This window comes from Pimephales promelas, chromosome 9 (genome assembly GCF_988280905.1).
Source record: "Pimephales promelas chromosome 9, fPimPro1.hap1.1, whole genome shotgun sequence".
Lineage (NCBI taxonomy): Eukaryota > Metazoa > Chordata > Actinopteri > Cypriniformes > Leuciscidae > Pimephales > Pimephales promelas.
The window spans coordinates 37,133,063-37,261,026 of record NC_142777.1 but is presented as its reverse complement, the minus strand read 5'-3'; the positions used below and the strand labels follow the sequence as shown (position 1 = coordinate 37,261,026).

General features: G+C 36.0%; 6 protein-coding genes across 11 annotated transcripts; 2 read left to right on the top strand and 4 right to left on the bottom strand.

The window, feature by feature from the left end:
- Positions 1 to 11,350: 11,350 nt before the first annotated feature.
- Positions 11,351 to 16,963, bottom strand: il21 (interleukin 21). 2 transcript variants are annotated; one of them, XM_039655042.2, is made up of 7 exons: positions 16,339 to 16,961; positions 16,138 to 16,232; positions 16,005 to 16,052; positions 13,987 to 14,109; positions 13,836 to 13,874; positions 12,890 to 12,967; positions 11,351 to 11,800 (listed from the first exon to the last, which is right to left on the bottom strand). In XM_039655042.2, exons 2-7 carry the CDS (start codon positions 16,192 to 16,194, stop codon positions 11,780 to 11,782), a joined length of 366 nt encoding a protein of 121 aa, XP_039510976.2. In that variant the 5' UTR covers positions 16,195 to 16,232; positions 16,339 to 16,961; the 3' UTR covers positions 11,351 to 11,779. The 2 variants fall into 2 exon arrangements, with proteins under 2 accessions (XP_039510976.2, XP_039510975.2); XM_039655041.2 differs by having other exon boundaries at positions 16,138 to 16,963.
- Positions 16,964 to 30,820: 13,857 nt separating this feature from the next.
- Positions 30,821 to 47,384, top strand: bbs12 (Bardet-Biedl syndrome 12). 3 transcript variants are annotated; one of them, XM_039655038.2, is made up of 3 exons: positions 30,821 to 31,585; positions 33,079 to 33,120; positions 45,531 to 47,384. In XM_039655038.2, the coding sequence occupies exon 3, from the start codon at positions 45,531 to 45,533 to the stop codon at positions 47,163 to 47,165; it is 1,635 nt and encodes a 544-aa protein (XP_039510972.2). In that variant the 5' UTR covers positions 30,821 to 31,585; positions 33,079 to 33,120; the 3' UTR covers positions 47,166 to 47,384. The 3 variants fall into 3 exon arrangements, with proteins under 3 accessions (XP_039510972.2, XP_039510971.2, XP_088991233.1); XM_089135107.1 differs by lacking the exons at positions 30,821 to 31,585; positions 33,079 to 33,120 and adding exons at positions 44,152 to 44,221; positions 44,758 to 44,762; XM_039655037.2 differs by lacking the exons at positions 30,821 to 31,585; positions 33,079 to 33,120 and adding an exon at positions 44,140 to 44,221.
- Positions 39,600 to 44,008, bottom strand: cetn4 (centrin 4). Its single transcript, XM_039655039.2, has 5 exons — positions 43,888 to 44,008; positions 42,541 to 42,696; positions 41,526 to 41,654; positions 40,036 to 40,173; positions 39,600 to 39,861 (listed from the first exon to the last, which is right to left on the bottom strand). Exons 1-5 carry the CDS (start codon positions 43,888 to 43,890, stop codon positions 39,772 to 39,774), a joined length of 516 nt encoding a protein of 171 aa, XP_039510973.1. The 5' UTR covers positions 43,891 to 44,008; the 3' UTR covers positions 39,600 to 39,771.
- A 1,317-nt stretch (positions 47,385 to 48,701) lies between the features above and the next one.
- On the top strand, positions 48,702 to 84,651 carry tbc1d9b (TBC1 domain family member 9b). Of its 2 annotated transcripts, XM_039654999.2 has the most exons (23): positions 48,702 to 48,971; positions 50,613 to 50,723; positions 52,480 to 52,598; positions 55,572 to 55,800; positions 60,414 to 60,672; positions 61,460 to 61,667; positions 61,926 to 62,105; positions 64,619 to 64,771; positions 65,321 to 65,471; positions 66,545 to 66,759; positions 70,176 to 70,293; positions 70,385 to 70,587; positions 71,838 to 71,920; positions 72,290 to 72,419; positions 72,504 to 72,602; positions 72,685 to 72,753; positions 73,986 to 74,226; positions 75,655 to 75,720; positions 77,056 to 77,127; positions 79,278 to 79,328; positions 79,629 to 79,688; positions 79,777 to 79,874; positions 81,664 to 84,651. In XM_039654999.2, the coding sequence occupies exons 1-23, from the start codon at positions 48,854 to 48,856 to the stop codon at positions 82,276 to 82,278; spliced, it is 3,648 nt and encodes a 1,215-aa protein (XP_039510933.1). In that variant the 5' UTR covers positions 48,702 to 48,853; the 3' UTR covers positions 82,279 to 84,651. The 2 variants fall into 2 exon arrangements, with proteins under 2 accessions (XP_039510933.1, XP_039510934.1); XM_039655000.2 differs by lacking the exon at positions 79,278 to 79,328 and having other exon boundaries at positions 48,703 to 48,971.
- Positions 84,652 to 85,394: 743 nt separating this feature from the next.
- On the bottom strand, positions 85,395 to 108,067 carry LOC120465353 (MORC family CW-type zinc finger protein 3). Of its 2 annotated transcripts, none has more exons than XM_039655058.2 (17): positions 107,838 to 108,067; positions 107,664 to 107,736; positions 106,677 to 106,809; positions 105,471 to 105,691; positions 105,189 to 105,336; positions 101,788 to 101,944; positions 100,403 to 100,531; positions 100,145 to 100,264; positions 98,714 to 98,817; positions 97,381 to 97,551; positions 94,571 to 94,690; positions 93,911 to 93,988; positions 91,266 to 91,305; positions 90,488 to 90,642; positions 88,342 to 88,918; positions 87,938 to 88,203; positions 85,395 to 86,863 (listed from the first exon to the last, which is right to left on the bottom strand). In XM_039655058.2, the coding sequence occupies exons 1-17, from the start codon at positions 107,877 to 107,879 to the stop codon at positions 86,713 to 86,715; spliced, it is 2,685 nt and encodes an 894-aa protein (XP_039510992.2). In that variant the 5' UTR covers positions 107,880 to 108,067; the 3' UTR covers positions 85,395 to 86,712. The 2 variants fall into 2 exon arrangements, with proteins under 2 accessions (XP_039510992.2, XP_039510991.2); XM_039655057.2 differs by having other exon boundaries at positions 85,395 to 86,866; positions 107,838 to 108,063.
- A 2,385-nt stretch (positions 108,068 to 110,452) lies between these two features.
- Positions 110,453 to 123,995, bottom strand: pmt (phosphoethanolamine methyltransferase). Its single transcript, XM_089135106.1, has 12 exons — positions 123,701 to 123,995; positions 122,631 to 122,808; positions 120,537 to 120,692; positions 119,062 to 119,198; positions 118,505 to 118,662; positions 118,233 to 118,427; positions 116,435 to 116,524; positions 116,103 to 116,192; positions 114,543 to 114,665; positions 113,351 to 113,482; positions 112,351 to 112,467; positions 110,453 to 110,722 (listed from the first exon to the last, which is right to left on the bottom strand). Exons 1-12 carry the CDS (start codon positions 123,708 to 123,710, stop codon positions 110,612 to 110,614), a joined length of 1,497 nt encoding a protein of 498 aa, XP_088991232.1. The 5' UTR covers positions 123,711 to 123,995; the 3' UTR covers positions 110,453 to 110,611.
- Between the last annotated feature and the right edge of the window lie 3,969 nt (positions 123,996 to 127,964).

Here is a 127,964-nt window from a genome sequence, read left to right as displayed (position 1 = left end):
GGAAAATCAGTTTCACTTAGTTTAACAAGTGTGTGTGTGTCTGTAGATAGATAGATAGATAGATAGATAGATAGACGGATGGATGGTTGGATAGCTAGTTAGAAAGATAGATGGATAGATACAGATGGATGGATGGATGGATGGATAGATGGGCAGATGGATGGATGGATGGATAGATAGATAGATAGATAGATAGATAGATAGATAGATAGATAGATAGATAGATAGATAGATAAATAGATAGATGGATGGATGGTGAGATAGATAGATGATAGATAGATAGATAGATAGATAGATAGATAGATAGATAGATAGATAGATAGATAGATAGATAGATAGATAGATAGATAGATAGATAGATGGATGGATGGTGAGATAGATAGATAGATGATAGATAGATAGATAGATAGATAGATAGATAGATAGATAGATAGATAGATAGATAGATAGATAGATAGATAGATGGATGGATGGTGAGAGATAGATAGATAGATAGATGGATGGATGGATGGTGAGATAGATAGATAGATAGATAGATAGATAGATAGATAGATAGATAGATAGATAGATAGATAGATAGATAGATAGATAGATAGATAGATAGATAGATAGATAAATAGATAGATAGATAGATAGATGGATGGATGGATGGTGAGATAGATAGATAGATGGATGGATGGTGAGATAGATAGATAGATGGATGGATGGTGAGATAGATAGATAGATAGATAGATAGATAGATAGATAGATAGATAGATAGATAGATAGATAGATAGATAGATAGATAGATAGATGGATGGATGGATGGATGGATGGATGGATGGATGGATGGATAGACAGACATTATAGATAGATAGATAGATAGATAGATAGATAGATAGATAGATAGATAGATAGATAGATAGATAGATAGATAGATAGATAGATGGATGGATAGACAGATGGATGGATAGACAGATGGATGGATTAATGGATAGATGGATGAATAGACACAGATTGGCATATAGATAGACAGAATGATAGTTAGTTCACACAGTCAAGTGTCATCAGATTAGCCCAACGTTACCAGTTTAATGGAAGGATTACACCTGTGGAGGGAAAGTGGCCTTGAGAGTGTCTATATCACTCACACTTCTCGCCAGATGACTAATGAACAGTGACCCACTGCATGATGTCATCAGGAAACAGGAAGACCCTGCTAATAGCATGAGTCCGTAGGCATTGCAATGCACAGGAGCCATCTCAAAACAAAAGCAGATGAAGTCATGTGTCTCTACATGTCCAGGCAGCACTTGAAACTGTCCTGAGGATCTGTATGAATTGAAAGACTTTATAAGGACTCGGGTGGTTTGATGTGACCCCGATTGTCTCATATCTGTACTGTGGTATGACTCAGTATCTGCACAAATAAGAGTGTTTGTGAGGATGGGCATATCCCATCTGCCATCGGTCAGAGTGTGATCTGATTGTGCTGTTCGCTGGTTGTTTACATTCTGTGTGTTGACAGTGTATCGAAGAAGTTTTTTTTGTGGCCGTCCATCTGAAATCCCCCGGCTGGAAATCACACACGGCTGTTGTTCAAATGAGCCAAACATTCGTACACCTGCTGAGAGACGCTGTTTGCAGCTTGTGGTGTGGCTAACCACACTTCATGAGTGTGCACTTAAAGAGACACGGGTTATTTTACATTGATTTGTTTGTTTTTGCAAAAGAAGCTTAAAAAATGTACACCTTTCAGGTGTTTGTGACCACAAAAAGATTTTACCCTGCTGTCAGGATCACAGCTGTTAACGGGGGAAATATCTTATATTGTAAGCAGAAAACATCAGTGTCTAGGACTTTTTCTTTTATATAATTACCTTTGCCAATGTCTGACTGTCTTGAATATTTCAATTCAAGTAGTTTGGCCCCAGATGAAGCTTTAACACGACCTACACATGGACCTTTTATGTTCAGAAGACTCTGATGTTTGGAAACATCTTAAGAACTTTTGAAGACTGTTTTAGGGTTGTTTCCAGGAGTAACAGTGCATAAAAGTGTGGTTTATTCATCCGTTTTAATCATGGACTGTAAAAAATATGGACAAAGCGTCTGTGACGTCACCCATATAGACTCTCTGAAGAACGGGTTTGAGGCTGTTTATGGGGGGTATGGGTGGCGCTTTCAATATATCATTTGAAAGCTTAGAATCTCTAGTTTTCATATATGGTGATTGATTTTCAAAATATATTACAGAGGAGCCGTAATTTATCAATTTGCAACAAGAATATTTTCATACTCTAAGGCGTGTTTAGACCTTTATTTTGAAATTGTGATGAACATGAAAAATCATGAAAGAAGGGTAGAAACCTGTTTGTTTTCATGCCAAGAGTTCAAAAGAAAGCCTCCATTCAATTTTTTTATAATTATAATAATTATTATTTCATATGGAAATGGAGGCGCCCTTATATGGGCAGTAATGGAGTCTGGTTGTGCCCTAGTGAAAAAGTTTGGTACTGCGCCCAAACAAAATCTCACTGAAAGCTCATTTTTTGAGATATCAACCTAAAATTTGAAACACAACTTATTCAGATTTTTGGCTTTGATTTTTCTTTTAGCAGTTTTATAGTCGCCAGGTTTTGAAAATATATATTTTATATAAAATATGAATAATTAAATTTTTTATATTGTACATTTTCATAAACTCAAACTTCTATAACTTTTCTTCTGTTTCACATTCTTAATTTATTTCACTTCTACAAAAATCTGCCAAATGTCTTCTTTAAAACGAGACCATTTTTACGTCTATATTCCAAAGCATTCTTGAATTACAACCATTTAAGTGCGAAATGTGCATTTTCATCTTTATAAAAAAAAGGGGGGGGGGGGTGACACTTAAGGGGTTAACCATCATAGTGTGAGAGTTTATCAATTTGCAAGTCCTGTCAGTTTAAACATCAAGTTCAAGAAGACTGGGACTTGCTCGCTGTTTTCTGTCAGTCTTACTAAAGCGCATTTTTGTCCCGCCAAAGCTTGACCGGTGAATGATGTACTGTAGATGTGTGATGCAGATGACGATGAGTGACTTCTGCGCTCGTTTAAGGCCATGTCCACACTAATACGTTTTCAAATGATATATATTCAATACATTTTGATATATATATGATATATACAACATATTTTTCTCTCCGTTTCGGCCTTCCGTCCACACCGAGACGGCGTTTTAAGTCAACAAAAACGTATCGTTTGGAAAACGCTCTCCAAAGTGGCGAAATTTGAAAACGCCGTTTTCGCGTTGTAGTGTGGACAGTGAAACCGGAGGTATTTCAAAACGATGAAGTCAGTTTAGTCATGTGATCCACGTAGTACCAATAGATATTCATGTTTATCGGTATTGTGCCTGTTATGTGTTATTCAATTTTACACTATTGCTAAAATGTGTTACTTTCTATGTTACTTAATATGTGCTATTCTTCATAGCACAGTACTGCAAAGATGACAGATAATGTAGTCTACTCAGATTGCTGTCCTGCGGCAAAACAGGAGAGCAGTTGCGTTTTAGACCAAACATATGGTGACTGAATGCGACCTGGACGCATCAGTGATGGTGAGATATTTTGCTAAATCAAATTATCCTGTTATTGTGCGATGGCATTATTGTTTATTTCCCCATCTGTATCATCTCAGTGAGCTTTTGTGAAGTTTCACGCATGCGCAGTAAAGTGAATTTAGAAGTTTGACGGAGAGCGTTTTTAAACGAAAACCCCGTTTTCAAATGTATCCGGATTAATGTGGACTAGGGTATGGACGGTATGAAAATATCATATCACGATTATAGTGTCCAAAATAATCGTGATTATCAATATTATCACGGTTTTGTTAAAAATGTATGAAAGTGCTCAAAAAGAACTGATGCTCACACTAAAAACATTTCAACAAGTTTTATAATTGAAAATCAACAAACAACAAATAAAACAAGCCTCTCTATGCAGTTTTTTAAGCAAGATTCTATTCTATGCCATTTGCTTCTTTATAATGCCCGTCGTCAATAGCAACGCATTATTACACAGCGCACATCCATATCACAACGGACGCGCGCTCTTGTTTCATTCAAATACAACTTGCCGTCTTGCGTCTCCGGTTTTTGATTGTATTGCAAAAATGAAATCAGAGTTGATTTATTGCTTACAGAGTTTGATAATATTGGTGTGATATATCTTGTCTGGACGATTGTTTTACAAAATGAATTCATAAACAGGTAAGATTTAAAACATTAGCTAATCTCATTATCAATTCAATATGTCCCCGTAATTATGTGGTAAAAATAAAATCGGTTTAATACGTGATGTATCTATACTTTACTATCCCTTAAAATATCACTCTTAATAATAGTCTTGTTTGAAGTTGTTCGTTCGTCTTTGGCTCAAAGCCACTCGCTACGAACTTTTCTTCGCGGAAGCTTCACGTCTATTTCAAGTGAGTGACATAAAATGTTTCAACTCAAAACAACGTTTCGTGCCCAATTGTTTCCCAGACGTAATGTTAGTTTTGGTATTAAGGTCAAAGTTAACTTGCCTTGCGTTCGGGTGATGATCACACAAGACGACTCGGCAGATTTGAAGTGTTTCTATTGTAGTGACTTTTTGTTCGGCAGACAGGGTGACCATCCTCGATCAAGTTTCCCTCAGGACTTTTGTAAAACCCAAAATATGACCACACCTCAGATTTGGTCACTGCCTTCCGCCATTCCTTCTCGAATAGTAATTTAAAAAAAATATTGCGTGCTGCGCGCCTGCGTCAGACTGGCCGACAGGATTCAGTGAGTTATTAAAATCGCGATAATCAAACACGGTTTTAATGATAATTAAATTTTAAACGATAATACTAACCGTCATTACATTTTATCACGGTTTATAGTGAAACCGGTTATCGTCCCATCCCTATATCTAAATATGATCTAAATTAACGAGTTTGAAAAAAATTCACCCCCCTCACAGTTGTCCGGCACGCGGAACATATTGAAGATTACAATAAAAGTCCATGGGACCAAACTGTAAACATGTGAATTTATGCTGTGAAAACGGACATTATAACATGACGTCTGTGGATATTTGCTCCCTTTTGCGTCCGGCCTCTAGCGGATTTGAGATGTATTGCAGTTTATCGCACTTCCGGGTAGGCTTCATCTTTCAGATTAGAATGTTGCCGCTTGGTTTTGTAAAAAGGGCCACGAAGTCGATCCAAATGGCGGGGTTCGATTCGTGGTGAAGGTTTCAAACGTGTTCCGTCTTTTCCATAGCTAAGTGTTTTTTTAATACATCTTATGTATTAACTCGTTTCATCTGACTCCATAAAATGAAAAAGGTTTAGCAATGATCTCTGTTGCTTCGGCTCTCTCCTTTTGAGCTGAATGGTTACAGCTCAAATAAAACAAATAAATAAAATAAATAAATAATGATATCTGCGCATCATTTAATACGTTAAAGCTTGACTATTCCTTTTAACTCTAATGAAAATAAAGTCAAAGTCTGTTACGCCCGTTTCACACATACTCCGTTTGCAGTGCGTCTGCGGTCCGTATTTTTTTTTCCGTACCCATGTTAACAGGTTAGATGCACGCGGATGCAGTCCGTCGATCCGTTCCAGTTGCGGTGCGTATACAGCAGTGCAGAGATCGTTTCCGTACCGAGTCTATTTCTGCTGTGTTGCAAACGCAGAAATAAAGTGACAGCGCACCAGTGGCGTAGCCACGAGGGGGCCTGGGTGGGCCTAGGCCCCCTCATTTACATGTCCGGTCCCCTCAGATTTCTGATTGCTTAAAAAAAAAAAAAAAAGTTGTTTTATTAGGATTGATAGATTGACCAATCAAAATGCTGCGCGGTAAAATGCGGCTTATTTTCAAACTTGATTTGTTTATATAACGTGTTGCGCGTAACGTACGCTGTCATCTTCATCTTTGCGTGAGAGTTAATATGCCGTGACAATGGCAGGCGCTCAAACTCAAAGTACAATATTACACTTTTTTTAAAAAGCACGGAAAGATCGACTTGATATATATATAAATAATGTTGCCCCCTCATTTAAAGACGGGACCCCCCAAAAATAAAATTCTGGCTACGCCCCTGCAGCGCACGGTTCGTGGTCAAAATGAACTCAGATTGACCTCGAAATGTAGTAGTTTCACCATAAATGCATTTAATTCAATAAAATGTAGTAATCTCTCCATAAAGGTATTTAATTGTTTCATATTTTTACTTTAAGACATCTTAATATACAAGTAATGCACGGAATTGTATGCATTCGTTGTTTAAATCGTGTTTAAACGAGCATGCGTCCATTCAAGTTTGTAAAAGAGAATCGCAAAGCCATGGCAAAACTTTTATTTTGAAAAAAGTTACTGCATATGGTGAACATATTTTGATTACCAAAAACCAGGACACATGGCCCAGAAAACAAATGATACTCGAAGTTTACTCAAAGATGCCTTGTTAATTTCAATACAATCAAAATAGGCTATGCCCCCTCTGTGGATAGAAAATTGTTGTATTAAGACACAAAATCAGATAGGCTTCTCAGAGGATACTCAACATGTTTTATTATGACAGGTTGGTTTAAAAAATGAATGAATGAAATAATGATTAAAAAATAATGTCTCTTCTGTATTAGAAAAATAAATATATCAATATTAATTAACTAAAAGAAATACCTTCAAATTGAACAAAAATACCTCTCACAAACGTACAAAAACCATAGTTTCCTTCCTCTTTATCCTGTTCCTCCTCATCCTCCTTGTCTGCTCATCTCCTATATTTTGCTATAAAGCTGATCTTTTCCAGCGTTTTTTTTTTTTCACTTTATAAAAAACGGCCAGGAAGGACGTGAAAACAGGATAACTGGGATAACAGGACTGTTGGTCACTGGTCACGCTATTGCTGCATAACTTCTGATTTTGAAATAAAAATAGCGAGTGTTTGTGGTACAGCTCACGCAATGCAAACGCAGCATATGTGAAAGCACGTTAGCGCGTGCGGCTCCTGTACCGCATACGCACTGCAAACGGAGTATGTGTGAAACGGCGTTAGAATAGCCAAATATAACAATTTATTATGTCAGGTAAATGTATTATTACAGTTCCACAAGATAATCAGAGCAAACCATCAATTTTTTTAAGACAAAGTAACTTTACCCAACATATTAACTACATGAGCTGAGTCTCGAAGACACAGCATCATGGGCTGATCTGATCTAGACCTGATCCAATCATCAAATATACCTGATCTAATCACCAAACTACAATGGACTGAATCCATTTATGTAATAATGTCATGACAATATTAATTGATTAAAGGCTCAATCTCAGAATGACAGTACTGAGTCTAACCACCAGATGACCGCATCACCTCACGTCTGCCATACGCTCAGTTCCTCAACATAAACCCTCTCAGATCAGTTTGACATTTAAAGGTGCTGTATGCGATTTTTAGCGGCCTCTAGCGGTGATGTTTCAGAATGCAACAAGAGTGCTAGTGCTCGTGCTAGATCTCAAGAGCGAGCATTCACTAACTTTCAACGCAACGGCGAAATAATCACACAACATGCTGGAAACTAATGTAAACTCCCACTGCAGGTACATTAATAGCCTACTTTTATCAGCTTGACGTTGAACTATGTTATAAGCCAACTGTTTTCGTGTATCTTTCACAATCAGCAATGTCAACACAGGTGAATGTATAATATATGATAACGAAAACGGTTATTGATCGTAGAACATTACTGTACAGAACGTGTCTGGGAATGTGTATTATAAACAATATGATAGTAGTGGGATGAGTGACGTTAGTCAGTAGATCTAGTAAATAAAATAAGTTGCATCCTAAAGCACAGACTTTTTGTTATCCTGGAACATTCTTTTGTATTCATGTCATGTTTCATGTAGTTTACCTTGCTATTTCACTAGAGTTTACTATGTTGGTCCGCGTTTTCGTCCGGATTCACGTTTTGCCTGACGAGCTTGGGCAGATAACTTTTTTTGTTTTTTATATTTATGTGGAGTTTGTGTTGGAGTCTGTGTTGTGCTGGAGGCAGGACGTTTTGGGCTGTTATCAGACTCCATGTCGTCAGCTGAAGTGCCGTGCCGTTGGTCGCATGGTTGATCGTATACAGACATGGTTGACTGGAAGGATAGAGAGGCTCGGGAGCGCGCATGCACGTCACATCTGATGGATTTCGTAGGACCTCACTTATAAATATGAATATTGGCCTTCAGAGGTAATGGGAAAACTCGAAAAGTGGATCATTGCAATTTGTGAATACAACCCCTTCAAACACAAGCAATACATTTTATAAAAGAACCTTTAAAATACTTTAGTATTTATAATATAGTAAGTCACAACATGAGGATGACCTACTGCAACCCTTGAGACACTGACTGAACTCTAAACCGCACTCAATTTCTGCCATTCAAGAAAGTTGGTAGGCTGGTTTAAGGTGGATGTAACTGGTTTAAGCTGGTCAAGCTGGTTTCCCAGCCTTGCCGTCTAATGAAGTGGTGAACCCCCTCTAAAACCGGCCTGCCAAGCCAGCTATGACTAGATTGAAAGACCACGGCCACGTGTATAAAACGTCTCAAAAAATGCTCTTAAAAATAGGTTTAAGCTTTGACCTAAATGCTTTAAAATACTGTTACCTTAAAGAGCTGTTTTATATTTATTTTGTTGGTATAAATTAATGTATTTGGGTTGATTCAGCGATATTAAATCATATTAATTTAGATGTAATCACCATTTACACCACTCTAAAAAAATGCTTGGTTGTTTTAACCCAACTTTAGGTCAAATATGCACAAACCCAGCCATTGGGTTAGATTTTTAAATTACATTTTTAACTCAATGTTTGAGTTTGTCCATATTTGACCCAAAATTGGGTTAAAACACATCATTTTTTAGATTGTAAAAGTAGGACTTGTTGAAGAGTAGAAGCTAAAAGCGAAGACAGACTTGAGTATATGAATATAAAAAGTATGTCCTATATAGTATGGAAATGAGTAGTTTAATTGAAATCCAGATGTACTACATCCACCATGTTGTCATTATCATGTCCAAATCCTCTCCCGTGGCCTCATGGGATAGTGAAGTGTCCATCATATACACACTTCAGAATCCCACCGGAAGTAGTCGGTCATCCGTGGACTGACGTACTGTGTATTCGTACATACTACTCTGTTGGGCTACTGTTTTTGGCCTACTATATAGTTGGGAAGTGTTGTATTTCGTCGCAGTGAGACTGACAATAATCTCTGTCCTCAAACTCTGAATCAGACAAGCGACTTGCGTTTTGCTGCATGGTTTGATGTTCACTTGTAAAGTCAATGAACTGCCATACAGTAGAGGCCAATAGTGTTGACCGGCCTAGTTGATGTTCACCCTTTATTTAAATATTTATAAAAATGTGTCAATGGAGTGTGTTAGAGTTTTTCTTCCTTCGCACCTGACAATCGTCTACAATCGACGTCCCCGTTCTTTTATATTAATTATACTCTAGCATTTATACTTTTTTCATCAGGATACATAACAGTAAGATCAACGTGACTAAGCTCATGTCACTTTCTTTCAATATGATTGGTTTAATCTGTGCAAGAACAAGCCTATCTTAACCCTAGAAGAAAAAAGGTCAAAAGGTTAGAAGTTCAGTTGATTTACTTAATATGAGACTATTCTAGACAGTATATTTTTTGATATTGTCTGGTCAGCATCTCAGAATTTTCTTTGGATGCCAAAAAATTTTGTGTTCGAATTTTTGGCCTAACGCAGGTTTAGATGTTGTTAGTTTAAAATGCATTTTACTATCTTATCTATTAAAAATACATCACAGGAGTCTAGGATAACCAATGAAATTATGAAAACAGATTATGTTGTAGTCAATGTATGCTTTTTCCTGTGAGCTTTTTATTTTTCTATGCATTTTTAATGCTTTAAAAAACAAACAAAAAATAACCTGTAGCTGCACTTTGGCTTTTTTGCCAAATAATTTTGTCAGATAAATACCTTAACCAAGTTTAGTGCTTAGTTTAGTCTAACAGTGAGTCAATAAACAAAAAAAACCTATCCTAACGAAAAAGAAATGACTTCTCAGCCTCTCAGATGTGGTTCATGTTTCTCCAATAGAGGGCGCTCTCTTCTCTATGAAGATCCTAAATGACTTACATTTCACTGAATGAAGTTGAGGCGGTTCAATGCTTTTATACTATGCTATCAATTGTTCATCTAAAGCAACATTGAACACATCCATCCATCCACGATATTAATTTACTTTTTTAGTTAATATTATTTTATATATATATATATATATCGTTTTTTGCATATCCGCTACATAAACAAAACTTTGTTTAAAATAAAACTGAAATTCTGAAATAGATACAAAATTATCCTGAAATTAAATAAATGATCTGAATGATCTTTAAAGGGGTCAAATAATGGTATGTGCACTTTTTCAAGTTGATTGTACTGAAATGTGTGTTGGAAGAGCCTGTACACACAACCATTATATAATGATAAACCGTGTGACGTCACTAAATTGGAAGCCCCTCCCACGATTGTTGATTGACAGCAGCGTTTAAACACATCCCCGCCCTGAGCGAGCGGTCATCATAGTCCACTATTGTTGATACGCTGAAGCAGAACGGCGTTTAAGCGACTGTGTTGTTCTGTTCTCGGGTGTAATATCGAACGCAGAGTCATTTTGATGTTCCTAAATCCGAACCGCTGAGTTTTTCCCGAATGTTCGTGTTTGCGCGAATCATTTCTCACCATCGAACTTCTTCGGGCCGTCATCTTGTTCCGGTGCGACTCCGGTTCAAATGTGTCCACAGAGACTCTCTCTCCAAAATAAACCCTCAACTGTTGTCAAGGCAACACTCTGCCCCACAGAACAGAGGGGCGGAGTCAACAAAGCTCATTATCATTTAAAGACACATGCACTGAAAAACAGAGCTGTTTTTGACCAGGTAAAATAAGTGTTTTCTTACAATACTAATCAGAATTTTTAATTAAAGTATATTACAAACTTTTCATTTAGACCCTAAAGAATGAAATTAACTTGAATATGAATATGGCATTATATGACCCCTTTAAACCAGGTTTACAAGATAAATGCCTTTTAGATGCAGTTTGTGCTAAATCAAGAGTGCAATTTGAACAGGTTGGTCCTCATGAAACATCTGCTTGTTAGCAAACTTTAACTAGTAGTATATGTCTATTTCACAAAAAACCGGCATGAAATGTTGCTGAGCTTTAGGTTCAGTTTTTCGTTACTAAACACTTTTGAAATAGAGAGAATTCAATAACGATCACAGTCATGATGTAAACATAAAGAAATATTTTAATGTCAAATAAATATCATCCAGAAAATACATGCATCTCATTGTGAGACATAATAAGTGTGAACATGATCTAAACGAGTGGTTTTCCTGACAAAGATTAAGAAGCGTACTTAATAAAGTGAAAGATCGTATCGTTAATCTTCAGCAGGGAAACACCCAACGGCTTCTTTCAGGGAACAGGACAGCAGTGCTGAGATCTCACCACAAAGGTCGCGGTAAAACAAAGACAACATTTTACATTGTAAAAGAATTAAAGTCGATAACGTCAGCCGGCCTGGTCCTAAAACACCCGAACAGTCCTTTCACAGATCTCCCAGCTCAAATAAACTATAAAATGCTCAATAAATAATCAATAAATAGGATAGCAGGAGCAGACTCCTCTCTGCCGTGGGTAGTGTCATTGGCTCTTCACATGTCTCGTCTCTACGCTTGACTGGCATAGATCTAGAAGGAGGAAAGTAGGTCGTTACACAGTGCTCGTTATCTCTGTTTGTGCTTTCTGAGGATCTTTTCCATCCAACCAACAGTTAAAGAGAAGCACAGCTTGGCCAGTGGACCAATCTAACAAAAACTTGCAACTTTTGTTGGTATAAATGAATGTTTTTGTGTCCATTCAGCAATATTAAATAATATTTACACTTTGGGACACTTTACAATAAACTTACAATGTATTTGTTACACTGTAAAAATGAATATGCTTTATCTAATCAATATAATTGTGGCAACAGATTACATGTAATATTATTAATTAAATTTAACAAATTAGAATTGAGTAATACTTAATCAAAGTTAACCTTTAAAAATTAGTATCTCACTAACAGTCAAAGATTAATTAAGAACTCTTTATTTTATATTGGCAACATTGATGTTAATAAGCAGAATTTTAAAACAAACACCGATCATCATAATGGCGACTTCAGTTTATGTTTTTTTGGTTGTTGTTGTAAGTTTAACTTATTTTAAATGGTTAACTTTTAATTATTACTCAATTCTAATTCATAATATTGCTTGTAATCTGTTGCCACAATGTTTTTGATTAGATAAAGCATATTCATTTTTACAGTGTAGAGTACTGATAAATCTTTGTTAATGTTAGTTAATAAAAATCCATTCATTGTTCATGTGGGCATTACCTAATGTTAACAAATACAACCTTTGATTTTAATAACGTATTAGTAAATGTTGAAATTAATATTAGCTAAGATTAATAAATGCTGCTTGTTTATTCTTTAGTTCATGTTAGCTAAGGTAATGAACCATAGTGTAAAGTGTTAGCGTTAACTTAGATGCTAGATCACCATTTTTGTCAGTCTGTACGCTCTAAACAAAGCTGGGTTGTTTCAACCCAAATTTGGGTCAAATATGGACAAACCGAAATGTTGGGTTAAAAGTGTCATAACCCAACTTTAACTTTCACTTTATACATTTTTTAATTACATTTTTAACCCAAACATTTGGGTTTGTCCATATTTGACCCAAATTTGGGTTGAAACAACCCAATAGTGTAATAAAGTGTGATTGTTTTGAACTCACCTTTTGTAGAAGAGTTCGAAAGTTCTGCACAAACGTTTTGCTGTCAACCTCGCTGTACGACGATTCGCACTGAGCTTTCTGAAACAGAACATCACACACGTCAGAACTGCAATCATATTTCACTTTCACCATGTAAACTCTTACAAATAAAGGTTCCTAAAGGGCGTTTAGCTCCGTTTTTGACTCTCCAAAGAACATTTCAGTGAGCAGTTCTTATCACTCTAAAAAGGCTGGGTTGTTTCAACCCAACTTTGGGTCAAATATGGACAAACCCAAACGTTGGGTTAAAAATGTAATTTCAACTTTCGCTTTCAACTTTACATTTTTTAATCACATTTTTAACCCAACATTTGGGTTTGTCCATATTTGACCCAAATTTGGATTGAAACAACCCAGCATTGTTTAGAGTGTGGACACTGTAAAATAAAGTGTTTGAGCATACACACTAAAAAATGCTGGGTTGTTTTAACCCAATATTGGGTCAAATATGGACAAACTCAAACATTGGGTTAAAAATGTAATTTAAAAAATGTCCATATTTGACCCAAATTTGGGTTGAAACAAGAGTGTGGACATTGTAGAATAAAGTGTTTGAGCTTAAACTAAAAAATGCTGGGTAGTTTCAACCCAACCTTGTATCAAATATGGACAAACCCAAACGTTGGGTTAAAAATGTAATTAAAAAATGTGACCCATTGGCTGGGTTTGACCATATTTGACCCAAAGTTGGGCTAAAACAACCCAGTAATTATTTTTAGAGTGTATAGGAAACTATTTTTGTCTTAGTGTGAAGAACATTTTTCCACTGTAAAGAAGCTTTAGTGGAATGGAAAGTTTCCATGGATGTTAACGGTTCTTCACGGAACCATCGACGCCGATTAGAACCTTTATTTTTAAGAGTGTAGGAAATGTTGATTCGCAGCAGTTGTGTTGCTTTGTTTCTCACCTGTGTCTCTTCCTTTCCGCACCTGTGCAACCCGTTCGACTGTGAAAATAAAGACCAATGAATGAATGGATAAATCAGCACTTCTCATTTCTGAGGCGAATGTGTTTAAAACCAGAACAATGAGCAGAACGCGTAATAAACACACACTCACAATGATGTTTTTTCTAAGCTCCCTGGAGATTTTCCCCCCGATCTTTATGAGTTTCGCATCGGTGATCGGCAGCCGGGTCACGTTATGCCTAAAAGACTCCAGTGCAGGTTCAATGCAGCAGTCCTGTCCAAACAAACACACAACCGTTTAACACAAATGCACTTTTACATTTATTTGTATACTTTGAGTTCAGATGGAATGGATTTTTACACTCTAAAAATTGCTAAGGTGTTTTAACCCAACAATTGGGTTAAATTTTTTTATTAAATTTTTAACCCAACATTTGGGTTTGTCCCTAAAACATCCCACCATTTTTAGAGTGTAGGCAAACCCTGTATGAAAGACTCGAGGAATGGGATTGGTTTTCTGAAACTAGCCAACAATGATCTCTCTCTCTCTCTCTCTCTCTCTCTCTCTCTCTCTCTCTCTCTCTCTCTCTCTCTCTCTCTCTCTCTCTCTCTCTCTCTCTCTCTCTCTCTCTCTCTCTCTCTCTCTCTCTCTCTCTCTTCCTGTTGGTATTGCATGCAGACATCTATACATCTTGACTCCAAATTTCCCTTGTGCTCATTAAGCAGTTTTCACAGAAACTACGAGGAAACTCTTTCTTTCCACACTGAACCCAGAACGCTTTCTGCTCGAGAGTGAACAGAAACTGCCACTTTCGTTATTGAGAAGTCATTACAAAACGAATGTTACTGTAAAAAAAAAAATGGAAAAATGCTGGGTTGTTTTAACCCAATTTTGGGTCAAATATGGACATTTTTAAATGACATTTTTAACCCAATGTTTGAGTTTGTCCATATTTGACCCGATATTGGGTTAAAACAACCCAGCATTTTTTAGAGTGCAATAACAATAATAATGAAACGCTTCAGATTTATCATGGGTTCATTTTAATGGATTTGGACTGTTTTATTTTTTATTTTAAGCACATTTCATAAATAAACAGCTCGTTAACATATTTAATCCCGAGGGAAAAAATGAAACAAGCAAAGTATTGTGCAATCACTTTAGAACCCTAGAGTTCTATTCAGAACCCCAATGTGAGACGTGTAGACGGTTTAACTGTGAAACGGACACATCAGGGTTACACTCTAAACAATGCTGGGTTGTTTTAACCCAAAATTGGGTAAAATATGGACAAACCCAAATGCTGGGTTAAAAATGTAATTTAAAATTTTAACCCAACTTCAAGTTTAACTATCAACTGTATATTTTTAATTGCATTTTTAACCCAACTTTTTGGTTTGTCCATATTTGACCCAAATTTGGGTTCAGTGTAGCCTACACTTTATTTTAAGGTGTCATTGTTACAGTGTAATTATATATTTAAGTACTAAGGGTTGGAGTAGGATTAGGATTTGGTTGAGGGTTAGTTGCATGTAATTATGCATAATTTAATGGTAAGTACAAGTACATATGCACTCTAAACAATGCTGGGTTGTTTTAACCCAAAAATTGGGTAAAATATGGACAAACCCAAATGTTGGGTTAAAAATATAATTTCAACTTTCACTTTAAACTGTACATTTTTTAATCCAACATTTGGGTTTGTCCATATTTGACCCAAATTTTGGGTTAAAGCAAGCCACCATGTTTTAGAGTGTGGACACTGTAAAATAAAGTGTTTGAGCATATCATCTCTACTCTCACTGTCATATATTACTCATCAGATTTCTTCTAAATGAAGCACACTTTCTCCTGACCGACTTTAATCTAAAAAAGAAACGATTTCAAATCGAGAGGGTGTTTGCCAAGAAAAGCATGACTAAAAGTTGTTATTTCTGTCTCAGCAAACTGGATTCGTTGAAATGTTGTTCATCAACCCACTCGTTCTGAACGCGTTTGAAAATCAATTAGCCTGGATGGCGTCGAAGTGAAACCCGCTGCGTGTAAGGTGGGCTGTATAATGACAGGAGCGTCTTTATATCGAATCACTGAGTCATGCACAAACCGCCGAGCCTGATTTATGAGCAGGCATAAAAACAGAGCAGGAGACAAGAAAACCATCGTCTTACCTTCAAATCATTGGTGCTGGGTGAGTTGATCAAAGTTGTGCTTTTGCCCTTTTTTTTAGAGAAAAGAAGAAGAAAATCAGACTCAAAAACGTGTAAAAGGATCCCAGCCGTAGATCTTTGGAAATCAACTTACCATTCCTCGGTTAATCTTCTCGAGGTCATTCATAACTTTGCCGAGCGTCAGTACCATCGGCGACTCGTCAGCCTGCGAAACGATCCAACACGCCACTGCGAACAGAACACACACGGACGCTTTCATGTTTAATCTGCGACGCTTCTTCTCTAAAGCTAGTTGGATGGATGTCCTTCATACTGTCTGCAGGTACACAATCACCTTTATATAAGAATCCTTGAGGACCCAGGAAAACCGCTTCTCTGTGGAGATTGGAAAGTCAATTTTTACAATCAGTGATTTAGTTTTTCTTTTCCACTGGCCTTCGTCATGACTGTCAGTTGACAAAGATGTAATCGAGAGGCGCGTGTGCGCGGGGGTGTACAGATGCAGTGTGTGTGTGTATGTGAACCTGACCCAGACTTTCTGCACACTTTGCAGGAAACTACAAAATGCTGTCAGTTCCTCTTCTCATTCTGAATCAGCATCCGAAACGTGTGTGTGTGTGTGTGTGTGTGTGTGTGAGAGAGAGCGGCTATAGGTGCGGCATCATTAAACACAAGTGGATATAACAAAGGTGCTTTTTACTTTGCGGCTTCCCACACAAACCATGTTGATTATAGACAAAAACAGGAAGCTTAATGTATTTTTCTTCATCTTATGAGATAAGAATAACCCTGGAAATGAAATATTTGCACCCAAACCCTGAAGGGGTTAAATTACGTATCGGTAACTAAAATTAAAACCGTAAAAAACAAACAAAAAAAAGTTTTCGTAACTTGAAATCAAATAAATTATATATATATAAATAAAATAAAACATTGCTAATCACTTCTCAGTTTCATTTAGTTGATGTTTTAAGTAGGGCTGTGTCAAACGATTAATCACATTCAAAATAAAAGTTTGTGTTTACATAGTATATGTATATATATATAAATACACACACATGCATGTATATATTTAAGAAATATTTGCATGTATATAATTTATGCAAAATTAATATTATACATAAATATAAATATTTGTTATAATAACACATTTTTCTTAAATATATACATGCAGATGTGTGTATTTTATATAACCAAAATAATTATACACACTACACACACATGTATTATGTAAACACAAACTTTTATTTTGGATGTGATTAATCGCGATTAATCGTTTCACAGCCCTAGTTCTAAGATAATTATTAGTTAAAAATAAAAAAAAAAGACTAAAAATCACACTTTAAGTAAAATAAAAAATATATACAATATGACAATTAAAAAATGTTTTAGTTTAGGGTCCAATTCTCATTAACTAGTTGCTTATTAGCATGCATATTACTATTGACTGTTTATTAATGCCATATTCTGCATGATCATATTCTACATCCCTAAATCCAACTATTAATAAGCAGTAATTAGGAGTTTACTGAGGAGAAAGTCGCAGTTACACTTAAAAAATGCTGGGTTATTTTAACCCAAATGTTGGGTTAAAAAATGCAATTTAAAAAAAAATACATTTTTAACCCAATATTTGGGTTTGTCCATATTTTACCCAAATTTAGGTTAAAACAACCCAGCATTGTTTATAGTGTGATAGTTAATAGTGAGAATTGGACCCATAACTAAAGTGTGACCGAATGGTATTACTTCTTTGTGAAATGTCAAAATTCTGAATTTTTTGTGAAATGTACCAGTGGTGAAGTGAAAATTGTTTTCAGTGTAATCTAATCTCAATGACACTTAAGCGACACGGCTTGTGGCTTCAGTTCCGCCGTGTCACGACACACTTTGAGATACGCGATCACCCAACATCGTAGAACAGGAAATGAGCTCACAGTGGGCCTCTGAAAGAAGCCCTACGCCAGCCAATCACAGGCCTCGCTCGACAGGAAGTGGTGCGTGTCATAGCATAGTGTCACCGCGACAGGGGAAGGCCCTGGTGACCCCCGGACAGGACAGGTTCGCGCTGGGGATTCCTCCCTTCACCAGGATCATGGAAGCAATTTGTGCTCGAGGGTGAAAGCTGCATGATTTGAAACTTTCCTCCGTCAGTCATGTCTAGATCTGAATGGTTTCCCTCGACCTGGAAAGCACAATGAGTGTGTGGGTTTATGTGTGAGTGTGTGGGAGGGGGTCTAGCGGTGGCATCCATATCATGACATACATACAACATGCAAAAGTTCACTGATACAGATCTGTGTTTTTCGATGACGAAAATCCGTCCAAAAGATGTCGAGAGTGAGGCGCGATGGAAAAGCATGAAATATTTTCATGTTTATTTTTTGATCGGAACAGTTTATTAAGCCTCATATATATATATATATATATATGAAGAGTTCAGATGCAAAAGCCTCCAAGTGCCATTTGAAATTTTCTTCTAGAATGGTCATTTTTATCAAGCTTGTATATTTAAGTTCAGTGATTTCACTAAAATTGCAATGATAATTACCTATTAATTGTTATTTAAGAGAAATTACTGAACTTAAATATACAAGCTTGATAAAAATGACCATTCTAGAAGAAAATTTCAAATGGCACTTGGAGGCTTTTGCATCTGAACTCTTCATATATATATATATATATATATGAGGCTTAATAAACTGTTTCGATCAAAAAATAAACATGAAAATATTTCATGCTTTTCCATCGCGCCTCACTCTCGACATCTTTTGGATGGATTTTATATTATATTATATATATTATTATATTATATATATATTTATATATGTATGTTATGAAATATGTATGTATATATGTATGTATGTGTATATATATATATATGTATATATGAAGAGTTCAGATGCAAAAGCCTCTAAATGCCATTTGAAATTTTCTTCTTTAATGATGATTTTGAGTTCAGTAATTTCACTTAAATGGCAATGATAATTACCTATTAATTGTTATTGAAGTGAAATTACTGAACTTAAATATACAAATTTGATAAAAATCATCATTAAAGAAGAAAATTTCAAATGGAATTTAGAGGCTTTTGCATCTGAACTCTTCATATATATGTATGTATATATATGTGTATGTATATATATGTGTATGTATATATATATATATATATATATATCTGGTGGATCTGCTGATATTTCTAAAGACAAAACATTGTAATATGAAATTCTGATGCTTGTTATGCAAATAAATGAGACTTTCATCATCATCATCATCATCAAACTTTTATTACAGACTCAAGGTCCAAATCCTTTCTCACAACTATACATAAATACACATCCACAAATGCACATACCCACACACATACACTCTAAAAATTGCTGGGTTGTTTTAACCCAACTTTGGGTCAAATATGGACAAACCCAGCGATTGGGTTAAATGTTGGGTTAAAAATGTACAGTTGAAAGTGAAAGTTGAAGTTGGGTTAAAATTTGAAATTACATTTTTAACCCAACATTTGGATTTGTTCATATTTGACCCAAAGTTGGGTTAAAACAACCCAGCATTTTTAGAGTGTAACACCACTTAAAATGCATATCTGTTGTCTCGATATCTCTCAATAATGTCTTAGTAAGATGATATTTAAAAGCTTAGTTTTATAATCAAGGCTCTGTAGTTTTATGTTTTGCACTACAACGATGATTACACTCTAAACAATGCTGGGTTGTTTTAGCCCAAATTTGGGTAAATCATGGACGAACCCAAATGTTGGGTTAAAAATGTCATTTAAAAATTTGAACCCAACTTCAACTTTCGCTTTCAACTGTACATTTTTTAAATTACATTTTTAACCCAACATTTGGGTTTGTCCATATTTGACCCAAAGTTGGGTTGAAATAATAGTGTAAGAGATGACCAAAAAAATCTGATGAGCATATTTGATACATGATTTAAAAAAGAAAAAGATAATCGAGTTGCTTCAGTCCAGAAAGTTTTCATCTTGAAATATTATTTTATTATTATTATTATTTATTATTATTTATCTTGAAATAACAATATTAATTTATGCTTATTTACTTAATAAAATCAGTAAAGATTTCACAGATTTGAAGCAGGAGCCGAAGTTGCACATTTGTAGAATTATACTAAAATACTTTCTAAAAACAGTTTTCATCAGATGACTGGACTGTAGGAGATTGTGGTTTATCATGTTGATCATTTAAATAATTTTAGGCTTTATAAAGTTAAACATGTTAAATAGTCCCCAGTAGTCAATAACTGTATCCCTTAAAACTCATCTTTGATCACCAAAATGACTTTTTCCTTATGTATTAAAATATATTGAACGTAACTCGACACCCTCGCCTCATTTAGTATGCACGGTGCTATGAATATGCAAACGAGCCCCGCCTCCTCTCACTCAGCTCAGAAATCCACTCGTTGACGATCACATGTTGATCTGATAGGTAGTTCAGTAATTAATATGATTAGCCTTTTGCTTGACTACGTTATAATAAAAATGTGTTGCTAATGTTACACAAACCATGTGGCATCATAATAAAACACCACAGACACAAAGAAAAGGTCTTTAAATAGAGCGGTGAGGGCAACATGTTTGTGGCAGCATAATCATATTAGCTGTAATATTACATTAAAAAAATCAAATGTAGTATTTTATGAATGAGAGACATTCACGTTGTGTGGATTGTGTAGGCCTGGAAATGAACATAAAATCAAAAGTGACCCAGTTTACGTCTTTAATAACTGTTCCTTTTCATTATCAGTTTTTGTCACCGGTGATTTTAATCACTGCAGAATTTCTGACGGATACGATCAAATCCTGTCCTACTTTCCCTCCCCTTGTTGAATATTCTTTGTCTTGGCACAACGCCACTTTCCAGAAGAGCTTATGAATGTTGTTTGTTTCATGTTGACTTTACAGATGTTGAGATACAGATCAGTGTTATCTGTGGCTGATGTGTAAAACGCAAGAAAATACTGGAGGCATGAGAAGTAATGATTCACAATAAAAATTTTAGATATTATATTATAAGAGTCTGGAATGATGATGTTTATTCATCTGCAGTACCTTTTGTTCTAGAATAAAGGACGCAACATAAAAACTTTGAAGGTTATTTTGAGGGAAAAAGCCAATGAAGCAATATTTATTGGGTTTTAGGTTAGAATAGAATTGGGGACTTTACCTCAGGAGCCGACAGCACAAAATAACAAACTAAAAGAGTAATATATAGAGACCTCTTACTGCCCTAAAATAAAATACAAAATAAAAAGCACAAAATAAAAGGCAAGAAAATACAATTACTTCCCAAACTCCCTAATCCAAAACAGGCAATAAAGATCAACAAAAAAAGCTGGCGTCATATATATATATATATATATATATATATATATATATATATATATATATAATAAAGCAAACAAAACAGTGCAGGGATAATCTGAAATCTTAGTCATTAAACTGTTTTACAAACAGATTGATTTTTCTTAGGTATATCAACACATTCACATTTGTCTGTTATATATATAAATACACACACAGTATATTAATATCTCAATAACATAACTATTTATATTTTGTTTATTGATTAATATGCATGCAAATCTACAATAACCAGAAAAATGCTATAAAATTAATTAATTTAGGGTCTCATGACACTGTATTTCAGAAATATTTCATGTTAACTGGTGATAGATAGATAGATAGATAGATAGATAGATAGATAGATAGATAGATAGATAGACAGACAGACAGACAGACAGACAGACAGACAGACAGACAGACAGACAGACAGACAGACAGACAGACAGACAGACAGACAGACAGATAGATAGATAGATAGATAGATAGATAGATAGATAGATGGATGGATGGTGAGATAGATAGATAGATAGATAGATAGATAGATAGATAGATAGATAGATAGATAGATAGATAGATAGATAGATAGATAGATAGATAGATAGATAGATAGATAGATAGATAGATAGATAGATAGATAGATAGATAGATAGATAGATGGATGGATGGATGGATGGTGAGATAGATGGATAGATAGATAGATAGATAGATAGATAGATAGATAGATAGATAGATAGATAGATAGATAGATAGATGGACAGACAGACAGATGATGGATAGATAGATAGATAGATAGATAGATAGATAGATAGATAGATAGATAGATAGATAGATAGATAGATAGATAGATAGATAGAGAGATAGATAGATGATAGATAGATGGATAGATAGATAGACAGACAGAGATGATGGATAGATTGATAGACAGAGAGATAGACAGAGAGATAGATAGAGAGATAGATAGATAGACAGAGAGATGATAGATAGATAGATAGATAGATAGATAGATAGATAGATAGATAGATAGATAGATAGATAGATAGATAGATAGATAGATAGATGGATGGATGGATGGATAGATAGATAGATAGATAGATAGATAGATAGATAGACAGAGAGATAGATAGAGAGATAGATAGATAGACAGAGAGATGATAGATAGATAGAAAGAGAGATAGATAGAGAGATAGATAGATAGACAGAGAGATGATAGATAGATAGACAGATAGATAGACAGAGAGATAGATAGATAGACAGAGAGATGATGGATTGATAAATAGATGGATAGATAGATAGATGTACAGATTTTCATTTTCATTCTGTTTTTGTCTTTGTTTCAGTTTTGTCTCGTTCTTTTTTGCAAAACAAATAGTACATTGTTTTCAATATGCAGACCTTTTCTTTTACTATTCATTTGGGATGACTAACATCACAAAAGTCCCAAATTCATATACAATATTAGCATAAAAAATATTGCGATGAGGTGGAAAAGTGTCTGAGGCAAGATGACAGAAAGGTAATGCTCAATAAGATCCTTAAAAGGTAATGCTCAATATTTCCATACAAGCAAAATGTGCCTTTATGTATTTCGACTTAATCGACCGCAACACAAAATCTGACACAAACTTGACATGCAGGCAAATTGCAAAATGACCTTTTTATTAGTTCCCACAGTAGTTTCAGATTATCAAACTTACAATATCAATTATGGTATAGCAATATCACTTGTATACCTATTTTTTAGTTTGATAGATATCAAACTAAAAAAACGTTGATCAAAGATAAGAGATAGATAGATAGACAGGCAGATGATGGATAGATATATAGAAGATGGGTAGATGGACAGATAGACAGACAGACAGACAGACAGATATAGAGATAGATTATGGATGGATGTACAGATTTTCATTCTGTTTCTTGTCTTGTTTCAGTTCTGTGTTTAACTTCAGTCTCGTTCTTTTTTGCAAAAACAAATGTTCAATGTTTTCAATGTTCAACCTTTTTTTCTTTTACTATTCATTTGGGATGACTACCGTCACAAATGTTCCAAATTCATATACAATATTTGCATACAAAAATATTGCCATGCAGTGGAAAAGTGTCTGAGGCAAGATGACAGAAAGAGATTGAGAGGAGATTTTGTTTTCCTTAAAAGGTAATGCTCAATATTTCCACACAAGGAAAATGCGCCTTTATGTATTTCGACAGTTAATCGACCGCAACACAAAATCTGACACAAACTTGACATGCAGGCAAATTGCAAAATGACCTTTTTATTAGTTCCCACAGTAGTTTCACATTAAAAAGTTGAATTTATAAAATTAAAAAAAGGTGTGATTGCAAAAAAATCAAAAATCTTTGCTTGAATGTGGGAAAGCCCCTAATGTAGATCAAAGATAACCTAACGCTAAAATAGAGAGAATATTTCAAGTTATGAGTCAGTTTCTGTTGCCATATTTCCATCAAAAGATGAGACCAAGCTAAATTCTGCACAGAATTCTTACTCACTGTTTTTCTGTTAAAACAAGGCCGTGAACCACATCGTTTGAATACCAGAGCCTGCATTAAAACAGGCGAAACTAGTCTTTAAGTCAGAGCCAAGTTCCTTAAATCCTCAGGTGTTTTTGTCATATTTGAGTTGTTTGTTGTGTGTAGGAGGTTCACATATGCTGATATTGAGGTGGGTTACAGTGTTAAAATGCCATTCAGCCCACAAAACAAAACAGCTGGTTACAAACAAATTGACTCACGCTTCAATCAGAAATGTTCACAAGACATGTTTTGGAAGTCCAAGTCAAGTCTCAACAGGGGTTATGTCAAGAGTTCAAGTCTCAAGTCTTTGAGTTCTAGTCCAAGTCAAGTCTCAGTTCTTAGAGATAGAGTCCAAGTCAAGTCTCAAGTCTTTGAGTTTGAGTCAAAATCAAGTGTCAAGTCTTTGAGTTTGAGTCCAAGTCAAGTGTCAAGTCTTTGAGTTTTGGTCCAAGTCAAGTCGTAAGTCTTTGAGTTCTAGTCCAAGTCAAGTCTCAAGTCTTTGAGTTTGAGTCGAAGTCAAGTCTCAGGTCTTTGAGTTCTAGTCCAAGTCAAGTCTCAAGTCTTCGAGTTTGGGTCCAAGTCAAGTCTCAAGTCTTTGAGTTTGAGTCCAAGTCAAGTCGTAAGTCTTTGAGTTGTAGTCCAAGTCAAGTCGTAAGTCTTTGAGTTGTAGTCCAAGTCAAGTCGTAAGTCTTTGAGTTGTAGTCCAAGTCAAGTCTCAAGTCTTTGAATTTGAGTCCAAGTCAAGTCTCAAGTCTTAGAGATAGAGTCCAAGTCAAGTCTCAAGTCTTTGAGTTTGAGTCCAAGTCAAGTGTCAAGTCTTTGAGTTTGAGTCCAAGTCAAGTCTCAATTCTTAGAGATAGAGTCCAAGTCAAGTCGTAAGTCTTTGAGTTCTAGTCCAAGTCAAGTCTCAAGTCTTTGAGTTTGAGTCCAAGTCAAGTCTCAAGTCTTTGAATTTCAGTCCAAGTCAAGTCTCAAGTCTATGAATTTGAGTCCAAGTCAAGTCTCAAGTCTTAGAGATAGAGTCAAAATCAAGTGTCAAGTCTTTGAGTTTGAGTCCAAGTCAAGTGTCAAGTCTTTGAGTTTGAGTCCAAGTCAAGTCTCAATTCTTAGAGATAGAGTCCAAGTCAAGTGTCAAGTCTTTGAGTTTGAGTCAAAATCAAGTGTCAAGTCTTTGAGTTTGAGTCCAAGTCAAGTCTCAATTCTTAGAGATAGAGTCCAAGTCAAGTGTCAAGTCTTTGAGTTTGAGTCAAAATCAAGTGTCAAGTCTTTGAGTTTGAGTCCAAGTCAAGTGTCAAGTCTTTGAGTTCTAGTCCAAGTCAAGTCTCAATTCTTAGAGATAGAGTCCAAGTCAAGTGTCAAGTCTTTGAGTTTGAGTCAAAATCAAGTGTCAAGTCTTTGAGTTTGAGTCCAAGTCAAGTGTCAAGTCTTTGAGTTTTGGTCCAAGTCAAGTCGTAAGTCTTTGAGTTCTAGTCCAAGTCAAGTCTCAAGTCTTTGAGTTTGAGTCCAAGTCAAGTCTCAGGTCTTTGAGTTCTAGTCCAAGTCAAGTCTCAAGTCTTCGAGTTTGGGTCCAAGTCAAGTCTCAAGTCTTTGAGTTTGAGTCCAAGTCAAGTCTCAATTCTTAGAGATAGAGTCCAAGTCAAGTCGTAAGTCTTTGAATTTGAGTCCAAGTCAAGTCTCAAGTCTTAGAGATAGAGTCCAAGTCAAGTCTCAAGTCTTTGAGTTTGAGTCCAAGTCAAGTGTCAAGTCTTTGAGTTTGAGTCCAAGTCAAGTCTCAATTCTTAGAGGTAGAGTCCAAGTCAAGTCGTAAGTCTTTGAGTTCTAGTCCAAGTCAAGTCTCAAGTCTTTGAGTTTGAGTCCAAGTCAAGTCTCAAGTCTTTGAATTTCAGTCCAAGTCAAGTCTCAAGTCTATGAATTTGAGTCCAAGTCAAGTCTCAAGTCTTAGAGATAGAGTCAAAATCAAGTGTCAAGTCTTTGAGTTTGAGTCCAAGTCAAGTGTCAAGTCTTTGAGTTTGAGTCCAAGTCAAGTCGTAAGTCTTTGAGTTCTAGTCCAAGTCAAGTCTCAAGTCTTTGAATTTGAGTCCAAGTCAAGTCTCAAGTCTTAGAGATAGAGTCCAAGTCAAGTCTCAAGTCTTTGAGTTTGAGTCCAAGTCAAGTCTCAAGTCTTTGAGTTTGAGTCCAAGTCAAGTCTCAAGCCTTCGAGTTTGGGTCCAAGTCAAGTCGTAAGTCTTTGAGTTCTAGTCCAAGTCAAGTCTCAAGTCTTTAAATTTGAGTCCAAGTCAAGTCTCAAGTCTTTGAGTTTGAGTCCAAGTCAAGTCTCAAGTCTTCGATTTTGGGTCCAAGTCAAGTCTCAAGTCTTTGAGCTTGAGTCCAAGTCAAGTGTCAAGTCTTTGAGTTTGAGTCCAAGTCAAGTCTCAATTCTTTGAGCTCTAGTCCAAGTCTCAGCTCAAGTCCAAGTCAAGTCTGAAGTCTTTGAGCTTGAGTCCAAGTCAATCTCAAGTCTTTGAGCTCGAGTCCAAGTCAAGTCTCAAGTCTTTGAGCTCGAGTCCAAGTCAAGTCTCAAGTCTTTGAGCTTGAGCCCAAGTCAAGTCTCAAGTCTTTGAGTTTGAGTCCAAGTCAAGTCTCAAGCCTTCGAGTTTGGGTCCAAGTCAAGTCGTAAGTCTTTGAGTTCTAGTCCAAGTCAAGTCTCAAGTCTTTGAGTTTGAGTCCAAGTCAAGTCTCAAGTCTTCGAGTTTGGGTCCAAGTCAAGTCGTAAGTCTTTGAGTTCTAGTCCAAGTCAAGTCTCAAGTCTTTGAATTTGAGTCCAAGTCAAGTCTCAAGTCTTTGAGTTTGAGTCCAAGTCAAGTCTCAAGTCTTCGAGTTTGGGTCCAAGTCAAGTCTCAAGTCTTTGAGCTTGAGTCCATGTCAAGTGTCAAGTCTTTGAGTTTGAGTCCAAGTCAAGTCTCAATTCTTTGAGCTCTAGTCCAAGTCTCAGCTCGAGTCCAAGTCAAGTCTGAAGTCTTTGAGCTTGAGTCCAAGTCAATCTCAAGTCTTTGAGCTCGAGTCCAAGTCAAGTCTCAAGTCTTTGAGCTCGAGTCCAAGTCAAGTCTCAAGTCTTTGAGCTTGAGCCCAAGTCAAGTCTCAAGTCTTCGAGTTTGAGTCCAAGTCAAGTCTCAAGTCTTTGAGCTCGAGTCCAAGTCAAGTCTCAAGTCTTTGAGCTCGAGTCCAAGTTAAGTCTCAAGTCTTTGAGTTTGAGTCCCAGTCAAGTCTCATGTCTTTGAGCTTGAGTCCAAGTCAAGTCTCTAGTCATTGAGTTTGAGCCCAAGTCAAGTCTCAAGTCTTTGAGCTTGAGTCCAAGTCAAGTCTCAAGTCTTTGAATTTGAGTCCAAGTCAAGTCTCAAGTCATTGAGTTTGAGCCCAAGTCAAGACTCAAGTCTTCGAGTTTGAGTCCAAGTCAAGTCTCTAGTCTTTGAGTTTGAGCCCAAGTCAAGTCTCAAGTCTTTGAGCTTGAGCCCAAGTCAAGTCTCAAGTCTTCAAGTTTGAGTCCAAGTCAAGTCTCAAGTCTTTGAGCTCGAGCCCAAGTCAAGACTCAAGTCTTCGAGTTTGAGTCCAAGTCAAGTCTCAAGTCTTTGAGTTTGAGCCCAAGTCAAGCATCAAGTCTTTGAGTTTGAGCCCAAGTCAAGTCTCAAGTCTTTGAGCTTGAGCCCAAGTCAAGTCTCAAGTCTTCAAGTTTGAGTCCAAGTCAAGTCTCAAGTCTTTGAGCTCGAGCCCAAGTCAAGACTCAAGTCTTCGAGTTTGAGTCCAAGTCAAGTCTCAAGTCTTTGAATTTGAGTCCAAGTCAAGTCTCAAGTCTTTGAGTTTGAGTCTGAGTCAAGTCTCAAGTCTTTGAGCTCGAGTCCAAGTCAAGTCTCAAGTCTTAGTCTTTAACATCTCTTTCACATTAGCAAGTGACTGACCTATCTGGGTGTGTTTTGAGGTGTCTGAGGAAGTTTGACGTTGTGAATCCGGCATCATTTATCTTGGTGCCACACTCCTTGCATGTTGCTGTTCGCTTTCCACCACTGTTTGTGCACCAAGAATGAAAATAGAAATACATTTACAGTAGATTTAAAAAGCAGTAATTGCATGAAAACAGGTTGACGAGTCTTTAATTTTTGTTATTTTTGGACCAAAATGTATTTTCGATGCTTCAAAACATTGTAACTAACCCACTGATGTCACATGGACTACTTTGATGATGTCTTTATATCCTTTCTGGACGAGGACAGTATACCGTACACACATTTTCAATGGAGGGACAGAAAGCTCTCAGACTAAATCTAAAATATCTTAAACCGTGTCCTGAAGATGAACGGAGGTCTGACGGGCTTGGGACGACATGAGAGAGAGAGTCATTAATGACATTAGCTTCATTTTTGGGTGAACTAACCCTTTAAGTGTGACTCAAGACTCGAGTCCCCATCTCTGCTTAAATGTTTTTGACCGAACAGTTCTGACTTCATGTTCTGAGTCATGTTATGGTTTTAGAAGCTGCTATAAATCAGGAACTTCATGTTTCATCAGTGAGGAACAGAAACTACAACACATAACTGACATACACTACTCAATACCATATATGCATATTTATTAGTGGGTATAGATGGTTATTCAGAACAGGGGAACATTTTTGTACTTTGTTTTTGCATGACAATAATCGACTCATTTGTCACTCTGTTTGTATTCCTTAAATAAACTTAAGCTGAGAACTTCTGAGATATGAATGATCATGTTTTATAAAAATAAACAAAATACACATAATATTCCTCTCTTTAACACACGCACACACACACACACAATCAAAAAGCTCATGATCACATGAAAGAAGAATACATCTACTGTATGAGAAAATCTAATCATCAATGGGCTAAACATGCATTACAGATTCACAATGTATATAGATTGTATATTTCACAAAAGTATTTTATTATTGAATATTTTAAGACAACAGGCCATTCATTTTAACATACTTATCCAGTGTTGCACATCTCTGTAGAAACAGGGTCATAGCGACTTTACTTGAAGGGGTGTGCATACGATACGACTGACATGACACCTTCATAATCATAACATTACATGTCATGAATATGAAGGAGGTTTTATGCATGTTTATGACAACTCTCATTAAGTGTCATTCGCTCAATTATGACATTTTTAATGCAAATATGACATTGTTTGAGATGTCTTTATGACAACTTGACAATCAGCAAACCACATGTCAGTGATTGGCTGGAACAGAGACCACAGAGACGCTGTTTTTTGACGGCCGGATCGTTAGGAAAGATTAGATGAATGTGATCATTTATGTTTGGGCCTGAAATCACTGATGCAAGCTTTAAGAAAGCACTTTATTGCTTTATTGGTTAACATTACATTAAACTGTCAGGTGGTTGGTTTTTTGACATTGGCTGTCATGAGGCCATTATAACATTTTAATGACAAATTCAATGAGCACCACTGTAGTTGAGGTCAAGAAAAATATTCATGATTATAGTTTTTGTTACTGGTGTTTATTTTATGAATAAAATAAATATTAAAATGCATATTTTCATGGAGAAACCGTTTTTATAAAAGCGCTCCTGCTTTAATACGTCACAAAAGCGAAGAAAACACCGACGCAACTTCTGTTTCCAAGATTACCAGGAATTAAACATGAATTAAAAATAAATGATGTGCACGGATAAATCATTTTTAATAGATACTGCAATATTCCATAAAAACAGTTATCAGTTAACATTTAAAAACCACATACTTCGCTACTAGTAGGCAAAAAACAGTGTGTGTGAATTCCCCGGATGGCCGACTACTTCCGGTGGGATTGGCCCTATATGATAGACACTTTACTATCCCATGAGGCCACGGGAGAGGATCTATGAACGACAGTGAAGCGACGCATCTAACGCTGGTAGGTCACATGATAATGACATCATCTAGATTACATTCATACTCATACAGAACATACTTTTTTGTAAATACTCATTCAAAATAGTTGTCATTAAAGGAGTAGTTCACTTTTGAAAAAACTTTTGCTGATAATTTACTCACCCCCATGTCATCCAAGATGTCCATGTCTTTCTTTCCTCAGTCGAAAAGAAATGAAGGTTTTTGATTTTTGGATTTTCTCCATATAATGGACTTCAATGGGGTCCAAACGGTTCAAGGTCCAAATGAGAGTTTCAGGCAGCTTCAAATGTCTTTAAACGACTCCAGACGATGAATAAGGGTCTTATCATGCGAAACGATCGGTTATTTCAAAACTTATTCCAAAAATGTAATTTTTCTAAGGACAAATGCTAGCCTTGCTCTATTCTGTGAGGCGCGTTTGTAACGTCACGTAATACGTAATTACGTTCAAAAGGTCACAGGCGACGTAGCCGGAAGTACAGAGTTGAACGCATAGATTGAACGTGCAAACTAACTCAAATGCTGTTTACAAAAAAAAAAGAATTATAAGGTAAAACAACAATGTCGGACGATTTTTTAATTCTGTTCTTCCGGCTACGTCGCCCGTGACCTTTTGAACGTAATTACGTATTACGTGACGTTACAAACGCGCCTCACAGAATAGAGCAAGGCTAGCATTTGTCCTTAGAAAAGTTACATTTTTGGAATACGTTTTGAAATAACCGATCGTTTCGCATGATAAGACCCTTATTCATCGTCTGGTGTCGTTTAAAGACATTTGAAGCTGCACTGAAACTCTCATTTGGACCTTGAACCGTTTGGTCCCCATTGAAGTCCATTATATGGAGAAAATCCTGGAATGTTTTCATCAAAAACCTTCATTTCTTTTCGACTGAAGAAAGAACGACGTGGACATCTTGGATGACATGTGGGTGAGTAAATTATCAGCAAAAGTTTTTTCAAAAGTGAACTACTCCTTTAAGACAGTTTTAAAGACATACATATTCACAGTTTTTTAATTTATTGTATATTTTCTGCTGTTTTACAGGAATATATTGGTTATTGTTTAGCATAAGACTCAATCGTACAGTTTTTATGTCATCGAATCAGATTCACCAAATTATTGCAAACAATTATGCTAAATACAACTGGAAAAACATAACATGTAGAGTTTTTAAAGTCATGGTCTAGTGTCCCATAGAAGTGCTTTAGATCAACCTTATTTATCAAGCACTTCTGTAATTATTCAACTTAAAAGGTCATTTGGTCCCTCGCCATGTTTAGTTAATGTTTATTCACCGACATTTTCCATTCAAATTCATGCATCCAAACCAGCACATTTTTAGCAATTTCAGTATCTTAAATGGCCTATAGAGAGAGTTAAATGCTCAGATGAGGATGCTAACCGTGTTTACAGAGATTGTGTGTGTATTTCAGAGCATATGCTCATTGCTTGAGAGTTTTCTGATCACGTGAGCCATATTCTGATGTTAGCTCGGTCCGTGGGCCTGTTTTCTGTACATCTTGTGCGCAGAGAGTTGCATTAGCGTGTAGGTTGAGAGTTGACTGTGTATTTTCTCTTTTTCACTTTCTCTCTGGAGCAGCAGACACACTCAGACACTGCTGTATCCAGACTGAAGCCAGCTGAAGGCTTACTCAGACCTGATATTGGGGGCATGAGCGAGGACACGGGTGAATCAGTTTCTCGGCTGATTCAGACTGAGAGCGAGACGTGGATTTTGCGGATATTACGGTAAGAGCACAGGAAGATTGGGTGATGTGGGCGGGGGACGGCCGACCGGGCCGTGTGTGTGTGTGTGTGTGTGTGTGTACGCTGGGAAGAGAGACACTGTGTGTTGTACGGATGCCACACGCTCCTTCTGTCCTACTTCTCAGTCTGGAGAATTAGATGCCATGAAGATTAATGTTTGTGATGATATTTAAAGCACTGTTGTGAAGGATATCTTTTTGAAGGACTAACTCTCTGACTGACGCCTCTTGACTCTATACTAAAATATCACATACACTAAAGGCCATCCTAATTATATAATTCACAAAAAATTATATATAGTGTATATATGAAGAGTTCAGATGCAAAAGCCTCTAAATGCCATTTGAAATTTTCTTCTTTAATGATGATTTTTTATCAAACTTGTATATTTAAGTTCAGTAATTTCACTTATATGACAATGATAATTACCTATTAATTGTTATTTAAGTGAAATTACTGAACATTAATATACAAGTTTGATAAAAATCATCATTAAAGATGAAAATTTCAAATGGCATTTAGAGGCTTTTGCATCTGAATTCTTCATATAAATATAAATATATAAATATTTGTTTAATATATATATGTATGTGTGTGTGTGTGTGTGTGTTTATAAAAATCTACATTTAGCCTGTTGTAATATTTGTAGATATTAATTAAAAAAATAATTAATTAAATCTATAAAAAAAAAAATTAAAAAAATATATACATATATTAAAAATGTGTAGGCCTGTTATATATATATATATATATATATATATATATATATATATATATATATTATTTCTTATATGTTTATATTAATTAAAAAGGAAAAATATATACACTTCATTTAATAATATACACATTTAAAAATAAATGTATATGTTTTTTTTTTTAAATTTACATATATATTATTTATTATGTTATTTGTATATATTAATAAAAAAAATAAAAACAAATCTATATTAAAAAATAATATATATTAAAATATATACATATTTTTTTAAATATATTAAATTTATATTGTTGATATGTATATATATATATTAAAATATATTATTATTATATTGTACTGTATGTATATATTCATTAAAAATAAAATAAATCCATACATTTATTAATATATACATTTTAAATCAATATATATTTATATTGTGTTTTTATTTATTTATAAAAATATCCATCTATGCCTTTAATAATAATAATAACAAAGAAAGATTTTACAAACCAAAATATTATTGCTTTTATATTTTAATTAAAGTCCAAATTACAATGAAAGGGCTTGGATGTGAACTATGAAATGAATATAAACAATTAAATGAATCAACAATTTACAATAACATGTGAATAAATATCAGTATGGAGCTTTATGTCAGAATAATGTAAATCATTAACAGCCGTTACACACCATAAAACTTTTCCTGCCTTAATATCGTAATGAAATGTGTTGTGTGAGATAAGCAGAAACGTGCTCTCTTCTTTTGTGTGTGCAGGTGTTGCATGTCTACAGGTGACGTAGACGTCGCTTCGCTCAGGTAACACTTTCAGAGTCAGTCACGCCCTTTCTGTGCAACAATACCCGTGTGTGTAACGCACTGCAGGAACATATCGCTGTGTATACACACACTATATCACAGTACATTCATTTAAGTGTCGACACAGTAAACCTATGCTATTTCAACACAACAATTCCCATGCCAAAAGCAAGAAGTATTGAGATGTACATACCAGTCCATGCTGTCAGCCTCAGCTCTCTCTGCTCTCTGACTGAAAACTAAAGGGGTCTCGCACTCAATTAACACTTTATTATCATATCTGAAACAGTGACATTTCCTTGGCATTTAGGGGTTAACAGATCGCCGCTTCTGAAAACAGTGTTGTTACGTAAACGCAGAGATTTAGTGGAAACAAGACACAAGTTTCTGTCCAGAGGCCCATATGTGGGAGTATTATTTGTGACTTCAAAGCTAATTTTCCTATAAGAGCGGGGCATAAGATCACGCAGGGTACGCTAGCACCGTTACATGGGAAATTCTGCCTTCGCTTCGTGTTTTTAAAGGTTATTTGCTAGTTAATTAGTTAACTTTCAGGGGGGACGTGGGTCAGTGCACTTATAAAGTTATAAAAAAGCACAATTTATATCTAGGAGCATCATGTAAATAGCTTTGTTTATGAATACTCCCGTCATTTTACCATATTACGTTTCATATTCCATTAAACTGCAATAAAAACAACACTTTTACGAGGGTGCACTGTGGAAAATGTCTACCCTCAATTTTTAAGTACAATCAACTTGGATGTTTGAGTCATTGCAACTTAAATTACATTAAATCGTAAGTTTTTACATTGCATTAACAACTTTTTTTATAAGTTAAGTCATTTTAATGTAATTTAAGTTGCAATGACTCAAACATCCAAGTTGATTGTACTTAAATTACATCTTAACATATATATATAAAAAGTTGAAAATGTTAAAGCAATGTAAAAACTTTCAAACACCATGATTTTTATTCATTGTAAAAAATTGGTGTGGTGGTGCAATATATATTTTTTTTTTACAATTAAAATTAACTTATAATGAACTATACATGTGATATTGTATCTTTATAAATTTAGTTAATAAAAACAACTGGTCATCGTCACTTTATATTAGCTGTTACTTTATGTTGATTTTAATTATGTATTAGTAAAGGTTAAAGGTGCAATGTGTAACAAAGTTGAGTATCTATTAACAGAAATGCAATATGACATCCATAACTATGTTTTCAGTGGTGTATAAAGAACTTACTTAATTAACCGTAATGTTTTTATTACCTTAGAATGAGACATTAATAGCTCCATAACCGAGGGAATCCCCTTCTATGAAGGTCGCCATGTTGTGACGTCATATTTCTACCGTAGCCGAACGCGAACAAACAGCGCTACAGAACGCGTTTCATCACTACCTTGAAAGAGAAGTAGCGGAAAGCTGGAAGCTAGCCTTACACTCCGTGAGTAGTGACTTTTCCCTTGTGAGTGGTGTAAAATATGTAGTTGGGATTGTTTCATGTAACTTAGTTCTCCCTCGCTGTGTTATGGGTTTGTTATGTTGGGGATAGATGTGCTGTTACGTTCGTGAGACAGCTGATGATTAGTATTCATGTCATTGACCATAAAACAGTACGTTACAGGAATCACTAACCCGTCGATAGAGACTTTTACTAAAGTCTTTTATCACTAAAGTCGATCGCGAAGAATTTTAAAAATCAGAGAAAAAAAGCCTATTGTGTGTAGTAAATAGTATCTATGGGATGCGGAGATGACATGATTGTAACAGCGCGCGCACTTCCGACCTTTGGACTCATGCGGACGCGTCCCAGCTCAGCCACAGTAACAGCTCATATTAGCCAGCTAAACTATTACAACCCTGTTAGAAAAAATATATAGCTGCTCCCTCGCTGTATTATGGGTTTGCTACAGTATGTGGGGAGAAATGTGCTGCTGGTTACGTTTGTGAGACAATCAGCTGATTATTATTTTATTAAATTATATATTAAAACCCTTGATCCTCACCTGACTATGGCTTTGTAAACAGACAGTATTCATGATGTGGTTTATAATGGACTGTGGTACAGAAACAGTGACAATGTTACACACTCTTGGCTTACTCTGGCTATTCTCTGCTGTCTCAGCCGACAAGATGTTTGTCCCGTTTTAGCAACCGTAGCTTCTTCGAAAGGGAGGGGTGAGCAGTGGGCTGAGCCCTTAGTGCAAACCTGGTGCAAACTCGCAACCGAACCACTAGATGTCGCTAAAAGTCACACATTGCTCCTTTAAAATTAACATTAACTGTGATTAGTAAAAAATTAAGAAATATTTTTTTCGTATAGTTCATGTTGACTAACTAAAGTGGAACCTCGTTGTAAACCGTTTTGTTGGAAAATGAGTTTAAAACAAATTATTTTTTCTTGATAATATAAAGCAAATAAGACTTGAAGTCATTTATAATTTATAACATTTATAACTTCACTGTAAAAAAAATATTGTTGGTTTAACTTAAAAAATGACGTAACCTGGTTTCCTAAAGTTCATTGAAATGGAAAAAATTGAGTTAATACAATGAAAGAGATTGATTTAATCGTCAGAAACTCAAAATATTATGTTATCTGAACCACATACGACTAAAATGTAGTACTATACGCTGTAAATACAGTTGCTGCCTTAAAATTTTAAGTTCAACTTTGAGCCGTAAGTCATCTCAACTCAAATTACATTAAACTGACTTAAAAAAATGAGTTGAACCTTTTATATAAAAATAACTAATATTGTCAAAACTAATTGATCATATAATTTTCAAAAAGTACATCACAAAACAAGCCACTACTGTATCAAGATCCTGAACGTTTGCTACTTTCTGTAAATGTATGAATAGACTGTCTAGGTTTTGTTTGAAAGTTATGATGATTCATTCAGACGATTCGACAATAACAGACGGCGAGACTGTTTCACAATTTTGGGAAAATACACATTTTTGAGACGCCGGATGTGTTTCAACGTTTAAGCCTGCACTAAAAAAACAACAACCTGGTTGCACTAAAACATGAAGGATGTTATAAAGATATAATGAAAAACCCATCAGGCGAGCGATCCGACCTTCAGATACGGAGCCAGCCGTGAAATATTGACGCCTTGACGCCATTTCCTACTTTCCATTTAGAAATTATAGTGTCTGAAACTTGTAAACAAACTTTCACCTTGATGCAAGCGGATCCACCACCGCCTCTGTAGTTCGCAGAGGGCTTGGAAAAATAGCAGTGACTAAAATCCTGTTTATCACACACTGTTTACCTGTGGAAAACACACTGTATGAGGGTTCGGCGGCCGGCCTGCATTAAGGGTCTGGTGTTTGCGGCTTCGCTTTTAGACATAAACAGCAAAATCACTTTTACTGATGCCTTAGTCATTAGAGTTCACGTTCAGTCATTTCATTAAGCCATCATTCATTTCTCTGGCATTGATTGAGTCATCCATGTTTGTGCTCTCACAGGCCTTCAGACGCATCATAGATGCACTTTGCTACTTATATTATAATACTGAACTAGAATTTGCATTTTAAGACACATTATTACACTATCAATAAGTATAACATGTTTTTACATTGCTTTAACTCATCAAAACAAGCAATTTTCAACTTTTTTTACAAGTTATACAAGATTTACTCATTTTCTTTAAGTCGGTTTAACTTCACGAAGCCCTTTAAACTGCTTTCATCCAACGAAACGCTTTACAATGAGGTTTAACATTAATTAATTGATATGAAAAATAATTTACTATGTTAATTTTAACCTTTACTATTATGTAATTAAAATCAAAAGTTGTTCCTGTTAATATTATTTAGTGGACTAGCTAACATGAAGTGACATTAATTTATGTTAAAAATAATACTAAATGTATAGTTCATTATTAGTTCATGTTAATTAAGTAATATGACAATAATATATATATATATATATATATATATATATATATATATATATATCATTACAACTTTTTACATTGCTTTAACTTTTACATTGTTTTCAACTTTTTAAAATAAGTTATACAAGATAAACAAAGAGTTTATATAGTCAGTTTAATGCAATTTAAGTTGAAATGACTTAAACATCTAACTTTATTGTACTCAAACATTTAAGCCAGCATAGGCGACAGTGTAGGGGTTTTTGCGTAACTTTTAACATTGCTTTAACATTTGATTTTACCTTAAATATTAAAGCACATTAAAGCAAAATTTGTGGAGGATACTTCAAATGATGAGGCTTGTTGGGAAAAAGCGGCCATACTTATAAGTACTAATCAGAACAACATTGAAACCATAAACTTTTCAGGAAACTTGTCTGGTTAATTTTTGCATTTTCTTTTTATTTATTTATTGGAAGTTAACAAAACATTATAATTTAAACAAAAATAAGAGATCAGTGAATTATGTATACATACAAAAGAGAGAAAGACGTACATGGAGCACATATAAGGTGGGCAGAACAAAAATAAGCAAAAAAAGAAAAGAAAAACAAAGACAAAAACATGTATGGAAGTACATTGGTATGTTTTAAGCAGTGGGATATTTTAGAGATTTAGATAGAAGCAATGTTGAGATATTCTTGGTAGTTGTGATAGTAGAAGTAGAGGCATTATAACAAAGATAAGAATAGTAGCGAATTTTTACATTTTCTGATTGATTTTTATGTTTATAAATGAAGCTAAATATATAGGCTATATATTATTATTTTCAATTTTTACAGTAAAAAACTTCTTAGGTTTTACTTTATTTGTGGGACAGTTGTGTAATCGGGTGATTCTCACTCTCACTCTTGACCTTTGACTCATCTTGGACTTGAAATGGTAATCAACAACTTGTGTTTGGTGTTTAACAAATGTTGTGATCTGTTGTTATTGAATGTTGTTCATTGCTGGCTGAAAATCCCACAACATGTGGTTCTGGAGGAACTTTTTTTTTCTTTTTTTTTCGCCTTGCTCAAGACTAAGAAGAAGGCGGCAAATAAATGTGACTTGAAGTGAAATTTCCTAAACTCGTTTTCATGATTAATATTAGCAGTTTCATAGATACCAACAGATTTCCTGAGTTGAGATGTGTCTGTCCAGTTCCAGAAATGATCTAATGTTGCTGTGTTTGTTTAATCCCTTAAAGTCCCCTGTAGTTAATCAGTATCCCTTAATCTCTGATCACTAAAATTACACATTTAAATGTTAAAATGCTTGAATGCAACTACGACCATGCTTAATTTAATATACGCGGATCTATGAATATGCTAATTAGCCCGCCTCCACCCATTCGCAGCGGCTCAACTTAACGTTACTGAGGTAAACTCTGCACAATGGTCTCGCGCTTTACAACGTCAGACACATAGCGTAATAAATATGATTAGCCTTTAGTTTGACTATATTATTAAACGTCTAATAATGTGTCGCTAATGTTACACAACCATGTTCCCGTCCGCCTCTCAGAGTCAGACACCTGCCGTCTAACAATCACCAGAAACACTTTGAACAACCCAGAACGTCATATAGTTCATCATAACATCGAAATATACATCATACACCCGCTTTATTGCTAAATCTACCTGATATTGGATATCAGCAGAACAATATACCGGGATAAGCTTCTCTCGAGACTCCCCTGCTAGTTCGCTGTTAATGATATGCTAAAGCCCGCCGGCACGTTGATCTGATTGGTTACAAGGTAGTGTGTGACGTCAGAAACACCCGTGTTTTTGAGACTGTCTTTTGTTCACTAAATATTCAGCACTGTTGTTGATTAATTAAAAACACCACATTGACATATATAAACAACATTAAAAGCTGGATTCTCACTACAGGAGGAATATATATATATATATATTGTTTCAAAGAAAAAGTAGAGGAAGTTTTTATGCCAAACCACCCACATTTGGTTATGAAAGGGATTTCCACTATAAGATGCACCAGGATTTAAAACTGTAGACTTTGGACAAAATGCTGTCTCAAAAGGACATGTTTCCTGTATCTGTATCCATATATATATATATATATATATATATATATTAGGGCTGTCAAACGTTTAATCGCATCCAAAATAAAAGTTTGTGTTTACATAATATATGTGGGTGCACTGTGTATAATTATTTTATATATATATATATATATATATATATATATATACACACACATGCATGTATATTTTTAAGAAAAAAATATTATTTATATCTAAAATATTTATATATAATATAAATTATATATAAATCTATATACAGTATATACATGAAAATATTTCTTAAATATATACAAGCATGTGTGTGTATTTATATATATATAAAATAATTATACACAGTGCACCCACATATAATATGTAAACACAAACATTTATTTTGGATGCGATTAATCGCGATTAATCGTTTGACAGCCCTAATATATAAATATATATATGCATTTTTCACTTTTGGGCTTGGTCATTACATAGAGACACTGTGCAGACACTGACTGACAGGACAGATGCAAATAAATTTTTATTTAATAGTTTAAAAAATATGTATAGATTAAAATATTTTTACAACCTTGTAAAAAAAAAAAAAAAAGAAAGCGACACAAAACAACACTTTAATTCCCTTAAGAGGCCTATAGATATAATAGCTTCAGTGGCGGCTACGAGGGATTCAGTACAGACTGGTCTTTTTCATGATCCGTAGAAACTCCTGCTCATTAATCTCTCCGTCACCGTCTCTGTCGGCCTCGTCGATCATTTCCTGTTTAAAAAAAAAATCACACAATCTTCAAAAACATGTTGTGTTTCCTAAAGATGTCAGCTGTTCCTCCATGATGAGGGATCTTATCTGATCTTATGTCATTCACTACCCACTGACTAACCCGCCAGTTTCTCAGGAGAGACATCGATCTGTCACACACACACACACACACACCTGTAACTCCTCGTCTGTGAGGTTCTCCCCGAGCTCTTTGGCCACTCGCTTCAGATTTTTGAAAGAGATTTTGCCTGTGCAGTCGTCGTCGAAAAGCCTGAAAGCCTTCAGGATCTCTTCTTTTGAGTCCTTCTCACTCTGTTGTGGAGGATAAACGCACACAGATCAATAGTGTAGTGTAGTGTATATCCATTTTTTGTTCAAAATGAGTCAATACATCATCATTCCTTCTTCCAAAGCATGTTTTTTCACTATGATAAACATTTTTATATAATACAGAGTTATTATTGTAAACTAAAACATTTCTGTTCATTGAAATAAAGTATTAATAAATATTAGGGGTGCAACAATATATCGCAATACAAAATGAATCAATACGTGTCGTGGATAGTGACAATATATAGTGCGATTTAGTATAAAATGAGATTTAGTGTCAGTACTACATCCAACTACTATATATAATGTTGATTATGATGTATAATAATGCAATGGAGGAATATTTGTGGGTCCTAATGCCAATATATTTAAATATATCTAGTCAGTGACAGAGAACAGTATTTTCATCTAAAATAATTCTTCAGAGTCATGAATATGTTTATTCTGGTGTCTCTATTGTCCTGTGCTTTGGGTTATCAGGACCAAAGCTTATTCATTTACACCCCTATGTAATATCATATTTAGCATTTTAATCAACAGTCCATTTTTTGTTAATCTTTTATCATATGTCTCGAAGTATCGCAATAATATCGTATCGTGAGTTCAGTACCGTGATATGTATCGAATCATGACATGAGGGCAACGTTACACCCATAATATTATAAATGTTATAAATGAAAATTAGAAATGTGGCAATAAACTGAAATGAGTGTAAGTTAAAGCACTAAATTTAATAACTGGAAATACAGAAAAAAAGAACTAAAACTGAAATAAAAATAAACTAAACCTAAAAAGCAATATTTAACAAATAAAGTGACAAAAAAAACTAAAATTATAAAAATAAAAGCTAATTCAAAAACCGAAAAATTTATAAAATTATAGTTAAACAAAAATAACACTGAAATAATACAAATTACATAACCATGTTAAAGCCTATTTGGATAATCTATTAAATGAAATACTACTTTACATACTAATTTCATTTAAGTTGCGAACTTAATGTATAGAAACCAAAATATCAAATTATGCTTTTTTTATTATTATTTTTTTTTTTAGAAATCAATGCAAAAACAGTGATAAAATAACATTATAAAATGGCTAGTTTCAGTTCAATCCACTCGGATGAGCCACTTCTGTAAAAACAACCGTAAGTTCTTCATCGGCTTGTTCTGAACTCGTGTGAAAAACAGTCCTGCACACCGAACATATATTCCACAGTGGTGTAACACCAGTTCCAGATTGGTAAGTCTGATGGGTTCACTTCACATTAATGAGAAATACTGACATCATCATCTGAGGTGTAACGTTACAGGGGTTATTAGCTCAGGACTTACCATTTTCTGTGTCATCATCGAAAGGAAATCATTGAAGTCGATAACGCCAGATCCTTCTTTATCAATATCAGCGATCATCTTTTTTATCTCTTCTTTCTTTGGCTCAAACCCCAGAGCTCGCATAGCAACCTATGGGAACAAGTCAAACAGCCTGTTAGTGGTACAGCTGAAAAGTTCATTTATTTCAGTAATTCATCCTGAAAGGTCAAACTAATATATTATATAGACTCATTACATGCAAAGTGAGATATTTGATGTGTTATATAATTTTGATGATTATGGATTACAACTAATGTCAACAAAATGAAACAAGAATCTTGAACCTGGTTTTATCCACGTTTATCTTGGCATTGTGATTTATGCAAATTGTGCACATTCAATTACACAACCTCTCATTTAAACATAACTTATTTACAAAAAAAAATAAATTTTGTAATATCTAATGTAATCAATCAACTGGGGAAGAATTGCAATATCTATTAGTTAATTGTTTTACTGTAATAACCTGTAGTGTCTTAAAGGGACAGTTCACCCTGAAATGAAAACTGTCCTCATTTACTCGTCTAATGCCGTATCCTGTTCTTTCCTTTTCAAGCCTCAAAAGACTTAAACTTAGACTTAAAAGACGCAAAAGTATCACAGAATGATCTGATGTTACACGTGTTGTATATTTCAAGTGTTATACGATACGGTTTTGGGGAAAATAAACCGGAATTGAATGTATAATTTCACGAAGTTTGTCCGTTGACCTTCTGTGCTCGACTGCGTGTTCATTAGACTCTATTAGCACCGCAGTCACTCCGATTCACACAGAAAAACACTCAAGTTATTAGAAATCAAGTTTAATAATAACACAAGATGAAATACAACGCCTAGAAATCCCGAAAAAGGAGTTAAATATCAAAACAGTTCACTTTTTGTTACGATGAACACAACGATTTACTCAGTTCAGATGCGGTCTCGTTCTCCCCGTCTATAACTAACGTGAGAGATACAGGTCTCAAGCCCTGTCTACCTTCAGTTCCTTCACATCTATGCTTCCAGACCCGTCTGTGTCGAACAGGTCGAACGCCTCTTTAATCTCCTGCCGTTGTTCCTCGGTCAGCTCTGGTTTGGGACCTGCTCTCTTCCGCTGGTTCGCTGTGGCGCTGGGTTTCCTGAAGCTGGACGCCTTGTAAAACATGAAGACAGAGATAGATTCAGCCATGCTTCCACCAGAGGGCGTTATCATGCTGTTTTAGTGAGTTTTGTTTGAAATGATCATAAAATAACCATAGAATCAGACTATAAAATTAACTAAACACAGTATAAACTTTTTGTATATACTGTATTTCTGCATGTTTTATGACTTCCTTTATTAATCCAAGAGGGGAAATTAAGGTGTTACAGCACCTTAATCTCACAAATCCTGAATATCTATTAATTACAAATAGATCTGGTTTACCATACAACGACCACATTACAAATTTAAAAACACCTCCAATTCCCTTACCCACACACACACACTCGTCTCGAACATATTAAAATAGTAAATATACTAAATAACTTCCATTCGTGCATCTACATGAGTACATAATACACTAATACACAAACCCGTGTACATCCCTAATGCATACATACATATCTAAATTAATATACCCATATACAGATATACCTATAATGCACGCAAATACACACATACAGACATATTCATATAAATGCATATACTATATAGACTATTCTAAGCAATTTTGGGATATTCACAGTTCACACATTTCACAGACATGTGCATCCATCCATCCATCTATCTATCTGTGTGTGTGTGCGTAATGCATGTGGGTTTGCATACACACACACACACACACACACACACATATATATATATATATATATGTACTTAATAAAGCAGATATTTTATATTATGTTTATTGCAATAAAGCATATATTTAATGGATGTGTGTGTATATATATATATATATATATTCTTTTCTTTCCTTGCAGGGATAAAGAAAGGTTAATTAATTAAATCGCGTTTAGATAAGTTCTGTTACTTGGTAATCTGTATTTGGTGGAGGCTGTAAAAACTGGATTAGTTTTTCATTATCACACATTTAATTAATTAGATTCAAGCAAACACACTTTGCTTGTAAGTTACAGTTTGGAGTATGCGTGCCTCAATAAATGTGTATACATCATAATATTAAATAAATCGCCTTGTTTTCGCCATTTATCTCAACAAATGAAGTGAGCGACAGTCAGTGTTGGTTTCCATAAGAACGTCAACAAGCTAACAGGCTAACAAACAGCGTATTAACATTTTAACTAGTTTATGCTGACGTGAATTCATTCACAAAGTTTTAAAAGTAACCTAAACTATACTTACCATCTCGAAAGTATCAGCAGAGCCAAACCACAGCTTTACAACTTGCTGTTGGTAAACAAGAGAAGGAAATGCTGTCGTTGGTTTCCTTGAGCGCGTTTGGATGGGCGTGGCGTCTGTGTAAGTGACAGCAGATTGATCCAATAGGATATGTAGCTACTCTTTGAATTACGTATGCCACCAATCAAACTTGAGCAGGCGGGGTTTGTTAGATGTAATTGACAGTTTGGTTCGTTTAGCGTTCGTCTCTTAGCAACGAGCCTACAGCAAGCGTAGTAGCGCATGCGCATTTCAGAATATGGACACGGTTGTAAACAATACAGCTCTGCGTTAAAAGGTTTGTATTTTTGGTCTGATTAGAGCATTATATACGATAGCGTTAGTTTATATGACTCGAATTTGATCCCCAGATAGTTTAAATGCTTTGTTTTGCATGCATAATATAGAACGGAAGCTAATTTGCTAAGAAGACATTTCTGGATACAAAACCCTCGTCTCTGCTGTACAGAAAGAGTCTATTTACTAATTTTACCTAATATATAACAGCATTTTCTGTCTTTATCTGGATATGTTATCTAGTTGCAGTCATCTTTGTGAAAAGTTGCTTTATTAAATATAAAATGGGGTCTTGAACACTATATTCATAAAATATGATCGATACGACTGTACTTATTCTATCGGCCGAGAACATAAAAATGACTTTTATAATAACACTGTCTTCTGTTGAGCTGCTGTTTAAGTTGTTTTGCAACATTAACAGTGTAATTTCCTGTTACAAACAATCAGTTTAAAGTGTTAATGTACGTCACTGTCATAAAAGTGTCAAAAATCAGTGTTTTTCAACAGGAAAAATCAGTAGGCAATAATTCATAGTTTCAGTAGCCAATAATTCATCACTTTGAATTTGATTGGAAGATATTGCAAGCATCGTCTGGTTCCCTTTAGAAGTTGATATGTATTGAGCTAAAAATATGTATATAGCCTAAGTTACATTTTTGTTTTCCCACTATCCACAGCCTTATTTATATGCAATTTAATTATATTAAATTGGTAAAAATGCGCAATAACAATAACATTACGTGTGCTGATATATGAATATTTACGATATATTTCATGACCTGAATTGTTGAAGTTAACATAGAAAATATTTTATTTTAATTTGATGTTTTTTATACAAGCAAATACATGCAAATTATCCATTTACAAATGATTAAGTCTAATAAAGGGTTACAAAAATACCTCAAAAAGAAGTGAAAGACTAAATTATTCAATTTTGGATCATTTATTTTTATGTATATGGTTAGTTGCATTTGATCATTTACAGAATTAGCCCAAAACACTGCAAACGTTTGGTAAAAACAGGCTTTAATAATAACATTACGTGTGCTGTTAGAAATATTTCCGTTATTTTTCATGTTGAAAAAGATGTTGAATTTGACAAAAGATTTTGTTTTATTGAATGTTTTTTTTTCACACAAAAAATACATGCAAATTATAAATGCACAAATTATTAAGTCTAATAAAGGATTACAAAAAAGACTACATTTGCATGTAGCATAGTGTATCGGTTGCATTTTATTATTTACATTTGGCATTGTTTTATCCTTCTTCTCACAATGATTAAATTACAAACATGTCTTCCACAGATGTCTGGAAGTGTCGCTGAGCGCCGCCATATTGGACTCCAGCATTTAGAGGCCATATCAGCCTCCACACACACCTTCCTCGGCCCCAATAAACTCCTGAAGTGGATCCGGGATGAAGACGCCGGGGCTTCGGTGTTGGTCAGCACCTGTCCTCGTCTGCTTCAGCGCCTCGAGTTGGACTGCTCGGCCGGACAGCTCCTGCATGAGACGGTCCAGGCCCAGCAGAAGCTCTTCCACTCCGGGACGGGCGCGCTGGTGTTTCTAACTGGAGCCTGGAGCAGAGTTGCCCTGGAGTGTCTCAACAGAGGGACAAGTGTGTTGGACATCAAAACAGCCATGAGAAAAGCCCTGGAGGTGAGTCTGCAGGTGTGCCAACAATCGGCTGTAAGTGTGCGAGAAGTTTCCCGCAGGAGACTTAAACCTGAGCTTCAGGACACAGAGGTGCAATGCATGGATGTTGAACACCCTCATGATCTCAGGCGGACACTCAAACACAGCAGACACTTTGGTTCACACGAAAACGCTGCGAACGACACGAGCAGCATCGCGGAGGCCGTCAGCCACGGATGCGAATCCTCAATGCGTTTAGTTTTAAAAGCTTGCAAGTTGCAATCCACGCAAGATTTGGATATCCAAAAACTGGTCACGTGCTGCATCCCGGGCCCGTCCGAGGAGCGTTCATGCGCGTTACACGGCTACGTCACGCTGCTCTCGGTCCAGCAGGCCTCAGTGGTTCAGAGCCTACAGGGTCAGAGGTTAAATATCGCTTTAGTGAGCGGCGATTTGCATGAGACGTATCGTCACGTGGGCTTCAACAGGCCTGCGAACATCACGCGCATCGCGGACCGCGCGTCAAGCGCGAGTGTGGAAGAGCGCTGGATTGAGACTGCGTTGAGGATCGTGCACGCGTCGGGCGTAGGTGTTGTGCTCGCACACGGCGCGGTCGATGACAAACTCAAAGATCGCTGTTCAAGCGTCCTGTTTATCGAAGGCGTTAAAAGCGGCGTTTTGAAGGACTTCAGCACACGCTCCGGTGCCGTCCCGGTGTCCTACATCACTCAGCTGGACGAGCGCTGCGTGGGCCGGGGAGTGACGCTCAGTCGATGCGAGGGACATGAATCCGCCTGGATCGTGAGCGCGAACTCGTCTCTGGTCACTGCGGTTATAACCAGCTCTGTTCCCGCTAAACTGCAGATCCTGGAGGACGAGTTCTGGAGCTGCGCTCACCGACTGCACCAAGCGCTCAACGATGGGAAGCTCCTGCGTGGATCGGGAGTCACCGAGATCCTCTGCATCCACAAACTACGCCAATACCAGTCGGAAAACCCGCTGGAAAAGCTGGTGCTGGAGCTCATGGCCGACGCCTGGATGGACTACGTCTCCACTTTGATGCTGAACAGCGGGTCTGTGGCGTCGAAAGCCGAGGCTTGGACAGCGATCGCACGTCAGAGGAGACGTTGTGAGGATGGGGAACCCGTGTTAGGGGATTTTGGTGTGTATGATAACATGACGGTGAAGACTGAAGCCTGGAGAAGAGCTCTTGATCTGGTGCTTCTCGTGCTTCAGTCCGACACTGAGATCATTACTGGTGGCAGAGAAGGAGAAGATCTTTACAATGAGCTCATGTGTCTTTGACATCTGACACTTGATTAATAGCTCTTTGTCGGCATAATAATAATTATTATTATTTATAAATTAGGATGGAGTTGAAAACAAACAACCTTTTTTTCATGCACTCCTCAGTCTGAAGATACCGCAGGCCTTTCCCAAGAACCTTCTTTTGTAAAAATGTGCTGCAATAATGACAGTATGTGTACTGATCTAATGTAAAAATAAAATAGAATTGAACATGGATGTTTTTGTTTTTTATTCGTTTTTTTTGTCTGATTCTTTTCATGCCAAAAATATTAACCCATATAAGTTAGAAATGAATCTATCTATCTATCTATCTATCTATCTATCTATCTATCTATCTATCTATCTATCTATCTATCTATCTATCTATCTATCTATCTATCTATCTATCTATCTATCTATCTATCTATCTATCTATCTATATATATATGTAGGTCTATCTATATATATATGTAGGTCTATCTATATATATATGTAGGTCTATCTATCTATCTATCTATCTATCTATCTATCTATCTATCTATCATCTATCTAGGTATATCTATATATATATAGGTATATCTATCTATCGATCTATGTAGATCTATCTATCTATGTAGGTATATCTATCTATCTATCCATCTATCTATCTATGTATGTAGGTATCTATATTCCTATATAGGCCTATGTAGGTATCTATATATCTATATATGTATATCTATGTATGTATGTAGGTCTCTCTATATATGTAGATCTATCTATCTATGTAGGTATCTATATTCCTATAGGTATATCTATATATGTATATCTATCTATATATGTAGGTCTCTCTAGATATGTAGATCTATCTATCTAGCTATCTATGTAGGTATCTATATTCCTATATATGTAGGTATATCTATCCATCTATCTATCTATCTATCTATCTATCTATCTATCTATCTATCTATCTATCTATCTATCTATCTATCTATCTATCTATCTATATATTATGTATGTATATCTATCTATATATGTAGGTCTCTCTATGTAGATCTATCTATCTATCTATATATCTATATCTATCTATATATGTAGGTCTCTCTATATATGTAGATCTATCTATCTATATATATATATATCTATATCTATCTATATATGTAGGTCTCTCTATATATGTAGATCTATCTATCTATCTATCTATCTATCTATCTATCTATCTATCTATCTATCTATCTATCTATCTATCTATCTATCTATCTATCTATCTATCTATCTATCTATCTATCTATCTATCTATCTATCTATCGCTTTAACCACTTATTCTAGGGTGCAACACTGCCGCCACCTGGACATAAATGTGCATTGCAACTCAACGCTTAACACTAAATTTACAACTCAACTCTACATGAATAGAATAGACTAAATTATGTTTTCAAAATATTGTAGTCAAGGAATAAATAAAAAGGAATATATATTTTTTTTATTTGTTTGTATAGCACTTATCATCACAATAAATATGATTTATATTTACTATCCACAGTACTACGGACTTTTATTTTGAAGTGTGATAAACTCCAGCGGCTCGCTGTGGCAGGTTTCGCTCGCGGTCGCGGTGAGTTGGGCGGCTCATGCAGACAAACAAACATCAGCTGAGTCCCCCGTCGATTCTGGCATGATTAAATCTCACACATTTACCCCAGCTAGAGAGTAAAAGAGCCCGTGAAGCCATGTGGATTACCCCGGAGGAGGTGTTACTGGCCAACGCGCTGTGGGTGAGCGAGCGGGCCAATCCGTATTTCATCCTGCAGAGAAGGAAGGGACACGGCCGCGGAGGAGGCATCACGGGTACGACACAAATATATACCATTGCTGCCGTTTGCATGACAGATTACTCGTGAATCATGAAGTATAGTGTACTGGGAGATATATGCGTGCTCCTGGTTCACTGGGACATTTGGGAACATCTGTTAGTGGGGTTGTTTAGGGTGCATCTCTTCATTGATGCTGAGTTTGTTTGCGTCATCTGTTTATTTATTTATACATGACATTACGTGTAACCGTTATAATTGTTAGTGCATGGTTTAACGCTGTGTTTTTTTTTTCGTTATTGTTCTAGTAACACATAATAAATAATATATGGTTGTAATGATAAGTTTAACATTTCAAAACTAGGTGCCTCGTTTTATAACACACAACTTGCTTTATTTATTTATTTTTTACCTCAGTTGCAACCCTTCAGATATGATGATCCTTTGGTATTTAACATTCTCCTTAAAGATTACATGACACACACACACACACGCATATATATGCATGCATGCATATATACATGCACAGACACACACACATATATATACACATACATACATATATAGACTTATGCACACACACAGTATAAATGTATGTATATATTTGAGCTTAATTGCAGAAAAATCTCTCATCACAAATGGTTTGGGTGTCATGAGAATATATTGACTTGTTTTCCCTCCTGAGAAAGACATTCATATGTGTCTCCCTGGCTCCTAAAACCAAACAGAGAGAAACAGACTCATCCATCACATGACAGCAGAATGACTCATTCACCTCTGAACCCGACTATAAACTCAATTGCATTAGGTAGACCTCAGCATTAACCTGTTGTTGTCTGGAAGTTGCGTCATACGGGTGAGATTGTTATGAGTTTGTGTAATGTTCATTGCTTAATAGATCACAGTTTTGCCTTTGAAGAAGCCTCAGTGTTTATCTCTCCGTTAGCATCACACACGAACTGATTACGTGACCGTCGTAAGAGGAAGTCGAGACGTTTGTGTGTGTGACGAATGTCTTAAATTCCTCTGAAGCTCTCTCTCACGCTCACGAGTGTTTATCTATCTGAATGTGTGTGTGAGTGTGTCAGCAATGGGAACTGAAGAAAACCACTGGTTGTTATTGATGTTTTTCGCTCCACACAGCACGAGGACGCGACGACATGTTAAAGTCAGGGTTTGCAGTTTATTTCTAAAACACTTTTCCCCAAATATGTTTAAAATGTCTTTAAATACCAATTGATATCTAAAATGTAAGTACTCTGAAAAGGAGTGTGTCTGTAGTCCGCTCAGGGATCGAATGCACTGATTGGCTGAGTGACTGTCACTCTCCCTCGCTACCATGACAACCAAACCCCTGCTGCTATTGGAGCCGCCCACATGAGTGTACCTCAAAATGAACATTTCCTGATAATTTACTCACCCCAGTGCCATCCAAGATGTTCATGTGTTTCTTCAGTGGAAAAGAAATGACGTTTTTAGGAATTGGCCGCTGGTTTCGCTAGATAAGATCCTGTTCCTCAGCTGGGCCCTTTGAAACTGCATTGATTTGGACTTCAACATGTTGGTTGCAATTGATGTCCATCATGTGGAGAAAAATCCTGAAATGTTTTCCTAAAAATTTTTTTATTTTCCACTGAAGAAAGAAAGACATCCTTTAACCCTTCTCTGTCTCTCTCAGGCTTGCTGGTGGGTACGTTGGACGTGGTGTTGGACTCGAGTGCTCGTGTGGCGCCGTACAGGATCCTGCACCAGACGGGAGAGTCTCAGATCTTCTGGAACATTGCTTGTGGTCTGTACTTAACCTCGGCATGAAACTGAAGTTGAACTAGTCTTTTCTGTCCTATTGTGTGACCTATATACCAAAGGCCTAAAATTAGCACTCGCCAAGCGCCAAACGAGAGTATGAAACTCACCAGTTGGCTGGTAACATTTTAATGAATTCTAACAATGCAATGCTGTGAGAACATGAACGTAAACAAACGAGGGACGGTTGATGGGCCAGCGCTGCATCATCAAACATCTCGGCAATATAAATATTAAAGCGCAAGAAGACACGAAAGGAGCTCATTTAGTTATTTGTGCTCTGTGTGGAGATTTGAAAGCCATGATTCAGTCAGCGCGGATACAAAACTGAGCCTTCCGATTGAACGGACAAATTACACAAGATTTTGACAAAAAATACTGGTAACACACATAAAAAAATACTAGTAGACACAAATTACACACAATTTTGTCTAAAAATACTTGTAAACTCATAAAACAAATACCAGTAAAGAAAAAACTAGTAAACACAAATTACATTAAAATTTGTCTAAAAATACTAGTAAACATAAAACAAAATCTAGTAAACAAAAATATTAGTAGACAAATTACACAATTTTGTCAAAAAATACTAGTAAACAAAATACTAGTAGACACAAATTACACAAAATTTTGTCAAAAAATACTAGCAAACAAAAAAATACTTGTAAACAAAAATACTAGTAGACACAAAGTACACAAAATTTTAAATTACACAAAATTGTCAAAAAAATACTAGTAAACAAAAAATACTAGTAAAAACAAAATACTACTAGACACAAATTACACAAAATTTTTTCAAAATACTAGTAAACAAAAAATACTAGTAAACACGAAATACTAGTAGACACAAATTACACTAAATTTTGTCAAAAAATACTAGTAAACACAAAATACTAGTAGACACAAAAATTACACATTTTTTTCCAAAAAATACTAGTAAACACACAAAAATACTAGTAGACACAAATTACAGACATTTTTTCTAAAAATACTAGTAAACGCATAAAAAAATACTAGTAAACGCAAAAATAATATATACTATTATATTTTTACTATTACTATTTATACTATTATAATATTTTGAGTTCGATTTTATTTTTTATGTTTTCTGTCATTTAGTAAAAGATTGTTTTTCTCATTTTTATTCGTTTTTTTATTTTAAATAATTTATTTTTAATACTTTAACTTAAGCACTTCAGCAAAAATGAAGTTGTTTAACTGGAATAATTTTTTTTGTTTTGTTGTTAACTTAAACTTTGATAAAGTTTCATTTTATTTCAAGTAATGGCGTATATTTTTTTAATGGTTTTAGTTGACGATAATAACCCTGGACGGGATCCACCCGGAGTACTCAAATGATTAATCCATCAAAAGAAGCACATCTGTTAACTAGATAACCGTTGATTTGTCTAGACGTGTTTAGTCAGGTGACACATGGGTTAGATAGTCTGGTAACAAAGGAAACAGGCTGTTTTCCTAAATAGTCACTCTTTGGCTTTACAAGTCGTCGTTGTTTTACCCAGGGCCATTTTGTTCCGACATCTCGCCGTCGAGTGCAGTGATGAAAATCTGGAGAGAGAGTGTGTTGTTGAGTCACATGGCCCACATTAACATTCACCGTATCTCGCCTGACCTTTAAACTACAGCCCTGAATCTGAGTGACATATTAAAGGCTGTGCCACAGTAAACACCACTGCTCTGATGGATCTGTGTGTGTGTGTGTGTGTGTGTGTGTGGCGCAGGCTCGTCTCGTAAGGAGATCACTGAACACTGGGAGTGGCTCGAGGCAAACCTACTCCAGACTCTGTCCATCTTTGACAATGACGATGACATCACCACCTTCGTCAAGGGCAAAATACAGGTGGGATTTGTTTCATTCGTCAAAGTTAAGAAATAATATTGGAGCTGTTAGATTACGGTCAACTAGATGGTCTAAATGAACACCATCTAAAACTCACTTGCACTTTTTGTTTGTTGCTAGTTGCTATTTTTTTATGAAAAAATGTTTTCAATGTATTTTTATTAGGGATGTTAAACGATTAATCGTGATTAATCGCATCCAAAATAAAAGTTTGTGTTTACATAATATATGTGGGTACAGTATATAAATTAAAATATTTCTTAAATATATACAAGCGTGTGTGTATTTATATATATATATAAAATAATTATACACAGTGCACCCACATTTATTATGTAAACACAAACTTTTATTTTGGATGCGATTAATCTTTTGACAGCCCTAATTTTTATTCAAATTCATGTAATATATTTAATCTGGTCATTTTCAAACAAAAGTGACAGACATTTTTGTTACTACTTAAGATTTCTATTTCTTTTGAACTTTCTATTCCTCAAAGAATCCTGAAAAACATTTACACTGCTTACATAAAAATATGAACTGTTTTCAACATTGATAATTATGTTAATAAATATTTCCCGTGCATCAAATCAGTATATTAGAATGATTTCTGAAGGATCACGTGACACAAAATTCACATAGAAAACGGTTCTTTAAAATCGTAATAATATTTCATAATATTACTATTTTAACTGTATTTTTGATCAAATAAATGCAGCTTTGGTGTGCAGAAAAGACTATCCGAATGTGATTCTTAAAACACACTCGGGCAGTCACTTTTTTGACACGATTTTTGAGATATAAGTGTTCTTTGAATCGATTGTAAAATGTTTAAAGACGTTCCCATTTTCAACACTAAATATAGGCAAATCCACGGACACCTAACAGGCATTATTAGCACTAGCGTAAAGAGGGCGCTTGAGACTCACAAGTCAGCAATATTACTGAGGATTTATTGGCGTGTAGTTTCTGCACAACGACAAACAGGAGCGCAGCATTCAGGGATTAAAATGAACACCCTCCGACCCGCCAAACGCGGGTAAAAATGAACGGTGGCGGGAAACGCTGTCAAATCACGAGTCGAGTGCTGAAGTTATAGACGAATCCGGCGAAACTACCGGAAGTAAGCGGGCGCCATTACTGAGCTGTTGCTGGGTAGCGTTGCGCCATTGCCTCCTATTGTTTTAGTTGCAACTTGCGTCCACTGGAATAAACAGCCCGCGATTTACGACTGTCACTAACGTTACAACGTTATCCCTTGTATAATGTCGAGTGGGTAAACAGTTTCCGTTATAAATTGTTTCAATGGTGGCAGTAAAATTTCAATTTCGAAGAGAAAACACTGTGAATACCCCGGGTTGACTGCCCCTGTCTGGTGCCGTACGGTTTGCAGATTTCCTGGGCGAGTACAAGACGTGGACATTCGCGTATAATAACAATTATTTAATGACATAAGTAAAAAAAATATAATAAATATGTGATATAGTGATCAGCAAAATCTCCTCTTGCTATTTTTTCTATTAAATTAACATGCTATGGTCATTAAATGGTTTTCCTGAGCTAAATGTAACGTTATGTTACATAATTGTTTTCCTGCTGTTATATTGACCTCTTTCCATGGTTTAAAAACACTAATTGGTCGATATTATGTATACTTTCTAGCTGTAACGTTACCTTACCCTTGCCTGTTGCAATGTGAAAATGAGATAAATAATGGACACAAATGAAAAACATGAATTTGTTTATTTGATTTCATTCATTTATTTATTTATTGTTGCCAAATGGACAGATCTTTTTATAGTTTCCTCGTTAGCAAACGTTAGCCTAGCTAGCTTGCCAAGCTATTTTCATAAATAACGGTAATCTGTAAGATCATTTGTACCTTCATCTGTGACTGGAGGCCACTGCAGTCACAGATCAAACCAACAAGTCATTCTGCCTGGCTGTAGCTGTCATCGAGGGTGAGTTCGCCTTATCACCGAGGTTTGTTTACATACCGGTGCATATGTCTATATGCCTGTGTAACAGCTCAGTAATGGCGTCGCCACAAGATGGCAGCCTACACAGAACGCTCGTCGGATTCGTCTATACCGTCACTTTGTAGGCCAAAACGGGGACGCTAGTTAGCATTTTAGCACTCACGCTCTAAAGTCTATGGATTTTTTTAACGGGTTTTTGCTAAATCGTCTGAAATAAGGTCTGTGGTGAACAAAGCCTCTAAATATATTCACGTTTTGATCTGTGACATAAAACACAGTTATAAGTTAACCTACTTGTGTTTTTTAAACTTTATTGTGTCTGCTTGTGTTTTATATAGGCTAACTTGTAAAGATTATCTTGATAGACAAAACGTGTAAAGGTCACAACTCTTTGATGAACACAGATCTTATTTTTTGCGATTTTTCCAAAAGTCAATGGGGAAAATGTATGGCTTTTCGATCGAGGCGGCGTCGCTTTTTTCACGCGCGGCGTCGCTAGCTTCCGAGTTGTCCTACAAAGTGACGTCATAACTTCGGCGCTCTATTTGGTGTGTTTCTATGTTTACTCACTTTGCTGGGGAAGTTCTTGTAAGCCAAATCTGTGTGGATTTAGCGCAAATGCGCAACTCGTGAGTCCTCATGATATATTAAATACAGCGTATAACACAGAATCTGCGCATTTCTGGCTTACTTGAACACACACACGTCACTACGCAACAAATAATGGCGTGCTTGTTCACTTGCATTGAAATGCTAGCTAATATTAAAAAGCATTTGGTGAACAGAAAAGAAAGTTATTTTCCATTTTCTGTGTGCTGCATTGATCTGTCCACCTAAAACACATTTTTGGTTTAAAAAAGGCTGTTAAAATCGATTCCCTATTTTCATTTTCGAAACTTGTGTTGATTGGTCCAATCCATCGTGCAATGGAGTCCCGTAAAGTGACAGCCCTAAAACACCCGTCATATCATGTGAAGATTGTTCTTCTTTGTAGGGCATCATCGCTGAAGAGAATAAAAGCGGCAAACCTCAGGAAGACGAGGATCCTGGGAAGTTTCGGGAAGCCGAGCTGAAGATGCGGAAGTTGTTCGGCATGCCGGAGGAAGAGAAGCTGGTGAACTATTACCCCTGCAGTTACTGGAAGGGCAGAGTCCCACGGCAGGGCTGGATCTACCTCTCCGTCAACCACCTCTGCTTCTACTCATTCCTGCTGGGAAAAGAGGGTGAGTTAGAAAGCATACTTCCAAATGTGCAATCAAACTGAGATTTATAGGACAACGTGAGCCAAAGCAAACATGATTTTACAGGAGCAAACCGAGATATATAATGTTTTCTCGAGTTGGGATAATTCCATTGTTACTTAAAGGGGGGGTTGACTGCTTTTTTTTCTTTGCATGATTGTGTTTATGGGGTGCAATATAACATGTATTCGTGGTTTTTCTTTTTTTAAAAGTCTTATTTTTCATAAACTTCACATTTATTGTCAGCCGCGCTCTCCTCTGTCCTCGAACGAGCGGTTGACTTCCCGATTCTATGAAAACACTCCCTCAGAAACACGTCGTGGGCTCAGATTGGTTAGTTTGGGCTCTTCTTTTCTGGTCGTGTAATGTGTCGTAAATCCGAGTGAACCAAGAAGAACACAAACATGTGGGCGGGGCTTGATTTTGCCTGTGGGGGTGATTTGCTATTGGCTGATCTCATGTGAGTGACAGGTTGCCCCGCCCACATCATCAGAGGAGAGAAGGCATCACAGTTTCCACAAAATTATTAAGCAGCTGTTTTTAACAACTGTATTTAGTATACCATAAAAAATAAGAATTGCCAATTCTTCAATCTTTTTATTCTGTGCAAAGAAAGAGAGTGTGCGGGATTCAGGAGATATTATAGTAGCATGTGAGGTCTTGCTGTTAGTGGTCATTATACAAAAGTATTCGACCACAGAAATACCTAGACTGAACAATCAGACTTCAGTGTTCTGGAGTGATGTCATTTGAGTCCTTTGAACACTTTGTGAAACGGGCTGATTCATATTGAATTAAATGTTCTTTATTTAGTGTGAAATTGTGTTAAGTGCATGATGCTTTTCTTATACTATGCTTAAAGGAGTAGTTCACCCAAAAATTTAAATTAGCCCATGATTTACTCACCCTCAAGTCATCCTAGGTGTAAATACATTCTTCTATCAGATGAACAGTTTTTTTTAGTTTAGTTTTTTTTAGTTTGAACTAAAGCTTTATTAATCAGAGTTGTATTAAAAAAATGTCATGTCTCCTCCAAGCTTTATAATAGGAGTGAATGTTTAGAAGTCTTTAAGTGCATCTGTCCATCATAAAAGTGCATCATTATGGATAGATGCACTTTTATGATGATAGAGATGCACTTTTATGATGGACAGATGCACTTTTATGATGGACAGATGCACTTTTATGATGATAGATGCACTTTTATGATGGACGAATGCACTTTTATGATGGATGGATGCACTTTTATGATGGACAGATCCACTTTTATGATGATAGATGCACTTTTATGATGTACAGATGCACTTTTATGATGTACAGATGCACTTTTATGATGTACAGATGCACTTTTATGATGTACAGATGCACTTTTATGATGTACAGATGCACTTTTATGATGGACAGATGCACTTTTATGATGGACAGATGCACTTTTATGATGACAGATGCACTTTTATGATGGACAGATGCACTTTTATGATGTACAGATGCACTTTTATGATGTACAGATGCACTTTTATGATGGACAGATGCACTTTTATGATGGACAGATGCACTTTTATGATGATAGATGCACTTTTATGATGGACGGATGCACTTTTATGATGGATGGATGCACTTTTATGATGGACACATGCACTTTTATGATGATAGATGCACTTTTATGATGGACAGATGCACTTTTATGATGATAGATGCACTTTTATGATGTACAGATGCACTTTTATGATGGACAGATGCACTTCTATGATGATAGATGCACTTTTATGATGGATAGATGCACTTTTATGATGATAGATGCACTTTTATGATGGACAGATGCACTTTTATGATGGACAGATGCACTTTTATGATGGATAGATGCACTTTTATGATGTACAGATGCACTTTTATGATGTACAGATGCACTTTTATGATGGACAGATGCACTTCTATGATGATAGATGCACTTTTATGATGTACAGATGCACTTTTATGATGGACAGATGCACTTTTATGATGGACAGATGCACTTTTATGATGGATAGATGCACTTTTATGATGTACAGATGCACTTTTATGATGGATAGATGCACTTTTATGATGGACAGATGCACTTTTATGATGGATAGATGCACTTTTATGATGGACAGATGCACTTTTATGATGATAGATGCACTTTTATGATGGACAGATGCACATTTATGATGGACAGATGCACTTTTATGATGGACAGATGCACTTTTATGATGATAGATGCACTTTTATGATGGACAGATGCACTTTTATGATGTACAGATGCACTTTTATGATGTACAGATGCACTTTTATGATGGACAGATGCACTTTTATGATGGACAGATGCACTTTTATGATGATAGATGCACTTTTATGATGGACGGATGCACTTTTATGATGGATGGATGCACTTTTATGATGGACACATGCACTTTTATGATGATAGATGCACTTTTATGATGGACAGATGCACTTTTATGATGATAGATGCACTTTTATGATGTACAGATGCACTTTTATGATGGACAGATGCACTTCTATGATGATAGATGCACTTTTATGATGGATAGATGCACTTTTATGATGATAGATGCACTTTTATGATGGACAGATGCACTTTTATGATGGACAGATGCACTTTTATGATGGATAGATGCACTTTTATGATGGATAGATGCACTTTTATGATGTACAGATGCACTTTTATGATGTACAGATGCACTTTTATGATGGACAGATGCACTTCTATGATGATAGATGCACTTTTATGATGTACAGATGCACTTTTATGATGGACAGATGCACTTTTATGATGGACAGATGCACTTTTATGATGGATAGATGCACTTTTATGATGTACAGATGCACTTTTATGATGGATAGATGCACTTTTATGATGGACAGATGCACTTTTATGATGATAGATGCACTTTTATGATGGACAGATGCACATTTATGATGGATAGATGCACTTTTATGATGTACAGATGCACTTTTATGATGTACAAATGCACTTTTATGATGGACAGATGCACTTCTATGATGATAGATGCACTTTTATGATGTACAGATGCACTTTTATGATGGACAGATGCACTTTTATGATGGACAGATGCACTTTTATGATGGATAGATGCACTTTTATGATGTACAGATGCACTTTTATGATGGATAGATGCACTTTTATGATGGACAGATGCACTTTTATGATGGATAGATGCACTTTTATGATGGACAGATGCACTTTTATGATGATAGATGCACTTTTATGATGGACAGATGCACATTTATGATGGACAGATGCACTTTTATGATGGACAGATGCACTTTTATGATGATAGATGCACTTTTATGATGGACAGATGCACTTTTATGATGTACAGATGCACTTTTATGATGTACAGATGCACTTTTATGATGGACAGATGCACTTTTATGATGGACAGATGCACTTTTATGATGATAGATGCACTTTTATGATGGACGGATGCACTTTTATGATGGATGGATGCACTTTTATGATGGACACATGCACTTTTATGATGATAGATGCACTTTTATGATGGACAGATGCACTTTTATGATGATAGATGCACTTTTATGATGTACAGATGCACTTTTATGATGGACAGATGCACTTCTATGATGATAGATGCACTTTTATGATGGATAGATGCACTTTTATGATGATAGATGCACTTTTATGATGGACAGATGCACTTTTATGATGGACAGATGCACTTTTATGATGGATAGATGCACTTTTATGATGGATAGATGCACTTTTATGATGTACAGATGCACTTTTATGATGTACAGATGCACTTTTATGATGGACAGATGCACTTCTATGATGATAGACGCACTTTTATGATGTACAGATGCACTTTTATGATGGACAGATGCACTTTTATGATGGACAGATGCACTTTTATGATGGATAGATGCACTTTTATGATGTACAGATGCACTTTTATGATGGATAGATGCACTTTTATGATGGACAGATGCACTTTTATGATGATAGATGCACTTTTATGATGGACAGATGCACATTTATGATGGATAGATGCACTTTTATGATGTACAGATGCACTTTTATGATGTACAAATGCACTTTTATGATGGACAGATGCACTTCTATGATGATAGATGCACTTTTATGATGTACAGATGCACTTTTATGATGGACAGATGCACTTTTATGATGGACAGATGCACTTTTATGATGGATAGATGCACTTTTATGATGTACAGATGCACTTTTATGATGGATAGATGCACTTTTATGATGGATAGATGCACTTTTATGATGATAGATGCACTTTTATGATGGACAGATGCACTTTTATGATGATAGATGCACTTTTATGATGGACAGATGCACTTTTATGATGGACAGATGCACTTTTATGATGATAGATGCACTTTTATGATGGACAGATGCACTTTTATGATGGATACATACACTTTTATGATGGACAGATAAAGTAAATCATGGGCTGATTTAAATTTTTGGGAGAATTACTCTTTTAATAAAATCAGTTTGTCCTCATTCTTGTTTTTCATTTGGACATGTCTTCCTCCTCTGGCTGTAGTGTCGCTGGTGGTGCAGTGGACGGACGTCACGCAGTTGGACAAGAACGCCACGCTGGTTTTCCCGGAGAGCATCCGCGTGAGCACTCGTGGCACCGAACACTTCTTCTCCATGTTCCTGAACATCAACGAGACCTTCAAACTGATGGAGCAGCTGGCCACCATCGCCATGAGACAGTTACTGGACAACGAGAGCTTCTCCGCCGATCGCTTCCTCCCCAAACCCTGCAAGACCCTGAAAAACGTCTCCGCACTGAAGAGGTCAGCAACCTGCTTCAGATGACATATATATATATATAAGTATAAAGTATATTACTATATATTAGTGCTGTGAATAGATAAAAAAAGAATGAATTACACATTAATCACACCTAACTTTGAAGTTGTTTAGATCTTTTTATATTGTACAAATTTCACATTTAATCTCTTAATTAATATAGAAACTACAAAGACCGTTGCCTACATGTTAAATATTTGTTTAATGGCGTCTTTTTAAGGCCAGTATGTTACCAGTACTGCTACTTCCCATAAACTATAGCCATTCAAGATTACAATAAAATTTATTTTTAACAATAATTTTTATCTTTTTAATTTTTTTTTAACAGCTTTTAGGGAACTTAAAACTCTCTGTACATCAGGGCTAAATTTTTTCTATTGACCCAGTCAGACCAATCATTGTTTTTTTCCCTTGTGAACTGCTTTAAGATTTTCAGGTCAGTCTAACAGGTAATTTTGAAGGATATCATAAAGAATTTATAAAATAACACTTAGTTGAAAAAAATGAAGGTTTTTGATGAAAACATTCCAGGATTTTCTCCATATAATGGACTTCAATGGGGTCCAAACGGTTCAAGGTCCAAATGAGAGTTTCAGTGCAGCTTCAAAGGGCTTTAAACGACACCAGACGATGAATAAGGGTCTTATCAAGCGAAACGAGCGCTCATTTAAAAAATAAATAACAAAGTTTAAGTTTTATAAGCACAAATGCACACCTTGCTCTTATCTTGATTTAACTACTTGAAATAAAGCTTCCTCTCACATGTTTCAGGGACTTGGATGCGCGTGCAAAGAACGAGCGGTACCGGGCTCTTTTCCGGCTCACGCAGGACGAGCGTTTGGATGGACACACCGACTGTACGCTCTGGACGCCGTTCACGAAGATGCATGTCGTCGGTCAAATGTTTGTTTCTAACAACTACATCTGCTTTGCCAGTAGAGAGGAAGATCTGTGTCAACTTATCATTCCGCTGAGAGAGGTAAACACACACACACACACACACACACTGAGTTTTAGATCAGTAAGATTTTTCATGTTTTTAAATTCAGTGTCTTCTGCTCACCAAGGCTGCTTTATTTGATGAAAAAAAAAATGAAAAAAACAGTAATATTGTGAAATATTATGACAATTTAAAATGATTGTTTTCTATTTTAATATATTTCAAAATTTAATTTGACAGGCATGTACACACACACACACAGACTCAGCAGGACACTCTCTCTCTCTGTTCCTCTAGGTGACCATAGTGGAGAAGGCCGACAGCAGCAGTGTTCTGCCGAGTCCGCTGTCCATCAGCACTAAAAACAAGATGACCTTCCTGTTTGCTAACCTCAAAGACCGTGACTTCCTGGTTCAGCGGATCTCTGACTTCCTGCAGCGCACGCCTGACAGGCCGTGTGGCCTCAATGCTCAATCCGTGAGTCACGTCATCAGAACCAATGATACTTTAACCAGGTTTATATTCACCCGCAAAGTATTTAATTTGATATACTGTGTCTTTCAAACGTTTTAGGTCGGGTAGATAAATACTTTTTTCTGCTGCATATTTTTGATAAAAAATATAAAGTAAAAACATGTTTCAATTCTACATCACTCACCGATCAAAAACGGCTTCTGCGGGACAAATTTGCTTTGGCGACTGATGAAAAGCAGATTATCTGACAGGTTTTAGAAGATTAAATACTAGCTGAAACTAAAAAACAAGCTTTTATTTACCCAAACCTGCAGTCACACCAGACTCGTTATTTGGGACTCGGCTATTATTTGAAGTTTTAGATCAGTAAAATTTTTGATGTTTTTAACCCCTTAACTGTCACCGTCCCGGTACCGGGACGCCTAACTTTACTTCACTATATTTCTATTAAATCCTAATCTAATTATGACAAATTATATATTTTTGGAAAGGTCTAAGACTTCTAATTAAATATTCGACCCCTGTTTTGTGTTAAAAATTATGTAGGAAGAGTAATTAATGAATTTATGACAAGAGTGCACCTAAAAAAATCTGCATCATAACAGGAGGTCTGACCTTTGTCACGAAAAGTTGATGCACCCACTTTTAATCATTGAAACTTCTGTTTTTATGCTAAAAGTTCATAATAAAACATATAATCTAGTATATTTCAATAAAAAATAAAAAGTATAGTATAACATTATCCTCTAAAAATTATAATATATATGTATATATTATCCTCTAAAATATAATAATATTTTTATCGCCTTTTTTATTATATCACATATTTTAGTAGTTATCATAAATTAGGTATCATTTGAAAGCTTATAAACTCAGAATTCATCCTGTGAAAACCATTTTATAATTGAATGTTGTGTTACCATAGAAACGGTACTTATTTTATGAGGCTCCTCCCCTTTTGGACATCCTTATATTTCATAATTTATGATCAAAACCTTTTCTAATCTTGACAAAACACATATTGTCAGAAAGGTCTCAAGTTTCCAAATTTTGTGACAAAATTGATATTTGGACAGAAATGTATTAATTTGTTAAGGCAGAATGTACACAACTAAATTCAATGGAATTCAATGGCACCCGGTGGCTATTTTTGGTACTACGCCTAAACAAAATCTCATGGGAACTTCAATTTTTGTGATATCAACTTCAAATTTGGAACATAACTTGGTTAGATTTATGGCTTTGATTTTATAGTAATTTTATAGTAAAAATTTTTTGTAAAATATATATTTTATATAAAAATAAAAAATATATAGTACAGTATATTTGATTTACTGTGAATTAAAACTTCCATAACTTTTTCATACTTTCATTTTTTGAAGTGTTTTCACTTCAGCAATAATCTGCTGAGTGTTTTCTTTAAAACAAGACCAAACTTGGGTATATATTCCAAGGCATTCTTGAATTACAACCATTTAAGTGTGAATAGTGCATTTAACCCCCATTCTCAAAAAGGGGGTGACAGTTAAGGGGTTAAATGTCTCTTCTGCTCACCAAGGCTGCTTTATTTGATGAAAAAAAAAAATGACAAACAATAATATTGTGAAATATTATGAAAATTTAAAACGACTGTTTTCTATTTTAATATATTTTAAAATGTAATTTGAAAGCTGAATCTTCAACATCATTAGTGTTGCTGATTACACATCAGTTTTCAGTGTCACATGATCCTTCAGAAATCATTCTAATATGCTGATTTTATGCTCAAAAAACAAACATGTTGAAAACAGTTGTGTACCATTTTTCCCCCCAAAATTCTCTGAATAGAAAGTTCAAAAGAACAGCATTTATTTCAAATATAATCTTTTCTAACATTATAAATGTCTTTACTGTAACTTTTGATCAATTGAACTCATCCTTGATGAATAAAAGTATTTTCTCATTTCTTTCCCCCAAAAATAAAAAAATAAATTGTTACTGACCCCAAACTTGTGAATGGCAGTGTTTAATGTTACAAAAGATTTCCATTTCAGATCAATTCTGTTCTTTTGAACTTTCTATTCATCAAAGAATCCTGAAATCAAGATGTAAAAAACTGTTTTCAACATGGATAATAATCATAAATGTTTAATAATTTCTCTAGAATCATGTGACACTGAAGACTGGGGTAATGATGCTGTAAATTCAGCTTTTAATCACAGGAATAAATAACACTTCACTATATATTCACATAGAAAACCGCTGTTTTAAATTGTAATAATATTTCACAATATTACTGTTTTTTTTTTGTATTTTTTATCAAATAATTGCAGCCTTGGTGAGTAGAAGAGACTTCTTTTAAAAACAAAAAGATCTTACCGATCTAAAACTTTTGACCGGTAGTGTATATTAGTGATGAAATACGGGACAAAACATGATTTCTTTTTTTCATAATGCGGGACAAAAAAAATTAGAGTTGAAATACGGGACTCATTTCTAGCGTCTGTTGTAAACCTGTCATGTGACTGCGCCTCCAGGAGAACCCCAGCCCGAGTACGCCCCCGTCCCCTGAGCTGGGGCATGGAGAGATGCCCCAAAACCAGCACTACAGTCCCAGTTTGCCCACTGCCAAGCAAGGCCTTCTGCGCATCTACCAGCAGGACGTCCCGGAGGAGCTGGGGCCCAAAGTGGTGAGACACACCCCTCATGTGATCTGGTTCAAACAATCATACACACTGTAAACGGCTTTTAAAGTCAAGCCTCTTTCTTTCAAGAGTTTATTATAGATAATAGAGGAGTGTTAGTGATATGTAAGGCTCAGTGCATTTATTTGATCAGAAATACAGTAAAAATGATTCAAAATAATTGTTTTCTATGCAAATATACAGTACTTACTCATTACTCCAGTCTTCAGTGTCACATGATCCTTCAGAAATCACTCTAATATGATGATTTCATGCTCAAGAATCATGATTATTATCAATGTTGAAAACAGTTTTGACTTTTGATCAATGCTTCCTTGATGAATGAAAGGCTTAATTTCTCTCTCTCAAAAAAACACACTTTTTGAACAGATGTGGAACTGGAAACAGACATAAAATATTGATTTGAGTTCAAATTATTATATATATTTATCATTATATATTTATTATATTATTCTATATATTTATCAAATTATATATTATTTTGATGTGAGAAGAATGACATCATTTGCCTGGTGTGTTTTTCTGTTCATCCAGACGAGAGAGAAGATGAAAGAGGAATCGTGGAACATCCATTTCTTCGAGTACGGCCGCGGAGTGTGTATGTACCGCACGTCGAAGACGAGAGAGCTGGTCCTGAACGGGATACCTGAGAGTCTGAGAGGAGAGCTGTGGCTGCTGTTCTCAGGTGAGCAACACCAGGAGGCGCTGTTCACCCAGAGCAGGCAATAAAAGACGAGTCAAAATATTCAGAAATAATATAATAATATATAAAATAACACTGTATTGCACAAATAAAATATATAAAGTTTATGTATAATTATATAAAAATATTTTTTAATATTTTAAACAATGCTATTTACACTAATATTCACATAGGCTACTTCTTTCTTATTCCATCCCTTGCATAATGTCATCTTTGTATAGCATATTTGAATATGCATATTTTGTCTGTACATTATACAGGTGAAACTCAAAAAATTTGAATATGGTGCAAAAGTTCATTTATTTCAGTAATTCAACTTAAAAGGTGAAACTAATATATTTTATAGACTCATTACATGCAAAGTGAGATATCTCAAGCCTTTATTTGTTATCATTTTGATGATTATGGATTACAGACATGAAAATCTTTTCACAATATTCTGATTTTGAATTTGGGGTTCATAAACTGTAAGCCATAATCATCACACAATCATATATTAGTTTCACCTTTTGAGTTGAATTACTGAAATAAATGAACTTCTAATTTTTCAAGTTTCACCTGTATAATGTACAGACAAAATATGCATATTCAAATATGCTAAATAAAGATGACATTATGCAAGGGATGTATTAAGAAAGAAGTAGCCTTTGTAAATATTAGTGTAAATAGTCAATTAAGTATTGTAATTTTTAATCAGTTTTAGTCATTTTATGTGCTTTATAAAAAACATATTTATATTTTGTATGTATTTTACTCTTCAAAAGGGTAAACAAAAATTAAAGATGTTGCCTTGGCAACTATCTGAAAAAGATTTTTGCTTTGTTCCAATTAAAGAAAATTAAAATAGTTTGAGTTAACAGTAACGACTGTAATTGTGTTGTGATATGATTACTTTGCTTTTTGAATCAGAATAAAATATTGCAATTTTACATTTTTAATCCAGTTTCGCAAGAAATCATTTTACATTAGAAATGGAAGATCAAATCGAGCACTTTGCATTATGGGATGCACTATTTAGTTTTGTGTGTGCTGTTTATATCCTCATGACTTTCCAGGTGCTCAGAACGAGATGAACACACACCCGGGTTACTACGGCAGTTTGGTGGAGCAGGCGATGGGTAAGTGCACTCTGGCGACGGAGGAGATCGAGAGAGACCTGCACCGCTCCATGCCGGAGCATCACGCCTTCCAGAACGAGATGGGCATCGCCGCGCTGAGGCGAGTGCTGACGGCCTACGCCTACAGGAACCCCGGCATCGGATACTGCCAGGTACACACTCGCACATATGGAATGCCAAAGCTGACTTAATTAAAAATAAATAAATACATAAATAAATATACGAAGAAATGTAAAAAAGCAAAAATACAAAAATAAATATGTAAATAAATATACAAAGAATTGTTAAAAAGTACAAATAAATGAGTATTTATACTTTTATTCCCATATTTATGTATAATTGTATTTTTTCAGACATTTATTTATACATTTATTCATTTATTTATATCCACATTCATTTATTTTTTTATTTTTTTATTTCCACGTTTAATTATTTCCACATTCATTTATGTATATGTTTTTATGTCTGCATTTATTTATTTTCACATTTATTCATGTATTTATGTTTTTATGTCTACATTTATTTATTTTCACATTTATTTATTTCCACATTTAATTATTTCCACAGTCATTTATGTATATGTTTTTGTCTACATTTATTTATTTATTTCCACAGTCATTTATGTATATGTTTTTATGTCTGCATTTATTTATTTTCACTTTTATTTATTTCCACATTCATTTATGCATGTATGTTTTATGTCTACATTTATTTATTTATTCATTTATTTATTTTCACATTCTTTTATGTATTTATGTTTTTATGTCTACATTTATTTATTTCCACATTTATTCATTCCAACATTTCTTTCTCCGTATGCTAATGAGGGGGGCGTGTTTTAGACATCAGCAATCAAGCTCAGAGTGGCAGTGCTGAAGCTTTGAGGCCACAGTGACACCTTGTGGTGTGTGTGACCAAACGAAACTCAAGAGCTGTGCAGGCAATATCACATTTTAAGTCATGTGTATCACCCTAACTGTAGCCTATGTAGGGTAGGCTATATAGGGTTAACACACATGAACAGAAACTGCACTTCAACGGGTCTGATAGCAGACACTTGGACATGAAAGCGCATGAAAGTATCCACTATTAATAACAATGTAAACGCGGTGGATAGGGCTGATAGCTTGCGTTTGGTTTGCGTTTATTGTCGACACCAGCGCAGAACGTGGAGAGAAACCAGCGCACAGTTCACCGACTCCCACGCAAGCATATCGATCAATGAGTTTGAAACCTGACTCAATACGCCGTTTATATTCGCGTTTCCTCATTTCGTTTTCAATTCATATGCTTTATTTGATGGTTTGCAGAATCTTTTTAATTGTTTTGATGAGAGTGTTTCTGTGCAGACTTTTATCAGTCCCTCCAGAAAAACGCGATTATGCGATCGCTGAATTCAATGCAAAATCAGCCAAAGTCCGCAGATTTATGCGAGGGCCGCATTTTTTCAAATACGCCGCACTTTCGCCGCATAAATTGCCGATTTCCGTGCAGAATATGCGGGGTTTGCATAATTTCATAATCCTCGCATTTTCGTTGCAAAAAAGTCACATGTATCTTAGCAGAAAGTTGAAAAATGTTGCGTTTGCTTCACACGAGCCGCCATTTCCTCCTGTTTCCATGGGAACGTTATGAAGTGACGCAATTATGCGACGCCAGACAGACTCACGGAGGCGATTGACTACCGTCACATCGTTACTTAATAAACAACATAAGATAAAATAAGTATCATCAAACAGAAATTACCCGCACACATGGGGTGTTCGATGCGCACATATAACACTGCAGAGAGTTCAACAGGAGCGCGCAGCTCTTAAAGGGGCCACACCTTATTTACACTCGTTACAGTCTGAAATAAAACAAGATGAGAAATTAAATATTCCCAGCACTTTCTATGATGTAGTATGCTTGCTTATCAAAGGAAGTAATAAATGACTCTTACATTAGCCGAGTGAGAACAGGGTGTTGAGGGAATCACTTTTTTTTCTCTTTTTCATCAAACCGCAATTTTTGCAAGTTCCCTCAATTTTTGCAAATTCCTGCAATTTCATCGCATAAAATTGCATAAATTTACGGTATGATGCTGGCAACCACAGCTGCCAGTAGTTTACCGCGTAATCAATCAATTTTTGCCCGCAACAATCACAAAAAAACTCTGCGTTTTTCTGGAAGGACTGAATACTATTATGGTAAATGTTATATATGAATCGCAAATTTTTGGAAATTACCACCACAAAATCAGTCATTTTGATCGCAAAAATCACACAAAAAAATCGTGAAATCCTGGAGGGACTGTTTTATTTTGGGCTTTAAATATGTTCAAAAGTGAAGGAATGAGTGAATTTTATTTTGGGTAAAGCCAAAGTGGCCATCTATATTAGTAGAAGAGTGATTATAATGTTGAAAGGGTGTTCGCAGCTATGATCAAATCAGGGCTTGTAATTGATTTTTGTTTTTTACAAAGCTATGGATTCCCTTAATCAGTCCTTCCAGAAAAACGCGGAGTTTTTTTGTGATTGTTGCGGGCAAAAATCCTTGATTACGCGGCCCGTTTTCTTTAAAAATGCGATGGAATATGCGGGATATTTATGCAATTTTATGCGATGAAATTGCGGGAACTTGCAAAAATTGCGGGAACTTGCAAAAATTGCGGTTTGATGAAAAAGAGAAAAAAAGTGATTCCCCCAACACCCTGTTCTCACTAGGCTACTACCTTAATGTAAAGAGTCATTTCTTATTACTTTCTATGATGTAGCAAGCATACTACATCATAGAAAGTGCTGGGAATATTTAATTTCTCATCTTGTTTTATTTTTATTAAATTTTCAAAATCACAGAGTTTGACATCAAGTTCTTGACATTTCTTTTACACATTTTCTGATAAGTAAATTTTTAAATTAAAGTTTAATTTAAAAATATTATATTTTAATTTTTAAAATAAAGTTTAAATTTTCTGAATTATAACATCTGAGAAGTAGCCTAAAACATGAAACAAAAAAAAAAAAAGAAAAAAATAAAGAAAAAAAAATAAAGATAGAGGGCATCACAGACATATTAAATTCCTTTAGCAGAGATACAGATCTTTTGGGCTTTTTTTTTTTTTAATTTTAAGGACTCAAAATACATTTTAAAGGCTGTTTTGAAATGAGCAAAGTTGGGTTTTGAGTTACTCCACTTAGTTTGATGAATATGAAATTTTCCTAATAATAGAAAAAAATCGATAACATACATTTTTCTTATAGGAAAGTCAAAATCATTTGTATGAAGATGACAAATTTAAGACAAGGTTGCAATTCATTTTAAAACCTAGAAATTGAGACATCTCATTCCAAAAGATTGAAGAATAGGGACATTCAAACAATAAGTGCACAATAGACTCTTTCACAAGGAATATGGTGTCACAGAAGAGCGTTGTGTTCTGTCAATGATCATGAACTGCATTTTGCACTTTTAAAAAAAAAAAATAAATAAATAAAAAGTAATACCTTACATATTGTTTTATGTGAGGAATCTTTTTGATAAATAAAGATGATTGAAATAAAAAAAAATCTCTCTCTCTCTCCCCCAGGCGATGAACATCGTGACGTCGGTGCTGTTGCTGTACTGCACTGAAGAGCAGGCGTTCTGGCTGCTCGTGGCTCTGTGTGAGCGGATGCTGCCCGACTATTACAACACTCGAGTTGTCGGTCAGTCACACACATTTAAACGCACGATGACAGCTGCGACTCTTTGCGCGTGTGTGTGTGTGTGTTTCTCAGCAGTGTTTGTCTGTGACAGGAGCGCTGGTGGACCAGGGAGTGTTCGAGGAGCTGACTCACGAGTGTTTGCCGCTGCTGTACGAGCGCATGCAGGAGTTGGGCGTCATCTCCACCATCTCTCTGTCCTGGTTCCTCACACTCTTCCTGTCCGTCATGCCTTTCGACAGTGCCGTGCTGCTGGTCGACTGCTTCTTCTACGAGGGCATTAAAGTCATTTTCCAGGTTCCAGTCATTTTTCATCACACAGAACAGAAACTTCATTATCAAAGATGGGCAACTATTAATCACATCCAAAATTATTATTATTATTATTTTGCCTCAACTAGCCTTCCATGGCATCTAACATCCATTACATTTACTTTCAGAATTTATAATTTATTCTCGGTCATGTACTGTTCTGATTGATTAATAGCCAGCTGATAGCCTATATCCATAGTCATAGTTAATATTATTAGGAATTTTAATTTTTTTAATTTTTTTTTTATATATTTAGTTATGTGTATGCATGTTTTTAGTATTATTATTATTATTTTAATTTATATTGTGAGTTATAGATGTGGAAATCTGTTGTCTAAGCTACTGGATGCCTTAAATTTCCCTTGGGATAAATAAAGTATCAAACAACAACAACAAACAAAATAAAAGTTTGTGTTTACATAATATATGTGTGTGTGGACTGTGTATAATTATTTTGAATATATAAATTCACACACATGCATGTATATATTTAAGAAATATTTGCATATATGTACTGTATATAATTTATTTTATATATAAATATATAATTATTTTATATATAAATAACACATTTTTCTTGTGTGTGAACATACATGTGTGTATTTATTTAATTTATATTTATATATATAAAATAATTATACACAGCATACACGCATATATTATGTAAACACAAACTTTTATTTCTGATTCAATTAATCGCGATTAATATTTTCACAGCCCTAATTTGATTTTATTTATATATAATATAAATTATGTGTAAATATATACATTAAAATGAAAGTGAATGAATGAAAACATTCCAGGATTTTCTCCATATAATGGACTTCAATGGGGTCCAAACGAGAGTTTCAGTGCAGCTTCAATCGGCCATTTCAAAAATAAATAACAAAGTTTAAGTTTTATAAGCTCAATTTGTGCTTTTTTATTTATTTTTGAAATCGTTGCCAATCGTTTTGCTTGAAAAGACCCTTATTCATCGTCTGGTGTCGTTTAAAGCCCTTTTAAAGCTGCACTGAAACTCTCATTTGGACCTTGAACTGTTTGGACCCCATTGAAGTCCATTATATGGAGAAAATTCCTGGAATGTTTTCATCAAAAACCTTCATTTCTTAATAATAAATTATCAGCAAAAGTTTTTTTAAGTAAAGTAAATGTACAAGTAAATGTACTCCATTACTGTCCGGCTCTGAGTATAAATAAGGGGTAACACGTGTGTGTGTGTGACTCTTGTCCAGGTGTCATTAGCTGTGCTACATGCAAACATGGATCAACTGCTGTCCTGTTCAGATGAAGGAGAGGCCATGACCATTCTGGGCAGGTGAACATCACATCATTCTTAATCACGGGTGTAACGGTATATCATGTCACAATACATCGCAATAGGATATTAACACCTAAAAATGTACATATTAGCGCCTAAAATGGACAAAAGTTTACCTTTTGAAAAGGTCCAGCCCGAGTGACGGCTTTTGTACCTTTTTTCTGAGAGTGTATATCATACTATATGAGACATAAAGGCTTGATGTATCAAATGCATGTTTACAAACTATTTGGATACTGAACAAAAACACTTATTTTATAATAATAATTTCTCTAAAGGTTCAAAATTTTTGTTCCATTTACAAAAAAAATGTTTTGTGAACATGTTTTAATAACGTGTGTGCGCTCATATTTCCCTGTCCTGCAGATATTTGGATAATGTGGTGAATAAGCAGACTGTTTCTCCGCCCATTCCTCACCTTCATGCTCTGTTGACCAGTGGCAACAACCCTCCACCTGAGATCGACGCCTTTGAGCTCATCAAAGCGTCCTATGAGGTGAGGGGGCGGGGCTTAGCGCTTCGTTTTCCTGACCAATGACCAATGCGACTCTTTTGAACCGTCGTTTTTGTCTAATTGCAGAAGTTTGGTAGCTTGCGTGCCGACGTCATCGAGCAGATGAGGTTCAAACAAAGGTTAAAGGTCATACAGTCACTTGAAGACACGGCCAAGAGGAGTGTGGTAAGTGTGTGTGTGTGTGTGTCGAGAGGACATATTTCACAATCTTAGACATTACATGTGATCCTGTGTTTGTGATGTTCAGGTGAGAGCGATCATGACAGATTCTGCTTTCACTATTGAGGAGTTGGAAGAACTCTACGTTCTGTTTAAGGTGAATTTATTTAGTTTTTATTAATTATTTTTAGTAATTATGCTTATTATTATTATAACTTAATTTATATAGATAATGTTTGCATAGAGAGATATGTTTTGCATTTAAAAAATATATATTTTTGTCTTGTATTTAGCTTAAATCAAAAGTCTTTTGATTTATTTATTTTTTTTGGTTGATACCTCAAAAAAATGAGTTTTCTGTGAGAGTGTGTTTGGGCGCAGTACCGAGCGCTTCCACTAGGGCACAACCAGACTCCATTACTGTCCATATAAGGGCACCCTTCGAGTGATATGAACCATCATTTCCACAATTTTCATACAATTTATGAAGTAGAGATCCAATTCAGAAGTGAAATGAGAAGTTTGGCAGATTTTGATATGAATTTAACCACTAAGAAACGCATAAAAAGAACACGCATGTGCGTTATAGCTTCCTGCCACATCACAAATGGTGAATCTAATTTTTTTTTTGATTTAAAAAAAAAATTTCAGACCGTTTTTTCAAAAATAATTGAATAGATGCTATCTTTTGATAACAAACCGAGGTTTCTACCCTTTTTTCGTGTTTTTTCATGTACACCTATATTTCAAAATAAAGGTCTCATCACGCCTTAGGAGTATGAAAATATTCTTGTTGCAAATTGATAAATTACGGCTCCTCTGTAATTTATGTGGAAACTAATATATAAAATATGGAAACTAGAGATTGTAAGCTTTCAAATGATATAGAGTTGGTCAAGATTAGGGCTGGGCAACGATTAATCGTGATTAATCGCATCCAAAATAAAAGTTTGTTTACATAATATATGTGTGTTGTGTGTATAATTAATTTGTATATATAAATACCCACACATGCATGTAAATATTTAAGAAAATGTGTTAATATATTTATATTTAAAATATTAAATGTGAATAAATATATATAAAATATATACATGCACATATTTCTTAAATATATACATGCATGTGTGGGTATTTATATATACAAATTAATTATTCACACCACACACACATATATTATGTAAACACAAACTTTTATTTTGGATGCGATTAATCGTTGCCCATCCCTAGTCAAGATTAGTTTAGGTTTAGTATAGGATATGTAAAAATGTAATGGATTTGGGCCTGCCGGTGATGACACTTTTATATACATGCATGCGTGTGTGTTTATAAAGGCAAAATAATACATATATTGTGTAAACAAACTTTTATTTTGGATGCACTTGTCAGGCGAAGCACATCATGAGCTGTTACTGGGGTTCGAGCAGCACCGCAGCGGAGCGTCACGACCCCAGTCTGCCGTATCTGGAGCAGTATCGCATCGACTGCGGGCAGTTCGTTCAGCTGTTCTCCGCTCTGGCGCCCTGGAGCTGTGGCCTTCACACACACACACTCTCCAGCCGACTCTTCCGCCTGCTCGACCAAAACAAGGACTCGCTCATCAACTTTAAAGAGTTTGTCACCGGACTCAGTGAGTACACAGAGCTTTTAGATCAGGTTTGATTTCAAATCTTTTCCTCCCTGAATTGATTGGATGGTGGTGCTTTATGATTGGCTGATCTCATGTGAGTGACAGGTTGCTCCGCCCACATCATCAGAGAAGAGACGCTGCGAGAGGAAGATGAAATCATGACTTTAAAACGATAATGATGTGCACAGATAAATATTTTTAATAAATACTGCAATAAAAATTTTTTAAAAAAAAGTATTTATTAAAAATATTTATCTGTGCACATCATTATCGTTTTAAATTCATGATTACTACTTTCATGTTATCACTGTGAAGCTGCTTTGAGACAATCTGTATTGTGAAAAGCGCTATATAAATAAAATAAAAAATAAATAATAATCGCCAATTTTAAATTTCATGGTGACTTTAATGGGAAAACCACTTCGGATCAACAAGATCCTGATCTGAGACCTCAAAAGCCCCCTCACAGGGTTAAATGTAACCATTGAAACGTCTCATCTGGGATAATAAGATATATTTTTCACTTCATACACTCAATATATACGGAATGGGTTAAAGTTCAGCAATGATGTCACACACATAAGAATACAGAGTTAAACACAAACACCGGAGGCTAAAAAAAGCCACATTTGTAAAAAAAAATCATTAATGGACCACTAATGGCCAGATAAATAATAATTATAAAAAAAACAAACAGTAAAGTTATTTAGAATTAGGTATTTTTTGTTGTTTGCATTATTGGACTACTTTCATATTTAGTCTCTTGCAACTTTGCGACAATGAAAGTATGAAGTGAAATTTTTTGATAGCCTTTATAAGTGAAGCATCGATAGCTAAACAACTTTGATTTATTTTCATGCACCGGGTGAAAGTGAATTGATTCAAACTCATGATTCAGTGATTCGTTTGCAGCTCATGAGTTCAAGATTGTTTGAAGGAATCTCTTCTGCTCAGCAAGTCTGAAAAATACAGTAAAAACAGTAATGTTGTGAAATAAATGTTTTCTATTTGACAGGCATGCACATATTTCCAGGATTCTTCGATTCATAAGAACAGCATTTATTTGAAATTGAATCTTTTCTAACATTATAAATGTCAATTTTGATTAATTTAATGCATCCTTCCTGAAAAAAGTATTTTAACTCATACCAACCCCGAAGTTTTAAACAATATTGTATAAAATGTTTTGGTAAATGTAATTATTGCTATTCATTACAATGCTTTATTGTTAAATGAAAATGATTAAACATGGTTCTCGTCATGTAATGATAAACAGTGAACGTTTTACTTCTGTTTAAACCATTAAACATTTTCAAACAGTTCGGTTTTATATTAAAGTGCATATTAAATAATTAGTCAACAACAACTTCAATCAAAGACTAAAGACTTGTGTGTGTGTGTGTGTGTGTGTGTGTGTGTGTGTCTCAGGTGGAATGTATCACGGTGATATGACGGAAAAGCTCAAACTCCTCTACAAGCTCCACATGCCTCCGGGTACGTTCAGTCACATGACTCTTTCACTAGACGGGCCACAGAGAGAGTGTGACGGTGTAAGCTAAACGAGAAACACCAAAGATATTTTTGACAAACAGCGTTAGTGTTTTTATTAGTATGATGTACAGAGAAACTGTGTGAATGACACCAGCAAACATTACAGCAAACATCAGCACAGTGTGAGGAAACCAGATCGATGATATCAGCAAACACTCTGTGTGTGTGTGTGTGAGTAAGTGTGTTTTAGGTTCATTTAAGTGAGAAAGCAAGCGCGTATGTAGGTTTTTGGACTGAAAAGTAGATTTAACCCTTGTGCATCCTTATGGACATTTTTGTCCTTTTCAGTTTTGTTTTTTTGATCACTTTGCCTGTGTTAAAGCTAACTGCAAAAAAACTTGGCACAGGTGTGTATTTTTATTGGAATTTTACTATTTCACCGTCATTTTCATAAACAAATATTTTTTGTATTTGGTATAAAAAATACTCCCTCTCAAAAATGTCCCCATTAAAACTGTAATTTTTAATCCCCGGTTCAGTTAACTATAAAATTATGCAATCTTTGTTAAGAGGCTTTCATTCTGATGGCAAGGCTTCAAAATTTTATTTTTTACTATTTTTTATCAGATGGTGCCATTTTTTTTTAAGTTTGGCCTATAAAACAAATATCGCTTCATTCCTGTTTTCTGGTTCGGCATATTATAGAGCCAACTGGATAAATTATGCAACAATATTTGTGTGGGTGTGTTGGTATGGATGTTAGGGTGTGGTTAGTATGTGTGTTATAAAAAAAATATGTGTGTGTGTGTGCGCATGTGTGTGTTTGTAATACTGCAAATTCAAATCCAATCACTGTGAGCTCCAGTGGGGTTTTGCTGCCACCCAATGGGGAAAATATGTTACTACGCCCAAACAAACTGTTACCGAAAAGCTCATTTTTTGAGAGATCATCCTCAAATTTGGAACACAACCTATTTAGATTTATGGCTTTGATTTTATTGCAGTTTTGAGTTCATCCTGATTTATAAAATATATATTTTATATAAAATATGTTTTATAAATAATTTTCATAAACGTATACCTATATAACTTTTTTTTGGATTTACTTATTATTATTATTATTATTTTACTTCAGCAATAATCTGCAAAGGGTCTTCTTTAAAATGATACTAAATTTAAGTCTGTGTTTCGAAGCGTCACATTTTTATGACAGTTTTTTGACATGGACATTTTTGTCCTCTTTTTACCCATGTGTAACTTTTTTTAATTGATGCACAAGGGTTAAAGAAAAGATAAGATAGTTTGTGTGTACATGCTGACCTCTCTCTCTCTCTGAAGCGTTGTGTCCAGAGGAAGCGGAGTCGGCACTGGAGGCCACACAGTTCTTCACTGACGACGACACACCACAGGGTACAAACACTGACACGCGTTCACCCCCTAAACACCAGTCTAAGTCAACATTAAAGAAATGCTCCTGGTTCAGTTCAAGTCAAGCTCCACAGAATGACATATTTAGAGATATTTAAATCATGGTTATAGTGATGAGCTTACAATGGAATAGGATCTTAAAGGATTAGTTCACTTTTAAAAAAACTTTTCTCCATAAATGTTTTAAATATTGTTTTATTAATACGATGGATTTGTAGTTTGCACAAGACAATCATTACAACAAAGATAAAAATAAACAGGAACATCCAAGGCACTCTCTTTAGAAAAGTTAAAAAGCCTTTATTACCATGGCTTGGTCATAATCAACACTAAAAACATTTCGGCATACAAGCCTTCGTCCGGGAGTCACTACATTTCAAAACAGGAAGAGCCTTATAAGGTCTCAAACCACCAAGATGTCAGTGCAACATAGATGTCTGATATATGAATGTCATTTTCTGTAGTCTAATTCAAGAGGTGTCATGTGCAAATCAGTTTTAAATCTTATTTACTGTTCTATTTTGCACAGATTTTATATTAAAGCGATGGATTTATAGTATGCACAAGACAACAAATTCAATGTATATAAAATTAATTTTATTTTGAATTTATTTTGGTTAATTGCATTTTGAAAAAAAAAAACATAATGGATTTATTGCATTTTGGGGAGAAAAAAAATCTGTTTATATAATAAATCTTTGAAAATCCAAACCTGGATTTAATTTTGATATTGTCATTATAACCTACAAATTCTATGTGAAAATTTGAAACACAAAATAGTGGTTTTCATCTTCCCACAAACACAGTTTCAGTCAAATTCATCAAAATGGATTTATTGCGTTTTTGAACCAAACTCTTCACATATACTCTACTGTTAAAATTCTATCTATAATGAATGTATAATATAAAATATATAAAATAAAAAATTGGTCAGATTAATTATTACATATATTATCCATCACATTCAGATCTGCCTGATCAACAACCGCTAAAAATAAATCAAACCCGTCCTTGATTTTTGTTTTTTGATAGTATTTTCTCTGAATAATATCATGAATATACAGTACAGTAGTAGAGTAGGTCTCCACTTCCATTTCATGCCACCTTTTAAAGGACAAAAATGTCAATTTCTGTTTAGAGGTGATTTTGTGTTTCTTATTTTTGACTTTAAAAAAAAACAAAAATGTCACATTTTTTAAAACCGTATTCTGGACAAATGTGGGCAAAGTAGTTTTGATTTTATTTAAAAAAAAAAAAAATACTTCCCTTGATCTGAGCGGTACAAGACTTGGCTACTTTTCCTAAGTTTGCCTCCTGAACACACACAATTTTTTGACCCAATTCTACAATGTTAAGTGGGTGAAAAAAAACCCCTTAATCTTGTATTTGGGTCAAAAATGGGCACCCATAGAAATGAATGGGAAAAACTGTCATTTAGAGCATTATAAAATAAGCCAAAAGTCACTTCATCTTTAGGTTTTAGCTCGAAGAACTTATTGGAATGATATTTTAATGTAGTTAAAAAAAAATTTAAAAATAAAACATAAAAGTAAGCATAATTTACATAGAAAAATATGGTATTTTTTGAAGTAAATAAATTTTAAAATACCCCCAAAATTTAAAAAAACACCATAAATGGATAGACAAAACTTTATCGAAGTAATAAATAAAAATTAGGATCACACCTGAGTCATCTGTGCCCACATTTGTCCACAATTACAGGATTAAGGGCTTGATTTTTCTTATTTCATTTATTTCGTTGCATCATCTGTGTGCACACTATCGATCATGTCCAAGTGTGTCTGTAAATACACGTTTATCTGAACTAAAATGCGTCTGTGGAGCGTCACTTGCACTGAGCTTACATTTCTCCTTTAACACGACCCGAGAGAATATTACATTTATTCCAAACAAATGTGGATAAATAGTTGCATGAGTAATATGATTTGTAATGAGCATGTTTTGTCTGTTCTGTCCCGCATGAGTCTGTGGATGGATCGCTCCAGGTTTACTGACAGATAAAGAATTATTAACCTTCTGCACTTTCATTTTCCTCATTTCCTTATCTCCCCCTCTCTTTTAAACTCTTTCTTTCTTTCTCTCTCTCTCTCTCTCTCATCTGATCACTCCAGATCCTCCCTTCCTGTCTCATTTGGACTTCCTGGCACAGGAAGTGACCTCAGGTTTGTGTCTGTCTATCATCTCGAGTGTGTTTTCTCTCTCTCTCTGATGGTGTTTTTGGGCGTCAGTACAGATTATTTATTTTACGAACTGCCTCATCTGTCGGTTTTGGTGTTTTCCAGTCTGCATTTCACCCTCTCACTTTCACATGACATTATCTTACCTTTGTGGTTTTCCTTTTTCTTTTTTTAAGCCGTGGGTTTTCTCTCATGAAACCGTTCTGGTGGGCATTTGTAAGTGGTTAATGGCTAAATGTCATTTTCATGTTTGTGTTTATTAATGCAGCATTAATGTCTTAACAGGAGAAGATCTGAAAGAGGCGGGAGACGCATCAACATCAGGAGACACCGATGACAGGAAAGGTGCTCGACCTGATCACACTCGGCTTTTCGTCACTCCGCTTGTTGTTTTAATGGCAGCGTCTCATTGCAGCTCATGTGTGTTTTTCAGAGGAGAAGCCAAAGGACTATAAGTACTATCTGAGAATGTGGGCCAAAGAAAACGAGCCGAAGAAGGAGAGCATCAAAGATCTGCCCCGGATGAATCAGGTGATTCAACACACACAGTCTCGCTTGTTTGGGAGAAACATTAAGTCTACATGGTTTACACTAGAGCCAGGCCGATATTTGGCATTTTCTAAAATATCGGTATCGGCACTTATAATGGCCGATAAATGAATATTTCAAAAATAAAATAAAAACGGACGAATCACGCTTCAACCATGTCATGAGTGTTGGAGTTGTATAGTTTGTCCACCAGAGGGCGCTCTACACCATCTGTTAATATTCTGTTGCGCGTTTCTGAAATAAAAAAATAATATCCGCCGATATATCGGATTTTAAAACCAACAAATATTTGTATCGGCATCGGCCTTCAATAAAATCCTTTATCGGTCGGGCTCTAGTTTACACTGCGGCTGAATGTGAATGTGGTCCAAAGCAACGTTTTCCCCCTTACAATTAAGCGTAAATAAATCAGGTGCGTATCTGATGAAAGACTAAATTTGAATCTGATCTTTTTAAGCTTTTGCAGTAATTTCAATGTGAAGAATCAGATCTGATCTTTTTTTTTTAGTATTGCTTGTCGCTTCATTCTTTCGGGACACAAAAACTACATTTATCTGCACTTTGATACTTTGCAGACCTTTTACATTCTCAAATAGCCTACAACATTGCAAGAACAAAATAGACATCCAATGTAAATTGCATGTAGAACATTTTCTCAAAAATACCTTGGACAAATAAGGCCATAGGTAATTAACGTGTAAGGGTCACAACTCTTTAATGAACACGGGTCTTATTTTTATTTTTATTATTATTATTTTTTTTAATTTAATTTTTTTTAATTTTATTTGATTTTTTATTTTTTTTTTCCAAAGTCTATGGGAAAAATGCATAGCTTTTCGATCGATGGAACCCATGCGCCGCTAGCGTCCGAGTTGTCCTACAAAGTGACGTCATCACTTCGCCACTCTGTTAACCCTCTGGGGTTTTTCGTTTCAGAGTCACACTCGGGGTGTTCGGGTCCAAATGGACCCAAAGGCTGGGATTCATATTTTAAAAAAAAAATCATGACTTTTTTTTTTTTTACTCGTTTTTATAATATGTTTTCTTTTCGTTTTTGGTGTTTTGAGAATTTCAAAAATAAAAAAAAATGTATAATTAGTATTAATGCAATAATTATGACAAAATTTAACATCATAGAAAAAATATTTAAAAAAAAATATATATATTTTTTTAAAGCTGTATTTCATTTTACAGTCAAGCCTAGGCCTCAAAAAAGCAATTTTTGAAATGAGATGGATGCCATCTGGTGGACAAACTGAGCATTTTAAAAATGCAAAACACATGTATAATCTGAATTTTTTGGTGTGTTTGTGTATAAAAGTGTGTTTGTGTGTGTGTGGATGTGTCTGTTTTGCACTCTTGATGTTTTATAGAATCACCCCTTCACTGTTGTGTGCTTTTTTTCAAGATCGTGGCTGATTTGTAGATTGTACGCACAAAAAAACCTCAGTATTTTTGCCAATTTCCCATTCATTTTCCATGCGGGTCCATTTAGACCCGAACACCCCAAGTGTGACTTTTTTTTTTACAACCACTTAGACTATTCACATCATGTCCCCAATTTTTTTGGGTGTTCAAATACCAAATACCAACAAAGTCACCAAATTTCGGACCATTTTGAGGAAGCTGTGATTTAAAAAAAAAAATATTTAAATTCTTCGGGTCCATTTGGGCCGAACAACCCCAGAGGGTTAAACCAAAGTAGCAACCTTACACTGCAGTGTTTGGCCAATTAAAATAGCCGCATTTTCATGTGTTCCTACATTTGCAGGAGCAGTTCATTGAGATGTGTAAGACTCTCTACAACATGTTCAGCGAAGATCCCATGGAGCAGGAGCTTTATCACGGCATCGCCACGGTGGCGAGTCTCCTGCTGCGCATCGGAGAAGTGGGCAAGAAGTTCAGCAACAACGGGGGAAAGAAGCCCGAGGCCGACGCCCTTCAGCCCGACAGAGAGGACTCGTCCGGGGAGGGAGGATCAGGACAGTCCCTGGTCTCGAAGGCCCTCGCGGAGGCCCAGCTGGAGACCCCTCCCCCGACAGCGTCCGGCTCTGACGAAGAGGCCAAAGACGACACGTCCGTTTCCTCGTACTCCGTGGTGAGCGCCGGTTCGCTGCAGTGCGAGGACATCGCCGACGACACGGTTCTGATTGGCTGCGTGGGCGGAGACGGGGCGGATCGGAGGCGGGGCAGCGCGCCGGATGCCGATTGGTCGATCACATTCGAGCAGGTTCTAGCCTCGTTCCTCACGGAGACGTCGCTGGTTGACTACTTCGAGAAGAAACACGACATCCAGAGCAAAATAAAGGCGTGTAAGTCGCTGAGAGCGGTCGAAAGACAGATCAGTACGTCGAGCGATCTCGATTTCTCTCTGACCACGCAATGAGTACGCTCACACGAACACATAAACACACACGTACAGATTTCCAGACGCTGTCTGTAGGAGTTTTACAAATCACATTGAAAAAGACCACGCTCAATCCTAGTGTCCGGGTCAACTAGCAGGTCTGGAATGGAGGATTATGGGAAACGGCCCATACAAATCTAAATATATCTACAGGAACTGCATATATTACTCATGAAACGTCACACTAAATATTTGATTTGCACACTCGTGCGATTATCTCGCACTAAAAGAGAACGTCACTAATGCTTTCTTGCACGTGTGTCCTTTCGGTGATGAAGCGTCGACGTTTAACTTTGACCCCTCAGATGGAAACACTTTGCACACAGCTTCGGTTCAAAGACATGTTTCTGTGTGTTAAATCTGCGTCATTGCCTTGCTTTAATGATCAGACTCTCGCGCACGGGTTTGTCGTGGAGTTGAGAGGACGGCGTCATCGTTACAGTACGTTTATTGTCAGATGTGTGTTTGCCAGAAGCTACGCAAACGTTGCCACGCTGGCTTGTCTTAGTCGTCCGAACGGTAACGAGAAAATGTAGCCGATTGTTTGAGCACTATAATGGCCTTTAATCTCGTTTATTCGCCACTGTTTTCAGTTGCCAGGCCAAAGCAAGTACAATCATTGGGCTTCGTTCTTTCAAATCAAGCAGAGCGAATTTGTGCAAAACATTTTTATGCAAATTTTATGCAACATTGAAATGAATCAGGCCTTCGTAAATTAGTAGAAAACATGTATGCAACCATATCTGAGTAAACTGTTACATTGATGCACCTTTAGCTAAATTAAAATGATGTATTAGATCAGGTTTTTTTGGCAACCCGTATGAAGGACTAAAAGTGACAAAAGGAAAAATAAATAACTAAAAATAGAAATAAACAAATGCAGAAATATAGTGAAAATGAATACATTTTTGGTAATATAAATGGCTGTTTTTGTATTTTAAAATGTATTTATTTATGCATTTATATATGTATTTATACATTTGTTTGTACATTTATATATTTATTTAATTTTACGTTTATTTATTTATGTATTTCCACATTTATACATTTGTGGAAAGCAGGCTGCATTCTACATCGGACTGATGTTGGCACCCCCCCCACTCAATTAAATGTGGAAATAAATAAATATATAAATACATAAATGTATAAATACATAAATAAATACATATAAAAATACAGAAATAGCCATTTATATTACCAAAATGCATTTATTTTCACTATATTTCTGCATGTATTTATTTATTCTTTTTATTTATTTATTTATTTATTTTTACTTTTGTCATTTTTAGTCCTTCATATCCCGTGTTAAAAAAATCAGTATTCATATTAAATTATATTTACATAAATTGATACATTAGCCATTTTTACATAAATCATTGCATTAAATTAAAAAAATTAATTCTCTGTATTGAACATTCCGTAAAAAATCTTTTTACACAAATTAGTTCTGCTTGTGTTTTATAAATTAAGCCCTGTTACGTTTATGTTGGAAAATGCAATAAAAGTTGCAAACTATATTTCCGTTTCTTGATCGCTATGCGTCTTTTTGCATCAAATTTAGAAGTCTGTATCCTTCGGCCTGGACGTTTCTTGAGCCATAATGACATTATGTTCTAGAAGGTTCATGATTAAAACGATCTAGAACCTGTTGTTTAAAAGCAGACTTGATCTTTAACCGCATGACTGAAAGAGTCTGGGCGCTTGCATTTAATGAGACGTAGTCGAGCTTCTTAAAACTGTAAATAGTTGCATATCACATTCTAATATCAGAATTTTTAACGTCAAATCGTCGTTTGTTTTCCGTCATGTATCGCTTTGCTTTTGTTGGTCCCGTTTCTATTCTAAATTTTTTGTTTTTAACAATGCTTTTGTACTAAAGTAGCTTTAAATTAAGCCTGTTCGACTCGGAATGGCTTCAGTATTATTATTTTCAGATATGTTTAAAGAGCTTAAAAATATGAACATGATTTAAATGGGGATGAAGACAACATTTACATTTTAAGTCGATAATGAAGCATTAAAATATATAAAAATGTTTTTAAAATGTGATTATAGCTGCAGAAGAAGCTCGGCTCAGCTCCACATCTCCGCTATGAATCTGAATGTGAACGACTCTCCGTGACCTCTATCTAACTGTGGCTTCACTTCACTGTGTTTCTAATTAACTGTGTTAATTAATGCACAAACTAACACTGTTTCCACATTCCTCATGCGTTTTGTAAAAGGAGTTTGTGGCGAGTTTCTCCTTCTGTAGGCTTTCTGTCCGTTATTACCTGATGTCCACTGTTAAAAACCTATTGTCATTAAACCAGTATTGTGTAATATTATGTAATAAAAATCAAGTTCAAGTCAGAGTGTGTTTAGTGTTTTCATGCACATCCACTCATAACTAGGCCTACACTATTGAACTTTTGGCCCACTAGCAGTTAAAAAAACAAAACCACGTCATTTGTGGAAGAACATTGTTTTGGTTGTGCCTTTAGCCCTCGTGATCGTCCGCACTTTCGTGACGTAATGCTCGCGGGAACTGTTGCTGATAATTTACTCACCCCCATGTCATCCAAGATGTCCACGTCTTTCTTTCTTCAGTCGAAAAGAAATTACGGTTTTTTGATGAAAACATTCCAGGATTTTCTCCATATAATGGACTTCAATGGGGTCCAAACGGTTCAAGGTCCAAATGACAGTTTCAGTGCAGCTTCAAAGGGCTTTAAACGACACCAGATGATGAATAAGGGTCTGAAACGAGCGGTCATTTCAAAAATAAATAAAAAAGTTTAAGTTTTATAAGCTCAAATGCTCGCCTTGCTCTTTTCTGTGATGCGCTCGTGACTCTCCTGTTTTGAACTTGTTCATCAAAATGAACGAATCTTTTTCCGAGTCATTTGGTTGATTCAACAAATGAAATGAACAAAATGACTCGAAAAAATATTCGTTCATTTTGATGAACGAGTTCAAACTGGAGAGTCACTAATGAAAAACACCTTTTGGAAGAAGGATTGATGATGTTTACATTTTGTAAAGTAACAGTGTACATTTTATCTTGAGTTGTCCAAAAACAGTCATGATTGAAAATAAATGTGCCAAGAAACCTCTTACAAAAAAACAACACTGATGACTTTTATTATATGATGAACAAAAGATAAATGAAACTTCAAATCAAAGATAAGTATCCGGTTGAAAAATTGGACCATCAGTTGTTACAAAAGTGTAAAAAATATGAATAGAAAAATAATACTAAAATTGCTATGTTGAACTTCATAACTTTCCTGCAAGCGGTTCTATGAGCTGCCATACACTTCCAGAGCGGAAGAACGAATATTAATAATAATAATAACGATTCAACATTGTACTTAGCCCCTAAAAACGTTTGTATTAAAAGCACAGAACGGCAGGTTTAAATATGTACAAGCCTGCATGCAGATGCACGTGTGTGACGGATGATAGAGCAATGCAGCTGATGTGTGTGTGTGTGAAACATGATTGTGAAAGTCTGTTGACTTTGTTGATATGGCAAGCCGTTTTAGCTTTTATTTATTTCCAGGATATGAATTCTTGATATCAACAATTACATTTTTTCATCAAAAAATGGCATTGTTGATATCAAGAATTGAATTGCTGATATCTGTAATTGTATTTTCACCATAGGCTGCCATTCAAAATGAATTGTTGATATTAATAATTGATGTTTTTACTAGTAGAAATATCTTTTTTGATATCAATAATTACATTGTTACTAGTAAAAATGTGAATTCCTCATATCAATAATTAAATTGTCACTAGTTGAAATGGCAACAATTCAATTGCTACTAGTAAAAATTACCATTTTTGATATCTGAACATGTATTTCTGATATCAATATTATTTCAGATATCTAAAATGGCTTGCTTATTAGTAACAATCACATTCATGATATCAGAAATTAACATTGTCACTAGTAAAAATTTAATTATTGATATCAAAAATTAACATTGTTACTAGTAGCAATTCAATTGTGGATATCAAGAATAGACATTTCAACTAGTAACAATTGAATTCTTGATATCAAAAAAAATGTTTTTTACTAGTAATAATTGTATTTATAAATGGTGACATTTCACTAGTGAAAATACAATTGTTGATATCAAGAATGTAATTGTTTATGAATAATTGAATTGTTATCAACAATTGAATTCTTGATATCAAAAATTCATATCCTGGAAATGAATAAAAGCTAAAACGGCTTGCCATATGTTGAGGCATTTTTGCCATATCTATGCATGCAAAATTAGCGGTCATATGCATTAAAGCTCATACACCTGTGCATATTGTAATGAGAAATCATCAGCTTTCAGAATAACTGTATGAAAGTGTTTGTGTGTGAAATGTTGTTTTTAATGCTCGGTCTTGTGATTGGCTGGTCCCGGGTGAAGGTCACAGGTTGTTGGCCTGTATGATCTGCTGAAGGATGCTGTCTACATCAATGTTGTCGTAGCTGACTCCCTGCATGTCCAGGTCTGGCAGGATGGAGGAGAGTAACGCGACCACGTTTCGCCGGATGGATCGCAGCCTCTCCAGAGTCACACTGCTGTCGGGAGGAACAACACAGAGATGCTCATATACAGCTCACATCGCTCAAGGTATCATTTTTATGTGCATATGCTCACGAAGGCTGCATTTATTTGAAAGAAAAATTCAATACAAAATGTGTGCGTCTATATATATATATATATATATTAGGGCTGAGCAAAGATTAATTGTAATTAATCACATCCAAAATGAAAGTTAATGTTTACATATTTGTTTGTACTGTATAATTATTTTGTATATATATAAATACACACACATGCATGTATATATTTAAGAAAAAGTGTTATTCATATACAAAATATTAATATATATATATACACAGTATTTACATGCAAATAATTCTTAAATATATGCATGCATGTGTATTTATATATACAAAATAATTATACACAGCACACACACACACATATATACTGTATATGGGCTGTGCAAATATTAATCGCATCCAAAATAAAAGTTTGTGTTTACATAATATATGTGTGTGTGCTGTGTATAATTATTTTGTATATATAAATACACATGCATGCATATATTTAAGAATTATTTGCACGTAAATACTGTATATATATTATATATATATATTAATAACACATTTTCTTAAATATATACATGCATGTGTGTGTATTTATATATACAAAATAATTATACAGTACTAACACTAACTTTTTATTTTGGATGCGATTAATTTATTGCATGTATACATTTAAGAATTATTTGCACATAAATACTGCATATATATATAAATACATAATCTATATTATATACAAATATTTTATAAATGAATAACACATTTTCTTAAATATATACATGCGTGTGCATTTATATATACAAAATATACACAGCACACACATATATTTTTAATTTAAATTAATTTTTTATGTAATTAAATATATATAATTCAATTCACAGTACTGTAAAATTTATCAATCACATCTAACATAAAAGTTTGTATATATATATATATATATATGCACACACACAGTATAAATACACATGGTGAGAAAAAAATGTAAAATACAAAAAAACTTTTAAAGCAATTTTGTAATGATTGACACACACACACACACACCTGTTGTACGTGAAGTTGGGTGTGTTGGTGCTCTGGTCTCTCCTCTCCAGTGTGTGTCTCTCAGTCTGTGTGATCCGGTTCAGAAGTGTTTGTCTCTCTGTTCTCAGCTGGCTCAGGTCAGAGGTCAGCGACTGGTTCTCGCTCTGGAGTTTGGCTATCGTCTTGCTCCAGTACAGCTCGTCTCTGGGACTCGTCTCTGCCTCCGGCTGGATCGGGGATGAACTGCTCCGCTGCGCTGGAGATCTGTTCGCCTGCTCCTCCGATTTCTGCCGATTACGATAATTGACAAGGTTTGTGCGATTTTGAATTAAACATACACAGTGTCTTACCCTTGAGGTAAGCTAAAACACCCCAAAAAATAATTTCAAAGTGAACTATCCCTTTAAAAGGCATTTTGATATTACCTGACAAGCAGAAAGTTCCTCGGTTGACGTCGCATTTTGATCACATGACACTGAATTCCCATTTTGCGCCGCAAGTCGCTCCTCAATAGCGGTGACATCAGAAGGCCCGCCCCCTTCTGCCTCCGTCACCATGGCGACCTCCGGCTCGCGGATGCCCAGGATCCGCTTTAAGCGCTTGGCTTCCCGCTCCAGCTGAGCGAGTCTCTGAGCGAGAGCGGCGCGATCCGAACCGTCGGCCGGTAACGGGGACACGGGCTGAAACCCGGAGCGGCTGAGCGGAGTGACCACCACCGTCTGCGCCGTGGTCATGGAGGAGTGCGGAGAGAGCGGGTGAAGCGGGACCCTGGGCTGGTCTTTGGGCACCTGTGGCCCCTGAGACGCGTGAGGCTCCGCGGGGTCCTCCTGAGACGTCGAGTCCACCGCTGGAGATGTGTTGGCGTTCGTCTCTGGTTCTGATCCGTCCTGCGTTTTCTCTGTTGTTTCGGGCTCTGCCTCGGACGGGACGTCTGGAGATTCAGCTTGGCTTGGGGATTTATTGTTATTTTCAGTGAGTGAACACGGTTCTTTCCTTCTTTTTCTAAAAAAAAAAAAAGGAAAATTAGTTAAAAGTTAGTTAGAATACTTTCTGATGACATTGAAGCCAAATTATGATGATTCCCCTTTCTGGGATCCACTCAATTATAAAAGAAGCTTTATATTTGCATGAATTAAGACCCGCGTATACTGTAATAAATGAAAAAATATATTATATATCTGCAAAATATTTAGATTTTAAGCGTTTAGTTAATCACTATCTTATATCTTCCTACCGTTATTATTGTTGGTACAATAAAATAAAAAAAAAGACTTTAAAAAGCAGAATGAAAAGTAGTAATGTAAAATCTGGTATATTTTATCTTTCATTTATTTGTATCATTTTGTACATTTTTCTCTTGAATAATAATGTAAAATCATATATATATATATATATATATATATATGTCATTTTACCGATAAAAAGTAACATTGAATTTTTTTTCAATTCTATAATTATTAAATATATATATATATATATTATATATTTTAGAATTTAATTTTTCTAAAGAGTTTTTTAGTTTTAAATATAGTATAATATACATTTTTTATTTTAAATGTTAGATTAAATTTTTTTTATTGAATTGAATTTTTTTTCTATTCTAAAATAATTGAATATGCATATATACATATTTATTCAATTATTTTAGATTTGAAAAAAGTTACTTTTTTAGTATTAAATATAGTATATTAATTACATTTTTTACATTTTTTTTAAATGTTAAATTTAATTTTTATTGAATTATTTTTTTTTCTATTCTAAAATAATTATATATATATATATATATATATATATATATATATGGTACATTTTATTCAATTATTTTAGATTTGAAAAAAAGTTAGTTTTTTTATTTAAATATAGTATAATATTAATTTTACATATTAATACCCTAAATGGTATTATTTTTTATTTTAAATGTTAAATAAATGTTTTTATTGAATTTAATTCATAGAATGAGTACTGAGTACTACATTATGGCTACGTTCCAGTCCAAAAGTATCACGGCCTTCACTCGCTAACTTCCCTCCGTCTCGTTCACTCGCATGTACGTCATTGCTTATGTTGCATGAGTGTCCACTACTGGTGGAAACTGCAATGGCTGAACCTTGATCACTTGGAATCAGCTCTCGAGTCGATTTATTATTTACATGTTTTCCCTTTAAGAATTTGTTTAATGCAGCATCCAAATGTATATAGGTGTGTTTGGGCTGTTTAAAATAAAACAAATATAATTAATATATCATAGAGGTGTTTGTGGTGGTGGTGATTAGACGAGATCTGCGTTAACGTCACAATCGTGTTGCATTCTGGGATATAGTAGACATAGACTACATATATAAACTTCCCTCCTCAACTTCACAAAGTGGAACGCACTTCAGAATGGCATGCTTAGGGAAGTTTGTAAGTGTGTGTCTAAAAGTGGACTGGAACGCCTTTGTCACCGCCACAGTAACATAAGAGAGTGTGTGAAGTATGTTACATTAAATCTAAGTGTGTGATGAGATGAGACGCCTGTAAAAGAGCTTCTCAAACACCACTAGTGCCTGTAAATGTGTGTATCTGCCGGACCTCGGGGAGGGTGAAGACTCTTGGTCTTCTGTGACATCATCCTCATCTGTATCCTGTGCATCTGTCGTCATGGCAACGGTGACCTCATCCTGTTTGCTTACTGATGTAGGTTCAGATAGTCCTCTACAGAGAGTTCGCACTGGGCTTTTAGTCATCTAAAACACACACACACACACATACTTTTTATAGTCTGAAGTGAGAGCAATGTGTCAACCAAAATGAGAAGTGGAGTTTCACATTAGTGTAGATAATTTCTATAAATGTCTCTGCTTGGCCACAAAGAAAGAACTGCAGCTATGAGAACAAACTAATAAAACACCGTTTTGTCACACACGCAATATATACAGTATATATGTGTGTGTGTGTGTGTATGGGTATAAAATAGGGTGGTTTCTAGATGCATTAATAACTATAAATTAAAAAACAGCAAATATAATTCATATATATTTTTATTCAGCCTGACTGCAGTTTAATAAATTATATGTTATGGGTCGCTTGGAAAACTACAGTATCAAAGTACTGCAGTTTCCCCGACATTGATGCATACACACACACACACACACACCTCAATTTATATTTGCATAGGCAAAGCTCTCACATTCTCGTTCGTGTTATTTGTCATATGTGCCATATGCAAAAGAGGATAGCCACACACAGCCTACAGAAAACATTTATATAGACCAAACACACACAACTAAGTCAACAAGCCCACAACGACTGTGATCTGATACTTGTGACAAGTAGAAATAAGTAGTTCCTCATCTGACTCTGTGTTTACCTCCAGAGATCTTCCTCTTCTCTTGACTGAGGCATGATCCCTGCACAGAAGAAAACAGCAGTTTAAAACACTCACTCACTTACACACACACTAACTCAACCCCTAAACCTACCCATCACACACACTAACTCAACCCCTAAACCTACCCATCACACACACTAACTCAACCCCTAAACCTACCCATCACACACACTAACTCAACCCCTAAACCTACCCATCTCACACACTAACCCGACCCCTAAACCTACCAATCACACACACTAACCCGACCCCTAAACCTACCCATCACACACACTAACCCGACCCCTAAACCTACCCATCACACACACTAACTCAACCCCTAAACCTACCCATCACACACACTAACTCAACCCCTAAACCTACCCATCACACACACTAACTCAACCCCTAAACCTACCCATCACACACACTAACTCAACCCCTAAACCTACCCATCACACACACTAACTCAACCCCTAAACCTACCCATCTCACACACTAACTCGACCCCTAAACCTACCAATCACACACACTAACCCGACCCCTAAACCTACCCATCACACACACTAACCCGACCCCTAAACCTACCCATCACACACACTAACCCGACCCCTAAACCTACCCATCACACACACACTAACTCAACCCCTAAACCTACCCATCTCACACACTAACCCGACCCCTAAACCTACCCATCACACACACTAACCCGACCTCTAAACCTACCCATCTCACACACTAACCCGACCCCTAAACCTACCCATCACACACACTAACCCGACCTCTAAACCTACCCATCTCACACACTAACCCGACCCCTAAACCTACCCATCACACACACTAACCCGACCTCTAAACCTACCCATCACACACACTAACCCGACCCCTAAACCTACCCATCACACACACTAACCCGACCTCTAAACCTACCCATCACACACACTAACCCGACCTCTAAACCTACCCATCACACACACTAACCCGACCTCTAAACCTACCCATCACACACACTAACCCGACCTCTAAACCTACCCATCACACACACTAACTCAACCCCTAAACCTACCCATCACACACACTAACCCGACCCCTAAACCTACCCATCACACACACTAACCCGACCTCTAAACCTACCCATCACACACACTAACCCGACCTCTAAACCTACCCATCACACACACTAACCCGACCTCTAAACCTACCCATCACACACACTAACCCGACCTCTAAACCTACCCATCACACACACTAACTCAACCCCTAAACCTACCCATCACACACACTAACCCGACCTCTAAACCTACCCATCACACACACTAACCCAACCCCTAATCCTACCCATCACACACACTAACCCAACCCCTAAACCTACCCATCACACACACTAACCCAACCTCTAAACCTACCCATCACACACACTAACCCGACCCCTAAACCTACCCATCACACACACTAACCCGACCCCTAAACCTACCCATCTCACACACTAACCCGACCCCTAAACCTACCCATCACACACACTAACCCGACCTCTAAACCTACCCATCACACACACTAACCCGACCCCTAAACCTACCCATCACACACACTAACTCAACCCCTAAACCTACCCATCACACACACTAACTCAACCCCTAAACCTACCCATCACACACACTAACCCGACCCCTAAACCTACCCATCTCACACACTAACCCGACCCCTAAACCTACCCATCACACACACTAACCCGACCTCTAAACCTACCCATCACACACACTAACCCAACCTCTAAACCTACCCATCACACACACTAACCCGACCCCTAAACCTACCCATCACACACACTAACCCGACCCCTAAACCTACCCATCACACACACTAACCCGACCCCTAAACCTACCCATCACACACACTAACTCAACCCCTAAACCTACCCATCTCACACACTAACCCGACCCCTAAACCTACCCATCACACACACTAACCCGACCTCTAAACCTACCCATCACACACACTAACCCAACCCCTAAACCTACCCATCACACACACTAACTCAACCCCTAAACCTACCCATCTCACACACTAACCCGACCCCTAAACCTACCCATCACACACACTAACCCGACCTCTAAACCTACCCATCACACACACACACACTAACTCAAACCCTAAACCTACCCATCTCACACACTAACCCAACCCCTAAACCTACCCATCACACACACTAACTCAACCCCTAAACCTACCCATCACACACACTAACTCAACCCCTAAACCTACCCATCACACACACACTAACTCAACCCCTAAACCTACCCATCACACACACTAACCCGACCCCTAAACCTACCCATCACACACACTAACCCGACCCCTAAACCTACCCATCACACACACTAACCCGACCTCTAAACCTACCCATCACACACACACACTAACTCAACCCCTAAACCTACCCATCTCACACACTAACTCAACCCCTAAACCACACACACTCTCACACGCATTCACATGCGTACACACACACTCATGCACATACTCACACTCTCACACGCATACACACACACATACTCACAAACATGCACATACACACACACACACACACACACACACTCACACTACACCACTAGTGTAAAGTATAGAGTCATGTATACTGTCTTAACTGTTTTCTGAGTTTTTTTGCGTAGCTGGGTGTCGGGGCATCAGCATTCTCGTCTGTTTCCTCCGGTAACAAACAGCTCCTAGACAACAGACCCCAGAACAAACCAGACTGTGGTTTAGCGCACGCTCTGCAGTTAACACGACTCTTCACAAGTCTCGGCTCATTCGTTTCTTTTTTTTTAAAGAGAAATGGAAACTTTATCCGGCAAGGATGTGTCAAAGTGATCAAACGTGACAGTAAAGACATTTATTATGTCACAGAAGATTTCAGTTTTCACACCAATTTCCACCAAAATACAAATAATAATCATAATTAATTAATTCAACAAGCCAAGTCCACTTATCTCTGAAACAAATATTATTTTGCTTCTTCTTTTGGTCCTTTCTGTGGTTTTGTCAGTTTAATCAGATCACGATAAGAGATAAAAAAAATGCATATACTAATATTCGCAGTTCTTTTGTCACATGGAAACCCGAGCGCATTGCATTGTGGGATACACGATTTCACTCCCACAGTGTGCTCTGGTTGAACGCAGGGTCATCTGGCTACTTCATGCACTGCATGCATGCTTATTAAAATAGTGAACTTCCAGCATGTGTTGAATAGGCTACTAGTATTGCGTTCTGAATTTCAGAGCTGAATCAGACGGGCACAGACTGACCGTAAGCGTGGTATGGGGTGCATGCAGCATCTGAACGGGTCAGGAACACTTCCAGCGAACAGGTGAGTGGTGATTCCTCTCCATTTCAAACACTCCTCACACTGAATCCACGTCACATCCCTTAGGACAGAAGAAACACGTTAAGACAGCAGTTCTGACGATCTGAGGACATATCTCATCAAATACTGCAGGTTTGTTCATTCGTTGATGTATTTCCAGTTGAAACAGAAAGTTGGGGTTCGTCCCGCCAATAGTTCAACCATGATTTATTGCGTGTCAAAGGCAGGTGGTGTGGAGCTCTGCAGGTATGACACACCTTTATAGGCCAAAACCCAGAAACAAGATGCATTTGAGCACTTCTGGTTCCATCATCTTGAAGTCAAAGTGGTTTTTAGTTTAAAGGGGTGGTTGATTATGACTTCAGCCCCTGTTTACATGAGAACGCTTGCGGATTAAAAAACGTAAAAATATTTTATCAGATGTGTCTTTCGTTTACACGGCGACGGCGTTGTTGGGGCTTAAAAACGCAAAAAAGTGAAGCCACACCCTCCAGAGTGGAAATCTTAAAGGGTGGTATAATGGTAAATACACTTTTCACAAGCTGTCCCCAGAGTGTGTGTGTGTGTGTGTGTGTGTGTGTGTGAAGTTTTAGCTCAAAATAACCCACAGATATTTTTATATAGCATGTTAAAGTTGTCACTTTTTGAGGGTTAGCACAAACTCACGGTTTTGTGTCTGGCCCTTTAAATGCAAATGAGCTGCTGCCTCCGAGACAATAGGTGGAGCTTCAAGAGCTCCTGTTATGCTTAGTTTGACGCTTGACCACTTTGTGTTAATTCGCGAAACTGACGCGCGTAAAATAAAAAGTTTGAAGCGAAATTTTCGCGCGTCAAAACCGAAACCTGTTGACGGCCATCTATGTTTATGTTGATCGAGCAATCATCGAGAGATTCACCGCACTGTATTTGCTCTGGAGAGCTAGAACAGCGGCGTGGGGATCATCGTCGCCGTATTTATGTCCACCGGACCCTTCGTTTGGCGAGTTTCGCCATTTGCTCGCTCCAGGAGCTGCGCTGGATGACGGCCGCTGTCAGCGTTACTTCCGCCTGTCCCGCGCCCAGTTTGATGACCTGTTGTCCCGCATCGGAGCGAGGATCACCCTCGCCCTCATCCATCTAATCTAGCTGTCATTTATTTTAGTTTTGATGATAAATAGAGCCAGCTTACAAAAATTATTAACCTGTCCTGTGATTTTTTTTTTTCTCTCTCTCATGTCCAGACACGAACTTACGCACATATGTTGATTGTCTTTACAACATAATACTATTTAATATAATCTAGATATGGAATGAATAACATTCAATACAAAATGAACATGTCTCATATATAGAAATAAAGTTTTAAGTGATAAAATATTTGCTTTGTTGTGCATTAGAAACACACCAGGCATTTAGTCATATTACAAAATAATTTATTGAAGCATCCAGACACTTCACCATGTGAGCAAGTAGCTAGGCTCCTGATTGGTTAATGCGGCGCGAATTCACGTCAAAGTTCAGATTTTTCAACTCGGGTGGCAGACGCAAAATTCACGTCAAACGCCTGAAAGCACAAATGGCACTAACTAAATCATTTGTGCGTAACGCGCTTAACGCACCAGATACTCAATTCGCACCATTCGCGCGAACGAGACGTATTCGCGTCTTTCGCGCCGCGCTCCACGCCTCATTCGCGCCACAGGAATTTTTTAAGTGCATAATTCGTCTTTGCATTGACTTAACATTGAAATCATTCACGTTATTCGCATCCGGTGTGAACGTAGCATTAGTGTGTGTCTGAGCTGCTAACATACACACACTAAAATGACAGAAACTGGCTTTTATGTTTAAATCGGCTTGAATCGGAGCTGGGGACTATTTTCAGGCGCTGCGCTGCTGCACTCATGGTACGGCAGTGAAGTTTCGTGATTATTACGCAGGAATGAGAGTATAGTTCCTAGCCGTATCAGCCAGAAAATCACAACTTCACTTTCCGTCGGTCTTAGTGCACGATGTAACTACAGAAGAGTCGAGTTTTAAATAGGAAAATTATCGAAACTATTTGGTCTTTTTTTTTGTTTTTTTGTTTTTTAGAAATGCTAATGGTCTTGTCCACTTCAATGATGTATGCTAAGCTATGCTAAAAGTGGTACCGCCAGAATGGATTTAAAAACTGTAAAACTCAACAACTCTGGGGGAGTTGTAAAATGAGCCTATTTCCAATTGCTGATGTTTTGCATGCTGGAACCAGCAAAGGAAACATTACATTTGATTATTTTGCAAACATTATGGCAATGTTGCTTTTGAATGTTCTGTAGTAACAAAAAAAAAACAGTTTGATAAATGATAAACCTTGATGCAAATGTGTGATCAATCAAGCGAGATGCATGGCTTTAGCTGTTGCATGGTTTCCTCACAGACATCACAGATGTATTTCTGTTTTAAACCATGCTAGCGCTTTAGCCGCGTGATTAACAGTTTCTCAGCGCCGCCCACCTGCATTTAACAGCTCAACTCGACCTCTCATCACAAGATGCTTTTTTTTTTGTAAGTGTTTTCTGTGATGCATGTATGTGCAAGGTTTGTGGTCTAACAGACAAATAGTCCGTTTTTAGTGAGCCAAGTTGCACCATCTCTCTTTTTTTACCCACAAACCCACGTTTCAGAGAGGCTGGTGCTATTCTGGCCATCTGACTGACAGATGGTTTACCGGCAGAGCAAAACCAGCATGAGAGAACTTGTGTGAAAATCTTTGGAGGAAAACAATCATACACTTCTTGTTCTTCCTCCTCTTCCTCTTCATCATCCTCTTCCTCGGTTTCCTCAGTATCACCTTCTTTGCTTTTTCTCTCTAAGGCTTGAAACTCTCTCTCTTTTGCTTTCTTTTCCTTCTTTTCACGCCAGTAGTCATTCAGTTTGAGACCAAGAGCAGAGAGTGTAAGTCTATGAGAAAAGCAGGAGAAAATGCTGTTAAAATGGAATTATTAAAATAAAAATGACAAAAATACAATGTGTATTTATTATATATATATATATATATATTGTATGCATGTATATATTAGAGCTGTCAAATAGATTAATCATAATTAATCGTATCTAACAAGTTTTTGTATATGTTTATATACACACAACACAAATCTATATTTATGTGTGTGTGTTTGTGTATATATCACAAACTTTATTTAGTGGAATTAGGGGATTATTTAGTGTTTAGCAATGTTGTTGATCTGTGTTGTGCTACTTTCATGTTATCAGTGTGAAGCTGCTTTGATACAATCTGTATTGTGAAAAGCGCTATATAAATAAATGTGACTTGACTTGACTTATATATACAAATATTTACAAACCCATTTGATATATTTACATACTTTTTTCAGATGTGATTAATCATGATTAATCGATCAGACAGCACTAGTGTATGTCAATAACTATTAATGCACAATTAAATATATTTTATATTAAATATATATTTCTTTATATTTTTATCTTATTTTTAATTTTTATCTTATCTTATTTTTATCTTATTTTTAATACTTTAAATATCAATGTTTTATATTTTACTTCTAATATTTTAAATCTGATCACAAGTTACATATCTGTTGCATACACATTATAAATATTTTATAGAAAATTTATATGAATTTTTTATATATATATATATATATATATATATTAATTTTAATATTCCAAAGTTGATCACAACATATGTTGCATATTATATATATATATATATATATATATACACAATTTAAAAATATTTACATTTTACTTTTTGAAAAGATATACAATTTAAATTATATAATGATTCCTTTTTATATGAAATTATGTAAAATTAAAATTATTAAAATAAATAATAATAATTAAAAGAAATTTCTGACTTATGTAGTTAACTCTGTTTCAGTTTTATATATATATATATATATATATATATATATGCAAAAAATATATGTTTGTATCTTTGCTTTGTATATTAAATACTCGGATGTGTAGTAAGTATTTAAACCCATTGTTTTGAATCTGAATCGACTGAGAATGTCAGTCCGGCATTCAAATGAGGATCTATCCGAGCCGGTGTTAAGGTTAATGGTGAGCTGCTGAAATGCACCTGTACTCTTTGGTGTACTCAAAATCCTGCTTGTTATGAGCGGGCTTGAGGAAGTTACACTCAATCACTCCGATGACCCCGACCCCTGACCTTTGACCTGATGACTTAAAGGAGAGAGAAAGAGAGGAAGTGATGAGTCAAAGACACTAGGCACGTTTCCGATACAGATGTACGCAAAACTTTTGCACATTTTTTTTTCTTCTAAATGTCGGCGTTTCCATTGACCGATTGATATTATGCATATTTTCCTCTCTCAATAATTAATTCCAAAAATCATGGAAACATACATTGGTAGGTTTATGTATATCCCAGCCACTGCAATTTCCATTATCATTAATCGAAGGAGACGTGTGTGTGTGTGTGTGTGTGTGTTGTCCAATCATTAATGGCAATACTTGAGAGCGGCACATGACGTGTTTCTGGGTGTTTCTCCTCATATCTGCTTCGAGATCTTGACTGTGGCATTTCTTTAAGGTTTAGAATCCAGTATTCCTGTAATTCTTTTGTCTTTTATGAATTTAAAGGGATACTTCAGGATTTAGCATTAAGCTTTATATTAGTAGGAAACCTGTAGTATTTTCAAATTATCGTGTTTTCCACCCTTATATCCCTTTGAAACGAGAGATTTATGTATTTTTTTGTCTGTAAAAAATCCTCCGATGACATAAAAATAGTCATTATGCGTCATCAGAGGATGTTTTGTCCAGAGGCTAAAGACTAAAGTCAGTAGTACTGTCCCGCATGTCCTCAACCCGCCCATAGAGGGCGATCTCACTCACAGAATTAACACACAGTTTCGGCCATCTTTGTTTGTAAGCTAAGCTAGCAGGCTCTTGTTCTGTGGAGAAAGCTGAGTAGTCGGGATTACCGTCCTCTTTTTCTCAGAAATGTCCGGCCGTCGATGTCCGGGATTCAGCAGTCGCCATTCATTGTTTACATGCACAGTTTTTGTTTCAATCTAACTGAATTCATTCCGATCGGTGATGCATTTTCTGCCTTTTCTCAGTCTAGAAAGCTCCAAATTCAAAATTAATTTCACATTTCGTCTACATAAATGACCCATTTTAAATAGACATTCATCTTTCCAGAGGTGAAGTATCCCTTTGAAGAACTATTACGTCCAAATACACAATGTCATCTACGTCAGGTGACTGTAAATGCAATTGCAGTTTTGCTAAATATTGATTTTTCGACTTTCCTGTAAATCCACCTCATGCGAGCATAAACTTTTTTTGCGATAAATGGGAGTTTTCGCGAAATTGTCGTATTAAAATTTGCGCAATTTGAAGGGGAATGATCCTTACACCAAATGGCCAGTTATTGTCTTAAAAATCTGTTAAAGCTTTTTTGCACTGATTAGTTTTTTTGCGCAATATCTGTGAAATCTATAATGACATGAAACAGGCATTTTAGCTTTTTTGTGCAGATTACCTTAATTTGGCAGCCAACTTTCTCGTAGGCCTTTATCAGTCTGTTTTTATGGTACATCATAATGCCAAAGTGCTCCTTGTTTTTCAGGTTGAATCCGAAAGTTATTTTCACTCTCTCGTTCTGAGCGGTTGCATTTAAAGGAAACGTACATGAGCTGGACTAGGGAATGATGGGGAAAAGACAGAGAAACCATAACAAATAACCTAACTAAAACAATGCTTTGGATGTAAAACACAGAAACGTGTAATGTAAGGATACAATGAATTGGGGTTTATAGACGTCGTTCTCAATCATTGACAGACTCTTGGCGACCAGCTTAGTCTGAACTTTCTTCTGTCTCAAGATGATCTGAATCCTGGGCTTCAGGTAAAGGATACTGAGATATGCCTGCAGTGACAGAGAGAGGAATTACAGCATATATGGGTTAGTGTTCATGTTTAAAAGCCTGTCCTTGATCTTTTGAGATAAAACACACATTCAAAAGTCTAGAAAAAGAGCATTTATAGAAACTAAACTGCAAAAACGACTCCACGATGAATACGATGATGAAAACATTCCAGGATTTTCTCCATATAATGGACTTCAATGGGGTCCAAATGCTTCAAGATCCAAATGAGAGTTTTAGTGCAGCTTCAAAGGGCTTTAAACAATTTCAGACGATGAATAAGGGTCTTATCTAGGACCCTTCGAGTCATGACTCGAAAAAAGATTCGTTCATTTTGATGAATGAGTTCGAACAGGAGAGTCATGAACGCTCATCACAGAACAGAGCAAGGTGAGCATTTGAGCTTATAAAACTTAAACTTTGTTATTTATTTTTTAAATGAGCGATCGTTTTAGCTTGATAAGACCCTTATTCATCGTCTGGTGTCGTTTAAAGCCCTTTGAAGCTGCACTGAAACTCTCATTTGGACCTTGAACCGTTTGGACCCCATTGAAGTCCATTATATGGAGAAAATCAAGTCAAGTCAAATATATTTATATATAATAGCACTTTTCACAATACAGATTGTATCATCAGTCAAAATAACTTAACAGTATCCTGGAATGTTTTCATCAAAAACCTTAATTTCTTTTCGACTGAAGAAAGAAAGACATGGACATCTTGGATGACTTGGAGAGTAAATTATAAGTGAACTACTCCTTTAACGCGTGTCTGAAATGATATAGATAACATTTAGATGTCAATTACCCACGGAAACATGTAAAAGCCATTAACTTTTGTTGCTCACAGAGATTATTTTCCACTATAATCCAAAAGCCAATGATAAAATCCTATTGGGTTTTTTACTCGGCTTACAAAAATACAAAAAAATACAAATACGCTCTATGAGAAGACTAGGACTCTAAGCTTATTTCACATGTGAGACTGTGTTTACATTCGGGGAATATATTTAGGAAAACTATTAAAAAATTTGAAGATTGTAGCTCTGGCTTTCATATCATCATGATCTCTGCAACACAACTTTCACGAGTTGACACTGTATTAACATCCTCTCAGCTCCACCTAAAATTCACACACACACACACACACACACACACATTTGCATTCACACTGTAAAAGTGTGCCACAGGCCATAAATATCAGGAAGTTTCTCGCTCTGTTGGCCGTCTCTCTCTCTCTCTCTCGTTCTCTCACTCACTCTGAGAGAAAACTCCATCTCAGGAACGTTGTTGCTGTCTCTGCGCTGCCTGTAATCTCTCCTCCATTTTCCCTGCATATCCTCCGTTCGGATCTCCGGCAGCCGGATGTCCTCCGCGTCGGTGTCAAAGTCAAACTCTGGATTTCCATCTTTATTTCTGTGGTACAAAAGTGTTAAAGGTTACATTCTTCATCACGCCAATCCTCAATTGCTCATTTCAAAATATCATTTAAGAGCTAGTAATAAAGGCTTTAGCCATTTATAGCAGAGTAATGCAGTTATTAGAGAGAGAATGTGTGTGAATTACCAGAGTCTGTTCATCTCAACTAATAGTGAAACTGTAAGTTGATCTGCTTCAAGAACAGCGCTGTTATTTCCTCACTAGAGAGAAATGTCGTGGAGCTTTTTCAAAGGGGACATATCATGCAAAATCCACTTTTTTAGCCCTTAAATGCCTTTTGTTGTATATTTGGAGTGTTTATAAGTACAGAAAAGATGAACTTATTCTCTTCAGGTGCTTCGTTTATATCTTTATATTCTGTTTTGGTCATATTTTTCAACCTGTTCAGATTTTTTTGTTTTCTATGACGTTTTTTGAGCTACAGCGTCACCGTATTTGCAGCGGAACTGCCAAATAAGGACATCGACTACCGGCCCAACACTTCGAGCAATCCGCCATTATTATTTCTCGCTCCGATTTTGTAGTCCGAGCTCAATGATACAGAAGTTACGAGAGGGCGAGTCAAAATGTTCGGTTTTTGGATGTACGTTAGTGACCTGAAGCACTTCAAGGATTCCCACTTCAACAACCTCCGCCAGTAACGTTATACAGAACGGTTTGCCGATCGACTTCGTCTGAATGAGAGGTAAATTCCTTCTATCTTTGGTGACGACGAACAGAGCATTTCGATAAGCTGTAAATATCGTTAATAAAAATAAAGTACTTTACTCTCTTAAAACACATGGTGATCATGGTTTAGCAGTAACGTTACCTTTGTCTTTCTTTGTTTTTGTTTTGAAGTAACGTTACACGTCTGCAGTAAATTGTTCTCGAGTTTCATCAATGGTCATTTAGCTGCTTTTCTAAACGTATCATATTATCAATACAGATTGTTTGCGGTAAGATTAGACCGTAGTCAGTTATCTTGTCAGTGTGCTTGTTTTAACAAGAGAAATAGTCGACTTTCACTAATAACACAAAACAGTTAACTCACATACCAATACATCCATATGATGAAGAGGTTATTCTGCAGGTTCGTCGTCGTCTTTATCAACTCGCTCGCTCTGGCTCGAATATGTAAGGCTTGATGGACAAGTCTTCTGTTGTTGACATTTTATTAACGTGTGAATAAAAATGTTCTTTGAAGGTATCGTATATAATCGTATATCTCTAATCAAACTACAATAAGAGTTGAACTGACCGTGAACTCATCGACCTGGAGAGCGGGCGGGGTGTGACGCATTTCCTTTTTATTTAAAGGGGCCGCGTTTGAAACGGGTCGCTCAAAGACGCACATCAGAAAAGCGGTAGAAAAGGGCTGGGCGATATGGCCCAAAAAAATTATCACTATATTTTTTTTATATCAGTCGACATCGATAATTATCACGATATATGTCAAATCTGTATTTTTTTCAAGTTTACTTTAAAGGCAGATTTTTGCAACTAAGTGAAAGTTGTATAAACCAGAATGTTAATTGTGTTTTTAAACTACTATTTATATTTATGTTCATTAACAAAAACAGTAACATCTGTTTTTTTTTCTTATGTAACAACCACATTTTTATTTGGTAAAAAGTAATATTCTGACTGTTTGAGTTGTATTCAAATTAACCATTGGTCATTCAGTATCATGCATTTAGATCATGATAACCACAGATAAAACCAGGTATAGCTTATTAACTTAGCTCCTCACTATTATGGCATAACTTTATGGTTTCTGTATTTTTTGTATGAAAAACAATAGCCCTAAAAGTTGAATACATTATTAAATACTGTACTTATATTCCATTAGTAATAATACATTGTCTACATTAGTAATATTATACAATTCAATATGTATATCCCACATTTCATGGTGCAGTTAATATTACCAGGCTAACCTCACAGTAAATCCATGGTAGGCTAAATGGATTCAGTATCAATTCAGATTCTGACTGTATCGTTGCACGCAGTGTTTCTCCTTTTTGTCAGCGTTGTTTCATCTGCTTTTAAACTGGTTTAAACTTGACATTTATGTTCTTCGCTGAACTCAAGCGCTTCTCACTGGATCTCGTGAGCAAAACGATCGCGTCTGCGTGAGCTCGCGCTCCGCTCAATGCACTGCCATTTGGACTTTGACCCGAGCGGATAAATGCTCCGTGTGGCGCGCGCGGTTTAAATGAGTTTCGTTCCGCTTTTGACGCATAAACATTATCGAACATTTATCGACCTCTTGATATCGTTTTATCGAGGAAAATTATATCGCGATAATTATCGTTATCGTTTTATCGCCCAGCCCTACTTGTGGAGCTATAATAATGAGGAATTCAGACCCAAGCATTGCAGTTATGTTTTATATAGACCACAACGGTATGATTTATATGTAAAAATGAATGATTTAAAAGCATGATATGTACCCTTTAAGTTGCTAAACTATTTTTCTATTTACTACATTTCTGTGTGAGTGTGTGATATGTGTGTGCGTTTGAGAAAGAAAGTATGTGCTTTCTGTGCATAAAAAGTAATTTTGTAGCAAAAAACATGTTTGTTTTTATCCTATATTTACTTGATTGGTCAGTGTCGTTGTGGGTTTTGTCGGCTGTAAAGACCTTGAAGGAACGGAAATCATTCGGCGGAGTGATATGAAACTGTAATGCGGTCAAGACCTGCCGGAACTACTTTAGCCGTGAGTTTCGCTGAAAATAACTGCACACCGCTCATCAACAACCAATCCGATTCAAGCATTCAGCAGCCCTGTAGTATAACTTTGGTTTGACATTTAGGAAACAATCAAAAGTTTTATCCAAACCAATTTACATTGCATTCAAGGTCAGGGTTCATCACACCTTATCAGTTTATCAGATCTCAGTACTTAAGGTAAGGCCTCTAATAAACATTGGTACTTAATAATGCATGTTTTCTGATAAACCTGGCATTATTTTTTGACTAATAGCATTACTAGTTGCTTAAATATGCTTTTTGTTAGAGTTGAGAGAATTTTAAAATAACTTGATTTGTTAAACTAAGCAGTTAGGGTTATATTCAAAACACACACAAATCGAGAGTGTGTTGTCCCGGCGGAGTCCGTCTGTGCAACATTTAAATCACATGCAAATGAATCACGCGACTGGTTGTTCTGTCTGCATTTGCTCAGTGACGACATCTTCATCTTTCACTACGACAAGTACACCGTGCCACAGACCTGCGGATGTTCCAGATGAGGATCTTGGTTCCTTTCTTTCCCTGTATGGAGTCCAGCTGCTCTTGTAGCTCAGACTCGCTCTGGAAGAGAGAATATTTCAGGATGGCTTTCAGACTGGCCTCCGAATCCTCCGTCACCACTAGCGTCTGTGAAAGATGGGGGTTAAGGGCCACGCTTTGACGCTTTGAGTGCAAAACAAATCCATGCATTGATTTTTGCATACAGAAAAATGTGTAATGTTGGGCTGAGAGATCCGCTCTGGGTGTTTGTGCTGAAGGATATTGGTCTGTTGGTTGAAGGGGGCGATGGGTACGATCACGGCCTGAGCTTTGATAGCCTGTAAGAAGGTTTGAGACAGCAAGCCTACGCTCTGACAGCCTCCGTTCTTCGTGAAGATCAGGGCGTCTCGGCCCAGACGCATCGAGCCCGATTTGAATCCGTTTCCGTACACACCGATGGGCTGATGGCTGCTTTTACTAGAGCCTTTCTCTGTGAACCCAAAACTGCGAAGAGATAGAAAGATTAACCTTACATTGTAAAAAAAATATATATATATAACATTGTTTTCTTTTGCCAAATCAACTCAAATAATTTATGTGGTTCAGATAACATAATATTTTGAGTTTCTGATTAAATCAATCTCCTTCATTATATTAAAATGAGTAGTTCACTTTTGATAATTTACTCACCCCCCCCCATGTCATCCAAGATATCCACGTCTTTCTTTCTTCAGTCGAAAAGAAATTAAGGTTTTTGATGAAAACATTCCAGGATTTTTCTCCATATAATGGACTTCAATGGGGTCCAAACGGTTCAAGGTCCAAATGAGAGTTTCAGTGCGGCTTCAAAGGGCTTTAAACGACACCAGACGATGAATAAGGGTCTTATGTAGGACCCTTCGAGTCATGACTCGAAAAAAGATTCGTTCATTTTGAGTTCGAACAGGAGAGTCACGAACGAATGCGCGTCACAGAACAGAGCAACGCGAGCATTCGTGCTTATAAAACTTAAACTTTGTTATTTATTTTTTAAATGAGTGATCGTTTCGCTTGATAAGACCCTTATTCATCGTCTGGTGTCGTTTAAAGCCCTTTGAAGCTGCACTGAAACTCTCATTTGGACCTTGAACCGTTTGGACCCCATTGAAGTCCATTATATGGAGAAAATCCTGGAATGTTTTCATCAAAAACCTTCATTTCTTTTCGACTGAAGAAAGAAAGACGTGGACATCTTGGATGACATGGGGGTGAGTAAATTATCAGCAAATGTTTTTTTAAAAAGTAAACTCCTCCTTTAACTCAATTTTTCAATTTAATGAACTTAAAATTTTAAGGCATTTTTTAAAGTTAAACCAACAATATATTTTTACAGTGTAGAAAAGCTTTCAGAATGAACTCTCTCAACAAGATGCGTGATTTAAGGCGTCATTGGTGTGTGTGTGTGTGTGTGTGTGTGTGTGTGTGTGTGTGTGTGTGTGTTTTCACGCACCTGAGCATTTTGTGCAGTTTGTTGGGCGTCATGCCACTGCCATTGTCCATAAAACTGAGGCACAGCTGTTCTCTGAGCGTCACAACATCTATCCAGATGTTCTTGGCTGTGACGCCCGGGTCAGATGCATTATCTGTCGATTTTTCAAATCATTCGAGAAAAAAATGTGCGGTTGCATTATTATTATTTTTTCATTGGTAATGCAATTTGACATAAAAATCAATTTCCTTTTTTTCCTCTTAAACTGCAAGCGGTTGCGGAAATTGCAGAACTTTAAATATAACCTATAAACTACAAACTAAACCCAGACACACAGGATGTAGAGGGGAAACTGCGAGTAAAGACGGATTTTGTCAAACCTCATATCTTGATTATTAAGCGATTAAAGATAAGCACATTTGGAGATATTTCACCATCATCTCCATGTTTCCTGTCTCTAACCGTACTGAGATCCGATCCTGAAAATGTCACGTATTTCCATCAGCCTTTACCATAAACCATCTATCTTTCATAGCAGAGTAACCACAAGTGTAGTTCATCATTAACTGTCAACATGTTTCACAACACACACACGCTACATCTACAGTTTCAGCTTGTGCATCTCTATCTCTGCATTAATGCATCTGTATGCATTTGACAGGATTACATTTATAAGCAGTAACACGCACTGATGACGTTTTTTGCTTGCCACAGAAATGATTTTGTCATGAACTTAGTGCAATGACACTCAGACACAGATCCACGCAATACATTTGATACTAAGATTTAAAATGCATCGTGTGTTGCGTTTTAACATCGCTCCATTAATTTTAATTAAAGCGTTATATGCACTGTAGTTTGCGCGCAACAGGTGCGCGTTATCGTCTATGAGATTTTGCGGAAGTTTAAAGCGAAAGCATGAGGATTTTATCCTGCGAACACATGAATGCACGAGTGTGTGTGTGTGTGTGTGTGTTTATCCTGTGAATGCATGAGTGTTTCGCTCACCGATGAGTTCCGCGACCGCACTGAAGGGCCATGTGTGACTGGTGGAGTTGCTCTCCAGGTACGACGGGCTCATCTATAAAAACAACATTATTACGCAATATAATACTTGCAAGTAAAGCATATGGTAGTGCGTGAGAAAGACTTTAGTTTAGAGAAGTTAAGAAAGATACACACAGAGCTCAGCCGGATCCCGTGTTCGCTCAGTCTCGCCATCATGAGGGTGAAGAACACACACGTCAGATGAGAAGAGATGCAGATGGTTCATTCTTCCTCCGTGCAGCACGAGCGCTTCCTCCTTCTGTGTGTGTGTGTGTGTGACGTGACGGACACTCCCATCCACAGCACAGGTTTAACTCAGAGGGTTTAACTACAGTTTTTCTTCTTCTTTTGAGTGCTGTCTGCTAGCTAGACCTAGCCCATATATCTTAAAAAAACAAAGGACATGCATATTTTGCACATTTCATTGATGTTTTGTAATTACAATTATATTTGAATGTATATAGAAATGTATGTACAAATTATTTTTGTAATAACCAAACAGTTTTTAAGTAATTATACAGAAATACAATATTTTTTTAATAAAATGCATAATAATACAAATGTGATACTAATATGTGTTATCTAATATATTTTGTAATATATATATATATATATTAAGGCTGTGCAAAAGTTAATTGCGATTAATCGCATCCAAAATAAAAGTCTGTGTTTACATAATATATTTGTGTGTGCTGTATATAATTATTTTGTATAAATACCTATGCATGCATGTATATATTTAAGAATTATTTGCGCTTAAATTCCGTATATATATATTAATACATAATCTATATTATATAAATATAAATATTTTATATATGAGTAACACATTTTCTTAAATATATACATGCATGTGTGTGTATTTATATATACAAAATAATTATATACAGCACATACAAATATATTACGTTAACACAGACTTTTATTTTGGATGCGATTAATCGCAATTAATTTTTGCACAGCCCTAATATATATATATGTGTGTGTGTGTGTGTGCACATATATACACATATACACACACACACACACACACATATTAGTATCACATTATATATAAAAGTATATGTGCATATAGTATAAATGTATATTTATATATATATATATATATATATATATATATATATAATATAATGCGATACTAATATATAATCTGTGTGTGTGTATTATCATATAATATAATGCGATACTAATATATAATCTGTGTGTGTGTATTATCATATATATATATATATATATATATATATATATTAGGGCTGTGCAAAAGTTAATTGCGATTAATCGCATCCAAAATAAAAGTCTGTGTTTACATAATATATTTGTGTGTGCTGTATATAATTATTTTGTATATATAAATACCTATGCATGCATGTATATATTTAAGAATTATTTGCGCTGAAATTCTGTATATATTTATAAATACATAATCTATATTATATAAATATTTTATATATGAATAACACATTTTCTTAAATATATGCATGCATGTGTGTGTATTTATATATACAAAATAATTATATACAGCACACACAAATATATTATGTAAACACAGACTTTTATTTTGGATGCGATTAATCGCAATTAATTTTTGCACAGCCCTAATATATATATATGTGTGTGTGTGTGTGTGCACATATATACACATATACACACACACACACACACACATATTAGTATCACATTATATATAAAAGTATATGTGCATATAGTATAAATGTATATTTATATATATATATATATATATATATATATATATATATATATATAATATAATGCGATACTAATATATAATCTGTGTGTGTGTATTATCATATAATATAATGCGATACTAATATATAATCTGTGTGTGTGTATTATCATATATATATATATATATATATATATATATATTAGGGCTGTGCAAAAGTTAATTGCGATTAATCGCATCCAAAATAAAAGTCTGTGTTTACATAATATATTTGTGTGTGCTGTATATAATTATTTTGTATATATAAATACCTATGCATGCATGTATATATTTAAGAATTATTTGCGCTGAAATTCTGTATATATTTATAAATACATAATCTATATTATATAAATATTTTATATATGAATAACACATTTTCTTAAATATATGCATGCATGTGTGTGTATTTATATATACAAAATAATTATATACAGCACACACAAATATATTATGTAAACACAGACTTTTATTTTGGATGCGATTAATCGCAATTAATTTTTGCACAGCCCTAATATATATATATGTGTGTGTGTGTGTGTGCACATATATACACATATACACACACACACACACACACATATTAGTATCACATTATATATAAAAGTATATGTGCATATAGTATAAATGTATATTTATATATATATATATATATATATATATCTGTGTGTGTGTGCATATATATGTATGTCTCACATTTGCTTTTACATGAGGGGCCATTCTACTGTCTCACACACAGCATACATTCCCCTTTCACATACCTCTACCCACACACACACACACACACTCTCTCCTTTCTACTTCTATTATTTTCTACGCATTCACAGCCTACATTTTGTTCACACCTTTTTTACACGCACATTTATAGATTTTACTTTTTGTGTGTTTATCTGCAGCTCATAAAAAGCTCTGAAGCTCATTGTGTGTTAAAACATTCATAGACATTCACTGCACATCCCATTTTGAGGATTTTATCCAACACTTTAAAAGCACAAGCATATATATTCAAATCAACAAAGAAAAAGAGTAAAGGAAAGTGCTATTTTATTCACTTTATGCTGCATAAGAGTATGTTGATCTTGCAACACTTTTGTGCAATTCACAGAATTAACACACAGTTTAATCTGAAAAATAGTGATTCTGATTTGATCATTAGTTGGATTCCTCCTCTCTCTCTCTCTCTCTCTCATTCTTTGGTGGCATAGAAAAGCCCCCAGCGTTGGTCTCCTGTCTCACAGCGCTGCAGTTTTTCTGTCCATCCCTTTACAATGACATCATAGTCGTCCTTGGAGAACTCCTGTGGAGGAGACGGTGATTAACAGCATGCGTGCATGACATTCCCAACAATATTCAGACAAACTTGCGAAACTCGTTTTTAAAGGGGTCATATAATGCCATTTTCAAGTTAATTTGATTCTTTAGGGTCTAAATGAAAAGTTTGTAATATACTTTAATTAAAAATTCTGATTAGTATTGTAAAAAAATACTTATTTTACCTGGTCAAAAACAGCTCTGTTTTTCAGTGCATGTGTCTTTAAATGATAATGAGCTTTGTTGACTCCGCCCCTCTGTTCTGTGGGGCGGAGTGTTGCCTTGACAACAGTTGAGGGTTTATTTTGGAGAGAGAAAACAACAGAAAACATCTTGTTCTGCACTGGAAAATGAAGACTTGAGGACGTTTCTGAATGTCACTTTGGTCTATCTTTGTATGTACTGGCAGGGTAGAGTAGTGACATACGAACGCTGTGTGTTTACTGATGTATAGGTTAGTCTGTTGACAAATCGATGTTACAGGGTACGCTGCTGTCAATCAACAATTGTAGGAGGGGCGTGCTGAACGGCTCGATTTGAGACGGGAAAACATGAGATTAAAACAAAAACACTGGATGGATTTTTATCATTATAGGATGGTTGTGTACAGGCACTGACAACACACATCTGTACAATTAACTTTAAAAAGTGCACGTACCATTATATGATCCCTTTAATGACTGTATTAAAGGGTTAGTTCACCCAAAAATGAAAACTCTGTCAGTATTTACTCATCCTCATGTTGTTCCAACCCCGTAAGACCTTCGTTCATCTTCGGAACACAAATTAAGATATTTAAGATATTAAGATCACTCCTGCATACTAGTCCATAGGCTTCTTGAGGGAATGACACTTGATGGCATCTAAAAGTCATTAAAGACATCGTTAAAATAGTCCAAGTGACTACAGGGGCTCAATCTTAAGTTTATCAAACAACAAGAACACTTTTTGTGCGCAAAAAACAACAAAAATAACGACTTTATTTCAACTATTCATTTATTTCTCCCTCTGCGCGAGTCAGGTTACTAGTTTAATAGCGTAAGCTTCTGTTATTGTACGTCACACGCATCACACACACATGACCAGCGTCGGCCAATAGTGAGCCTACGTGTGACGTAGTTTTACGCAATCACACTACGTTAACTGACTACAGGCTCATGGAGAAGGAAGTGAATAGTTGAAATAAAGTCGTTATTTTTGTTTGTTTTTGCGCACAAAAAGTGTTCTCGTCGTTTGATAAAGTTAAAATTGAGCTCCTGTAGTCACTTGGACTATTTGAACGATGTCTTTAATGACTTTTCGGGGACAGCAAGAGTCATTCCCACAAGAAGCCTATGGACTAGTATTCAGGAGCGATCTTAATATCTTAAATATCTTAATTTGTGTTGCGAAGATGAACGAAGGTCTTACGGGGTTGGAACAACATGAGGGTGAGTAAATACTGACAGAGTTTTCATTTTTGGGTGAACTAACCCTTTAATGATTAGTGAAATAAAAGGGAAAAGGGGAAATAAAATATTTCCTCCAACCGTGTGCATGCAAATGTGATGTTGTCAATGAAATGCAGATTTTGCATGAGCATAAAAGTGTGTGTGTGTGTGTGTGTTTGTTTACCTGTATAAACTCCTCTTTCATGTCCTCGGCTCTCTGCAGCTCAGTCTTTATCACCTGAATAAATTGCTCTGTCCTGTCCTCGGCACGAACATTACTGAATCCCACCTCGCTCAGGAACTGAAAAACACACAAATACAAAATCATTATTATCATAATCATGGTGCATAAACAAGCTTACGTACAATAAAAGTAACCAGTCCTACTCAATAACTGTATTTAAAGAGGGAAAACGTGGAGGTGTTTGGATCCTAATGAATGAACTGGGCTAAGCTAAGTGCTAACAAAGCAAGACAAAGTGATTGAGTGCACGCACTGAGACGAGAGAGGTGTGTATCAACTTGTCTTAGTTAAGGAAATAACATAGTTTAAAGGGATACTCCACTTTTTTTGGAAATAGGCTCATTTTACAACTCCCCCAGAGTTAAACAGTTGAGTTTCACCGTTTTCAAATCCATTCAGACGATTTTCTGATATTTAGAAGAAAATCAGTAACCAGACAGTGTCTGGTTTCATTGACTTCCATAGTTGGAAAAAAATATACTATGGAAGTCAATGAGACCAGAAATTGTCTGGTTACTGATATTCTTCTAAATATCAGAAAATCAGCTGAACGGATTCGAAAACGGTAAAACCCAAGTGTTTAACTCTGGGGGAGTTGTAAAATGAGCCTATTTCCAAAAAAAGTGGAGTATCCCTTTAATATGAAAAAATGGTGGAGTATCCCTTTAAGGATGCTATCATGCCTTATGAGGCCAGTAGAGGGAGGTTTACTTGCACCTCATCAACCTAAACCTCACTCCCATGCGGGTCATGGCACCAAATATAACCCGTCCAGTTCAACTCGCAACTCGTGCACGCTAATAATGGGCTAGTGCGCCTCTTGAGGTCAAGCTTTTACTAGCTTGCCTTCATTACATCCAGTACTAACAGATATCATCAATGCTACATTATAGATCAATAATAATTCCCAACACTATGATTTTATTAGGTCCTGTCCCACCCGTCCGTATCTCTGAGGTGTGTAGAGAATATATCCCCTCTGGTTGACGTAATCCTGAAACGCTGGAGTCCAGGGCTTCTCTCCACAGCAATAGTCGCTGATCAGCAGCTTACCGCCCGGCTTCAACCATGACTGAAAAACACATGCATACATTATACTTTTGCTGATAATTTATTTTCTTCAGTCGAAAAGAAATTAAGGTTTGTAATGAAAACATTCCAAGATTTTCTCCATATAATGGACTTCAATGGGGTCCAAACGGTTCAAGATCCAAATGAGAGTTTCAGTGCAGCTTCAAAGGGCTTTAAACGACACCAGACGATGAATAAGGGTCTTATCTAGGACCCTTCGAGTCATGACTCGAACAAAGATTTGTTCATTTTGATGAACAAGTTCGAACAGGAGAGTCAGGAACGCGCATCACAGAACAGAGCAAGGCGAGCATTTCTGCTTATTAAACTTAAACTTTATTATTTATTTTTTAAATGAGCGATCATTTCGCTAGATAAGACCCTTATTCATCGTCTGGTGTCGTTTAAAGCCCTTAAAAGCTGCACTGAAACTCTCGTTTGGACCTTGAACCGTTTGGACCCCATTGAAGTCCATTATATGGAGAAAATCCTGGAATGTTTTCATCAAAAACCTTCATTTCTTTTCGACTGAAGAAAGAAAGACATGGACATCTTGGATGACACGGGGGTGAGTAAATTATCAGAAAAAGTTTTTTTTAAAAGTTAACTACTCCTTTAAAGCAATAGTTCGATCTGTTATCATGGACTCCTATGAAAACACATGGTTTGTCCATTAGAGGGCAGACCATTCACATACAGTTCGCCTTTACTCTTATTTTGCATGTCAGCTTTAATTTGCTTATATCAATGCATTTGCCTTTTTGGAGACTATACTACTAGGCTTGTTTTTGTAATATGTCATCTCATTTGAGTCCCCTCAAGGTGATGTTAACTGTTAAAACCACAAACACTGAACACCTACACACTCATATTCACCGGAACACACACACACACACACTCACACCTGCTACCGACAGAGTACATTTACACATGCAGACGATCATTTGCATGTCCTCATACATACACACATGCACACAAACAAATATATGCTATTCTATTACACAAAGTCAAAGGCATGAAAGCATGCACCCAGGCTCCTGTTTACCTGTGTCAACACTCACGTAAAATTTTCTGAAGAGGTCAAGTTTGTCCCTGATGTGCAGAATCGTGTCTCTGCTGTAAACCACATCAAACGTGGCATCAGGAAACCTTCTTTTTGTGGCATCCGACACCTCAAACTGCACCTGCAGAGGAAGGACAAGTTAATCTGCTATCAGGAAGTGCAGAATGGTTTCCAGGGGGTTGCTAGGTTGTTATAGGTGGTTGTTATGGTGTGATTGGTGGTTTCCAAGGTGTTACTATGCAGTTGTTCTGAGTAGTTTGTAGCACTTTGCTATGCAGTTACTAGGATACTCTGGGTGGTTGCTAGGTTGTTATAGCTGATTGCTAGGGTGTTGTGAGTGGTTGCCAGGGAGCAGTTGCAAAGCTGTTCTGAGTAATTTGTTGCCTTTGCTATGCAGTTACTAAGGTGTCCATGTGGTTATCTTGCTTTGCAGTTGCTAAGCTGTTTTGAGTAGTGTGTGTGATTTGCTACAATGTTGCTAGGGTGATTGCCAGAGTGTTGCTATGCAGTAGAGAAGCTGTTTTAAGTAGGTTTTTTTGGCTTAGTTATGTGGTTGCTAGGGTGTTGTGGGTTGTTGCTAGAGAGTCACTATGCAGTTGTGAAGCTGTTCTTGGTAGTTTTTTTTGCCTTTGCTATGTAGTTGCTAGGGTGTTGTGGGTGGTTGCCAGAGTGTTGATATGCAGTTGTAAAGCGGTTCTTGGTAGTTTTTTTGCCTTTGCTATGTGGTTGCTAGGGTGTTGTGGGCGGTTGCCAGAGTGTCGCCATGCAGTTGTAAAGCGGTTCTTGGTAGTTTTTTGCCTTTGCTATGTGGTTGCTAAGGTGTTGTGGGTGGTTGCCAGAGTGTTGATATGCAGTTGTGTAGTGGTTCTTGGTAGTTTTTTGCCTTTGCTATGTGGTTGCTAGGGTGTTGTGGGTGGTTGCCAGAGTGTCACTATGCAGTTGTAAAGCGGTTCTTGGTAGTTTTTTTGCCTTTGCTATGTGGTTGCTAGGGTGTTGTGGGTGGTTGACAGAGTGTCGCCATGCAGTTGTAAAGCGGTTCTTGGTAGTTTTTTGCCTTTGCTATGTGGTTGCTAGGGTGTTGTGGGTGGTTGCCAGAGTGTTGATATGCAGTTGTGTAGTGGTTCTTGGTAGTTTTTTGCCTTTGCTATGTGGTTGCTAGGGTGTTGTGGGTGGTTGCCAGAGTGTTGATATGCAGTTGTAAAGCGGTTCTTGGTAGTTTTTTGCCTTTGCTATGTGGTTGCTAGGGTGTTGTGGGTTGTTGCAAGAGTGTTGATATGCAGTTGTAAAGCGGTTCTTGGTAGTTTTTTTGCCTTTGCTATGTGGTTGCTAGGGTGTTGTGGGTTGTTGCCAGAGTGTTGATATGCAGTTGTAAAGCGGTTCTTGGTAGTTTTTTGCCTTTGCTATGTGGTTGCTAGGGTGTTGTGGGTGGTTGCCAGAGTGTTGATATGCAGTTGTAAAGCGGTTCTTGGTAGTTTTTTTGCCTTTGCTATGTGGTTGCTAGGGTGTTGTGGGTGGTTGCCAGAGTGTTGATTTGTATTGGGTAGAAAACTCAGCTTACTAATGGGAGTTTCTCTGTGACGGCTCTCTCCATGGCGATCTCCACCATGTTTGAGGAAAGGTCCATCCCTAGAACCTCCACTCCAAAGGTCTGTCATTAAAACGGATAGTCATAATTAATCGTGTCAATCAGAAACAGCAGCTGTAAATGATCATGTGCAAGCAGTCAGATTGTAACACCTGTTAAAATATAATGTAGATTAAACTGAATTTATGTTTGATAACAGTCACATTTCTAGACAGTTAAAAGGTCCCGAGGAAAGTGGACTTAAAGAGCGTGAAACATGTTCTGTGACAACACATAAACCCATCATATGTCAACCTTTGGCTCACCTTGGCCATGTAGAAATCTCCCCCTCCAATCCCACAGCCGACATCTAGAACCTTTTGTTCTGCGGTCAAGTTCAGCATATCAACAAACTCCTGATGGGTTACAGATTAATATGTCAAAGAGATAAACAGAAAACAAACCAGTAATTATTCACTAAATGATGAGATAACACTGAGGATGCAGAGAGGAGTAGTTTTCCACTGATATCTAAAGAAAAAAATAGGTTGATATCACTGATCTAGAGTGGATATGAAAGTTTCAGTTACAAAATCATATAGTTGCTCCAGTACGTGTATTTGAGTCAATTAATTCAAACTATGTGTTAAAAAACGCTCATTCATTCATTTGGGAATGAACCAAGTGACTGTATGTATGAACGAGTCCTTGAAACATTTATTTTACAGATTCATTTAAAAAAGCTGATTCATTCAGGAACGAAACAAGTGGCTGTTTTAATGAACAAATCAATGAATCATTCATTTCTCCACAATTTGTTAAAAAACACAAATTAATTTAGAAAGAAAACCAGCATCTACTCTGCTCTGATTGGTCAGATGGCTCAGTCTGTTGTGATTGGTCTACTCTGCTCGGATTGGTCAGATGGCCCAGTCTGTTGTGATTGGTCTACTCTGCTCTGATTGGTCAGATGGCCCAGTCTGTTGTGATTGGTCTACTCTGCTCTGATTGGTCAGATGGCTCAGTCTGTTGTTATTGTTCTACTCCGCTCTGATTGGTCAGATGGCTCAGTCTGTTGTGATTGGTCAGATGGCCCAGTCTGTTGTGATTGGTCTACTCTGATCTGATTGGTCAGATGGCCCAGTCTGATGCAATTGGTCTCCTCTGATCTGATTGGTCAGATGGCCCAGTCTGTTGTGATTGATCTTCTCTGATCTGATTGGTCAGATGGCCCAGTCTGATGTAATTGGTCTCCTCTGATCTGATTGGTCAGATGGCCCAGTCTGTTGTGATTGATCTACTCTGATCTGATTGGTCAGATGGCCCAGTCTGTTGTGATTGATCTTCTCTGATCTAATTGGTCAGATGGCCCAGTCTGTTGTGATTGGTCTACTATGATCTGATTGGTCAGATGGCTCAGTCTGATGCAATTGGTCTACTCTGATCTGATTGGTCAGATGGCCCAGTCTGTTGTGATTGATCTTCTCTGATCTAATTGGTCAGATGGCCCAGTCTGTTGTGATTGGTCTACTATGATCTGATTGGTCAGATGGCTCAGTCTGTTGTGATTGGTCTACTCTGCTCTGATTGGTCAGATGGCCCAGTCTGTTGTGATTGATCTTCTTTGCTCTGATTGGTCAGATGGCTTAGTCTGATGTGATTGATCTTCTTTGCTCTGATTGGTCAGATGGCTTAGTCTGATGTGATTGGTCTACTCTGCTCTGATTGGTCAGATGGCCCAGTGTGTTGTGATTGGTCTACTCTGCTCTGATTGGTCAGATGGCTTAGTCTGATGTGATTGGTCTACTCTGCTCTGATTGGTCAGATGGCCCAGTGTGTTGTGATTGGTCTACTCTGCTCTGATTGGTCAGATGGCCCAGTGTGTTGTGATTGGTCTACTCTGCTCTGATTGGTCAGATGGCCCAGTGTGTTGTGATTGGTCTACTCTGCTCTGTATGTAGGGTTAGGGTATAGTACTGCTGCCTGTCTTGGCCAGGACACTCTTGAAAAAGAGATTTTTTTTTTATCTCTTCCTGGTTAAATAAAAGTTTAATTAATAATTATGTATGAATTTTCTGATCTTCCCATGATGATGTATGACTCTGTGTATTCTGTAGCCCCGACCTTGGTGGTGCTGAGTCCGCCTGTGCTGACGAATCCAGATCCGAACATCTTCTCGTAGCGCAGTATTCCTCTTCTGGTGTACTGCTGGTTATCCAGGAACTGCTGGAATGTGGAGAAGCCGCCCTGATGCTGATCTACCGCACCTCGACAGGCTTTCTGCATGAGCCAGCACAACTGGTTATGGTTCTTCTTCATCTGTGACAAAAACAAGGGAGTTACATTTCAGGCTTTTTTTAAACAGAGTTTTGATTACAGTCGACGGACTGGTTTACCTTCACATAGGTCTGAACCGTTTTATTGAGCACCATGTCAAAGCCGTGGCATTTCTTCTCCGTCTTCTCTGATTCCTCCAGCAGCACTGATGACATCAGATGGTTATAGTGAGCAGGAGTTCTGTAGTGCGTGGGGTCGAAATCTCGCTTGCGGTCACCTGTGAAGGTCAGGACACACATGTACACCTGTAGAAATACTCAAACTTGCCAATAATGAAAGCAATAAAGCGTGATTAATTACTTTTATTTTTCGACTGACATCATAAAGCCATTTTACTTTTTTTAACCATCTATCACAGAGGTACTTTCACCATACAACCAGTTCCCGATTGATAGTCACGTCCTGACCTATATTTACCCCGTTTCAGTCTCCAATAATGATAATATAGTGTTTATATCAATGGTTATATATAAATACGATGGTTTATTTGCGTAACTATAGATTTCAGGAATATAGAGTTCTACCATGCCTATTCAGATTTTTTTTGTCACATTATAATAGAAATTTTACATCATTGCCATATAGTGTCAAACTTACAGGACATTGTTTCTCTAACCTGATTGGTAGAAGCAGGACTCTCTGAAGAACAGGTAACCACCTGGGCGGAGCCACTTGAGAAACTTCTCAACCAATGACTTCAGCTCCTGATCACTCAGATACATCAACAGCCAATTAGAGAACACCAGGTCAAAACTGAAACAGAAAGAGAGAGTGTGTGTGAGAGAGAGAGAGAGAGAGAGAGAGAGAGAGAGAGAGATCAGTGTGTTACAGAAACACCCACTTCACTTTTCTTTAAATCAAATGTACTTTTTATTCCAAAACATATACGCGAACGCACACACACACATGAGAGATGAAGTGATGGATGGATGAATGAAGACATCAGATGAGACCCCATGAAATGAAACGTGGAACTGACCTACAGCAGCGTACAGTTCATATATAAACATTTAAATTTCTCTTTCAGGAAAATGGACTAAAATAACTGATGACTCCTCTCCTCTGGGGTGTATTTAAATGTTTGTCCAATCAATGCTTATTAGAATAAGAATGTCCTTTAACTTCCCCAATTATGCTATTTTAAAGTCCCCGTGAACCGGAAGTTGCAAACGACTTTTCTCCAGTGTTGTGACGTGTTTCCGAGAGAAACAGAATACTAAATGAGGCAAAATAGTGGGCGTGGCTTTTTTTTCCAACTAGCACCTGATTGGATTCTGAAATGGAGGATGACGCAAGTTTACACACGCTGTCAATCAATGCTCGCTCGGCGCTCGCAAACACACAGCAGCTGTCACTTGGAGGGGCGTGGTTATGTTATGTTAAGGAGACACCCAAACCGTAAAGCCTACGTCATTGGGCAAGGTCCTCCAATGCAGAGGGGAGGGGCATTTTCAAAATTTGATTAAAGAAGCCAAAAAAATTTTTTTGTGTGGATTGACTTGCATGTATGAATTGTTCACCACAAAACGATCAATTTAGGCAATGTAAGTATGGTCAATTTTGATTTCATGGGGACTTTAAAGGTTCCTAATGTTGTTTCAGAGTCTCACACAACCGGTTTACATGCATCCAAAGTCAAAAGACACTTTCATTTTCTCTTAATATACATTGCAGCGTCACCTCATTTCTCGGAGATTGAAAACGGTTTGTTCGAAGATTTGGTCTCTCTAAACCCCTCCTTTCCACAATCCTACTCTGCTCTGATTGGTCAGATGGCCCAGTCTGATGTGATTGGTTGGCCGCTTACAGCGCGCATTCTGCAATACTTTTTTCTCTTTCTCTTTTAAAGGTTTAAAAAATTATGGTAAGGTATTTTGGTAAAGTTTAAACCTAAAAAATGACAATAATTCCCTGTCAACAATATTGCAAGTTGATAGTCGTGATTAGTGTTTAATGATGTCGGTGTCGTCTCGTCGTTGTCTCATGTAATGTATTTTTTTTTTTGTCATAGTTTGCGTTAACGAAATGAATATATATATATATAGTTCTCTCTCTCTCTCTCTGTATATATTCATCATGTTTTTCTCTCACCTGTGTTTAGGGAAGTCCAGCTTTGTGACGTCAGCTTGGATGAACTCAGCGTTGCCCAGGTGACCGTTTTCCTCCCTGTTCTTTTCCACAAACTTCTCCATGAAGTCCACAGCGGTCACGTGACGGGCCTTGCCAATGAGGTGGCGTGTGTACCGGCTAAAAAGAGCAAAGGTCATGGTAACAATGGAGCAAATAAAGCGTGCTTTAAAGCTCAGTACTGGCCAAGAAACAGATCGCCACAAGATTTGACCTCACAATTTAAATTTCATTCGATTTTCATCAGATTTCCATCATTCTCATTAGACTGGGAGAATCCCAGTATATTCACTGGCACATACAATTTTATTGCCCCGGCCCTTATAATTGTGCACTGTAAAAATTATTTTACAAGAAAGCACATTTTCAGCTTTTCTACTTCAAAATTTCATGTTTAATTCAACGTGTTTCTTGCTTTTAATTTGTTTGTGAAATTTACTAGTAATTTGTGAGTGAAAATAGTTTTTACACCAATTCTATTACAGTGTGCTTGAATATACAATTAGCTCTGTGACAAACTACTTGTTTGACAATATTGTAAACAATTCCATACATATAATGACCTCAAATAATAAATAAATCATATGAACAAGCCTATTTTGGTTTAAAATTAAATATATTATTAAACCTGACAAGAACATGTCATACATCTTAATATTAAAATAAAATCAATTCTTTTTGTGGGAACGTTATATTGTGAATTTTTAAATTTGCCTCGTTCCTGCAATTGTGTGAAAAATTATGATAAAAATGATATATTGTTTGTAAATACATCTTTGATATGTTGTAAATATTAAGTATAATGGTTAACAACTCATCGTTGTACTGTACTTTTTGTTGAATCTCATTGGAATAACCAATGTATTGAGAATCATTATTTGTTTGGAATATAACTTGTTTGGAAAAATCAAGAAATGTTTCTTGAGCAGCAAATCAGATATTGTAATGATTTCTGAAGGATTATGTGATATATCTTGGATATATTGTATAAGGTATCCATTACATTGTAAAACAAAACATCTGGATAGATCACAGTAATTCCAATTTGTGGAGAATTTGTCATGAAAACATGTTTCATTTTCTTTATGCAAAAGATAAATTCCTTTGCTTTTTATTTCAGGGTGACACATGATCTGTGCATGTTCATCCGGTTCACCCAAATATTACATGTCCAATGGTCTAACCTAATGTGTACGGAGGCGTATTGCATTCACTTGAAGAAAAAAAAATCTGCTCTGTTTTTCTGAATTAACAGAATAAAACAGTAAAATTCCATTAATTTGAATAAAATAATTCTTACTTTTTTTCCATTGAACAATTGAATAAGGATTATTCAAATTTCAATTTGATGGAACTTTACGATACAATTTGTAAATCTTAAAAAAGATACATTTGAGTGTGTAATGGTATTTTAGTTTTATTTCGATTTAGCTGCTCTCTGACTGTAAAACAATGATATGATCAGTAAGTTATGACAACATGTGTTTTTACATATCTTCAACTCATTAAAACAAGTTTTTAACTTTTTTGACATTTTAAATTTTTTTTCTCATGAAAAATTAACTCATTAATTCAGAAAAACAAAGCAAAAACTTTTTTTGTCATGAAAAATTAACTCATTAATTCAGAAAAACAGAGCAAAAACTTTTTTTCTCATGAAAAATTAACTCATTAATTCAGAAAAACAGAGCAAAAAAAATTTTCTCATGAAAAATTAACTCATTAATTCAGAAAAAAAGAGCAAAAACTTTTTTTTGTCATGAAAAATGAACTCATTAATTCAGAAAAACAGAGCAAAATTTTTTTTTCTCATGAAAAATTAACTCGTTAATTCAGAAAAACAGAGCAAAAAATTTTTTTCTCATGAAAAATTAACTCATTAATTCAGAAAAACAGAGAAAAAAAATTTTTCTCATGAAAAATTAACTCATTAATTCAGAAAAACAGAGCAATTTTTTTTTTCTCATGAAAAATTAACTTGTTAATTCAGAAAAACAGAGTAGATTTTTTTTTCTTCAAGTGAATGCAATATGCCTCCGTAAATGTGATCACACTGACCCAATTCCAGCACCAAGTTCCAGCACATCAGAACCAGCCAGAGAAGGGAGCATGGAGAGGATCTCGGGCAGCTCGTGTTGGGTCAGTTCCTGCGCATTCGAGTCCAGCATCATCTCCTCCACCGTTGCCAACTTCGAATGTTCCTTCCAGAACTCCATCATCATGTTTCTCTTGGTTTCTATGGAGGTAGGGATGATGTTCTCTTCATGCATTGCTTATAACTTCACAAAAATTTATTCTGACGATGGTCAATGCATATTTGTAGTGAAAATTGAGTAAATGATGAACTGTATAAATCAAGTGTTTAAACACTTTTTTTAAGATTCACACATTTAATTAATAATAAAATTCCATCAAATTGAATAAAATAATTCTTACTTTTTTTCCATTGAACAATTGAATAAGGATTATTACATTCAAATTTCAATTTGATGGAATTTTACGATACAATTTGTAAATCTTAAAAAAGATACATTTTTTGAGTGTGTAACGGTATTTTAATTTTATTTCGATTTATCTGCTCTCTGACTGTAAAACAATGATATGATCAGTAAGTTATGACAACATGTGTTTTTACATATCTTAAAACAAGTTAAGCAATTTTAAACTTTTTTAAAACTTATACGAGATTCAACTCATTTTAAGTCAGTTTAATATCATTTTTAAGTTGTTGTAATGTAATGCCAAGTTTATTGTACTTAAAAAATTAAAGAATATATACATCATAGAGCATATTAGTATTTATAAAATGGACATATCAGAGCCTAATTGTTAATATTGGAAGCTTTTAAAGGGGTAGCACTCCTATGAGAGCTTTTGTACGTTTTTTTCTGTTTCTGACAGTGATATACCAGTTTGCTAAATGTATACAATTAGAAATAAATTCCAACAATGATGTCATATGGTCAAAGCAATAATTTAAAGCTCTACTCTGTAAGACTAAATATGAGATGAGATCATGTTTTAAATGCCCCATCAGGTAAGTTTCTACTTCATCACCTCATTCAAAATCTTTGTGTAAAAGACAAAATATTGACATTGGAGAAAAAATCCATGGGTGATTGTCTTACCTTGGTCCATGATCAGTGAAATAAAATACAATACAATTTTAAAAATGAATATACAGATATAAATCAAACTCTTTGACCCCAGAATAATGTGATGAGCCCGCCTCTAAATACTGATGCTCGCTGTCCTGTCCGAGTGTGTGTCTCTGGACTCATGAACCCGCCGGCCACTGTAGGGCGAGGGGAGGAGACCTGAGCTTTAGCCTGATAATAATAATGCTAATCAAATCCTGATGAGGGATGATGTTGGGACGGGATTCCCCACCTCAGTTTTACACCTTACCACCGAACTAGATGCGCGTTCACTCGTGAACACTGTATGGAGAGGGAGGCGTCAGCGCTGAATGAGACCATATCCTTATGTTCCTATTTCTCAGGATAGTTTTATTACAGGCTACATTAAAAAAAGGGTCAAATTAATAAATAAACAACAACACACTAGCTATATTAAATCAAATGAGCAGCTGTTGTGTTGCAGAAATCATTAGCCTATATTAGGCCTAATATTATAATATATTAAACATACTTTGTCAACTAAATTTGACCAGCTGACATTTATGAGCAATACCATCATGATAATGTAAGTGTAACAACTACAAACAAGCTAAATAACAATAGCTTTTATTCAGCAAGGACACATTCATGTATGATGTTGCAACTTGCAAAAGATTCTATTTCAAATAAATTGTTATTTTTTCTTTTCTTTTGAACTCCCTAAACTGTTTTCATCATTTATTATAATCAGAAATGTTTTTTGAGCATCAAATCATCATATTAGAGTGATTTCTGAAGGATCATGTGACACTGAAGACTGGAGTGATGATGCTGAACATTCAGCTATAAATTACAGTTTAAAATATACAGTAAGGCAAGTTTATTTATATAGCTTATTTCATACACCATGGCAATTCAAAGTGCTTTACATAGAGAGGAAATAAAATAAAAGCAAATAAAATTCAAAAGCTTTAAAGTAATTTTAATAACCACATCCATAATAGCAATTCACAGAGCTTTACAAAATAAAAGCACAGGGAATTAAAGCAGTTATAAAAGGAATTAAAGGAGATAAATGACCGTTATAAAACAATTTAACATAAAATAAACTTCTCATCTGGCAAAACACGGTGTATCTTATGTTGACTGTGATTTCCCCATGACGTGTAGTAGAAAACAGCTCTTTTAAATTGCACATTTTGTCAGGGTCCCGTCACCTTGGTTGGGTTTATTTTTAGTGTGTTGACACTCATGTTGTTTGTGTTGTCATCGTGGGACTGTGCGGTTTCGGGGTTGTTCCCTGGACTGTGTGTTCACTCTTGTGTTTGGGTGTTTGTGTGAGAACATGCTTCTGTTATGTCTGGTTGCCGTAAGCCTTTGCCCATGCTTGTTTCTGTGTGTCATGTTTTATTTGACTCATCTCTATCTTTTGGCTCTCATATTTCTTCTCTTGTCAAATATATTGCTCGTCTACAATCTTCTCTCAATTTAGCTGACTCTGAAACCTTAATTCATGCATTAAGCACATCACGGCTAGATTTATTGCAATGCTTTATTTCTTGGTCTGCCCAAAAAAACGTATTGCAAGATTACAGTATATCTTCTGAGTTCTGCTCACATTACTCCTCTGCATCATGACCTTCACCCGTGGCATCACGTATCCACTTTAAGCTTTTGCTTTTAACGTTTAAAGGGGTGGTTCAGGATTTTGGACATCAGGCCTCATTTCCTCATTTCCATTTTCAAAAATGTATATAATACAGATTTAACGTGTCATTTCCCCTTTCTTGCCTTTTATCTCCCAGCTCTGCTTTTGCCCAGTTTTTGTATTGCTTATATTTTTTAATAGTTTCCCTGATGTTCTGCACAATTTTTGATCAAAGAAATGCAGTTTTGGTGAGCGTAAAACATAAAATATTACCAACTAAACTCTGATTGAGGTATAATGCAATAAATCCACTCGGTCTTCCTAATAATTTAATCACATTGCTATAATAGCTTGACAATTCAACTCTTCACAAACATTGAGATGTACTGGAGCAGAGTTCAGCAAAGGACAGATGATGTAAGAGCAAAACGTGTTTATTAACCCACCATAAACTCCCAGAATGCCCTAATTATTCATTAAAAATCAAACCAAAAGCCCTCTATTGAAATATGTAACGTATGCACTTACAGTATATACACATATTTGTAGATTATTGTATTTTTATATGCTTGTTTATGCTGTATAGTGCTGTGCCGTTTGTACAGTCGTGCTCAGAATTAATGGGACCCCTGGTAAATATGATGAAAACTGGCTGTAAAAAAATAATTCTGCATTGTTTATCCCTTTGATCTTCCATTCAAAAAATTGGCAAAAGTCTAACCTTTCATTGAAGCAAAAGAATTGAAATTGGGGGTAAATCACACTATAAAAATAAATGATTTTCTCCAAAACACTCTGGCCATAATTGTTGGCACCCCTAGAATTTTTTATGAGAAAAATATCTCTGAAGTACATTCCCATTAATATTTAATTTTTTTAAGCACATCAGGGTGACTAGGAACATGAAATTGTCCAGCTATGACTTTAAATATGAGGAAGCACAAAGGTCAAATTCCCTGAATCATCCATCACAATGAATAAAACCAAAGAACATGGTTCAAAAGATTGTTGAGCTTCACAAAATAGAAAGTGGATGTAAGAAAATAGCTAAAGAATTGAAAATCCCCATTTTGACCATCAGGACAATAATTAAGAAGTTATAATCAACTAAAGATGTTATGAGTCTGCCAGGAAGAGGACGTGTGTCTATTGTGCCTTAATGGACGGTGAGGATGAAAGTTTGAGTGTCCAAAGACTCTTCAAGGATCACAGATGGAGAATTGCAGAGATTAGTTGAGTCTTGGGGTCAGAAAACCTAAAAAAAATATCAGACAACATGTTGTTTGAGAGGGTTTCAAGAAAAATGCTCCTCGCTCATCCAAAAACAAACTCCAGCATATTCAGGTGTCAGACACGATTGGATCTTCAAACGGCACAGGCTTCTGTGGTCAGATGAAACTAAAAAAGGGGCTTTTTGGCAGCAAACCCATCAGATGTGTTTGGTGCAAACAGGGATGAAGAGTACCCCATGCCTACGGTTAAATATACTGCTGGATCTTGTATGTTGTGGGCCTATTTATTTGCTGGAGGTCCTGGACATCTTGTTCAGATACATGGTATTATGGATTCTATCAAATACAAAAAGATAAAAAATAAAAACCTGACGCCTTCTGCTAGAAATCTTATAATGGGCCGTGGTTGGATCTTCCATCAGGACAACGATCCAAAACAAAAAATCAACACAAAAATTAGTTACGGAGCACAAAATGAAGCTTCTGCCATCTGTTATCTTGGCAAAAGTTTACAGATCTGAGGTTGCAAAAAGTTTTTAATAACAGGGCGCCAACAATTATGGCCAGAGTGTTTTGGAGAAAAACATTTATTTCATAGTGTGATTTACTCCCACTTTCAATTCTTTTGCTTCAATGAAAGGTTAGAATTTTGCCAATTTTTTGAATGGAAGATCAAAAGGATAAACAATGCAGAATTATTTTTTACAGCCAGTTTTCATCATATTTACCAGGGGTGCCATTAATTCTGAGCACGACTGTATGTGTTGTGTTATGTGTATTATCCCATTGTATTTGCTCATATGGCAGTTAAGTACTGATATTAGTCTAATTTACAGTCTTTATATTTATTATGGGTCCAACAATCACGGTGTAAACACGAGCTCATAGTTCAGTATGGTCTGTGCTGGACTCTCAGTGCTGGACTGTTGTGTGATGTTGATCATAGTCTGTGGGATTTGAACAGATTATCCCATTCCCAAATCATGTGCTATTTAAACCACTGTACGTGTTAAACAAACAGCTGAGGAACGGGCTAATGATTCACAACGGAAAATTATTTCAGTATATCAGACCGACTGACAGTGCACTGCGTTTATGTGTTCATTTCTTTCTATTTCGGTTCCTTTTTCTCTTATTATTTTATTGAATAATTTGGATTTAAATTATTCTATTGTAAACGAGGACTGATTGTTAGCCACTTAAAGTGACGTCACAAAGCATAATAAAAAATATATATGGATTTGAATTTTCTGACATGTTGGTCGGGGTAGTTGTTCTAAAATAACAAACAAAAAAATTAAATGAAAATGTTAAAAAAAACAACTATATAGACATATTTAAAATCAATAAATGTAACAAAAAAACAACTTACTAAAACTCCAAGTAAAATAAA

What these genes read in the sequence shown, in the direction of transcription:
- pmt (XM_089135106.1), bottom strand. An exon ending in TCACAGAGAAACTCCCATTA is followed by an intron (nt 114,666 to 116,102) that starts GTAAGCTGAGTT and finishes CTTCCTCTGCAG; the next exon opens with GTGCAGTTTGAGGTGTCGGA. An exon ending in ACCTCTTCAGAAAATTTTAC is followed by an intron (nt 113,483 to 114,542) that starts GTGAGTGTTGAC and finishes TGTGTTTTTCAG; the next exon opens with TCATGGTTGAAGCCGGGCGG.
- bbs12 (XM_089135107.1), top strand. Translation starts at nt 44,167, where the DNA reads ATGCGCATTTCAGAATATGGACACGGTTGTAAACAATACAGCTCTGCG.
- tbc1d9b (XM_039654999.2), top strand. Translation starts at nt 48,854, where the DNA reads ATGTGGATTACCCCGGAGGAGGTGTTACTGGCCAACGCGCTGTGGGTG. An exon ending in AACGTCTCCGCACTGAAGAG is followed by an intron (nt 60,673 to 61,459) that starts GTCAGCAACCTG and finishes CACATGTTTCAG; the next exon opens with GGACTTGGATGCGCGTGCAA. An exon ending in AACTCTACGTTCTGTTTAAG is followed by an intron (nt 72,754 to 73,985) that starts GTGAATTTATTT and finishes TGCACTTGTCAG; the next exon opens with GCGAAGCACATCATGAGCTG.
- il21 (XM_039655041.2), bottom strand. Translation starts at nt 16,263, where the DNA reads ATGAAAGCGTCCGTGTGTGTTCTGTTCGCAGTGGCGTGTTGGATCGTT. An exon ending in AGAAGATTAACCGAGGAATG is followed by an intron (nt 16,053 to 16,137) that starts GTAAGTTGATTT and finishes TCTAAAAAAAAG; the next exon opens with GGCAAAAGCACAACTTTGAT. An exon ending in CCAGCACCAATGATTTGAAG is followed by an intron (nt 14,110 to 16,004) that starts GTAAGACGATGG and finishes TTGTTTGGACAG; the next exon opens with GACTGCTGCATTGAACCTGC.
- cetn4 (XM_039655039.2), bottom strand. An exon ending in TAGATGTGAAGGAACTGAAG is followed by an intron (nt 41,655 to 42,540) that starts GTAGACAGGGCT and finishes TTGTTCCCATAG; the next exon opens with GTTGCTATGCGAGCTCTGGG. An exon ending in TCACAGACGAGGAGTTACAG is followed by an intron (nt 39,862 to 40,035) that starts GTGTGTGTGTGT and finishes TTTTTTAAACAG; the next exon opens with GAAATGATCGACGAGGCCGA.
- LOC120465353 (XM_039655057.2), bottom strand. Translation starts at nt 107,879, where the DNA reads ATGATGGCGAGACTGAGCGAACACGGGATCCGGCTGAGCTCT. An exon ending in GAAGAGGAAGATCTCTGGAG is followed by an intron (nt 90,643 to 91,265) that starts GTAAACACAGAG and finishes TGTGTGTTTTAG; the next exon opens with ATGACTAAAAGCCCAGTGCG. An exon ending in AGGAACTTTCTGCTTGTCAG is followed by an intron (nt 88,204 to 88,341) that starts GTAATATCAAAA and finishes CGTAATCGGCAG; the next exon opens with AAATCGGAGGAGCAGGCGAA.